This window comes from Colias philodice, chromosome 19, assembly GCF_061535455.1.
Source record: "Colias philodice isolate Cphi_HAF_F1 chromosome 19, ilColPhil1 Martin Lab GWU primary, whole genome shotgun sequence".
Classification (NCBI taxonomy): domain Eukaryota; kingdom Metazoa; phylum Arthropoda; class Insecta; order Lepidoptera; family Pieridae; genus Colias; species Colias philodice.
The window spans coordinates 2,744,659-2,888,837 of record NC_143104.1 but is presented as its reverse complement, the minus strand read 5'-3'; the positions used below and the strand labels follow the sequence as shown (position 1 = coordinate 2,888,837).

Here is a 144,179-nt window from a genome sequence, read left to right as displayed (position 1 = left end):
TCTATTAAGTTTATTTTGGTATCTATCTATATATTTGGGATTCTATCTACTAATAACTCATAAGGAGAGATCGGGATTTGATTATCCTGCATTATTTAATTATTTATTACCTATAGGGAATAAAACGAAACTTTTAATAACCTTTTTGTTGTGGGTTTATTGAAAAGAAAGAATTGAAAAATAAAATGTATAAATCGAGCCATAACCACTTTCGGAAAGGTAATATTTGTCTCATAGAGTAACTAGCATCTATATAGGACTAACGATGTATGAATTATAAAAATCCGGTTAAATTTTTTGTGTCCTTGCTTATTTTTCCACGCAAGCCACTCACTAGCTAAATAACGAAGTTAACTGCATCCAACTGCAAAAAACAACACCTAGTTATTCCCGTACATTTTGCAAGTTTAGCCAATATTTACCTTAATAACGTAACAAACCCTATGTCCCATTTAAAGGACGGCCAGTTTTCTAGAAAACCGACCCCAAATTAAAGTTAAACCCTTTAATTTTACGAGCTCAAACAGAAGCATAGTAAAGTTTCACCGGAGGCAAGCTAATGGCACATTATTTTACAAGAATTAACAGCCGGCCAGGTGAGAGACATCTTTATACCTGATTTTAAATTAGATTGAAATTTAAGTTCGCAGACTTTGAGAAGGCAAGATTTTTAATGGAGAATGTAAGGTAAGGAAGTATTGTGTTTGATAGAGTTTAACAGGATATGCTATTACAATTAAACATAATATGCTAAAATATAATTATACTTCTCAGTGTTTTAGGTTAATTCAGTCCTGGACAGCAGGGTTCCATTTGGACCCAGGGCTAGTGTTCGAGGCAGAAAGTTTTTCAGGAACGGCAAAATACGCATTTACATATAAGGTTCTAATTTTAAGTTGTAATATTTATGTTTATTTTCATTTTTATCTGAATTTTAAACTGCCCAACCTGGTCATAAATTTCTCTACCAAATACAGAATATTACGTAAACCTCTGATATACTCACATTCCCGACTATTCCCACTAATGACGTCACTAGCCAGGTCCTTTAAAATTCTAAACGCGAAGTGGATACCGCAATAATGAAACCGGGCGTTATGACCGCGGAAAATTACATAATTTATGCGAATAATTAAAAAGTTATAGCTTACTGTTCATCTGCCAGCTTTATGTGCACTTCGCGGGGAATATGGTAAATAAAACATCTAGTGCTTTCATAAAGAGCTTATAGTCAAAGAATTTCATCTGCATCTTCGTATTAAACATGGTCGGTTTAATAAAACTGCTTTCTGGATATATGTCTTCCTTTATCTGTGGAGGTGATATAATACTAAAGCTCGCTCAGGTTTTCTTCATTGGAATTGTTATGATAATATATATTTAAGACATATTTGAATCTAAAAAGGAGATAACACTTGTTGTTGTTGTAAGAAACGTAAAATACAATTCAAATGAGTCTATAAAATATCGGCAAAACGTCTAACTTCAGTTAATTATCTCTTAATTTTGATTTGAAATAATTATTTTATGTCGTGTACGTGTTTTATACAGTTAGTTGGTTACAAAGTCTCATGAAACTATAAATTAAACTTTTATGAACATAAAAGATTAGATACTAATTCTAAGCTATAAAGAGAGGTTGTCTATCACCCATATCATATTTAATCTAACGTCTATACCATTTGCTAGTCAAATTATTTACTTTTACGCCAATAAACATTGTATACAAGTTCTAGATAATATCATCCGAGTAACATTTTAAAAAGTCAACGCGAATATTGTTTAAAATCTAAATATTTTCCTTGACGTGAATAAACGCAAGGCTCTGACGGCGTGGAAATTTAATTATTCTCCAGCAAGGGCTGTTTTCTAATAAATGTTTAGGGAAAGTGTTTGCTTTGAAAAGTGATCAACATTGGGGGCATTACTTGTTTTATAAAGTGTACATTGTACAAGTTATTGTATTTTTGTAGAGGCAATTATAAAAGCGAAGAAATTGCTGTCTGGGTGAGTGTGGTGTCAATTCAGCTTTCCTTATTAATTTTCTTTACAGGTATGACTTTGCTGCTCTGATGCGCGTAGCTGGATGATTTAAGGCTGTGGATTTCAGTGAAGCCTAAGAAGAAGATCTCTAGAAGAACGACAACCATCAGTATTCTTTAAAATGAAATAAATAATTAAACTTTGTGTGCTGTTTTATATTGCTATACTTACTGTAATATCTTCACAGATAGTGAACGACTTGGGCTATTTAGCTTTTCACTACTGTGACCACTAACCACTTTATCTAAAGCCTACTGTAATACAAAACATACATGCATATTTATTTATTTTATTTATGGAACACACAACAATAAATACACATTACATATTACAATGTAAAGGAAGACATGTAGGTATCTAATTATAGGTGTTTATCAATTATAGTTGTATTTATCTATTATAGGTGTACACAACATTCATATTGTACAATGCACATACAGTACACAACTGCTATTAAAACACCACTAAAACAACATAAAAATATTGCTGCTGTATAGTTTTGGCACCAACGTAATATGATGGAAAGCGACCCAAGACACGTAAACAATAGAACGACTGCGCACCTCATTTAGAATTTCTTAACCCGTTTACACATAATCCAGAGTAAAATTCAGTGCAAAACAGTTGCACCGAAGTATGCGAGGAACGTGCCCTCGAAGAACAAAATAAATAGGGGTGGAACACAAACGAAACAACGTTGCAATGAATGATTTGTCTCGGAATATAAGGCTGTTTACACACGGTAGTGCAATTAGTTCTGTTTGTAATCCTCTTCAAGTGTACAGTTTTGATCAATGCTTTGCTATACTGTGGTGTGTTGCGCTACTGTGGTACATAGTCTTTGAATAGTTTATGTTCAAGGTGTTAATGTTAATGGTATTGAAATTTGTAAGCTAATACATCGTTGTTAAAGTCCGTTTTTGAATCGATCCTTGTAGAGTATTTGTTTTTTTAATCATTGAAATGTGATGAAACATTGGCCAAAAGTCACTGTCGTCTTTTGGTTTTCTTTTGATAATTTTTTAAGAAAAGATTAATTTATAAACAACCTTATCCATATTCAAAGCAACCGATAACGAGTTTACAGTATACATAGTTTTAAGTTCTAAAAATATCTAAATTCTGCAGAATTTAATGTTCCATAACAGACAATTCTAAGTAAAATCCCACCATACTTTTTTCCACGTACAATTTTAAAACAATGCATCGTTAAAAATAGTTAAAACAAGCATATCTCAATTCTCTTGAAAACGCGCAAATACAAACATCACGTAGTTAGTCATAATAAAATTTTATTAATCAGAGGTTTTATATTCGTCTCTGAAACACGTCTTGGTTCCCGGGAGATTTAATTCTCTTTCGCCCGGGGCAAGGAAAAAGCTGAAAAATATAAGAAGCTTATTCGCAGCAACGTTGGATAAGATTAAATTAAAAAACGAACTAAATATTCCTGCTAACTATTTGCATATAACTGGCTTTCTATCGGTAACCAACAGATGTAGATGCGTCCGTGTTTTATCCACTTTATTTGGTGTGTGAAGAGGGAATTTGTAAGTTTGTTTGTGTACGAATAAAAGTAAAAAAAAATAAACTCTCATGAGTTTGATTTTCCGACTGTTTTACATTGAGAAATTAATGCGTTTTCGCATCACTAGGTACATAGTATAAAACAAAGTCGCTTTCTCTGTCCCTATGTAGGTATGCTTAAAACTACGCAACGGGTTTTGATGCAGATTTTTTAATAGATAGAGTGTTTCAAGAAGAAGGTTTTAGTATATAATTTATTAGGTTTTAGACAAAGCGGGCCAAGCCGCGGGCGAAAAGCTAGTTAATGATAACGTGAAATCGTCAGCAAATTTTTTTAGAGGTAAAATGATAACAAAAGATCTTTAATATTTCTCTATTTTGTGATGTAATGTTGAATAGTAAGCATGATAGTATCGTTTCCGAATCCCTGGTTCTGTGGTTAGTTTAGGTTTGCATATTAATTATATACCTACCTATATATATGGATATGTACATTATATCGATGACGTCTCATACGTTCAATCCCAATTGTAGACATACGTAATAGGAATGTAGATCTCAACCTTTAGTTTTAGATTAATCTACTATCATACTTAAGTATGGATGTAAAATTCAAATTCAATTTATTTTCAGATTATCAACACGACCACTCCTCAAAGAAGTAAAATGTTCACAGGAAAGATACAGGATTAAACGCCTGAACCTATACATAATCCTACACACCTAGTAATAGTTTTATCTTCTCAATATAAATTATACCGACATTTCTATAAACCATCCGTATGTGTTCTCGTATAATAAAAACATGGCAATACTGAGACAGCTTTTCAATATTGTGGTCCCATTATTCAAGCAGAGCGGCGTCACATTGCGACATTATTTACTCCATTTAAACACGACATAAAACACTGTATTTCTTTACAATGAAAATATTTTCGAATGTCATTAACACATGAAAAGCGTGTTAAGCTGAAAATAATGTAAATATATCAAACGCGCTCGAAACAATGTGTTTTAATTGAATTCGTAATACGTTTTTTGTAAGGTGACAGATGTTTGGTGTTTTGTAAATGTAACACATGTATGTTCGTAAATATAATGAAAATGAATTACTGTGTATTTTTAGATTGTCTTTACACAAAAATCCTAATAATAAACTATGACCTTCAAAATCCAATTTTAAGCAGTAATCTCGGGTTATAAATTAAGTTTGCAATTTTTTTTATGGAACACTTAAGCTACATGCTTTTTAGGAATCAATCTATATACTATATAACTATACCCATTATTTTGTTAACCCATATGTATGAACCCCTTTAACCATCCATAAAAGCAACACAGTTTGATATTTAGTTTTATAGCTAATGCTTTATAAATACAGAAACCAATTCTCAAATTCTACCATTTTTATTGTATTACGATTATCACCCATCGCACAACGATTTCGTCCACAAACAAAAATGTAGTGTAGCGAAAAGCTTAACATTTACAGAACTACAATGCCGCAGATATTGTAAATCAAGTGATACGGATTGATGATAACATTTCACAGCTGTGTATATGAACTAAACGCGACTGCGGTATTTCGACTATAAATTTTATTGTCCATCGCTGTAGCTATTCTCATAATTTAATGCCGCTCCGAAAGGACGATGTATGGCGCGTGATTAGGTTGGATATAGTGGTTTTTGTAATTCTTTACTGTTTTACGGACTGTGTTTGTATGCAGAATTTTATGATGATGCTGTGGCTTTTGTTTAATCGTTTTAGCAAAATGCAGTACAAAAAGTTGGTAATAAATAATAGTTTCTCCATTTTCATTCCCAGTGGCACAAGTCTTCTAGCAGATCAAGTTTTGCTGGCCAAATGCGCTGATGTTTCATGTCGTCGAACTTTGTGATGAACCGTGAACGTATGTCTTACTAAAACATAAGATATTTGGTAAAATAGCCGTAAAACTTAAAAAAAATTCATTAAATTCATCTTTGTCAAGCATTCTTCACTACAATATAAAGCTTGTTAATTATAGTATGTATAATATAGGATAGAGAACTCTAAAGTCTAAACACTGCCTATCCATCGTCATCACATGCCACCGATTCAATATTATGATGCATTATGCTAAGGTATGATCATGTTTTTAAAATTAAATTTGTTTCAAGACACAATAACTACTACACACGTATAGACTACTAGGTTTAAATCCAGTATGCAAATAAACTAGTACCTGTGTAAACAACACATTTTATTACTTCACATACTACAATACAGTTCAATACACACAAAAATTTACACACACAAAATCTTTATTCCACGTTTTCCAATAAATTAAACACAAAATCATTCGCCATTAAAACAAGATTGATTGGTACAAAGGTAAAAACAATAACACTAAACAGGGCCCTCGGGAAATCAGCGGTCGACGACAAATCTTTTGTAGCCCAATACCTTCCAATAAATATATTTCATTGCTTATGCTTTGATACTAAATAATGTAATTCGATGATATTGGTCCTTTGGATGTAGAATGATATTTAATTAGAAAGTAAATGGTTGGACATTTTGTTTTACGCTAATAATGAATAGGAACTAGGTATAATTTACATAATTATTATATATATATAAAGACTTTAACTGATTTTAAACGCGATTTATTTTCTAATTTCTAAATGTATAATGCTCTCATAAAATCAAACAAGAAAATCTTATATAAATTACACAAACACATTTCTTTTTGATTTTATGAGTATTTTCTTCGTAGGTACTCAGCGTATGCAGAACTATAAGTATGCTAGAGCTTAGTATAACCATAGTGTGACACCCTGTATAATCAATATAGAAAATATGGAAATATTAATTATTAGGAGAAAGGAGAAAGTAACTTAATTATGTATATTATTTCATTTAATTAAATTATGTTTTTATATTAGTATAATAAATACCTATACTGTGTTATTTATTATCCTATCCTACTAATATTATAAATGCGAAAGTTTGTGAGGATGTGTGTGCGTGTTTGTTACTCTTTCACGCAAATACTACTGAACCGATTACAATGAAATTTAGCTCACATTTAGAGGGTAACTTGGATTAACACATAGGATAGGTTTTATCCCGGAAATCCCACGGGAACGGGAACTATGCGGGTTATCCTTTGAAAACGCGGGCGAAGCCGCGGGCGGAAATCTAGTGTTCTCTGAAATACCAAGCTCCTCCAATATAGTAACATTAATTAATTGGAAATTTATAAAATGTTCTTATTATAAAGGAGAGCAAACTTATAGTTTTTATTTACAACGTTAATTATTAAAAGTTATGAAATGAAACCATGTGAAAGATTATGGGTCAATTATAATTAATTTATCTTGACCTTTTCAATAGATTTTATTAATTAAAACTATACTTCATTATTTATTGTAATAGATCTTTACAAAATGTTACGAAGCGTCGTGTAAATGACAAGAAAGCGAACATTAAACGATTTGAACGGAACATTTTGCCTTTTGACATTTTAATGCTTTGTTCTTGTATTTTGTGATAATTGGAAATTAGCGAATATCTCATAGAGTAGACTATTTGACTATTTGACTGACTTTTGTTCATTAAATTATATTATTAAAACTATCCATATAAGATTTTTAATTCTGTGATCGAAAAATATGCCTACAACTAAGCAGTAAGCAGTTATATAGAGTAAATACACGATATGTTAAATCTTAATTAAACAATGAACAATACAATTAAAAACTCAATTAAATACTATCATTAAACACAATATTAGGCATCAATTAGGTTAGGTAAAAGTTTAAACGTAACGCCAAAGATTATTCAATCTCACCTTAAATAATACTAAATAGGCGAGGAACAATATTGACCTAAAACAATTATTATCAATATAAAGATACCTAACTAGTTCTTCTAAATTTTAGATAATATTCCGAGACATTTCACAGTCTCCAAAACCAAGCTAACAAAACTCATTTTAATTGCTAATTTACAAACTTTTCGATCTATGAAATTATAAGCCAGAATAACTTTAATGGAATATTTCATTTTCAAAGTCATATTTATTTAAATTTAACTGTTTAATTTGGTCCTTTAGGAAAATATCATAGAAGTAGTAAGAACAAGTTTATGGCTATTTTTAGTATTTTTATTAATATAGATAATATTGTAATAAGTATGTTATTTGTTGCAATATACTCCATATTAGTTGGGTGTATAGTGTATACTGTTGAAATTCATGGTTCAATAATGTATGGAATAATAATTATTACGATAATATTAAAAAGAGTATATACTTATAAATAGCAGAGTAAACCCAAGCATTACTATAGTAAAAACTCAAAAAAAACAAAAAAACTATGGATAAGACTTTCTACCAGTGTTTAAGTAAACCTCAGTTTTACATACCAAGAAATAAGAGAGCATTGACAGAAGTCCCCTTAAAAAGGGTTCATCCGAACATTGAAAAATATACCTTAAGCTCAAGAATTAGAGTTGAAAGTGCTAGTATAAGAGATGTTTTGAAAATACCGTTTCAGCCTGGCTTTGTAAGTTACTCCGGAATCAGCCTGAAACAAAACTCATGTAAATTTTAATGCAATTTACCTTTGCCTGATGTGCGTGCACTGAGAGTGTGGTCTTTAGACGTTTTGAATTGTTTATTTGACTACGTATTATTTGTAGTTTTATTTCAGAACAAATCCTATTTTTGTGCGTTATATATCTACTGTTTCCTTTATGAATAAATTTTATTTTGTGACTTATATACCAGATACATTTAATTATAATATATACTACAACATACATACTACATTTAAGACAATTCTTTATTGAACACACACAATTAACATTTACCTAAAGAAGACAAATAGAGACAAGTATCTATGTTCGAAAGCGGCCTTACAACCATTAGTATTTACTAATGTAATAGATACTGTATTTATAAATTACAACCTTTTTAACGGTTTTTAAACATGATTTATTACTTAAATTACTTCTATCCGTGGTCGAGTCCGTCAAGATGAATAATGTAATGAGTCTAGCGCCTTAATCGGTTACTTAAACTTTAATTTCCAAATGATACTCTTATTTAAGACTAATGAAAATTGTAATTACTTTACTTTAGATACGAATTTGAAGGAACTTTATTCAATTGGATAGAATCCTCTTTAAGTGTTAGTGATTATACTAGTTTAAAAAAACGTTTTATTGATAAATTTATTTCTTTTTTGTTAATCGGAAAAATAGCGACTGACAATAATAAGTATTCCATATAGAATTGTAAATTGTTTCAATAAAAAGTCAATAGGAATTGTAAACAAAACAGCCCTTCGTGGAATTTCAGCTTAATATTTTATTTTATATATTTATTATGTAGAGCAACAATTTCTTAGTAAATGTTTTAACCGGACCTTTATCCAACAAATTTATTTATACAAAGAATAAATAGAAAAATATTAAAACGAATATTACGTTATGATCCTGTCTTGTATAGTTTGATATTTATCATCTTAGATAATATTAAGAGCTTTTTTGGAGACCTAGAAATAATTATAAGGCGCGGGACATATACAAGCGGCGCGGCGCGCCGCGGGCGTGCCGGGAGCGCGCCGCGGGTGCGCCGCGGGCGCGCTGCCGGCGTGCATCGGGTGCGCTATTGGCATTTTGTATGAAATAATTTTGGAAAGGCGCAACCTTGGCGCAACCTTGGCACAACCGTGGCGTGCCGTCTCGACGCCTGTCCAAAATTCTTTCATACAAAATGCATAAGAAGGACGTGGTGCAAAACAGATTCAAGAGGTGCGCTTATGGCACGCCCGCGCCCGCGCCGCTTGTGTTTGACCCGCGCCTAAGAGCACTATTACATTTAAAAACTTACTTTCAAGTCTGGTCTTCGGATATCGAAACGTCTTTATCCAAAATTACGTGTTGTGTGTACGTAGGAATGTAATATCAATTGTTTTTTGTTAATTATATAATAATCTTACCATATTTAATATAATCAACAAACAAAATACATAACACGCCATGCAAAGCATTTACATCTGTTTAACCATACCTATCATATCATTTATATTTCAAAATCTAAAAACACACAAAAAAGTACAAAAAATATCTCATCTCCCAACACACAGTAGTTATACGGCAATTTTTGGATCCTTCAATCTCTCTGTATCGGATTTCCCGAACCCTCCTAAATCGCGAGAATGTATCGGTCCTTCATCAGCACTCCTAGGAAATCCGTTGGTAAGCTTTTTGGATACCTTTCACCTAAGCAAAGTGCACGCTTCTAGAAGATATAAAATAGCTCCTTTTTGTGTTGGTAAAAGTGCGTAATACGTGTTTTGAGTTGGCATTTAAAAATTGATGTAATTAGTACATTCTTGGAAACGGAAACAATTTGATCAATAATAATTTATTAATTATATGTATGTGTAGGTACTCTTTTATTTACCTGAAAGTTAATAACAATATACATCATATTATACAATTATGGACCTAATGTTCTTCCAGTCAATTTTGTGAAATTACACAGTGAAAAACATAGCAACTATCATATTATCAAAATAGAAAACGCATTCTCACATTCCATTTTATTTTAAATCTGTTCATGCATTCAAAACATATCGGGGAAGTAATCTCAATTAATTGTAGTAGTAACTCAATATGAACTGAAAACATTTCCTTCTAAATGAAATGTAGTTTCATCATGAAATATTTCCCACATTATTTCGTTCTATTATTGTATCACGTACTAAGCATAAATCTATACTAATATTATAAAGCTTAAGAGTTTTTTTGTTTGTTTGAACGAGCTAATCTCGGGAACTACTGATTCCGATTTGAGAAATTATTTCGGTGTTAGATAGCCCATTTATCAAGGAAGGCTTATAGGCTATAATATATCATCTCGCTAAGACCAACAGGAGCGGAGAACTACAGGTAAAACCGCGGAGCAAAGCTAGAATAGATATAAAACAAAATAGCTTACTTACCACACTTTCACAAAGCGTGAAATAGCCTAATCTTTTCCTTAACGCACTCTATTAGAACATAGTTAACAAACCACTCTTTCCGCGGTCAGCCTAATTGATTCCAAATACATCACGGATTTGGACTAATTTCGACTAATTCCGCTTTAAAGGTATATTTGGATTAACAGCCCAATTTGTAAATACGAAGCGATTTTAGGAATTAACCAGATCGATTTGTCCGTGCTACGGATTAACGGGATCGAATGTTAAAGTAATAATGAATAATTATTGAATACATTTATTTAAAAATATTATAAAATCAAATAGAACGTTAATAATTGCGATTGATACAGCAAATTATTATGCCAATTTGCAAAGTAAATAATTAATATAAAAAATAAATAAATAATCAATGATTTACATTATTATTTGTAGTTGAAACGGAAAAAGGTAAATAGGTGTAAATAATAATTCTAAGATTATTTTACTCTGTAGCTACGGATTCTCTATAATATAATGTGCAGTGCTAAATTAACTAGCAGATAATTGTGCATATAATATATGTAGCAGCTTACCTAGGCAACCACCTAACATAGTATTCATAAACAATATTCTAAACAAAATACATTAAACATTTCCAAAATTAGGAACACAAACTCTCGTTCTTTAATTACGAAACTTCGAAAAAAACAGCAAATAATGTTTCATTAAAAACTTAGCGACTAAAAATGTCGGCCCATCTAATTCGGACGCTCAAACAAACTACCTAATTACGTGCTAAAATTAATTAATTGCACCGTTTAGCCCCAACAGTGTTTAATGTGAAAGGTTTTCTAGGTTAAGGCTAAATATACGAGAATTCCGCATTAATTATAACAAGATTGAGTGCTAAATTATGAAGTGAAAAAAAGTTTGCTTTGAAATTAATTTGAAAGGATACGTTTAAATTGATGCTAATTATAGTCATCAGTATCACATTATATTAAAACTGGGAGAAATAGAATGAATTAGCATATTATACACCTATTAAGCCAGCTAGCATTATCTATTATATTTTGATATATGAGAGAAAAGTCTACGTGAACAAGGCCTTTGGACTTTAGGTCAAGGTAAGACGTTAGGACTTTGGACGTTAGGTCCCAAAAAATAGGTAAATAATGATAGGCTGTATTAGGATAATATCGCAATAAAAATAGATGAGGTGTGCACCAAAAATATATAAACACCAAATATGTCTGTATTTCTATTTCTTTCCTCTCAGTTATGAGTATGTTGAAATAGAGATGTTTCTTCAGGTAAGGAAGTCCTTATAAAAATCAGAGCAAAGCCAGGTCAACTAGCTAGTAAGGTTATTAATTAAGAGAGATTTCCTGAGAACGGATTCCGCAAACGTGCAGTATTAATGCGATAGTCACTTAGGAGTTAAATGCGATCTAACTTACGTTTAACTTTTAGCTCTTCGAGGCCTTTATATCTACTTCTTGATATAATCATTTGTTTGAAATGGTGAAAATGTTTGTATTATTATGTTATTTTATGAAATGAAAAAATCTATATAAGTATTTTTATATTGGATTACTTTTAAACTGTAAGCTGACTAATGACTCATAATATAAATTGAATACGAATAATACTTACCACACTATGACAAATTATTTCGGTTATTTATAATTGTGCCTGTAACGCAGTTTAGTAAATTTACTTTTATTCTAAAATCATTAAGAAAATATGTCGTTGATGAGTGATGACGTTATAAAATACTACGTGGTCTACGATCTAAGGTCTACGTGGCGTAGCACCACCGTAGCTTCCAAATGGATTACACATTTCAGTGCTTTTGTAAAGCGAATGTGTTTGAGCCATGTTAAGAACACTTGCAACAATATTACATACTATAGAATAAAGAAGCAGAAATAAACATTTATTTAAATATACATGTGACCTCTTTTTCAAGTCGGTAATACCCAAAAACCATCACCAACAATTAAACAAGTTAAAAAGCAGAACCACCGGGACATAAACGAACGGAGAAACTGTAAAAAATATCTGTTTTTAGTACAAGACTTAGTAATTTATCTCTGTTGCCTTTTTGTTTGTTCACATTTATAATTAGTTTTGTTTTTCTCCGATTTGATAATATGATGATATGGAACAAGTATTTCATGACACATATTTTCGGGTATGTATAATTTATTATGTACTAGCTTCCGCCCGCGGCTTCGCCTGCGTAGTTTTTGATAAAAGGTAACCTATGTTCTTTCTCAGGGTCTAAAGATTGTCTGTGTCAAATTTCATCAAAATCGGTTGAGAGGAGTAAGCGGGAAAGCGTAACAGACAGACAGACAGACAGAGTGACTTTCGCATTTATAATATTAGTAGGGATTATAATATCGACTTTAACATTAATATATTGTGTTATAAAATGTTTTCTATGTCATAATTTACATACGAAATTTAGGTACCTAATATGAGAAAAGCTAACTCAAGATGTAGTGAGATCAAAAACGTATCTTACCAAATGAATGGATATTATATCAAAGAAAAGAACCAGACACAAGACACTATCCGTAACGTTACAGTCATTTGAATATTTTAATTAAAGCCAGAGCTAGATCAACTTTCGAGATGAAATGAGGAAAAGTCATCAAGTTTCTGCTAGTGGAATGAAATAAAAAACAACAATTCTGTATTATTGTAGCGCAGTTCTTTGCGATTAATGAGTGCCGCCTGAACAAATATTCGCTTTGGATGCAAAGTCTAAGCCAGACTGCCATACATTACATACATAAATCTTTTGAAGTGAAACTTATTTAGGCGCGTTGAGAGTAAAATTTCAAGGTCGCGTCATGGCAATACCGTCACGTCATGGAGTAAGGCGACGATTTTGATACATTTGAATCTTGCCAAAGAAGTTTCACTTCTGACACGTGTGCTCGGCACACACGCTCTTTTTTATGTTATGGAATGCTAATTCCTTGATACACCATCTTTAAATTAAATACTTCCTTAATTATCATTGGATAGATAGGAAGATAAAAAATGCTGTATTTGAAAATTGTAAGCAACCTTGTTTTTTTAGATAAATATTATAGAGATTACTTTTACAGAGATTAGATATACTTTTATTTCTAAATTTGTTTTATTCACCATATCAAAAAGTTCAGATTTTTCTTCTCTCGATTGTAAAGGGCTATTATAAAAATAAAAGACTAATTTATTTCGAACATCATTTATTCATACAGCACTTTACAGCAAGCGTAGTCACGGTCAATTGATAGATTTTTTTCTGTATTATATTAATCGATGAAATCGACACACATTTTCACACATTATGACTAACAAAATATAATATTTTACTACTGGACAATGTACTTAATATAAATTCATCCACAGAATGATATTTTCGTTGCCAACCAATCACTATACCTATCAATACAGTGACCCAGATTCTATTATTAAACAACAAACTACTCCAACCTCAATAGGTATCTGTAAAATTCTAGATACAATCCACTAAGGGCCGATTTTTCAATGCTTGGATAAAACTTATTCGTTCAATAATGTATAAAACTACCATTTTAAAAACGTATTCTAATTGCCCGTATTTGACAGTTTACGTGACATTTTAATATGATCGTGTAATACTTTATTGGACGGATAATAGTCCAAGCATTGAAAAATCGGCCTTAAGATTTCTAAATATAAACTTGACGTTCAAATAAAAATAAATTTCGCTACTATAAGGTTTCAGTTTTCTTAAAGTTATAAATCAGAGGGAAATAGGTTTAATGTAATGCTATTTCTTATCTTAATTACTGCTGAAATATTTAACTGTTTCAACAAAAATCTAGAGAAACAATAAACAGTAGGACATTATCTATGTTATCTTATATAATAATTAGCTTCCACCCGCGGCTTCACCCGCGTGGTGTTTTGATAAAAGGTAGCTAAGTTCTTTCTCAGGGTCTAAAGATTGTCTGTGCCAAATTTCATCAAAATCGGTTGAGAGGTTTAAGCGGGAAAGCGTAACAGACAGACAGACAGACAGACAGAGTTACTTTTGCATTTATAATATTAGTAGGGATAAGATACGAACATACTGTATACTGAATATACATAGAAACACTTATTTGTTAATTAAAAATATTAATAGTAATAATGCAATGTTATCGTCGACAAGCAGTTAGACAGTATCTTGAAATTCTGCAGTATTATTTTAAAAACGATACAACTATTAACAAAAATACTAAAACAACAAGGCCCTAAAAGGTCTTAGAAGTCAACATTAATAGTTCCCAGCCATTTGAACATTAGAAATGAAGCCCAAAATCCGTTAGGAATCCAGTCTCCCCAAGGCGAGTGCTAGAAAATTATATATTAAATTATAGTTTGGACTTTGGAATTCCCAGTTTCGCATTTTCCATATTGGAATGTCCACTAAATATCTTTCGTCGTTGATCCCCGAATATTTCAGGATGCATTAAATTGCTGAATTGGCCAAATAGTTAACTATTTTGCATACTCTGTGCTATTGAAAGTTCTACCAATGTAGAAATATTATGACAGAATGTTCTCGAATGTTCTGGCTTTTAAATTGGTAACGGTGGATAAAAGGGCGTAATCGGTTAGGGAGAATAGATCAGGGTTATTTTTTATCATGTTATTGATATCATGTTCTTTTCAATGTAAACTATTATAATAATTATAGTGATATATTAAAGAATAACCCACCTAGATTACTCTTAATCCTATCCTAAATAATATTATAAATGCACAGCACATATTGTGTTTGTGAGGATATGTATATAATTTTATTATTTATTTTGTCTATATTTCGCACCATAACAAAATGTCTACGAAATCTTTGATTCTAATTATTTCTAGCAATACGCAATAAGTACGGTCGTCGGCATTGTAGAGCATAATTATTTTGTTGCTTTCCGATCCTGACACGTTCCTGTTACGGTCATAGAATGATATTACGTTGTAGAGAGTAGAGTCATTTATAGCCAAGATAACCCCCTTTCTGTGTCTGCAATATCATAATATTATAATGGTGCGTAATTTAGATTTTATTAAAATTTACGAACCGTGTTCCCATATCTTTTTATGGTTATGCTAATTCATTAAGACGCCATGTTTAAATTATATAACATCTTCCTTAATTATCATTGGATATATATTTTAATGAATGAATTAGTTTAATTATTAGTAGCTCTTTGAATATGTGATTGTTATTATCTGCATATTTTATTATTTATTTATATTTAAAGGTAACTTATTTAGACTAGTCAGTCTAAATCCGCATATTGTATTAACAAAAAAAAATGCAAACAAATAAAAATGGAATACATTGTCACCTTCAGTTAGTGTAAATTTACAATGAAATCGCCCACTAAATATAGGTACCCTTATATAGCTGTAATCCAACTAAACAAAAAGTAGTATACTTTAAGAATCATTAATGAAATGTATTCAAACTTCTGCGTGATATGTAATTTCCTAATCATCTTTTTTCCTGCATTCAAAGCATGACGTCACGGCTACGTGTGAAGTGACATTAGTCCGACGGTCAAACATTATACGTAACAATCGCAGCCTTATCTGGGAGGACCATATCTCACGTCAGTGCAACCGCCGCGAAGCATTTGTCACTACTCCTTTTTACGTTTCTAAACGACGTATAGTGTGAGAGCTACCGATAAGAATACTTTTTGTAATATTTATTTTATGAAAAAAAATGAACACTTTCTTCGGCCAAGCCACGTAGATTAAGCTATTTCACGCAGTTATTACTTCGCGAGGCTGATCGCTCTGTGTGGACCCGCATATTAGACTGTATGCAAATGATTACGTCGAACTACAGCTTCCTAGAGCGCAGTGAACTGGTGGCAAAATCCACTGTTTTGTGCCGCTTTCAATGCCCGGTACTGAAACATTAAACTTATATTACGATACAATAATACTTCAATTTAGAATTCCATTCATGTACCAATTTAAACATTTTATTTAATACACAGCAATCTATGGAACAATACAAAATCTTGTAAAATTGCAGACATAATTTAAATTAAAATAATTGTCACTGGCTCTTAGACTGACACTACCGGAGTTGGTAGGTTTTTTGCCCTTTACGTAATGATTGGGGATTTAGGTAATATAGTTTCGGTTGTGAACGAAAACTTTCCTTATGGACGCATTTTTTTACAATATCATGCAATTTATCTTCCTATATTAAAATAGGGTGATATATTATGTCGTGGATTTAAATGAGTTTATTGCGAATCTATACGTATATTATAATAAATCTGTAGAAGGGTCAATTCTGTACATTGAAAATATTGAAAAAATAAATAGCAGGGGGTGTTACTGGATCGATACCAAACCCAAATATGTGATTAAAAAATTTTTTGTCTGTCTGTCTGTCTGTCTGTCTGTATGTGAAGACATCACGTGAAAACTAACGGTTTGATTTCGATGAAACTTGGTATAATTATACCTTATTATCCTGGGCGTAAAATAGGATACTTTTTATCCTGGAAAAATACGTAGAAAAAAAATTAATCTTAATTTTTCAGTTTTATCCATAGACGTTGTTCTGTAGAACCGCGAACACACGTTGCGTATTATTATAGGCCTAGCCGTATTTGGGTCCAATAGATATTTATAAGATGTCATTGTCAGAGTTAATCAAAATGAAGACCATCCACGCGAAGACCGACATCCGCGCGGACGGAGTCGCGGGCGGAAGCTAGTGATATAATAATATGTTTATTGATAATGATGAATATTTTGAATTAAAATGTGCGTAGGTATTTATGGTATGGGTAGTATTGTGAAAGTATCCAGTCGGTATTAGCTTAGTGAAATTACTTTAGTAACTTAGGTAGAGGTAGGTTAGGTGGAGGTATTCAAATTCAAAACAAATATGCTTCATTATCCTGCCAATGTTTTCCTACCTGAACATCTATTATACAAATAATTTACCTCAAAAACTATTTTTACAGATCATAAAAAACATCAGAATAGTTCCTACGTAACTCTTTTAATATTTTTTTAGCAAATAAACACAGATATTTGATTTCAATAAAATAACCCTAAATTCCTCATATCTAAGCCGAGCTATCAAGAGAAGCAGACCGCATGATCACAAGAAGTTAATTAGCTACAACGAACTGAATGGATACGTATTTTTCCTGCGGAAATTATTTTATAGTTACATCGGATTCACCAGACTATTTCAATGGAGTGAAGTTTGAACGTATGGATAAAGGATAGGGAAATGTAAGGAAGGTTATTAAAATTATATTTTTTGTCATGTTAATTACTATAGGATGAATTTGTATAGACTAATAGCTCATCATACTATATTCTACGCATTTAATAAAAAAAAACAAAATGAACTACATCTGCCTATAATCAAACTTAAAACTAAATATTTTAAATTTTCATAAATACTCTATATATTAATACATACTACACCTACATTGTAAAACGCAAAACTTAAAACAATTATATGCTACATCACTCGATACAATATTAATGTATTCTAGAAAAGAAAACGGTGAAACAAAAATAATTTGGAATATCAAAATTCAAAACATCGAAGCCTAAACAAGATTATTTAACCAATCCAATTTTGATTAACCGCTCGATTGTCAAATGAACAGAACTTAGCAGAGATAATAAACATCTATCCTCCGAGTCAGCTCTAGAACACTTATAAAACGTTATTAAATTATTTTAGATGATACTTTGTCTGAGTGCTTATTGACTTTTTTATTTTTCGAGAGCTTTAAACTAACTAATAACCAGTAGGGAAACTTCATACAACACGTTCGATATGGCTCACTCACACAAGCAAACGTGTTTACTAGAATCGTAAGGGTATTCTTATATCTGTCAATTGGCATAATACCCTTACGATTCTCGTAAACACGCTTGTTTGTGTGCGTGAGCCATTTCGAACGTGTTGTATGAAGTTTCCCTACTGGTTGTATCTGTATATCGTGCTAATCATTTGAATAATTTAGTGAAGATAAAAGTACGGAGACGGAATAACTGTGCAAATTATACCAAATGTATAATTTGCACAGTTATTATAAGTTATAATTCGCTCTATGAATTCGTACTTAGACTGGTCTTCGTTTCGCTTCGTTAAACATATCTAGTATAAGCCTATCTTTCGTTATAACAAAGATAATATCATACTGTACTAGTAACATATTATATAATTATTTAAACACAGAACGTATTAAATTTCAATAAATTGTGTGTATTCTGTTTAGACTTTAGGCTCTAGTCTACCTTATTTATGAATCGTATAATCGTATATTCTCTTCTATAAAAAACACAAAAATATTTTACATTTGTGATGATCGATTAATTACAATTAAATGTTATGTTACTCCATACATTGTCTAGTGTAAAGTGTTGTACCAGTCTATCAAATTGAACTTTATTTCTGTAACCAGTCTTTATGACAAAAACTATCGCAAACTAAACAAGAAAGTGTACTTTTAGCGTAAGTCTTACTTTGGCGTCATAGACAGCACAGCTGAGAGCACTTTTTATAACTCTGGATGAAGGTACAAATAAACACTCGAACTAATAATAAGTTTTGGAGTTATAAATAAAATATTTCTTGTATATTTAATGTACTCGTAAATAACGTAATGGAAAAATATAGTAAGAAATAGCAGTCTATTTTATTCTTAAAGCCTTATATGGTATGCAAATTTTGTTATTTATTGTCAATATCCTACATGTATACTGGTACCTACATAAACATCGCCTAAAATATAGCCTTTTCTATCCATAATATCTATTTAAACATTTTGTAAAGATAATTATGAAAGCCTTCTTTATCTCCAACTTCCTGCAATCGATGAATTCCTTACGATTGACAGATGTTAAGAAAAAATACACGACTTAAATGTAACATTTAAGATACCAATATCAATATCATTATTAATCCCAATACTAACGTATAACGGGGAAAATTAACGCTACAGTTTCAAAAGCCATCGCCTGAGCAATGAAGATAGTATTGATGTAATCTGTTGAATGAACCGGCTTCGTATGAGCCTTCGTCTGAGTCAACATCTCTGAGTACGCACCCGGTATGATTATAGGATTTGTGTTTCTATAGCATTTTTTGTAGTTGAAAATAGTAGTGGAGTAGTAATTGATAGAGTTTTTAGTAGTTGATATTCTTCTTTTGGTAGATATCTTTTTTGTTAGAGAATGTTTTGGATAATACTTAAAGAAGTTTAGTGGTTCTTTAGATAATTGCATATTTTTAGCTTGGTTTAAAATGTTTGTGTAACTTAAAAATGTATTGTAGAATGTATTGTAAACGATTAGCTTTTTCTTGAAAAATACATGCTTTAAGCTTGGCTAATCTCTTACGGTGCATTCACATTAAACGAACATAGAGCTAAAGAGCATTATTTCGTGATCTTCTAGTGTAAATTTTAAAGTTTAACTCGTATTCAGTGTTGTTCAGTATTAGAACATTGCATAGCATCTTTTAGAACGCGAACAACGAACTTTGTTTACACAAAAATAATTTGACAAAGAGGGGGAATGAGTATTCGCTTATTTGATGTGAATGCATCGTTAAAAGATTTTTTATGTAATCTTCTTTATATATAAAAATGATTCGCAAAATGTGTTGGTAAGCGCATAACTCGAGAACGGCTGAACCGATTTCGATAATTCTTTTTTTATTATATTCCTTGAAGTACGAGCATGGTTCTTATGTAGAGAAAACGTAAACATGTACCACGGGCGAAGCCGGGGCGGACCGTTAGTGTCTGATAAATTTATTATAGGCTATATTATATAAACATACTATAAAATAAATTCTCGTGTCAGTGTTTGTTAGCAAATTACTCGAAACGACATGACCGATTTCTTAAAACAATATAGATCGTAAACTACTGAATGATACAACGAACTCTGCTGAGCAAACTACTTATATTATAATAACCAATAAATAGTTGTTGACGCATCTGAATAATATATTATGCTGAGTAATAGACAATTAGGAAACCGCACTGAGAATGGAATTAGGTTCTGTAATAACCCACAATATTAATGTGTATACATTGTCGAATTATAAATGTGTAATGGCGGTCTATGCTGATTTATGTGTACTTGTATAAGCTGTGATATTTAGTGGATGTTAAATGTTTATGTGGTTTGTGCTTTTCAAATAGTTTTTGAAGTGACTTAGGCGCGTTGAGAGTAAAATTTCGTGTCATCGCAATACCAACACATCATGGAGTAAGGCGACGATTTTGGTATCTTTGTATCTTGCCAAAGAAGTTTCACTTCTGACACTCTTTTTTATTGAATAGGTACAGCGTATTAAATATTCAATTGACTGAAATGAAGAACATTATTTTTACGGATTTTATATCAAAAAGTAAAAGTAGAGCTAAAACAAAAAAGTATAGCAAAAATGATTCTTTATTTGTCAATCCTTTAGTCAAAATATTTTAAATCCTTAGTTCAATGTTCAAAAGACTACGTTCTATGATTTATATTTATAATTCAAAAATTATAGCTAGTTACTAAATTAACCGTGCAAATGCAACCAGAAAAAAACCAAATGATTTAGAAGGACGGGGCTGCCCTCTAAAAATAATATCATTTAAAATTCCGGTCTCGTTCTGTGGGCCAGACACGTTTTGCATTTTATTATTTAAACTGATTGAAATATATTTTAAATGAATTTTGCCGTCTACATTTAGTTTTTTCAATTATTATAATATTTACAACCAAATGCCAAAGGGCAGAATTACCTTTTAATTGAATATATCAAATACAAAGTGATACTTTTGAATAAACAAATATCGAGCTGGACACCCCAATAAAGCATTGAGCAAATTGTGGATTGCGAATGGATAATAGATTGTATCCTTCTATGTATGTATTTATATGTTCTTAGTATTTAAGTAACGAATTATTACATAGATACCTGTTTATTTTATTTAATATAATCGTTATATCTATATCAATATCTGTTATTTATATTATATTATATTGTTATTTTTATTATCTTTTTAGAACTGTAAGAATGTTTTTTTGGTTGGTATTTGTATTTACATGTATAGTGAGCCTCGGAAATAAAAACATACGGGCAGACTGAAAATCAGCGCTGCTCAGGCGTTAAAGCCCGACAGCATGGCTGAGTCTGACCCGATTGCCATGTAACTACTTAGTGTATGTTTTTTTTTTAGTAATATAAGCAGTTGTTAAGTGTGTAAATGTGGCAATAAATATTTTTTCTTTCTTTCTTTCTTTCTTTCATATTAATAGTTTGATCGTTAATTACGATTTTAAAGAAAATATCTTATCAAAAACAAAAAGAAAGTCCCTCGATAATAATCTGAAAGTAATAATAATGTATTAAAACCCAGTTTGTATGATCACATTGTAAACAAAATACAAATGCATAATTAAGAGCGCCTTTTTATCGAAAGTGCTGTCTTTCGAGATGGTAGTAATATTTTATTTGTAAATTTAAGAAACAGTTTCTAAGTAATTTGAATTATAGTAAGTTAGCTGATGCCCGTGACTTCGCTTTATGAAGACAAACACACTTTTGTCTAGTAGGAAGGATTAGGTAAAGATAGTAGGTATAGCAAGGTAAGTAAGGATTACAACAAATCAAGTTTAGTTTATCATTTACAGGCATTTTTTTTTATTTTTAAGCTATTGCATAGCTTCTATCGCGGGCCTTGAGCGCGGGGACCGAATCCAGAAATTCCGTAACGAAAAAACCTCACGCTCTCCGACGGGCACGGAGGTGTGGCTTGAAGGCATAGCATGCAATAGCTTTACCGCGGCAGTCCCCGAGTGCCACACGTCTTTTTTTTATATTACATGCATACATATTATATACAAAAGCATTACTCTCCTTCTTTACAGTCGGATCAAAAGAGTTGTCCATCGAAAAGTAATCAGTATTAAAGGGCCAGTCGTGTTTACATTATCAATAAAATATATTTACAGACGACACGACAAATCAGCTGTGACGTATCTACTGATTTCCCAGCGGATTTCTTCGATTGAAATTTGATGTTTGCTTAAAACTTTAGGGCCCTATTTGATGGTCGCCCATATGCATTGCTTTGATGTATACATTTTTAACGTGTTTGAAATAATTGTTTTATTGAGTTGTTTAATAAAATGTTTTGTATGATTTGTCCATATTATATTTTCTCTTCCTCTTCTTTCTATATTAGACCAGGGCCGATAATTTTTGAAACAAAAAAAATCACAGTAGGATGAATTCCATTAGAAAAGGAGGGGAATGTGATAAAAATTAAAGGAAAAATAAATTACAGACAATCCGAGTTCGGGAAGTGGGAGGGGGGGAGCTTTTAAGGCTAAAAAATGGTTTCTCTTGATTTCCGACAAAACTATAAGTCCTATGGAAAAAAGTTCAATGGCACAGTTGTAGGTAATAAAAAGTTCTACAACTTTTGTATTCGCAATTTTTTCACATAACCTCAAAATTTAGGTGAAAAATAAAAAAAAACAAGTTTTTGGTTTTTTGAATTTTTCGAACCAAGAACATGGAAAAGAAACTAGATTTCTATTATATTATGTTGTCCTGCTACTATTGTTATAAATGCGAAAGTTTTAATTTGATGATTGATGATTTTATATCCAAAATCTAAAAGAAATGTTTGATACAAATATGAACTAGGCTTTTCTATACCTTTACAACGTAAAGCCACTGGATAAAGCTAGTATAAATACAAACAACGTTTTTCCCACCATTGATTAAACTTCATAGGGAAAAACTATTTCCAAGTGATATTTGTAAAGCATTGGGAACGAATAATAAACGGAATAAATAAAAAGAAATGTCCCAGTAATCTTCAGATCGAGAACTGACATGCTTACATTTTCTATATAAAAGAAAATAGATTATTTCTATAAATATTACTATGGCTCGGTCGAACGATGTTCTAGTTAATGTAAATAAGAAAAGGTATAAAAGATACAATTTATTACGAATATTGTTATTTTGTACTGAAAGTTCATGGGAGAAATAATGAATCCTACGATACTCATCTCATAAGTACTAAAACATTACTATTTTGATTTATATCTAGCAATAATTTGCCGATTGGACACGCATAAGTTATATTTTTTATTTAAATAAATAGAGCTTCTTAGTATAATTTTTGATTAAATGCAAAATGCTATCAGAGATTAATGTATATTAAATAAGTACTAATAATAATGTATACATCATAAAAAAAAATGTTAAGTGTAGTTTTAGATTTTATCAATATAATATCATTAAACTAACATTTCCACATAAAATAGGTGATATTAAAATTACGTTTCCGGGCGAAGTTTTATATTAGTTATCATAGTAATTGATAACGATTGTTACTATGTATTTCTAAACGTAAATAAGTAATGTAAGTATTGATAGTCATTTGTACTATTTATATCAATTTTATGAATTGTTTTAAATTAATGTTATAATTTAAGATCGATATAAGACATAAATAATGACTTATAGTTGCACTAGCTTTCCACTCGAAGCTTCGTCCGCTTATTCTACAACAAAATTCATACTAAAATCTTGCTTCGTCGAGAACCAATGTCTTTGTAGAACTAGGTAGATAATATAGGGACACACAGACAACAGCAAATTACTTTATTTTATAGTAATGGCTACCATATAATATTTACTTTTCATTTATAAAATAAATATATACCTATTTTTATTTAAAAAATATGAATATCTTATGATATCGATTAAAATTTCCGCAGAAGGAAATCAACGCTTCCGTTGCAACATTTATAACACTATCCAGGATATAGATCAGTTATTAGAACCAAGGCTGTACACTGTACATCCCTGTATATTTCCAAGGAGGCCAAGACAAATGCATTCGTGTCGCTCGTTCGATGTAAGCAATGAGTTCTGCTAGATAAGGTACGGCACAGCCATTGCAAGTGTGCGACAGCTCGTTTTGTTACCCAGGATGGATGGGATGGAATTTTAAATTACACGCTTTTTAGCTGCGTCATTATTTGATTATTGATGTGTTGATTGTTGAACAATCATGGTAAGTAATTCCTACTAATATTATAAATGCGAAAGTTTATGAGAATGGATGGATGATTGTGATTCTTTCATGCAAATACTACTGAATCGATTACAATGAAATTTGATGTGTTGGTAGCTGAAGACCCAGAATAAGACATAGGTTTTCCCGGAAATCCGACAGGAACTGGAACTATGCGGGTTTTTTCTTTGAAAACGCGGACGCCACGGGTGGAAATCTAGTAATCGATTAAATTGAAGTCTCAATTTAACGAAATAAACTATGTTTAGGAAATTAAACAGCTTAGGAATCATTGTTACATAGTTTTTACTCAATTAAGTTTTTCAGTCTTAGAATTCTATTGACGAGGTTAAACATAATATTCAGGTAAATTTAACGATCCCTTTTTACGTTGTATCGGTAATTACTATCGGTTATCAGTTACTTCCTTGTTTGTATTTGCATTGGCATTTACTTCGTTTTATTTTTAGTCATGCTACTTATGATGTTTATTTATTTTTTTTGTATTGTCAGTAAGCAATAATATTGGTTTTGGATTTGGATCTAGATCTAATAATGTCAAGCTGTTCTATAACCACATACAAATAATTACAACAATGACCAACATAAGATTTTATTGTGTTATCTATTTCCTCGATAAGAAACCTTGTCCAGTCACAAAATGAAAGTAAACCTTCATATCATTAAAATATGACGCAATTTCAAATAATGGCTTATCGATAAAAACCTATCAGTAGTCGATAAAGCTATGAAGCTATGTGAAGATAAAACATAGCACTGTATCTTTATACTTGTTGAATTGAACGCGTTTTATTTGTAACTGCAAAAATGACGAATAGATATTATTTCGAGAGAACAAAAGCATGGATGCTAAACAACAAAATAATCGTGTTCCTAAGTTTGTTGTCCTTTTGTCTCTTCGTCTCAACCTTCGCGATGGCTGGACAAAGAAATCGGTTGAATAATGAGTTGAGTGATTTAAGAAATAGTTTAACAACAGTTAAACCTGCGCCTGATGAAAATGATAATGGCGCGGGTGGTGGTGACAATGGTGGAGATGGTGGTAATGATACTGGAAATGGTGATAATGCTGGAGGCGGTGGTACTGATACCGGAAATGGTGACAATGCTGGAGGCGATGGCACTGATACCGGAAACGGTGACAATGCTGGAGGCGATGATACTGATACCGGAAACGGTGACAATGCTGGAGGCGAGGGTACAGATACCGGAAATGGTGACAATGCTGGAGGCGATGATACTGATACCGGAAACGGTGACAATGCTGGAGGCGAGGGTACAGATACCGGAAATGGTGACAATGCTGGAGGCGGTGGTATTGATACCGGAAATGGAGACAATGGCAGTGACGCTGGGGCCGACGGAGGAAATAACAACAATGGCACAGACAATGGGAATAGTGCGGGTGAATCAAATGCCATTAACAATGTAGAAAATAAAAATGGTAATGCACCCAACGTAGATGGTGAAAACAAGGAAACTGTTGATAGTCCTGTCGCTAATTTTAACGCAGCTATAGCAGAAGAATTGAATAATGAAGATGATGAAATTAGTGCTGTAGGTGCGAGTAATAGAGATTATGAAAACGATCTCAGTGCACAGTCTCGTATGACTGACAGTTTTGAAGAAAATTTTAGAGGGTTTGATAGTGTTTTGTTAGAGAAGTTAGGTATTGGATCATAAATTCAGTTAATTTTATTTATAGACTTAGAAAATTGTGCTTAAGATAAATTCGGATTGAAAAATCCGTTTGTGTGTTGATATTCAATATCGGTTTTAAAATTCTTTAAATATTATATACTTATTATATTTGGACCATAGTTTTCGTGTTTGTTTTGTAGAATTATCAACCAAGATTGTCAACAGGATTATAAATAACTTTTGATAACAATTTTGTTCTAAATAAGGTTTTATATTTTTTACGTTTTATCTTATCCAAGTATAATTTGCGTCGTGGCATTTTATTTCAATTGATAGATTTATAATATTTTTCTTTTGTAACAATGTGGCAATATTCGCACAGTAGAATCCCTTCTTAAATTTAGTAGGTATGTACTTAATAATATTTACAGTCCATTCATTGAACCTATTTCTATTTGTTGTGCAACGTCCAGTTTTTATCTAGGATTATCTATTGCCTACGTCAAGTATAGAAACTAAATATTTTATATAGATATATGTATCATTAATTTTTAAGTATTTCATAATATGTATTGTTATGGTGATTATCTTCAGTACGAGTATGTTTTTTATAGGGAAAACCCTCAAAATTTTGCGTAAATTACTTTTTTATGTTGTCAGTTATGATTAAATCAATACTTTTATCGATACTGTTATCAGATAATATTAAAAGTGTCTGCCATCCACGTATAATTAAATTATAATAAATGTTTACGTTATTAATGTTGTATGTTCAATTGTTTAATATTTCATAACCTTTCCTTTCATAACCCTGATGTGTATAATATTATAAAATTAGTTAATATATGGGCGGTGGACTCGCTTATGATCAGGCGCTCCACAAGCCCGTTTGCCCACTCTTTTATTAAAAAAATAATAATAGCTCAATGGTAAAACCGACTTATGTAGAGCCAGTCCCTAGCCAAGCATATTAAAAAATAAATTGTTTTCTTTTTCTTTATAACACTAGATTCTCAGACCTACCCGATATGCACAGAAAATTTCATGAGAATCGGTCCAGCCGTTTTGGAGGAGTATGTAACATTGTGACACGGGAATTTTATATATTAGATTAGCATATTATTATCCACATGGCGGAGAAACATCCAGGTCGGAGAAACATCCTCGGTCCTCCAGATATTTATAAGCTCATAGCCTTGAAAATATAAGTTTCGGGTAAAAAATAATAAATCCATACTAATATTATAAATGCGAAAGTAACTCTGTCTGTCTGTCTGTTACTCAATCACGCCTAAACTACAGAACCAATTTGCATGAAATTTGGTATGGAGATATTTTAATACCCGAGAAAGGACATAGGCAGGTAGCCTATGTCCTTTCTCGGGTTATTTGTGGGTTTATTGCGAAATATGTACCACGGGCGAAGCCGGGGCGGACCACTAGTACTAAATAAATAAAAAACTTTTATCTTGAATAATACTTATAATGTTTAGATTTTGGGTTTATTAATCGTCACCACAATACACGATTTCATAATAGGCGACAACGATAGAAAAAGATAGATTATAAACAAAAACAACACTTGTAAGAGAAAGATTATCTTATCGGTTTTTAAACTGAACTTCCCGGATATTCATAATTATAATTTATTATTTGATTTATTTTGTGTTTCCAATATTACTCAAATATTGAGGAATATTTTCCTGTTATAACTTCTTGTTTTTCTTTTATAATAATAACAATAATATTCTTTCTTAATAATTCTTTTTTTATAATTTTCTTTTCCCAAAAGTTCTAAACAGTTTTACATAAACATTAAACAATATACAGAAATACAATTGATACTGTTTCATTATCATCTCCATGTTGACAAATACATACTACAACCTGTGCTAAAACTATCTACATATTTTTACTGTATCTATTCCCATTAACCAGTTAATCTTTTCTCAATTTCTCAAACAATACTCAACGCAGTTTATTGATAAACATAAAATGATATTGTTTCAATAAGCAAAGCAAAATCGTATTATCCGTTCAGTTAACGAAGAACGCCCCCTAGCGGAAGCTATTGCATTAGAATTTAAATTGAACTCTTTATAAACATTTATAATTTGCATTAAGATACGCGTGGGTATTGCAACCCCTTTATTCAATGTTAAATTAAATGTTCCGGCTTTAAGTTGGGAAAAGTTTTCTGTATCAGTATTTTAAAGATTAACATCGCTTATATTATTATGTATGGATTCAAAAACTACTGTTATAATACCTACCCATACTACATACTTACCACCTACCACAATAGTATACGAGTTATAATTTACTAGCTGTGCCACGCGGATTCAAACAAATTACGTGCAATAGCAATAATTTCTATAGCACATGTGCCCTTCTGAAATATTAGCTACAGCAGTGGCAAGTATCATCCAAATCAATTTGATTATAGATGAGATTTTTGGGAGAAAGAAACATCCGACCATACTTACAAAGTTCTACGCTAATATTAAAAGTTAAATCATATAATATTAGTGTATGAATAATGGCCAGTTATAGCGCTCTCTGATTATACATATTTTGTAATTTTAACTGACAGATAAACTATAATCACAGATAATAATATAATACTATAATAGTAATATAACAATAACAGAATATATCTTGAAGTTTTGTCTGGTTATGTCTCCTATAAAGTTTTAGTTGGTAAGAATTTTAGGCAATTAGAAACGGCTAAAACTTCTGAATATCTATCCCCTGCGTATTTTATACACCACTGAGACCAATTTCCGTCTCTTCTATGAGACATAAACAAATTTATTAATTACCCTCACGTGACGTCAACGAATTATGGTTGTGTTTTATTTATTTTGCTTCCCCGAATTCAAATTTCACTTTATACAACAAACCTTCGTGTTATTAAAAGATCCTTTTTTGCTAACGGGGAGGAAATCTTCTAAAGATACTCAGCTGTTGAGGGAAAAAGCAGAGCTTGTTCCCACGACAAGACAGATTTTAGTGGGTAAGAATCCCTTTTTACCGACTAAAATCTACACTACACTAAAATCTTCTCGGTGGCCAAACCCTGAGTGAAAGATCCTTAGGAATTAAATTTGGCGCTTGTAGAAATATCAAATAGACTGTAAACAGTATAGTATAATCGTAAATGTAGACTACGATACTCTTTATCAAAATTCTGGCTTAAAATATTATGCTCATGCTGAAAATTATGCAAAACGCATACTTTAGAAAACATCATTATATTATAACATGGAAAAATCTTCCTTATAAATGTCCATTATCAAGATCCAATCAACTTTATCAAGCTCATCTCAAACTAGAGCGATACAATTTTTCCCTAACGCAGCCTTAACCAGTAGCGCGTCTTCTAATACGTTATAAATATTCATAGTCATAAGTAGCTTGCCTATTGAACGTTTAGAGTTAGCCAATATAAGTTGATCCGTTGGGAAGCCCACAAAACATCCTATTACATACAAATTAGCAAGACACCGCGGGGCGGGGAGGACAATCCTATACTGGTCGTCTACATATTACCCCGGGAATGGATTCCGATACACATTATAGGATATTTCAATACCGTATTTATATTTCCTTTGGGAACGACACGGTATTAAATCTCGGGCTGTGAGATTGTTTTGAGGGCGCCTACGTTTCCGCGCCTGTCAACAATTCCGTTGTAATCGTAAATATTTTATTTGGTTTGCACAACAGTAATATTTGATATGGATGTATTGGATTCGAGATTCGTCGCAGTTGCGCCTGAAAAATACCGTCATCGTATAAACATGGATTTCTATCTAAATATGAATAGGAAATGTACGTTGAAATATGAATTTGTTTTTATGATACTGAAATACGTTAACAATAAACTGTTTTCGCGAATTCGATAGAATTAAGTTATATTGGAAATTAATTTAAGCATGAATAGTTGTTATTTTGTTTGTATTTTGGGAATAGAACAACGTTAAATTTTTATCTATTTTCATCGTTTATTATTATTTTATTTGTGTACATACCTACTAGCATAATATTTTACTTATAACCCCAAAGTTTCCTAAAGAAAATTCGTATTTTAAGCCAAAAATATCTGGGTTACGAAAAACTCACTTGCTCTCATTGATACCAATTTCGTAAGATCCTTATAAGTTTCTATAACAACATCGTGATCTCATTTTGGGTGCAAACGATATTACACTTTGCTCAGAAATTCTCATTATCCCTTATTAACTCATTCTCCAGAAGACTTCAAGAAAACCGATTACATAATAACTACAGAGGCATTTATATTATATAGAACCTATGTAAGGAAGTTAAAGATTTCTATGAATAACTTTATTCTGTGGTTTCTCTCACGCACACGCAGTTCATTAATAAAAATTATCGTGTTCTCTAATTTACAGTTTTATCCATCTCTGTACCGAAATTCATACATATCTGATTGGCTGTTATAAATACGGCCACAAATTCTTACAAACTATCGTATTTTTATATTACTACCCAAGTGCTACAACTTTATCCCGCGGCTCCACCCTCGTTATACCTATTCAAATAAATAGTAACTCATGTACTAATAAATCTCTAAACCAAAATATTCCATTACAAGAAACATCCTCAAAAACTTTCGAATTAATAATAGTAGGTAGTAGGATAGGAAAATAGGACAGAAGATGATCACTAATAGCGAAAAGTAAAAAAGAAACTGCACCAGACTCCCAACCTCAGTGGGTAATGGAAAAAGTATGAAAGCACAGGATGGGAATAAAGCAAACAAAAATAAGGAACACTTAATTTGCCTTGCAAGTTTGCGCTATTTTAACGCGTAGGAAACGAGAGATTTTGTATATTAAGGGGCACTTTTTTAATCTTTGGATAAAACTTTTACGTCCGATTAAGTATTACACAATCACATAAAAAATAACGTAAAATAAATAAAGTGACTTGGTAGTATCCAAACGATAGTTACAATTTGGGAGCTTTTTTCATCGAAGGTGTTTTCTTTGCTAAAGTTGTCTTAAAGATTTTTTACTCACTTTGAACCTAGTGCCACCTCTCACCTCATATTAACATTCAAATAATAAAAAAATCAAAATGTTAATCACATTACAGAAGTGGGAAATGAAATGATCAGTTAAAAAATCTCTATATATAACATCAAGCGGGTAATGACCTGACTATAATAATTATAGCAGGAATGTAGTAGGCTCACCTAGGAGAGTACGGTTTATTTTCTTTAAGAATACCTCCACGTCCACGTCACATACCTTTAAAGGATATGTACATAAAGAGGTCCCCTGCGTCTATTTCACATCATTTAAAGTCCAGGAGAGGAAATCTCCAGTTTCTCTTGCAATTACATTATATTCGCTTACCGTATGCCATTTACCAACCGGCCTGGCTTACAAAGGCTTGTGGGAAAGCGAAATACATGTAACGAAAGCTCCTATGAAACTTGTTTTGACATAATAGCTGGAACTTCGGCAGTTAGCGCGCCTAGACATTTAGGACCGGTCCAAGTTATGAACAGATGTCATTGCTTTTTATGATGTGGGTGAAACTTACCAATTTCCTGTTTGTATTTTAAAATTGTTGAAATTGTATGATTCACATTTCTTCTACATTAGTTTATGTTAGATTGAACTATTCGACAAATAATTTATGATCTATTTTAAGAATAACCAAAACAATTCTGTATGTAAAGTTTTTTTTATCCTTGACGCAAAAATACGAATTTCAAGCCATTGCAGCTGCCTATTTTTGTCGAGAATCCTCAATTTTTTTATTTATCTTGTACAGTGCCTGCATTTACAGATGCAGTCAACTTTAAAACACTTCCTTAATTGTGCTTGTACAACTTTGTTTACACTATTACAGTCTACTTATACCACAGTCACTAAAAACGCTATCAGCTTATAACTTACAGTAATAAATTTGGCCGTACCTGGCCACGTTTGGTGGATATAACGGGTTCTCCCCACTTAGAGTATGGTCTCGTCCTAATGACCAAAGTTCTGTCAACTTTACATATGCGTAATTACCCTTACATTTATGAGACAATATTGTTATGTGATGAACGTGACCGTGTTCTTGTTTATCGGTTTTCATTGAGTATGTTGAATCACTAACAGTTTATTTTAAAAAAAATGTTTTGTAAAATAATTAAAACGACATCAGTATACAATATTTGCTACAGAGGTTTCATACTAAAGATAATATTATGTTAAAAATAGTAAATTCAAAACCAATCTAAATGCACCATGTAAGATTAATGAGTTGTATTAATAGTTTTAATCTTTTTGTCTTTAATATTTATATTCGATATATTTATAGATAGATAGATAAACAGTTTATTCCAAGAAAAATATTAGATATTTAGAAAATGTAATAAACAAACAACGACGCATAATATAGCAAGTCATCTTGATAAATATTAAGTGTGCGATGTGCGTGTGGATTAAACAAAATTAAATCTATAGAATATTACAATAACAAAATTATATTACAACTAGATTCCGCCCGCGGCTTCGCCCGCGTTTTCAAAGGAAAACCCGCATAGTTCCCGTTCCCGTGGGATTTCCGGGATAAAACCTATCCTATGTGTTAATCCAAGTTACCCTCTATATGTGTGCTAAATTTCATTGTAATCGGTTCAGTAGTTTTTACGTGAAAGAGTAACAAACATCCATACAAACTTTCGCCTTTATAATAGTATTAAGATAAAAAATAACAATTTTGAACAAACCTCTCTATCCTCGCAAAAATCGTTGTAATTATTCCTTGCAAAACACATAACTATCACATTTTTACATTCTATTTTATTTAAATTGCGAGGTAACGCGTTTGTGATAGTGCTCTGAAGATCAAGCAATTTCCTGAGCTTCCTGTTTTATATTCATATTACACTTAAAATATTATATTTTGAGCACCTGCAGTCTGCACACTAAAAATATTACGCAACACGTAGTTTTACATTAAAAATGCTAGCTTATAGCTTTGTTTTTCAAACTTAATAAGAATTAAAATTAAAAGATCTTGGCTCTATAATATTCTACTCTAAACTTTTAAAATAACTTTTTTTACAAAGAGGCACTGAGACACAAAACTCGCAAATTACCTACTAATTTTTGTCTCCACCATCTACCATCTTGTATCATAGAAGGTTACTATTAACAGGCTTGCAATGATGAATGAAGATAACTTAAGAGGGTGAGCCAAGACGGCCGAAGTGTCGTCCACAAATCAAACCGACCGCAGGACACTGGCCCAATCCCGTCATCTATTTTGCTGACCCTCCTATAGCTATTGAGAATCTCGATATGTCTTAGGAAGCAATACAGGTACTAGTATATGATATTATATGTGATACAGGTAGTATACATGTAATACAGGTAGTGTAATGTAATATAAATGGTGAAGTTACCTTTAGGAACAGTAAAGACGGTGTTAGTGTAATAATTACTCGTTATTTAATTATTGACCAACGTTTGAGCAAAGAGTCCCGTCATCTTATTTTTGACACGAGGGTCTCCAAATTAAATCAAAAGTATAGCTTACCTCCAATCGAAAAAAATATTTCTTATCTATAATAATATTGTAAAGCTGAAGAGATTGTTTGTTTGTTTGTTTGAAAGCGCTATAATATCAGGAACTACAGGTAGGATTTGAAAAATTCATATAGGCTAGGTATATATTATCATCTTAACAAGACCAACATGATCGGAGAATTAATGCCGTTAAAAATACCGGTAAAATCGCCGGACACAGCTAGTTGCACTATAAATTCTTAATTTATAATATGATTTAATATAACTCTTATATTTTGAAATAACAAACACATTTCAATTTTGCTTAGCCACAAACATCTATATATAGAAAAATTGAATGCCGACATTCAATATGTTTATCCACTAATACATATAATATGAAAACCGTTTACGGCAACGAGTTAGTGATTGATAGTGTTATTGTTGACAGAAATTAAATGTATTACGATAAAATGGACGATATTTGTAACCGATCGCTCTACGGAAAAATTTCTATAATATTTTATGACCGATGCTAAGGCTCGTCTCGACAATAGGGTTTATACATCACTCGTGGTTTAATATTATTGATAGCGGTCTTTCTTGAGAATGTAATATCGCTAGGAAAAATATTTAATTACAAAAAATGTTTTAAGGAAGTAATTTTAAAGATAAGCTAACTTTATATTGGAGGTTTTGTGTCTTCAATAGATTTTAGAAGAGCTTTATGGATTGTCAAAAGCTCTCCAAGTTTTAAAGTTTAATATGGTAAACGAATAATGAAGAAACATACATATATCTTTTATATTCTGACGTTGTTGATGAATCATTACATAAACGTAAAAAATTACCTAATATATCCAACTGAAAAATACGTAAAAACATTCATATTCCATAAAAACTTCAGCACAAAATTAATCAATTGATATACCAAAAATATTCAACACTTCGAAGTTAGAAAACACAAATTAGGTTTCAATATTTAATTTAACCAAGACATTGGAAGCAATACTCATATAACTCATGGAACATTCTCGAAATTTCTATACAAAATATTCAAACTTATCCTGTTTATTATTCATAGTGTTGTTAAGTGATACTAATAAATTATAAGCTTCGTTTATGACTGTTTGTTCAAGTATCCCATTATATTCCCCTCTTTCCATTTATAATGTCAAACAAAAGTGATGAAATTCCCCTTATAAAATAATTAATCTCGAACGTCTATATCGTGGGCACATAAAAAATTCATTATTTTGTGCCGGTTTTATTGGCGACGATATAGCCATAATTTCATAACAGTTATGTTGTTCAAACCCTATGTACTATACCTATTCGTATATAACGTAGATTGTATTTTGCAGGGTACCTTGGGTTTATGTATTGTTCTTCTGTACGTGACATGATGTTCTCTAAAAATAAATGCAGTTTTCCATTAGTATATTTATTCATCATCATCATCAGCCCATATACTTTCCTACTGCAGAAGCATATGCTCCCATAGGGCAAACGGGTCTCTTATGGGGGGCATATTATTACTATTTTAGTATCTACATAAGTATAATGTTTCTATATTTTGACGATATTGCATTATAGACAACTAGCGGTCCGCCCCGGCTTCGCCCGTGGTACATATTTCGCAATAAAAGGTAGCATATGTTCTTTCTCAGGGTCTAAAGATTATCTGTGCCAAAGTTCATCAAAATCGGTGCAGTAGTTTATGAGCCTATTCATTACAATCAAACAAACAAAGTTTTCCTCTTTATAATATTAGTGTAGACTAGCTGTGCCCCGCGGTTTCACTCGCATTGCTACGGTCCTGTTGGTTTTAGGGTGATAATAATATTATATTATAGCCTATAATATAACCTTTCTCCATAAATGGGCTATGTAACACCGAAAAAAGTTTTCAAATCGGTCCAGTAATTCCTGAGATTAGCTCGTTTAAACAAATAAACTTTTTAGTATTCACCATTTGAATAGTTTTGGAGTTGTTTTCGTAGCTACATAGTTGTTTTACAATAGAGAAAATAAGTTAATTGGGTTGTTTTTGTTTTCTAACAGTTGATTCACAGCTCATATAATAAATTACTCGGCTATTAACGATTTCTAAGAAATCTAAGTCACATAAATTGTTTTCTCCAAATTCATTTGCGTGTTAACACAATATAAATATTATGAAATATACCTATTATAAATATTGCAAATATAATTATTTTACCTTCGAAAGTTTTACTCGTATTTGAGCTAACTAAAAAGAAATGTAGAAAAGACTATAAATCTTATATATAAAAATGAATCGCAAAATGTGTTGGTAAGCGCATAACTCGAGAACGGCTGAACCGATTTCGATAATTCTTTTTTTATTATATTACCACGGGCGAAGCCGGGGCGGACCGCTAGTAATAAATAAATAAATCATTTATTTACACCATTATAATATGTTACAAAAACTTAATGTCCTTATATAAAAGACTGAATATAAAAATTAAATAGTCCTTATTATATCTAATAATATGTTATTTTAAATGGAAATTTCTAGGTGCGATTATATTACTTACATACATTTTTGTAAAAAAAATAAACAAAGTCGATGTACTAAAATTTTATGTGAAAATGTTGTATAAAAAATCTATAGCATTTACCCAATTTTCTTTTAAAAAATCATTTGTTTTTTTACCAAGTTAACACAAGATACAATGATACTAATACATACAAACAGACACAGTAATGACGAACATCAATTTATTCTTATACGAACCATTAAATTTATAATAGCGTTAATTCGGTTCTTTTATAGCGTTGTTTGCGAAACTAATTGACAACAGTAATAAAATGTACGCACGGTATCATGAAACCATGTTCGTAATGAATAAATTTCCATTTAAAATCAGACTTTTAAAAGCCTATGTGAAATATGAATTTCATTAGTATTGCTTTATTACTTTACTCGTGGATTTTAAAATTGGCTAGTTGTTTTATTGAATTGTACACAAGGGAGTGGTATTCCGTATTTTATTGACTGACCGGTTGGCTTGGTTGGTTGGTAGTCCCCTGCCTTCCAAGCCAGAGGTCGTGGGTTCGATTCCCACCCGGGTCAAATACTTGTGTGATGAACATAGATGTTTGCTCTGTGTCTGGGTGTTAATCCATACTAATATTATAAATGCGAAAGTAACTCTGTCTGTCTGTCTGTTACTCAATCACGCCTAAACTACTGAACCAATTTGCATGAAATTTGGTATGGAGATATTTTGATACCCGAGAAAGGACACTACTACTTTTTATTGCGAAATATGTACCACGGGCGAAGCCGGGGCGGACTGCTAGTTATCTATATAAGTATGTATTTAAAATTATATATATATATATATGTATGTTTATCAGCCATCTGGTTTCCATAACACAAGCGAAAGCTTAGTATGGAATCAGATAATGCTGTGTGTGAAATTTGTCCTGAAAGATTTATTGGGGGGGCAAGTATCTCGCCTCGCGGCGGTGTGAAAAAAAACTCCTAGATAAAGATATATTATTATTATTATTGAAGATAATAATATAAATTAGTTAGTTTGATGAAGACTAGGTGCGTAGACTGTGGGCTGTGGGACTGTGGGCCGTATTAGTATCGCATATTACATGGCTGGTGATCAAAATATGAATTTGCCAGTCAGTTCAATTCAAGGCGTAAACTGTCTGGAAATAAGAGGTCATAAGGACCCTGCACTCCCATTTAAATGTCCTTTCAGGTTTTCCATTTTAATAACATCAAAAGCAAGATGATGGTATGATATTAAACTAATATTTGTATGCAAGAACAAACAGACATGTATTTTCAGTATTATATTTCTATAAGGATAGAATAATGATAATGATAGCTGGAATTACAACAAGATATTTATACATAACTATTTGATTGAACCAAAACTTGTTTGTTAATCCTATGCATTATTTCTAAAAGCTATTGAACTATTGCAAATTATTATTTGTACTTCGTAATAAATATAATAAATCAATGAATTTCCAAAGCAAACTATGCGAAACACGAATTTAATTCTTGTTTATTTTTACCACTATTGATATAAACATGACGAGCAACTTCCAAAGAGCTAAGTCACGGGTCTATGTATGTTCTATTAACACCATGTAAGGGCATCGATACAAAAACGTTGTAATGGGAAAAACGATTATATTGTATATACATTAAACCGATTTCTTAAGAAACTTCTGTGGTTTCGTGTGATCGGAAGCCTTAAAATTGATGACGCTTAGCGGTGGAGGTGAACCTTTTTATAAGCGACTAGCTGCTCCACGCGGTTTCACCCCCGTGGCTCCACTCCTGTTGGCCGTAGTGTGATGATATATAGCCTATAGCCTTCCTCGATAAATGAACTATCTAACACCGAATGAATTTTTCAAATCGGACCAGTAGTTCCCGAGATTAGCGCATTCAAACAAACAAACAAACTCTTCAGCTTTATAATATTAAGTATAGATTAATTAGTAACTTGAGATGTTTAGAAGTTGAATTAAATTTGATGTTTATTTCAAGAGAATTTATAATTGTTAAGTATTTATAACACGTTCTGTTCTATATTTAATTAGAAAATTTTAATGTAGTTCCAAAAATAAGAAATGTGTATGTATAATAAACATGCAATTAGGACCCTGTTTTAATTGCTTAACAGACATTATATTATGTTTATTTAATAATTATACACACATTGGTTTAATTATAATTGCAATGAATCTGGTATATGAATGAAGGTATCTTATCTTTTATTTGGGCATTTTTAACTTATTTATATTAGAAATACAAAATCAAAAACGGTTCAGCAGTAAAAAATAAATAAACAAGGTATAGTCAAAGCTATACCCGTAAATATTACTTATACAAATTGATTATAAAATGAATATTACCGTTTTCATTATATCACTTACCTTCATAGAAAAACAGTCATAAAAAATTGAAACACGTCATTAAAATGTTTGCAAGCCCTTCATAAGAGTAATAAGCGGCGGGAAAACACTTAGGTCGCCGTCGGCTTCTTCACAAGTAATCTTTTTATAACGTGTCATAACTTAAGAGGCTTAACTTAAATATACGAATTTTCTTTAACACCCCAAGTATTAACTTATAAACAAGGTCAAAACTATGATAAGCTTATAAGTATTGAAATTATGTAAAAACTTAGTAATAAACTGTTAAATCGACATAAATTACTTCAATTTGGATAAAATATGAGATTACTTTTAATTTATAGAGCATATATTTAATAAAATTATTATATCGTTCAATTATGTGGGATGTGTTAAAAATTAATTTTATAACGCTATTACATAAGATAATTTGCAAGAAAAAATGAAACTGCCTTAAGCAAGAATATTTTATCTCGATAAAGATCTCAACACTCAGCGTTCTCAAAAATTTGAAATGCAAAACTTCTTTCACAGCAGACTCGAATAGGACATAATCACAAAACCTACAAGCTCTTAGAAAAATGTAAAAAATAACCATAGTCCTTTGACCATTACAAAATGTGACTTACAAAGGCTCCTTTCTTAAACAAACCACAGTGAGGAGCGACACTCGAATTCATGAAAAAGGCGCAGGGTTTAAGCGTTTGAGTACAAACCTTTTCATGCAACGCTTCGTAGCATAGTCGCTACTCGCTACGTAGCTGTGTGCTATGGTACGCTCAGTGTGCTACGAGTCGGCCTACGAGGCGGACGTGACGCGCTACGGTGTCGTAGACGTTTCGATGTTGTGATTGAAAGATTAATTGTGAGTGTATAAAGGATTAACGATTGAACTGGTATACGGTTAGAATAATTACTATTTCCGTTTTATCCTACATTTCTTTTATGTTTGTGCAGATAAGTGTAATTGAAAGCGTTTTTTATTTCCGTGATTTACATATTAAAGGGATTGTATTTCGGTTTTAATACAAAGGCTACACTTGAAATAATAAATATAAAATTATACAGATAACAGTGTACACAATTTACATCTTCATTGCATAACAAAAAGAAATATTCGTTAACAAATTCACAAAGACTACATACACTATACAAAAAAAAAAACATTTATTCTATGGTCCCTGAATACATAATCCCTAAATAATTTTCTTAATTCCACTACAAGTTACACAAAGTTTATAATTACAATTTTGTTACATGTAAATTGACACGTGTAAACCCTTGCCTTTGTTTGTAATTAAATAACGTTGTAATTGTTTGACTAATTTTGTTTTCGAGTAAATTATTATTTGATTGCTTCAATCAAGATGTTTCGTAACAATAATATTAGAGTTTACTATGAGTCCTTCAGCAAAGAGGTTCGATCTAATTGTTTGCGATCAATTTGTCTGTGTTTCTAACAAAGGTTGGAGTTGAAACGATTCTTGTTTAAGACATATTTGATTGAATTCTGATCTTACTATTGTTCGTCAATTAAATAAATCACTTCTCAATTCTGTAGAGTCAATGTAGAGTAATATAATAATTAAAATTGATTTCTTGTCAAACGTTAAATATAATAATATAATTATTATTATTTATGAATATCTGAAACTAGACGTCATTTCTAAATAAGAAAATGATGATTAACATATATACAACTATTTATAAGAAAAAAAGACTGTTTAACGATGAAAAATTTAATCTCGTTGAACTCAATTTAAATTTATGACACAGCTATTAAGTAAATAAATTTTAAGTTACCAATATAAATAAAACCAAAACATCTAGATATCGTGCATAATTATGTTTTTAATCTATTTCTCTCCCTTTTTTGAACAGCCCTTGACTACATTCTAGCTCTCAGGGGATATGTAAATGAGTATCAAGATTCTATTCTACGTTCATATTTCATGTAAGATGTTAAATTTTGTCAAAAATATAAGATGAGAAACAGTTTAAGATAAGACGAATATAATTTAGTAAAATAATCTGATCAGTGCAGTGATTACTTTAATTTTTGTTCGATCTTAAGAAGATTCTACGAGTAGGTAACTACTTTATAGTGATAGTTTATGATAAAAAGATTTTTGCTGTTTTTTACGATTTTAAATGCATCTAAAAATTGTCTATTTTCGTAGTAGATACAACTTTTACTTAGGTAGGTACTTCAATTCAATAGTATTGAGTGAAATATTCATATATATTTAGCAAAATTACATTATGATTAATTAAAAACATCCCATTCATCATTGCTCTTTTGAATGTAATAATAATCTTGTTTTAATGACGTATAGTTTATATACCATATTATACAGTATACACACAGGAGAGTAATAAGACACAATAACTCGTAATAGAAAGCTTTCAAAGTTGAAATTTGACTGCATTTATAAACGGCCTTGTAACTCAATTTGATAATTGTGCACAGAGGTCAATGATCTGTACTTTACATTTTTATTTTTAGACTTCAATTACCGTAATTAAACCATTATTGAAGTGACTTATAAATTTACTAGCGGTCCGCCCCGGCTTCGCCCGTGGTACCTACATGTTTAAAGTATCCTATCTCTCAAGTTGGATCGAACTGCACATGGTGTGCGAATTTTATTATAATCTGGCTAAGAAAGAGACCATTGAGGACAAACATTGTGACACGAGATTTATATATATTAAGATGTTTTGAATGGACTTCTAAAAAAGTGGGAGGTTCTCAATACGACTGTATTTTTTTGTTTTATAACCTTAGAACTTTTAACTGGGTGAACCGATTTTGAAAATTATTTTTTATTTGAAGGTTAGTCCCATTTAAATTTGATCTAGTTCTGACTTTAGAAGGCGGTTTCGTTTTTTTGACAAGATAATTTAATAAATTCTGTCCTTTATTCCGGGTTGCCTGGCAGAAATTGCTTATAGCGATACCACATGTACATGTTACTACTTGAATCTATACTATTCTATATATCGTTATAAGAACTATATTGATAGTGCAATAAATATTTTTTCTTTCACTCTTACAAAATAAAACGCTATAATTACAGTAAAAAGCTATAAGTAAGTTTGTTTTTGTATAATATTATTTGATTCTTAAGTATATGTAATCTATGTATAATTACAGTTTCTTGTATAATGTACGTATTTATGCACTATCTACCTTTTTACTGATTTATTTTTCCTATACCCCAAGGTTGCCTGGAAGAAATCGCTTTTAAGCGATAAGGCCGCCAAATTGTACATTTATTTTAAGTTAAATATCGTTTTTTGTAAATTTTGTTTTTGTGTGCATTGTACAATAAAGTGTTTTCTATTCTTTCTATTCTAAAAATACAAACAGTACACATACTATACAGTAAACCAGATGCAGTGTAGAAACAGTGAGTAACGAACTAGAGTGAGGTAGTGATAAAATGTACTGTTTGAGGTGACTGAATAGTTTGCGGAATGAGGACGGAACGATCCTGCTTTTGGTCGATGCTGCAAGCGCTGGCTCTGTTGCCGACTATGGCTCTGAGAGGTAAGGAAACATGCTACTAATATAATTTATAATACCTATTACAATATATTATTATGTGCCCCTACGTAAGCTTAGATCTTTAAAATACGAAACAGAATTTGATTTTTTTTTTATTGGATAGAGTGGGTTTTACAGAACGCGGACATCAAGCTAGTTATATTATAAACGCAAAAATTGTTGGAGATGTTTGATACTCTTTCACGACAAAACCACAGAACGGATTTTGATGATACTTGGCAGGGATGTAGCTTATGTACCAAATAAACACGCTTTAGAATTACTTGTTTTTAACCATTTTGGATGAAACCGCGTAGCACAGCTAGTAATTAATATTTGGGTATACTAGCTTTGGCGGCTTCGCAGACGTTATCAGAGGAAACTCCCATGGGAATAAGTTGTTTCACCTTTGCTTTTTACCGCAAAAAGCAGTCAATATCACTCACTAGCTGAACTCTCTCCAGATACAAAAATCATACCATTTAATAGCGCCATTGTGACGTGAAGGAAAGACAAACAAATAAAAACACATTCGCATTATTTTGTGATAAAAAAAAAAATAATAATAACTTTATTGACATAAATAAATAGGTACAGCTTATATATGAATCCATAGGCTCCTGAATTAGTTAAATACTGTGTCTCAGGAGCCAGTGATATTAGTAAGGTTATGTCGTAAAATCAGGGCGGCTATCTATCATGTACCTACCCAATTTACGGGTAAATATTGCCATTTGCAATTTTTTTTTATTTTCTAATTAGATGAATGAATTTCGAACATTTACCTACCAAGACTTGTTTCTTTAGACTGAGATGTTAGAACAATGATAAAAGTAGGCCTTATTCCTTTTTCTTACCTTAGGCATTTATAGAATATATTTTTCGAACTTTGTTTAAGAAAATATTTGTTATAATTATTAAATCTATGTTTTGTAGAAGAGAAATCAGGTATTATAGAAAGAATTGCTATCTCTATATATTATTATTAAACGTATTTTCAGATTTCCTAAGAAAATAAACGTAATCTAAAATCAACACGGTCTATATGAACCTTTACCTCACGTAATAATACAATAATATTGTATTACATCATTACATACTTAATTTATATATTTACTATGTTTATCTTTAACTAGTTACCTACATTACACAATTATTATGTACTTTAAACTGTTACAAAATAATAGGGGTGAACTATCATGAATTGGGTCAGAATCGCATTTGGGTATTTACCACAAAAACCGCATATAAATTCAGCATTTACCACAATACTACAGAAGATTCGTGTAACCTATTATACCTTAATGAGTTATCAGTGACAATTTATATAAAAATATGCATAATATGTATAATTTTTACTGTTACAGATTTTTATTATTTATTTAAGGTTAATACCTCATCGTATCTTTATTACAAGCTCTGCCATGCGGCTTTACCCTCATTGCTCTGCTCCTATAGCCTAGAATATGTTAATCCAAGATTACCTATTTATAAGCGGTATTATATAGGCTATAACCTATAATATGTTAATCCAAGTTTCACTCTATGTATGTGACAAATTTCATGAAAATCGGTTCAGCCGTTTTTGTGTAAAAGAGTAACAAACATACTTAACTTTCGCATTTTTAATATTAGTATAATGACAAGCCGCTTGCTTCGGTTTCTCACGGGTCAACTCGGTATAAGAAATAGCTTTAAAAGTACTAATGAAATTCATTCAAGAAAGTCATGCTTATTTCATCACATTTTTCTTTTTCGGTACACAGGGAAAGTATTATTAGATAGAAAATATTATTATGTCTATCTAATTATGTAAAACATCTATTTCAGGAAAGAAGCTTTCTCATTGATTGTGTAGGTATTGGTGAAAACATAGAGATTACCTATTACAAACAAATTATAATACAGATAATTAGAATCGTTTAATAAATAAATTTATCATTCAGTAATTAAAGCTTTTAGTTTCTTTATAAAAGGGATGCTTTTATCTCAAACAGAATCGAGATTTTACATAACAGAAATTGATCATAAGCCTATAATTATAATATTTTAAATACTTGCTATTTATATTATAATACTATAATATTCATCTTTTATAGTATGTGATATTTATCTCTATACCTACTTTACTATAAATAATGTTGAGTTTGTTTGTTTGAACGCGCTAATATCAGGAACTATTGGTCTGATTTAAAAAATTATTTCGGTGTTAGATAGCCCATTTATCGAGGAAGACTATAGGCTATATAATATCATCACTCTAAGACCAACAGGAGTGAAGCCGCGCGGGTAAAACCGCGGAGCACTGCTTGTCTTATATTATCAGCAAGCTTGGCTTCCAACATAGTGACTGTGAAAGTTTAATTAAGTTTATATACAGAAAAAGAAATTAAATTAGATCAACAAGTTTTTTATACGTTAAAATATCTATAGTGGGTGTCACTGTTTGATTCAGGATGACAAAAAAGATTTTATTTTTAGCACCTCTTCTAATTTCCTCTCAATACGGTATTTTCCCTGTCTTAATTTAGGCAGATCATTTTTCAATGAACCGTTAAGGACAGTACTTAATTATTGAAAAAGTTTTAATTAACATTGAGACAAAAGTAATTTGATAAACAAAAATCTATTACTTTTAGCTTTAATCGTTGCTTAAATGAAGACTGCTACATAATATAAAAATACATCAGTGCTTAGGATCCTAAAAAATACTAAACCAATCAATCAATATCATAAATCATAACATACTATATTATAATTATTTACCAGAGTTACGGCGAGCAACTTCAGAAAGTAGGTACATAATACATATAATGTTGTCTAATGTCTATAGATACATTAATATTTTTCAACATACGAAAGCAGCCTACACACATCCCTACTTCGATTAAAAATTGAGCAATTCATAACCAAATATATATCGAACCGAAGCACTACCACAATTCTCTATATCGCATTTATTAATAAAAGCCACAGATATTCATGGATTTCACGGTCAGAACTCATGTAATAATCCATACTAATATTATAAATGCGAAAGTAACTCTGTCTGTCTGTCTGTTACTCAATCACGCCTTAACTACTGAACCAATTTGCATGAAATTTGGTATAGAGATATTTTGATACCCGAGAAAGGACATAGAATAAGTTTTATCCCGGAAATCCTACGGGAACGGGTTTTTCTTTGAAAACGCGGGCGAAGCCGCGGGCGGAAAGCTAGTTCAATATATATACGACCCTTCGTAAATTATACAAACGCACACGACGGTTTACATGGTCATTAAATTTTAAAACATGTGTCATGTACGTTTAGTCAAGCAAATACGTATTCGTAGTTATTATTAAATATCTAACTCGATATTTGTTAATACGTTTCTAGCGTGTATTGGTTCCTGAAACAGACACATTGAAATAATGAAGTCCTCACACAAACTATGTATTAAAAAGTTTTCGTGTAACAGTGTAGATTGACAAATAGTTTTGATTCTTTTTAACACATACTACAATTTTATAACTTGTTAGCTTTCCGCCCGCGGCTTCGCCCGCTTTGTTTAAAACGTAATAAATTATATACTAAAACCTTTCTCTTGAATCACTCTATCTATTAAAAAAACCGCATTAAAATCCTTAGCGTACCTAGTTTTTAAAGATTTTAGCATATTTAAGCATAGGGACATAGTGACAGAGAAAGCTACTTTGTTTTATACACACGCGCATGCTACGATCCGCGATCCGAAATTTGTCGGTTTTTCGACGAACACAAAGGGGCAAGGAACACGACTACGGGAGGTTCGTAGTGAATGCGCGTTATGAGCGCGCTATGCGTCCACACCAGCAGCGAACATGCAATGAAAGGCAGAATGTTACATTGCATGTTACGTTTCACCAGTCTGGACCCGGCATTAGAAGTGATACAAGTTTTTAGTTCTACATACTTATACTTGAATCTATTTCTCGACTTAACCCTTGTTGTAACTTGTAACATACAAAATTCAATTCAGTTCATTATGACCTTTAACTGCATGGTAATGTTAATTAAAATAACCCATTAAGAATAATGCGACCTGTGGTGAAGGCGTAATTATGGCTATAGATGCCATTACATGTATGTCTGTATGTATGTATAGATATACTGCTGCGATGTTAATGGCTACCCGGGGACTGTAAGGATGTTGTTGTATTTTCCTATATAATATAGGAATAATGCTTATTTATCTGCTAGCTTTCCGCCCACGGCTTCGTTTTGACGAATACTTAAAAATTATATTCTATAACATTCTTCATGAAACACTCTATCAATAAAAAAACCGCATCAAAATATTATGCAATTAAAAAGAGAATTTACATATCCTCATGTATGGATTGATGTCATCTACTATATAAAAGTAAGTCGGGTTTTCCTTCTTGACGCTATAACTCCAGAACGCACGAACCGATTTCCACGGTTTTGCATTCGTTGGAAAGGTCTCGGGCTCCGTGAGGTTTATAGCAAAGAAAAGGTGTCTCTGGTGGCGAAACGGAGTTCGCCGGGTTTGCTTGTGAAGTCATAAATTTTATTATGTACAAAAATTGTAAAAATATTAAACAGTTTTTACCAATTACATAATATGTAATATGACGTATTAAAATCCAAATGGTAAGAGCTCTATACGTTCATACTCTATAATCTACAGTCTACACTAATATTAAAAAGAGAAAAGATTTTATTGTTTGAAATTAACGGGATCTGAAACTACTGCACCGATTTAAATCTACATTATCCCTGATGATATAATTTAGTATATTTCTTTAGCTTAACAAAGCGGGCGAAGCCGCGTGCGGGAAGCTAGTAATAAATAATAATATTATAATATAGTAACGCAAAAGAAAATAAATATCATACATGTCACACACATAATACTTAATACGATCCTCTTAAATTACTTCAAGGGCCGTCCTAGAATTTAGATCAGCGTTAACCAAGAACCTTTCTCGCTATACTAAAATATATCTTGAAAACTTTTCTATTGTATTGTTATTTCCATATTTCCATATCAAAAAGGGGATTGGGATACATTGAAAAACCGTGAATTTGACTCACAATAATCAGTCTTTCATCTTGGAGCGCGATCTGAATTGCTTTTCAGGTGGCTTTCTAGGTCCGATTGCTTTTATCGATACTATCTTTTAAAATGTTTCATCGATCTAATTTATGGAATTAGAAGCAATAGGTATTGTTTAAAATTATAAAAGGATAAACTGAACTTATTCCATAAAAGTCCTTTAGAAAGCTGATATATACATACATCAACTACCTACGTATGTAAATAAATAAAATAAACAAATAAATATTATAGGACATTATTACACAAATCGACCTAGTCAGATAAAATCGATAGAACAAGTACATTTATATCATTTCGTATATAAATGAGTTACAGAGAAGTGATGATTGCTTCTTGGTAAAACAAGATTTCGGTATCGACGCTTATTACATTATAGAGAAGTCCTCTCAAGATAATGTTGTTATCCAATCTAAAAATAGAAACAATTACCACTTATTTTTATAAACAAGTACACAATTACGTAAGTATATAAGTATTATAATTAGATAATACTGTGTTAATGGGAAATAAATATATAACAAATAGGATCTGTATAATATAATAGTTAATTATTCACAGAATAATTTATTATAATTAGAGACTTGATAGTTTATATTTAAGGAATCATTTAATTATGTTTTACATAATACAAAAAAAAATAGAAAAAAGCTTTCTAATAACCTTATTAAATTAATAGGAAAGAGTTCAAAACAATTTTATTTCTGTAATTTCTCAAAATACCGTCCCGTCTAAAGCATAGATAACAGTATATAATATTTTTTTATTCTAATAATATCGAACAATCGAAAGAACATTAGAATTGCAATAGTGACCTTTTAATACACCCTAGCAGCTATGAACTCAAGTGTGTAATACATTGGTGGCCCAGTAAGCCGCTATAAGTTGAACTTATGTTCAAAACTGTAAATGTAGACCCCACAAACGGTTAGACCCGATAAATGGAGCGAGCTTTGTAAATGATCCTGGAGATTTTAAGCATGTGGCTATCGTTCGCTATTTCGCGTAGTTTTATAGGAATGGAATATTTTGAATGTTATTTGTTTTATGGTGAACTTGGGTGAAAGAGTATGGCCACAATGGCACTTTGTAAATTAATGTTTGAATATATTTTTGGTTCCGTCGTAAAACTGGTAACGGATAAATTAAATAGAAGATTACTTATTTACTTGTTAAGCGACTAAAGATTCTGAATTTTGAAAGCCTTTGGAGTAAATTGCCTATATTGAAACTTAATTAATAAATAATTCGATATTTATTAATCTGGAACTGTAGTAAATCCTGGCTGTATGGTATAATTTTTCAATCTAGTTTGAAAATCCTTATCAATTCCAATATGATATTTAATAAGCCAGCACACTGCACGAGAAACCTTCAGTTCATTATTTATTGTAAAATCCTGACTCACACATAAACCACACAATCCTGAAAGATTTATTATGCGAATTATCTCAAGAGTTGTTTCGAGTTCAGAAGTTTGTCATACTTTGAACAGAACTTCAAACAACATAGCTCGATCCAATTCCGAAGATAATAATATGTTAAAATATAAAAAAATGAAAATGAAAAATATATTTATTTCATACACTATCGTCTACATTACAAAGTATATCGTCACTACATTACAAAACGCTTTCTCTGTCCCTATGTATACTTAAATCTTTAAAACTAAGCAACGGATTTTGATGCGGTTTTGAAATAGATACCTAGAGTAATTCAAGAGGAAGGTTTTAGTATATAATTAAAGGATTTAGACAAAGCGGGTGAAGCCCGGGGCGGAAAGCTAGTATAGATAATTTTATCTTTTCTATATCGTCCTTATTCCATTTACAATTATCATAACGTATAACAAATTTTCGCAAAATAAATACGCAGTCTCATATAAATGTGGTTATGTTAATCCCTAACCCTTTAGCGCAATAAAAAATAATGGTGCGTCAATGTGATTAAGACCTCAAATCCTATATGGATGAAATTCTCGTTTCCAAATGTGTGTTAACAAAATCCTGAAATGGCTTTGAAATACATATTTTTTGAAGTGAAACTTCTTTAGGCGCGTTGAGACTAAAATTTCAAGGTCGCGTCATGGCAATACCGTCACGTCATGGAGTAAAGTGACGATTTTGGTATCTTTGAATCTTGTAAAAGAAGTTTCACTTCTGACACGTGTGCTCGGCAAACAGTCTCTCTAATGTTGTCTCAAACAGTTTTCGCTCACTTAATCGATAAAGTTTTTATTCATTTAATTGTGTCTTTCTGACTGTTCGCGATGAACTGAAAATTACTACACTGATTTAATAATATAGATTTTTTAAAGTTTTACTATGAAGGTGAAGCCACAGTCGGAACTCCAGTATTTGATATGGCAGAGAATTGATCTAAACAATTTTTTATACTTCTAAGACGTGATAATATAGGAAACCTCTGTACAATGAAGTCTTAAAGCAGTATTCCTTCCAGTATGGTAAAATGACAGCGCTATAAAGCGTCACAGCTCACAGCGCTATAAAGTGTGGGAAACCACACTGGAAATAATATTGCTATAATATAGTTACTCTCCTGATCAACATTTACCGGTTGTATAACCTTAAAAACACCGTAAGCATGTAACTAATAAATGAAACGTTCCAAATCGATTCCATTTCAACTAGTGAAGGCATTAGCATTCGGTGACAGGTGCGAGTCGCTCCACGTCGATATTGCGTTTTTATCAAGGCTACGTTTAAATTATTGGGGAGATTTAAGGGGTCAGAGGTGCGAAAAGGTACTTTTTGGATGAAGTTGTTCTTTGGTGTGAATGTTGTAAATGGATGTGAAGAAATGATCTGATTATTATTGACGGTATAGGTTTATAAATTTATCAGTCTTTTAGATTTTATTTTATATCAATGTCAATATAGTAGTTACACATAACATTTTGTACTGAAATCAAAATAAGGAGGAGGTTTTCAATTCCTTAGCGTAAATACTTTTATGTAGGTATATAAAGTATTTTTTCATCAGATTGTAATTTGGTTAAATTGATAAGTTAAAAAATATTAAAAACGTCCTAAAATCTGCACTTATAACATTAAAACGCTTAAAATGTATCAAAAAATATCGCATTTTATTCAAATGTCCCTGTCAATCGTACAATAATATCAAACAGGCCTTTCCGTAAACCTTAATATTCTCATATGACACAACTGTGACCCTACCCAAAGGGCTGTTCGGGAAAATATGGAAAAATAATGCAATTGTATTCGAGTGTTGGCAGCGATTATCACCCTTACTGTTCCTTTTGTCACCAAATAAAAGTTCCGTTGTATCTATGATACAGTTTTCCTAATTTACATTACGGTATTATTATTTTAGTATAAATTTGTTGTGGAAACTTGATAGAGTCACTTATATGATTATACATAGATAAGTGGGAATGAATCTTCATTTGGATGAAGATTTACGGTCAAGAGAAGATCAATGTTGGTACGCATAAATGGTAAAATGTTAATTTAAAACGGTTTAAACCGCTGTTTACTCGCTTATAAATTTATAATATCCCTGATTGCATGTGACTATTTTTCACGTTAACTTTCGTACAATATACGACATCTAAGCTAAACGGAACACATCAGAAACTAGGGTCTTATGTACATTTAACCCAGGTTATAAAAACCCTGTACCCATGAAACGTGATCACCTTACACCAGGCTGGCTAGAAAAGTTACGAAGTTAGTCGTTTGTTTGCAAGAATGCGCCGCTCGGTTCACGGCGTTCCTTTTATCCAATTACGGGATAGGAAAGGATTATAATTTTATCGGTATTTATTTGTGTAGGGTTTTATGGGGTTTTAAATTCAATGCATAATGTATACACACACAGTCGCATAGTTGATGATGATGACGTTATACTTTGTATAGCAATGAAGCACATCAAGATTAAAACAATGATACAAAATAACATAGAGGACAATATGTACGGATTAAACAAATATTTTAACTATCTACATCTTTGTTTCATGTTTGTTTATAATATTATCTTCGAAATAGGAAACTTTACTTTTACATTGGTCTTAAATCGTCGAATTAAATACCATCGTTAAAATGTTTACGGTGTGAACAAAGTGGTAAATGGGTCGCAGTTGACCCAAATCAGTTTTATCTTCCGAAGCTTGCCCATAAACAAGAACAATATACGTATTATATTACACATACCCAGTTAAAAACTAACGCCTTCGAGCCTAGTTCAACCAAAATGCCATAAATTATAATTAAACTAGCTTTCCGCCCGCGGCTTCGCCCGCTTTGTCTAAAACATAATAAATTATATACTAAAACTTTCCTCTTGAATCACTCTATCTATTAAAAAAAACCGCATCAAAATCCGTAGCGTAGTTTTAAAGATTTGCATACATTTTTTTTTATTTTAAGCATACATAGGGACATAGGGACAGAGAAAGCGACTTTGTTTTATACTATGTAGTGATAAATAAATCGTTTATTTTACGACCGTTATTTGTTACAAACATTTAATGACCATAGACCATTATAAACTGTTTTTCAGGAGTCATTATAATTAGAAACTTTTAAAAATAAGATTTTTCATTATATTCACTAGTGCGGCGTACCTCTCAGTAGTAGAAATTGTGACGAAAACTTTCATGATTATATTAACTTGACCCATTTTCGAGACGTGCTTAAATTTTAAGCTGTCTGTCAGCTTACAGTTTGTTTAATTGAGTAAATATTTTGTGTCAAATGTTTCTGGTTAATGGTTTTGTATTTCTGTTTTATTAATATTATAAAGAGCTATCGATTGTTTGTTTGTTACAATTTAATTAAGTTAGAAACTACTTATTCAACTGATTTAAAAATAATTCACAAAGCTACATATTTACCTAGATACATAATGTGCTTTTTTATAAAAGGTCAAACAACGCGAAGTTAGTAACAGCTCGTAATTATTGTTAAAATACAACATCACCAATAGGTAATGGAAATCAATTTAATTTAGGCAAATTTAAGACATAAATACGGTGATAATATCAGACCCGCGTCTAAGAGATTAAAACTTCCCAATCTTATAACAGCACATTACTTATAAGATAAAAAGTTGATAAAGTTCACCTGACTACGAAATATTTTCAGTCTAAAAAGTATTTAATTATACCCTCTTCAGATCGGAATATTGACATAAGTACGTGGCAAAGCATAGATCCATTTTATATATACTTATAACTAAAGAGTTTGTTGGGTTGGTTGAATTTCAGTAACTAAGGGTCCGATTTGATTCTTTTTTTTAAGTTAGGTAGTTTACCAATAAAATAAAAATAAATAAAATGGTCTTTATTTGGTTCTCACAACATTAAAAGGTTACAAAAACTTAGTAATACTACACAATGTACAGTAGAAGAACCAATGAAGGATATCTGGCTATATTATATCGTCATGCTAAGACCAATAGAAGCGAAGCAATTCATGTAAAACCGCGGCGCAGAGCTAGTTTCTTATAAATATTTAAAAGGTGAAGCTGGAGCTGACTAACGTTCATAAATATCTAGCTAAAACCATAATTTTGCTTTTTGCCTAGCCGTAGTTCTCACAGCAATTTAAAGGTTCACCACAGAGAGAGAAGAAACTAGAAAACGGAAAAATAAAAATTTACTTCAAATTCCAACGAGGACTTTTGAAGGCGATTTATATTTTTTATTCCATAATCATTTAGGGACTATAAATAAACAAATTTCTGAAGTACTGCGTTCTTGGACCTCTTAGACGTTCTTGAAAGAATGTTTTAAATAGCTCGTAAAATCGTGTAGGCGGAGCGGAGCGTATCCAGTTTTTTGTAATTCTTATATTTTACGAAATTACTCGAAAGATGAACAATATATCTAAAAGTTAGTGTTTTGGATGATCATGGGTGACTTTTATGGCTTATGTGGTTGGTTTTCTGGATTCATTTCCATGTACGGTCGAAAGAAAGACTTTTTTTGTTCACATAATTTTATGGTCATTTATTTAATGTTCTGTTGGTTTTGTCCGGATACTTTAATCATGTTTAAATCCAAACTTAATACAAAGCAAAAACGTACGTTATTGTGATAAATGAAAATCCCCAACTGATTTTTATTAACACATAGTTACATAGAAGATTTAGAGAAATACAACGACACTCAAAAAATTCCATGAAAAAGTAACTTCACTTTTAGTTCAAAACGTATGCGATTACATTTAAAACGTATAAATAATAGAAATAAATACAGAAGATTGCGTATAATATTCGTCTTACACGCTTCATACATATTTCATTTGAAAAGCGACGCATTTTTACACATTTTCCCCAAAAGTCTAAACGGCTTGACGGATTACGATGATTGAGGTAGCGTCATATTTCTTTGAAATACTTGGGGGTTCCACAAAAGATATCTTTTCATTTTGATTCTAAATACTGACATGAATCGATTTTTTACTTATTTCATATCCGTTTTTGTAAAGACATGAACCTTCTAATATTTTTAATAGTTTAATAGATAACAATAATCATTCATTAGTTCGAATAAATAAATTAAGATAATAATATACAAAGGACAAATATCAATTTTTGTTTGTTTGTTGCAGCTTTTCTGTTAACTATTATTCTGGCTATTTTGTAAACTATTATTCTGGTCGAAGATGACACGTTCTAGAGAAATCAGTCATTGGTCTATTACAAAATTTCGTAAACATTAACAGAGGATATTGTTGCATAGCTTCTATCGCGGGCCTTGAGCGCGGACCGAATCCAGAAATTGCGTAACGAAAAACCTCACGCTCCCCACTCCGACGGGCGCGGAGGTGTGGCTTGAAGGCATAGGATGCAATAGCTTTACCGCGGCAGTCCCCGAGTGCCACACGTCTTTTTTTATTTCAACGCAGGCAAAAACAAGACACACAACTTGTCTTTATTTTCAAATACATTTCAACGATGTACGCTTACCAAGTCAACAAACAAAACCAAAGCTGAATTAAGAGCCCATAATTTATAATTCTTGTCTCTCGAGTATCAATATCAAAGCCGAAACACAAAGCTCCCTGAAATAAGCATATTTCAATTTATAACTTCTAAATAGTCAAGTTCAACTTTGTTCTAACTTTGTAGCGGTAATAACAAAGGGGTTTGAGCGGAGTTTCGATTCCAAGTTCGCGATCTTAACTCTTAAGACCGAGTTATCAAAGTCTATTATTGATTAAACATAATGATATTATGGAACAATATTGGCTCTACGTACTGGTTAATGCAGTTTGTAGTTAGGTGTAGTCTGTTGGTGCATGCTTCGATACCTTGTTTTATGGTCTTGTGAATTGATGGATAGTTTACAGCACGAATGATTTTGGGTGTGAAAGTATTTAGTTCTTTATTTGTGTATGTATTATGTACTTATCGTCAGCCCTTACTTCCTTTCCTACGGTCGATGTGGAAGTCACATGTATTACAAAAAAATATTCTGAAAGTTCGTTAGAAAAAATGCAAAAAAAAGTTTATTTTAGATGCAGCTAGTAGATTTTGAACCTTCATATTCATTTATGAAAGTACAAGCAACAAAAAACTTTTATTTAGTCTGCACTGAGTAACTGAATTATTATTTACAAGAGAAATAGTTGAAACTATATAAGCTCAAGGCAAATTTTAATAAAATGGCCAATAATCAAACAAAAATGTTAATACGTGAACACAGTTTATGCCTACAAAAAATATGTAAGAACTTAGTAACTATTAAATTAATAGATACACACAAAAACTATAACATAACAGTGTAATTCAAAAAATTCGTAGACCTATTATAATATTACATGCCTCATTACAAAAAACCTACCCAATTATGTAGGATAAAATAATCAGCTTGAAGACTTGTTAAACTCGAAAAAGCGTCTATAATAAAATTTATTTTCGTCTGAAGAATATACGGGATCTGATTTTTCGGTAAACCGAATATTGGCTTCTATTTCTGTCTTACAAAAACAAATTACGTTAATACGTAAAGCCATTGTATTTGCTAAATTCGATAAAAAGAAATCCTATCAAAATTGAATTTTTCGTTTGTCGTTGAAGAGATTGTGATAGCCCATTAGGGATATATTTTAAGTTTTTATTATCTCGTTCATACTTGACAGATAATATTTAATATTTCAATACAATCGTCCTTTCAATAAGTGCTCTTCTGAATAATTTTATTGAGAAATTCATTACATTTGTGCTTAACAAAAAGTACTTATGTTTTCAAATGGTTAATGTAAACCCTCTGAAAACATAGGCACATATGAAAGAAAATAATAGATAAATTTAGAACTAATATGGAATACCTAGTAAGCTGTGAAGGTTACTAGGTATTCCATCTAACTGCATTCGTGTAGATAATGTTGACTGAAAGTTAAATAAACAATGTGTTCGATGTTCATGTATTCCAATTTTCACAATAGTAAATCTTATTCAACTTAAATAATACTAGTGAAACCACAGAACGCAAGCAGTACTTAAACAATCTTAAAGTCTAAATTATTATCACCTTTAACCCATTGACCACCGTAAGGCCCGATCGGGGCGCGACACAATAGATTTTCTATTGTGTCTGTGATTCCGAGGACTGATGGATTAATAAGTACATTAATTCTTTCAATTTTCGTTTTCGTTACAATTTTGTTACTAGGTACCTACTCATTATAATACTATCGTACAACAGTGACCTTTAGTAAAGACCAATATAAAACCTTGATGTTGTATCAAAAGGTTGAACAGCCTTCAGCCATTCAAGTAAGATGGTACTTACTCAATCGCCCATGCAGAAAATTGTCGTACAAAATGAAATGTATTACAGATGTGGTCATGAGAAACTTCTTTATACCTACGCAACCTCACAGAGGCTTTTAAATAAAACTTAAGAATCATTCTGTTTCTTTCTCTCTCCCACTTTTACTCTCTCCAGATTTGAAAACATTATTTACTATATTTCTTACTAATAATATTAGACTGAAAAGTTTGTTTGAACACGCTAACTACTTGATCAATTTCAAAAATTGTTTTTTACGATTATATAATTTTTAAGTACATAATATACATATGTATAATACGCACTGAACCGGGCTGAAAATGAAATAAATTATAGTCTATGTGAAACAGGAAATAATTAGCTTTCTACAGGTGAAATTTTGAAATCGATTCAAGTGTTTTGTAAGATAAAATTACAAACACGTATCAAGTACCTAGCTTATAGTATAGAAAAAATACAATCAGCCATAATCCATGATCAATTCATGAATCTTTAACGCTTCGAAAGTGTGGTCAGACGTATTTCTGACGATTTAACAAAGGAAATCTCTTAACTATGCATTGTTCTATAAATTAGCTCACTTAATCTGTGCTCAAAGAGACGGCGCTGCGGCTTGCGGTCAAGATAGGTACATTTACTTCTATTGGTTTTGGATGCGCTTTAGTTTGTTTGTATTTTGGACGATGGTGGACGATGCATTTTGTATGAAGCATTGACATATTTTTCTTTATAAGCAGTTCCTTGGCAGCCGGCTATTACGACGATTACCACCGTTCTCTGTTTCATACTTACGTTGTAGCGTATATTATGTTACGGACAATTTGATAAGACCAAGCTTTATTAATAATGGCCGGTCTGTATTCATAATGTCCTTCTCAAGTGGGCTATGTGATTACAATAGCATGATTAACCACTTTTCCAAAGCCCATCCTATTTTGGCCAAAGTAATATAAATCCGGGAATTATTAGTAATGGCCGGTCAAAGCGATAAATTAATCAGTTTGCTCTTCGCTCTTGGGCCCTATTAATAATGGCCGGTGCTTATTAATAAATCCCAGTTAATCACGTCACCCATAACATATACTACATAGAAAAAAATATAATAAAGTGATAAATCGTTTTGAAAAAATGGTTATCTTCCAATTCAATGAGTACCTACCTACCATATTCTTTCACTATTTTTATTAATATGAATGTTTTTTTTTTTCAATAAAAAAATATTTCACACGCAACACAATTTCCTGTATTTGCTCAATAAAAATAAATGCGTGGTAAAAATAAATTTCTTCAATCTTATATTCACCGCAATATCCTTCCCATGGGAACCAAATTCCTAGTTGTTTTCAATCTTGCACTACACCAGCAACCTCGCAGGACAAGATAGCTAACATCATAAGTAACAACATATTTTGTTCTACGACTATTGGCATAACGCAATAAATTATTTTTAAATGATTTTTTAAGCTTTTATTGTACTATCCTAACATTTGTAAGTCTATGTTCTATTCATTATCGAAATCTAAATCTTTATGTCTTCTTTACAGATTCACACACAACAAAGAAGTTTTCCGAGGAGCCAGAGTTCGAGCGTCCGATCGGCAACCACACGTTCTTCCTGGGACGGGAGGCTGTGCTCGGCTGCTCTGTACTCAACCTGGGGAAACATAAAGTGAGTTTATTATATAAATAAATCGTTTATACACGGGGCGGCCGGGTTAAATATTAGTTTGAATGTAATAAGAATGTACTACGATTCTACACATCAAACTCAAACTCAAACTCAAACATTTATTTATTCAATTAGACTTCTTCTAGAAGCACTTTTGAAACGTCATTAGGTACATATTTTTAACATTTACCACCGATTCGGAAAGCAGTATCTACGGAGAAGAATCGGCAAGAAACTCCATAGTTGCTCTTTTTAATCATGTCAGTTTTACAATTTTACAAATTACATATGTAACATCATAATAATTATATTAACATAGAGGTAATATGCCAAAGAACTGTCCTGTGGTTTTTACGCGACAACCCTCCATGGGTTTTTATCGTCTATAAATTCCTTAATACTGTAATAGGCTCTCTGAACTAGTACATTTTTTATATAAGTTTTAAATTTAGAACTACTAAACTCTTTAATATTATGAGGAATTCTGTTGTAAAAGCGTATACCTTGACCCATAAATGAATTTTTAACTTTAGCTAGCCGGAAAAATGGCATTTCAATTTTATTTCTGTTTCTTGTGTCATAACAATGTCTATCTCCTACTTTTGTTTGTAAGTAAGCGTTATTGTGAACATATAAAATATTATTAAATATATACTGCGACGGTACAGTAAGGATACCAGTATTCTTAAAGAGATCCCTTAGTGAGTCTCGAGTACGCAAATTATATATAGAGCGTATGGCTCTCTTCTGTAATATAATTATATAGTTTCTATATCTGCAGCCCTGCCCCATAGCAGAATTCCATAGGACATTATGCTATGAAAGTACCTAAGTAAACCAATCTAGCCGTTTCTTCATCGGTGAGATGCCTTATTCTTCTAACTGCATATGCAGCTGAGCTGAGCTTAGCATCTGCCTAATTGATAGACAGTTGATAACAAATCACAGCAAGTCACGACAACAACAAACTGAGGGTATTTGGGTCTAATGTTGTATAAACAACGTCTGAGCCCCTAGGAAGGCGGCAATTTATAGTATTCAACAGCTAAGCATGTTCTAACAGGAAATAGTAACAACTACATTGACAACTATTCATCCACAAAAATATTAAATCAAAAGTTACGTCTAACAATATACTATAACGACCCGGCCAGGCTCCTAATATAGTTATAAACTGTTTTAAGAGCCGGTGTTCAAGTTATATTACACTATTGCAATGGCATATACGCGAGTTCATTCAATTATAATGCTTTGTAGCAATGAGACTTTTTTTAAGAATATAAAAAAATCTCTCAGCAAAAAAATGCATGTTCGAATCCCGCCTCGTGGTCAATTTTTTTCTATTCTTTAAAATATGATGAGTTTATTAATCCTCGTCAGTTGTATTATACTATGCTCTGTTAATTTAGTGTGAAGGCAGCTCTATTATACTCTGCAAATTGAGTCTAGTATGAAGGCAATCATTGCAATTGCCCATACATAATACCTGCTTCGGTCTACCTACTTACTTCACAGCACTTACTGGTAAGTAGGTGGTCTAGTGTGAAGTTGTACTGATATTCTAACAAGTTTGTGTTTCTTTAATATATCTTAACAAGGTATTAAATGTAGCCTAGGCTTTTAAATTCCATTGTGTATGCACACAGTCATACTATAATTAACCGACTACATTTTTATAACACTTGGTGTTATTTGGTATAATATTAAGATACTCGTATTTAAACTGAATTATTTCTTGTACAATTTATATTATTGTGTAAGACCTCAATTAAATCATTCAAATAGATAAATAAATCTGCAAAAACACAACTAAATAATTCTTTTATCTTGCTGTAAAAGAAAATAAGGCATGACTTTCGAATACTACAAGTAACAAATTTTATAAGTTACATACTTGAAATCTTATAAAATCTCATCCGAATCTAATATTATCTCATCCTTTTCGCTAGAACAAATCGAATAAGAACTTATTTGAAGTTTAAAGCGAAAGATTAAAAGGTACTTTATATTCTGTAGAAACATCATGAGAGTAGATTTCCAAGTTGGGCGCTAAACTTTATAGAGTATAATTAAAGGTTGACTTTCACATTATATATTCATAATACACTTTTAATAGTCGGCGAAGTTTGGGACAATACTATTTTATAGCCTATTGTTGTTGGAATTAATAAACTGAAAGTTTTGGGTGAAAATGTGAATGTAATGAGATTTGTTTCATAGTTTAAGTGAAGGAAAACATAAAGCCTCTAATGGTCTAGGTTTCAGACGTAAAATGTAATGACCAAGCGCTTAGGACTAAAAAAATGTTGCTACCTTTTCGTCTATTAAGAATAAGATCTAACGTAAATTCTCAAAAGGGCTTGTGTTCCTGCTTTGGGATTAAATATGTACTAACGATAAAAAGAATAACCATATAGAAACGTTTAGATTACGTTGATTACGTTGATTACAGATACAGTCAACAAATCAAGTCGATTCTTTGTTTTAGCGTAGTCAGATGTCCTAAAATTATAAAGCTGAAGAGTTGAGTTGAGTTGAGCTTGTTTATTTGAACGCGCTTATCTCAATAACTACTTTTCCGATTTGAAAAATACTTTCAGAGTTAGTAGCCTATTTATCGAGGAAGGCTATAGGCTATATATTATCTTCACGCTAAGACCAACAGGAGCGGAACAATGCGGGTGAGACCACGGAGCACTAGTCAGTGATATAAGTATAACAAAATACAGTCTACAAATAGATTCGGTACTTCTTTTGGTCAACAATAATACCAATCCCATTAATCAACACGAACTAAACAACTAAACTACAGGTATGCAAACAATGCAGATTATTCGCTAGTGATACATCACGTGCGGTTTTATAATCCGAGAGGTGTTCGGACCATGTACCATGTGATATAATGAGAAATGTCGCTTTGCTATCGCTTTACTAGTGGAAATTGTTTTAGTTTCATACTGATTATATTTTAGATTTATAAGATATACCTTAATCTCACAGAAGCATGTGAGTTAGGGGTCAGATCGCGGTCTTAATGCTAGGTAGAAATTTCTTCCAGTACACCTTTAATACAATTATTAATTACATTGACAGCTACTAATAATATTGATACCTTTTCAATTAATACGTTACACATTGTAAATCTTTAAATATCTATATCTTATTTCTTCAACTAAATATTGTATTATCAATATGTCACAAATGAGTTGAATTTTAAAATCTATGAAAATGAATATTCTATCTCGAACCTCTAAGCTTTCTTTTTCTTGTCTTTTAAGCATTCTTATCGAACTTAAGTTAATCCTAAGTATTAGCTCGATACGTCGTTTTAGTTCATTACTTGACAGTAAACAGTAGTTGGAGTATGCTTGTACGTAATAGTGTGGGAACAAACATTTGCGCCCCACATCGTCGGGCTATTACTGGTTTTGTATACTATTACTGTATATCTACAGGATAAACGTTTTATTCAGTTTTAAAGTTCTATTCATTTTCTACAAGCGGGAGCGTAATCAACGTTACCAAAATCTACTTTATGTGGTTATTTTTTTGATTGTGATGTATAACAGCATAGTATTTACTAGGTTTCCGCCCGCGGCTTCGCCCGCGCAGTCAAAGAAAAACCCGCATAGTTCCCGTTCCCATGGGATTTCCGGGATTGGGTCATTTCCCGGGATAAAAAGTAGCCTATGTCTTTTCTCGGGAATCAAAATATCTCCATACCAAATTTCATGAAAATTGGTTCAGTAGTTTAGGCGTGATTGAGTAACAGACAGACAGAGTTACTTTCGCATTTATAATATTAGTATGGATTAATAATTATCTGTTATATTAGATAATTATTATTATCTGTGCATAACAGAATCGACTCTCACCTGTGCACTGCACGTATCGCACTGAAACTTAGTCTCTAGAACAAGTTCAATATAATACTAAAACCAGATGACATATTTTTATTTTTTATATCAGATAAATCTATAGATGTAGGTAAAGTTCTTATAAAGTTAAGTCGATTAAAATTATAAAATATGTTACCTATGTATCGTCACAGTAGGTACATAGAGGGAACGTTTTCATTCTTTATTCGAACCGCTAGGGAATGAAAAATGCTTCTTGAATCTGTGTACCCGATGAGTACAATATAGAGGTCATCAAGAGGAGAGTTAACAGGTTCATTCTAGACCACTCTATCTTAGGCCACATCACAGCTTACCATCAGGCGAGGTAGTGGCCAAGCGCTCCCCTATTGCACTATAAAAAATTGGTTGTCTGTAAAGTCGGTTTATTGACGATAGTTGAACGTGACAACGTCTTAAGGCCGATTGTGCTTCTTTGTCGCTCGTTCCGCGCTCTCGCTTGCACTTCGAGCCTTACATGGAACGCCTCAGAGCGAGGTAACGCCGCATGAGTCATGTTTATTCGCGCGTGCAGCCGGCTCTATCGAATTATAAGACGTTGTCACGTCAAAAAAAAACATTCTAAAATAAGTGCAAGAAGACAAACGTATTAACAAACAACTATTGTTCACAGGTAGGATGGTTACGAGCAGAAGACCAAACGGTCCTCACGATGCATGAGCGCGCGGTCCTCGGATCTCGATACGCTGTAAGCCTCGACCCACCCCGGACCTGGCAGTTACGAATACGTCCATTGCGCGCTGAGGACCGAGGCTGCTACATGTGCCAGATCAACACGCAGCCCACTATGACGTGGCAGATCGGATGCATCGATGTATTTGGTATGTGTAAATCACTTGGTACGCGATGGTTATATTTTAGTGTTCAATAGTTAGCCTGAATATAAAAGAAATTACAAACATTTAAATGTACGATGCATTACTATGGAGATTGATTGTTCGATGCCTCTATTGAGATTAAAATTTCAATGTGCTGGGTCTTAAATAACGGAAAAAGGAATAAAATAAAAACTTTATTTATTTATTTAAAATGAATATTTCAACAGTCATTAAGCAGTGAAGTTAAACAAATATACATTTTGTAAAGGAAGCGTGGCTTTCTTCCAAGTATATTTAAATGATATTTAAGCCATTTAAAAATGAATATAGCACAAAAATATTAAAGTATATTTCCTTCGCTAATAAGCCTTCCTAGTAAAACCTATAAAACGCCACTCCGAGACAATAAGCTCAAAGTACTTTTTAGTTTTTCTTTGATTTCTTGAAGTAGTTTCTTAAACAATTCCCAGTAGATTTTCTTGTTTCATTTTACGTTCTCATACTTTCTGCTAACTTATATTAGTTCGGAAACAAAAACCAAACACTACTTTATAAGTTACGATGACTTAGTGAAAAATCGAAATGCTTTTGAAGATGAAAATGCTTCGTCAAATTTAGATAATTTATTATGAAATTGTAATATCGATAATATTTTTATCTGTATAAACATTTGCCTTTATTAAAAACGTGAATCTTTTAACATTTCATTTATTATAATATTATTATTTATTTATATTGTATTACATTATAATATTATAATAGCGCTATAAATAGGTACGAAGTTTATATTCATTTTTCTTTATTATTCAAGTCATTAGTTAAGTTCATTTCAATTATAGATTACTAGCTTTCCGCCCGCGGCTTAAAGCAAAAACCCGCATAGTTCCCGTTCCAGTGGGATTTCCGGGACAAAACCTATCCTATGTCCCGGGGTAAAAAGTAGCCTATGTCCTTTCTCGGGTATCAAAATATCTCTATACCAAATTTCATGCAAATTGGTTCAGTAGTTAAGGCGTGAGACAGACAGAGTTACTTCCGCATTTATAATATTAGTATGGATTCTAGTAACCTAATACATTCAAAACGTACCAGTTATATTCAATAAATGAGCAGGTAAGTATAATAACATAATTTGTAGAATTCAAAGAAAATACAAAACAGGAATTACGGTATACATTGTAAACAAGGAAAACAAATTATCCTAACAAAATTTAAAATTCCAGCCTTTGGTAAATTATGGCTCATTAAAACAGGTTGAATTAAAGGTCTTCTTAAACTTATATATTCACCCTCCTGTGTTTATGTCCATAAATTATTTCTATGGGATTTTATGTTTGTGCAATTTCTTCATATTATGAGGTTTTAAAAAATGTAAATATTTTCTTTATAAATTAAGTTATTAAATTAATTAAATATTTTATATTTGATAAGAAACAGTGGCGTTACATATTAATTATTTGACAAAGAGTGAAACATTAACTCTGAAAACACAATGTGCGTTGATGACTTCCAAAAATGGTTCCTAGAAGTTCAGATATCTCGGCCGTCAGCGCTGACGGTACGCGTGCCGTCAATGTGAGACTAAATTCAGCCTAAAGAATCCGGAATCAGCTACATTCATCATCATCATCAGCCCATATACGTTCCCAATGCTGGGACACAGGCCTCTTATGAGGGTACAGGCTATATACCACGCTGGCCAAGTGCTGGTTGGCGGATGACACATGTCGTCGAACTTTTGGTTCTTGGACATGTCGGTTACTTCACGATGTTTTTCTTTACCGTTCGAGCAGTGGAGATGTTACAACATGCACAGATAAATTGAAAAATCAATTTATTTCCTGCACGCTCACCTGGTCTCGAACCCCGGACTTATCGATTCGAAGTCCGAGGTTTCACCACTGAGCCACCACTTCTCTCATCAGGTATATTAGTTTTTTATAATTACCCGTACCATGCATATTATAATAATATTTTTTACATAACGCTCATAAAATTATTTGAAAGTGCTGTAAAATAGTAGTAGAGCAAGCTATAATATTTCAACGGTCCTAAGTCATAATTAAATTTCTTGCGCATGTGGAAATTAACGTTATAAGCGAGTGCAATTTGAAACCGGATGGAATATAAGGTAAAGGCAACGGTTTTAAATAAAGTTAATTAATAAAAATTTAAACAAAACGAAATAATACTGGAACTAGTCAATGTGTTTCTTTCAAACAAACTCAAACATTTATTTAATAAATTAGACTTCTTATATAGAAGCACTTTTGAATCGTCATATCTATGGAGAAGAACTGGCAGGAAACTTCATAGGCTCTAAAATATCTTATCTACATACTGCAGTTCAATCAAGAGGTAACAATACAAAGTAAAAATTATGGTTTTAAAAGTAAACATAAAATAACAGTGTAACCTTTTAAGCCGTTGGTAAGACCAATCGATCGGTGACTCAGGTTGGCACGCAACAGATTTTTGCATCGATTCCCTTTTACCTTAGGGCTAAGCGGATTGCGGTTTTTCTTTTTATATTTAATCGAATTATGGACTGGTATTGGAAATAATATATCTCATTTCTAATAATGATGTATTTGTTTAAATCTATAAGATACATAGTAATAGGACCTGCTGCATATATTTATGCTGAAGAATCATACTTAATACTTTAGGCAACTTAAAACAAAAGCAAATAAAAAAAATTAAATTATTATTGTTTTATTATAGTTTATAATATCTGTGGTTCTATAGTGCATGGTATAAAAAAGGGAAGTCTAATATAAAAATAACACTTGTATATTCTGACCTACTTTTTCCTTTGTGTAAAATTGCACTTCATCGATTGAAACATAATTCCATCTATTGAAAATATAATTTAACCAATTACCCACATAATTTTCTATTTAATTGATACTGTACGGACGGTGTGGCTTTCTGTCTTATAAAACTTATTTTATGTCTACGTGATAGCGTTATTACAATTTCCTAACATTAACGTACATTTTATTGAACAGTTAAGGTCTAGACGTCGGCATGTTTTATAAATATGACAGCAGATGGATAAGATGATTGTAGGCTAGAATAAAACAAAGTAATATCATAAGCGAAGTCCCGTGTTCCCTTGTGTAGAAGCATTATAAATCAATTTCACTGATTGATGATGTACCTACGGTAGGTAGTTACCCAACAAAAGATATTTTTTGTGTTAGCCTCCATGGAAATCAAACCCAAAACCTATTCTACGCAATAGTTAATCACATGTTTGTAAAAAACAAATAAGGAATAAATTTATAAAACAAACACAATTATAAACAGTCCCTACAAAGATACCAAAAACAGCGATCCTTCCGGGTAAATGTCCTTAATTCCGACCATATTCACAACCACATTCAAGTCGCAACAAACAAAACTGTCACACAAAGCTCGTTCGCTCGAAACGAATTTGATTATTCCCTCCCAAAGACGAAAAATACAAAACTATCGAAACGTATTAAACCGACATTTCGGGATACATTCTCGGATAAAAATAAAGTTTGACAATGCCTCGGCTTAGATGAAACAGGTCGAGTTTAGCAATATTGTCACATTTGCATGCGGCGCTCGCTATTTCTTATTCAATTCAACTTGTTCTTTACTTTATTGGAGCGGGTGTCACAGAATCGAAAGAATTATTATTTTTGATGAAATCTTTTGCGTAGTTTCCGCATTATCGGCGAAGCTTTGAGTTTGTGGGATGATTATTCTGTATTTACCCTATGCACAATTTTATAAGGTTGGGTCGCCTAAGATCGGACGCATATGCCGAAAATTTTATACGTACTGTATTTTTAATTTTATTTCTCATGATTCGATGTCGTTTTTCTGTTGCGGTCAACTGTAAATTGATGACAAAAAAATATTGTTTAACCCCTAATTTTTTGGTTTGCGTAGATGCTATCTATCTAAGCAAATTTAGAGCCTAAAAAGCAGAATTTTTTCGACTTACCATAGTGAAGAAAATAACAGTTCGGCCGAAGATCGGACTATGTAGTATCTTCATTTCTATGCGTTTAATAATAATGTTCACATTAGGAAAACATCCGGACTTACGTCCATACATTGAGCATCAATGATTGAGTCAGGAAATTCCTCAAAAAATTTGACAAAGAAGTTTTTTTTTTTTATTGCGTTTTTTTAGTCCGGTCTTCCCTCCTCATCCTAATTAAGTTTCTCAAACTTTTATCCTCCGTGTTCTAGGACTAAATAATGAAAATGTACCTAAGGTCTGATAGTCATAGCGTCATTGGATAGTTAAATATATTAAAAGTTAATAATTATTGCGCATTATTGCATAAGGCGCAGTCAAGAGCTAAACTTCGGTCCGATCTTCGGCATTGGGAGGGAAGATCGGATCTTGGGTTGTGAACGTCCTAGGCGTAACCAAAGTATACAGATGGAAAGAGGATTCGCTAATTCTGCCCCAAAATAATTAATTACATTATTTCAATGAAAGTACTCTCCACAATGAGCCATCAAAATTTTGTAGGTAAGATCGGATCGACGATTTTCGCCACAAAATACACCTTTTCTGCTGAATCACCTGTGTACACGTCCCGTCTGGTCGCTGGCCGGCCGCAGAGTGAAGAGAGGGGCAGAACAAAATGGCGGATCTAGTAGTGTTGGTAGCAGTAGAGAATATTGCCTAGTTTGCGAGTTATTCCATGCATCCGATCTTATGTCACATCCGATCTTAGGCGACCCAACCTTATATTACGTTTTAATGTATTCAATTTTTTACATGTTATATTTTACAACGTTATTAATAAAACATGCTATTCAAACGAAATAAATATTTGAAAAGAGGAAATTAACTCTAATGTTCGGACGTTTTATATCCCTAAAGAATAATTAAAACAGACAAGCCTTTTGTGTGTTGACGATCTCATTTTAATATTCGCTACATTTCCTGGTACATTCAGTGTAAAGATAAAATTTCGTTATAAATTAATAATAGTACATTATAGATACATCGAAAGGTCCCCATTATGTCTGGTAAATTAAATTCTTAGTATTTACGAGTTATTAATTTACGAAAACGCAATCAAAAATTATATCATCAGAAAATTTTATTTGTTTGTTACCAAAGACCGATTTTATAAATTCTTGTATACTTACTCAGTAACATAAGCAATATTATATATAGGTAGGTAATATTCTTGTTTTCTGAGTCAAAACGGGCGAAGCCGGGACAAGTTACTTGTATAGGATGGATAGGACGAATATTGATTTTAATTATTGAAAAATATAATAATTATGAAGTCTTTTTATGAATCTTATATAGTTATTTCAAAATAATAACATTGTTTAATAGTTATTTTGAACTCGAAGCACGGTTAACTCTTACTCAAAGTAATAATTGAGCTTTGAAGTTCACTCCTTTCTAGTACGAGGTAGGTTAATAGTTTCACTGTTTCAAATATTATACTTATGTTGTCATTTAATAATGTACTCTAATGCGTTTATATAAGGTTCATTATTAGCAACGATAAGTTACTTTAATTGAAAATGTTCTAATTAATTTTATTTACCGAATTAAAAAACTAATTATAATTAATATTGTAACACCGTATTAATTAGTATGAGCAAAATCTATGAGAGTTTGCTTGAACGCAAAATCTCAAGAAATTACAGGTCCGATTTTAAGGATTATTTCACTGTTAGACCATTTATCGTAGAAGGCTATATAATAGGCCATATATCATCACGCAGTAGGAGCTGAGAAATATTGTATTATAATAATGCCTTATTTACCGATTTAATATATATAAATGAAATATATCGTTCATGATAAAAATAAACAAGTATTATACATTGTCACGCACAATGTATAGCGAATAAGCCCTTGTTATCTGCTTAATATTTTATTTTTACTAGCAGCCACCCACGCGTTTTGTTAGATAAAAATTTTGATGATTTATTTATATATCCAAACCCAGTACCTATTTATACCTCTTAAATATATTATTTCGAAAATTCGAATTATAATTCGAAAAAGCACTTATGTAAAGAGTAACAATCATCCAACCATCCACACTTACATACTTATGTTATTAAAAACAATATCATAAGCGTATTATTAAAAAGTTTGTATGTATTAATTACTTCATACTAACTGTGACGCGCGGTGTCACCCGCGAAATGCCCGCGAATGAACGCGCGTGCAAAATTAATTATCATATTGTGTTATTCTGATATAACCAACGTACCTATAAAGTTTCATCCAAATCCGTAATTAATTTTGACGTGAAAGAGTTACAAACATACATATTATGTTACCATACCATACAATCATTCGAGTTAATATTATAATATAATAACTAATAAGTATGATAATAAAAACACCTATCAAACATATCTATGAACTTCCACAAAACATTGAAGTACAAAACTATTTTCCCACATAAAAAAATGAACTGAAAGTTGTGTATTACGTACAACGTTCAGTTTTTCACGTCTCTCACAAGCGTAGAGAACAATAAAGATATTCCATCAGACTGACATCGAGCTAACATATTGCAATGAAATTTTTCAAACGACGCTTTCTTCAAAGCAAAATAAAATTTCAACATTATCTCTCGGAAGTTGTGAAGGCTGACGAGGAGTGATAAATCATGTGTTGAATTGGTTGCTAAAATTACGGTAACATATATTAATAATTTAATATTTTTTATTATTTATTAATTAATAATATAATATTTTTTATTAATAATATAATATTTTTATTAATATTACATAATTACATACTCATTTATTTTCCTCGTCTTTTCTGGGTTGCCTGGTAGAGATCGCTGTCAGCGATAAGGTCGCCTACTGTACGTTGTTACATTATATTGTTAAGTTTGTAAAATGTATTCTTTATGGTGTTCAATAAAGTATTTTTCATTCATTAATTTCATTCATTCATTCATTCATTCATAATAACAATATTATGCAGATATATTTTATTTTACGTTTTATTGTAGGTGTATGTTTTAATTTTAATATCTGAATTAAAGGTAAATTAAAGCATAATAATTATAACGCTACGTACGAATTAGCAGGTTTTTCTGTGATATATTTAAATACTTTTAATCAATTATTAGTTTATAAATTTTGGTTAGAAAGTTTATTAAAAAGACAGACTATGAATCTCGAAATATCTATTTAATTGTGAAGAGAATAATAACACGAGCCGCTGTGCACGAACTAATCAATTCTAGTACCTAGGTATATTAACGGTAATACAAATTATGTTTATATTTTCGCCAAATAACATTATAATTTACAGTTAGTAGTAAGTGTATAAATTAAAAATATAAGTTAAAAACTGTTAAATAAGTTATCAGTGACTTACAAATGATACATGTCTATCGACGTCATTATTGGCATTGATTTCTTGTTACCAAAACATGTCTCCGTTTAATTAATCGAACTATACCGCTTTACATATAATTACAGTTTCTCTACGTGGCAAAACCAAAAACCCTAATAAGTACCCTCTATAAAATTATACAGCCACACTTCCTTCCGAGCGATATTGCTCAAATTTGATTGAGGTAAACACTTCATTTAGTTATAAAACGCGACACTATCTTTATGGCGCGTGGAACGGAATTTGACCCTTATTGTTTTATAGCGTAATAATACCAATCGGGTTTAGGCGTGTCAAGTATTAGGGCCACGCACACATAGGTAGTTCGTTATATGTATACGTTGTGCGAAGGCTGTGTGCATGTGTTGGTTGCCACCCTTTGTATAAAGAATTCATTTTCGAAGTAACATTGCCTGCCGATTTATGGGCCTGCAGTACTTTCATATGTTATAACGTGATAGCAATCCTACTTTTATAAACGTGAAATTATACAGAATTAATGTGTACGTTAAATGATTTGATTTGATTTTAAAACTTATTTCCCACCTTGATTATGTATTACGATTTAAAGGGATAAACTTTACAGTAATTATGCGATTTTGTCGTAATTTATAACAAAAAACAAAACATATTCATATGACTTTTTATCACCACTATATTATAGTAATTCGGTTAATCGAACTAGGTACGAATATAAATGCCAAAGGCTTTCCTAGGTAGCAACTAAAGCTAAACCTATACATGCATATGAAAACTTATGCAAATTGTAGTTTCTAAAATGAATTTATATTACAACTAAACTCACCTCCATTCAAAATTATGTTACACATTCCTTCCTTTATCCATTATCTTAGTTACGAGCTACGCTTTCGAATGGCCGAGCAAAATTCGCGAAATTATTACAGTTACTCTGAAACTTCACAATTAACACAGCCAACAAACTAAAACAAACAATCAAACGAAGTTTTTGCGTCACTAATTACCTTTTCTCATTACTGCCATGCATTTTAAGCGTGATGTATTTTTGAGGTTAGGTTAGGTATAACCTCAAAAACGCGCCAACTTTTGCAATTTACTTTTATTTGTGTCCACAATTTGCATGCGCGGGAACTGTCGCGATTCCTTTTCCAATTTCGAACTTATTCCATATTCGAAGCTACTCCGTGAATCGTGACTCGATTAGTTTTTTTAGCGCTTTTCTTTCGGCCAGTGGTGCGTGTTTTGGATGAAAATAAGATTTGCTTAATAATGCGTTTCAGATGAATTTATTCTGGAGAAATATTCAACGTTACTTTACATGAAATCTAAGTTTTTTTTAATCGTCACTAATAATTATTGATATTAGTGTTTTTATTGCCAGATATAAGATTTTTTTTATAGCTCGGTGTTGAAGTTAAAAAATGTACTTTTTATTACAAAATCCGATACATTTTATCGGTGGAATGCTTAACGGTTCTAAAATGGAACTGTCAAAAGCCGCTTAAAAGAATAACCATTGTCATATCGAAGGACATTCGAGTGGCATTTTGGAAAACTAAAATCCCTGAAATAGACATTCTAAATTCAAATACGTTCGGTAAACAAATTGTGTCGTGTCAATAAAGTGTCGTAACGGCTTAATTTATTTTTCCTATATGGATAAATCCGGTATGATTGATGTTTCAATATTAGCATGAATAAAGCTTGCTCTTTGCTCGTATTTAAGTGCTTTTAAATGGGATTTTGATAAATACAATAATTGCAAATGCAAACATACATACATAAAATGTAAATTCTTTTTGATTTGGATGATCTCAGATAATCTTGCAATAATCCGAGGGGATAAATGGAAACAATAAAAATCCATTTATGAATATAATTACGAAACTATTTTTCATTTTTAAAGCGGTTGCATTCTATAAATTTTAATTTGGAATATAATTAAATTTTCGAGGCGGAAATGTTTTAATTATTTACATCTTACATTATTATAATGAAACTTTTTACACGTGTTGTTGCGTAATCCTCTTCACTGTTAAATTTAAAAATGTGGAAAAATAATTTACAAAGTTTGGTATGTACCTAGGTACAGGTAGGTAAGTACCTATTTAAACGTTACAATGTACATGTCAATCACGTATATAATATACGAAAATTCATAATTATGTATTTAATGTTAATTTGTAATTGAATTATGCGATAATTTATTGACAGAAAATACATAACTTTAAAACAATAAAATTTTACCATAAAATTACTAGTTTAATAAATTTCTCACAGACCACGTTGCAGGACAAAGCTAGTTACGCGAAATTAAATGCAAAGCCGTTGAACAATTTCTACGAAACTTTTTTCACTCTCAGCTCGGGAAAGTGAAATTTTCACAATAAAGCCGTGATTTATATCGTCTCACGGAATAACATGGAATCTTTTTGTTGTTTTAAATGTCTTGCCCGGTATGCCATTTGCATTGAACGCTTTTTTACGCGTGCTCTCGCCTCGACTCGCTTGTTGAAATAAATCTGTAGTCCTTTTCATAGGAAATTATGCTTTGAATAAAACACTTTCTTATTTGTAGTAAAAAATAATAATGTGCATTTTATTTAAAGCTATAATATCAATGAACGCATTTTTTATACTAGATACTCTAACGTACTCTTTATTTTTATTGAAAAATAATGTGTATTTTATTTTATTATAGGTTACAAAATTATATGTGAACGCGTCTTTATAACATTTCATTTTTTTAACAATCCTCCTTAGAAACTGGCCGTTTATAAAAAAAAAGAAAAAGCAGAAAAAGAATCATTAAAAAAAATGTCCTATCATGTTCGAAATTTGAAAAGAAGCGCGCTCGTCGTTTGTGATTTACAACATAAAGACTAGATACAATTTATACAAAGGTAGACCGTAAAATATATAATTTTTTAAAGGTTATGAGTTCAATTTACGTTTTGTATAATTATTCATTGGACTGTATTGGACAAAATGTTATTTTAATTTTCTGTTTGTAATTACGGACGAGGCTTAACTAATATTGAAAAAGTGAGCGTTTAGCTTTTATATTGAAATTTAATTTGTGTTTTAATACGTATAAAATGTTTTATAAGACAAAAATTTTAAATAATACGACATTTAACATCCAATTAGAATATTTGAAACGACACGATCAACCGATATTAAATTTTAAATTAATAACCTAAAAATAAATTTCTTTTCTTTGTCCGCAGTACCTCCAGACATAATGAGTGACGATACCTCCGGGGACGTATCAGTCCAGGAGTTGGAGAATGCAACCCTCACCTGCAAGGCCACTGGACATCCTCCTCCGAAGATCACGTGGAGGAGGGAGGACCATGAACCCATATTGTTGAAGAAACCCATGTCCAGGGAGTTTGAAAAAGGTAACTTTTATTTATTTTAATTGAAAAGGTCTTCCTTTCTTTTAGTTGCTCGATCTGATATAAATTATACCTACTCAGTTCTTACTCGGTGAAAATGTAGCTTTTTTGGTTTACCCATTTTTTCAATTATAACTCAGTAGGTAGGTACATATATACATGTTTTCAGACTTGATTTATGTATAAAAAAATTAGACCTTAGATAATATTTACTTGAATTTGAAGACATCTTGAGAATGTTTGAAAAAAAAATATACTTACTACTTACACCATTATTTTCTACAGCGACTATACATCACGTCGAAAGAATCAGTACATTAAAAAAAAATAGAAAAAGTACCTAGATACATCATGTATTAGGCTTGTTAATCCTTCGTGCCATGAATAGTTTCATACTAAAAATAAAGGCACAGAAACTAATGGAAGACAACTAATAAATGATACAACTCACGAAGCTTTCAGTCGAGTTTTGTTTTCACTTATAACAGTTAAAGTGCCTTAACTATATAGACATTCTTGAACTTATAGTTTAATTATGTTAACGATTTTAGCCTTAAAATTCTTATTCAAATATAATTAGAAAATAAAAATTTGTTAAAAAAATATGAAATCTATACCTACTTAATGTTATAGAGCTGAAGAGTTTATTATTCTGTTTGTTTGAACTCGTTAATCTCATTATGTACTGGTCCGATTTGAAAAATTCTTTCGGTGCTAGATAGCCCATTTGTTGGGGCTATACTCAGCTAGGCTAAAGGCTCATTCGCGCTACGCGCGGCTCTGCCGCTGCATGAACTTTTATAATGAGTTGTAAAACACTCATTGTAAATGAGCTGTTGGCGTTCATCCAAAATGCCATCGATACAATGGACGAGGTTAGCATCATGCAAATCTGCAAAACTAACTTTAACGAGGAGGAAATCAGCAGTGGCAAGGTGCTACTCTACCAAACGCTGGACAAGATTGCCACGATGCCGTCCCGCCGCAGGAACGGGGGTGAAAAATGTATACAGGACATCATCAGCCTATTGAAGGTGACTGATCCCGATGACGTGCCCGATTTCGTCGCAAAGGAGTTGCATAAACTTCCACCGGTGGGATTCGATCACGTCGATGTTACGAGGCTCCTTAAGGACATCACATTCCTTAAGGCGAGTCTGGCCGAGGTACACACCAAGTTGGAGGCTTCAGAGAAGACCATCTCCGATTTACGAGTCGAGTTAGCGACATATCGCGATGCGCATGCAATATGTAGGTCACCCGTGCCGTCATATGTCAATGCACGACGCGGAGCGCAAAATGCATACGTCGGCATTTTAACCGCTGATGTTGACGTGTCGCCGACTGCCGATGACCCGAGTGATGCCCCGCGCCCCGCTCCCGTTACCTCTCCCCCGGAGAAGACATCGCATGTCACGTTGCCAGCTGCTCCTCAACGTGACTATGCCGCCGCAGCCGCAAAAATGACTGCGACCCCAAAACAATCAAAAGGAGTAAACGCACCCGTGCGGAAAAGTTTACCTTCAAAAACGAAGGGCGTCGACGAGGATGGCTTCACAAAAGTACAGAAGAAAAGGAAGCTGACTCGTCAGAACAAGTGTGGCACCGCAACGAAAGATCCAAACTTGCGGATGCGCGCAGAGGTGCCGACGACGCCGTGTCTACGTGTCTCGTGTGCACTACTGTACCAAGACTGAAGATGTTGTCGAGTACTTGCATGCGAAGACAGGTTTGAGTCTGCGAGTGGAACGGCTGGAGTCTCGCCATAAAGTGAGCTTCAACTCCTTCGTGGTGAGAGTGCCGACCGCCAAGCTGAGCGTCTACATGGACGAAGGGTTTTGGCCGCAGGGAGTTGTGTTTCGCCGCTTCCGCGGACGGATACCCGGCCCCCCGGAATCGCGTCACACGCCGAAGACATAGCGTGTATTAATTTAGTATTTAAGTAGTTTTAAGTTCATATGGGCCGTAGTTTTAAAGTTATATTAAGACCTTTTTAACTGTAACTACATTTGTTGCCTGAAATAAACAAATAAATAAATAAATAAATAAATAAATATACAATATCATCACGCTAAGACCAACAGAAGCGGAGCCCTGCGGGTGAAACCGCGGGGCACAGCTAGTACATAAAAAGGTCTTTGTTAAAAAAAAACATACGATATGTACTAGCTAGTACTATATTAATATATTTCTCTATAAAAAAAATAAACTAAACATCGTATTAATGATAAAAGGTATTCCATTTAAAATGAACAAGTATAATCAAAATAAAACGCACGAATAGATTTCAATTAGCGAGCATTAGGCAATATAGATTAACAAAGTATTGTTGTTCATACAATGCAACAATAAAACGATTCCCGATAAAGCGACGCTTAAAATCTTTTTATTACATTCGGTAATGATAAAGAAAAAGTTCCACGTTTACAATATGAACTCCCGGATAATTTCCATACGGGGTGGATAAAATAAAATTTTATTAGCTCGAGTTGTCAAAGAATCTGAAAGTTTAGTCAGGGGTAAATGTTTCTGCAGTCACGGAGGCTAAATCAGCGTTCATAAGGAAGGTAATATTCGATTATCTGTCCGTGTAAAGTTTCATACAAGAGTTGGGAAGCGATTTATAGCTTGGAAATGTAAGGCTTCGATTTCACAATTGGTTTTGTGTTTGTTTTGGTTTAGTGAAGTCTCGTTTACGGGTATGGGATTATTATTTTTACGACTGTTGCATTATAATACATATTTAATGAACTAGACTATGCTACAATAAACAATTAAATTTTATTTAAAGTCGTAACACATTTATTTTTTAATCAACCTCTAACTAAATTCTATTCCAGAGGTATTATAAAAATGTTTATAAGGTACACTACACTAAAAATTTTTACGGCTTTAAAAGCTATGTTTTAACGTACAATAAATGTAATTAGTTACCATTTCCTTTAGCTATTATATAGACCTAAATATTCTGAGGAACTTTTTATTATTATAACTGCGATTTAGTACACGTAGATAAGACCTAACTAAAACCACTTTCCTACTGGATCTAAATAATTCTAAAATTGTTTTGGGTAAAAATAATCAACAATCTTTTCAACAAACCAACTTTATATTATTTTTTTCTATCGATAAACAAAGTACCCACGTGATACGCACTATTTTTCCTCGAACGTCCAAATAAATTGTCAACTTTTAAATTGTCTTTTTTCAAAATAAAGCTTTTTTTTTTCATTTTCACCTTTTAGTTCTACAGCTTGTTGAGTACAAGCCCGAGATTCTATTTAAATCATACAATATAATGTAATTAATAAATCACTTCTCACTCTTTCATTTCTACTTAAAAAACTACAAGAATTAACATACTTTAATTATTATTTATGACACAGTATAAAAACGTGCTTAAGCGTTTTATTAATCTAGTTCAATATACACGCACCCTTATACAAAGCTACGTCACGTCACGTTATTATTTCTTTCCGTGACTGCATTATGCTAGAACTTTCTAAATGGTTCTTTCATATTGTGGATGATCCTGAATGGTATTGTAATGTGATGTCATTAAATTTATGGACATCTTTGGGGTTGAGATTATGCTATATTGTGAAGTGGATATATTAAGATGTTTAATATCTTTAGTCGGCTTAATAGTTAATCTGTTGATTTGTTTCTCGAGAAGCAAAGATTCTGGTAAAACTATATTTATGTGGCAGTAGTTAATTAATTTGCATTTAAATATCATGTAATTTGTTTCTATATTGTCAATTGTTGACAGAACCCCTCTTAATAGGTAGATAAGGATTTAAAAAAAATGTACAGGGTGTGGCAATGAATGGATAACTGGAGATAGAGTACGTTGTGACGTTATTCCATTATCCATATTTCTCTCTCTTTCTATTTCGAACGGATTGTTGAATAATCCTTATCGAGTAAATTTCACTACAATTATTAACACATGAAGTATAGTGAGTAAACTTTTATATAGGTACTAGCGGTCCGCCCCGGCTTCGCCCGTGGTACATATTTACGTTTTCTCTACATAAGAACCATCCTCATACTTCAAGGAATATAATAAAAAAAGAATTATCGAAATCGGTTCAGCCGTTTTCAAGTTATGCGCTTACCAACACATTTTGCGATTCATTTTTATATTATACTAGCGGTCCGCCCCGGCTTCGCCCGTGGTACATATTTACTTTTTCTCTACATAAAAACCATCCTCGTACTTCAAGAAATATAATAAAAAAAGAATTATCGAAATCGGTTCAGCCGTTCTCGAGTTATGCGCTTACCAACACATTTTGCGATTCATTTTTATATATAAGACTAGCAGTCCGCCCCGGCTTCGCCCGTGGTACATATTTACGTTTTCTCTACGTAAGAACCATCCTCATAATTCAAGGAATATAATAAAAAAAGAATTAACGAAATCGGTTCAGCCGTTCTCAAGTTATGCGCTTACCAACACATTTTGGGATTCATTTTTATATTATAGACTAGCGGTCCGCCCCGGCTTCGCTCGTGGTACATATTTACGTTTTCACTACATAAAAACCATCCTCGTACTTCAAGGAATATAATAAAAATAGAATTATCGAAATCGGTTCGGCCGTTCTCGAGTTATGCGCTTACCAACACATTTTGCGATTCATTTTTATATATAAGAAGAAGATAAAAGTATTTTTATCCCATTGCCATACCAAATTAAATCACTTCGTACTAAAAGCTCTATTAAAAGCACTAAAACTTAAAGAGGAATCCTCGATAAAGTCAGGATCAAAGTGCAAATCCAGAATTTTCACTCGATTAAAACAACGTAGAAGCAGGTAATAGATCTAACTTTCTCACCGAATGAACTTCTAAATTCCTTTACTAACGCAAATATATTTTCTTCTTTTTTATGTGTTGGTAAAAGTATTTATTCCTTCCTTTATTACATACACTATAAAGTTAAAATCATCTTATTAATTATACTTTTGTAATATTTGTCCCATTTCTTTTTACACCTATTAATTTTGACTGTTATCATTTAAGTGACTCTAAAATTCCATAGTTATAAACGGTTATTCTTTAATCCATACTAATATTATAAATGCGAAAGTAACTCTGTCTGTCTGTCTGTTACTCAATCACGCCTTAACTACTGAACCAATTTGCATGAAATTTGGTATAGAGATATTTTGATACCCGAGAAAGGACATAGGATAGGTTTTATCCCGGAAATCCTACGGGAACGGGTTTTTCTTTGAAAACGCGGGCGAAGCCGCGGGCGGAAAGCTAGTTTAAAATATATCTAGTGAAAAGGAAAAGCCATTTTAACCACTATCAAAATTTTAGCAAACATTGTATATACTTTATATTAGTAAAAAATTATAGCAACGCAAAGAAATCATATATTTGATAAATTATGTAGGTAGTAAAATTCATTTGAAAATTCCCATAGAAACTCTTAAATTTTACGCCATTCAATCCCTTGAAACCCCAGGTTACTTATGTAAAGTACGATCTCATGTGTGAAAATGTTCAGATATATAACGCTAAGCCTCATCTTGAGAAGTCGCAGGTGCGTTCATAAATTGCTAGCGAAGGAAGTTTTTACACTTATTCCTACTAAAGTTCAATATTTTAAGTTGGTTAATTCGTTGTTTTGTTAAATGGTGTAAAAAGGCAAGATTATCGTTGCAAAAATGTTTCAGACCAAGGTACAAGGAATCACGATTCAGCTGAATTTAAGCATTTTTAATTTAAAAAATCGACTGAAAAAATGACATATGAAAATGAAATATTATTTATTTCAGCAAAAACACAGTAGGTAACAAAACCAATTTAACAATACATATAAGAATTTGCTGTTGCTACACAATTTTTGACTATTTATTATTTATTTTAAATATTTAAGTACAATAATTGGTAAAAAACGTATCAGTAAAAAGACAGCAATTAATGACTATCTAACATCTACCTAAGAAACAACATTACACATTTATTATTACATTCTTATTTCAATCTCATTCCCTCATTCCGCTTCAATCTTTTCAATAAGTATTGTTCAAGAACTCACCAATTAATTGCATGTTAGAGTTAACAAACACATCACTTTTCTCACAAGCAATACAAATGATAGTTTATTTATTCGAGTGTGAATAAAATCCACTCTCTATTTTAATCAAAAAGTCGCCATCATTCGCTCCACCTGCTCTTTAAATTGAACTTTTATCTTGAAATCGAAAAATAGATTGATGTGACATCGAATTAATGCAATGGTAAAGTGAATGCTATTTACTTGTGTAAAGGTTAAATTGAAGCATTGATAGCAATTCATTCATATACAAATAAAAGATTTGAAAAATGACACAGTTATTTTAGTTTTAACGATTTAGGGAACGTGCTTTTATTTTAAATATTTAAGGACTTTGAAACGTATAGAAATAAATAGGTAAGATTAAATTGTACGTTACATCTATGTATGTAAATCTATAAGACTTCATCATCCATATTATTAAGCTGAAGAGTTTGTTTGATTTTTTGTTGAAAAATTATTTCGATGTTATATAGCCCATTTATCGAGGAAGGTTATAGGCTATAATATATTATCATCACGCTAAGACCAACAGGAACGGAGCAATGCGGGTAAAACCGCAGGGCACAGCTGGTACAAAATAATCCTTGCCATATTAGATTAATTAGTGAACATTTCAAATACTAAATCAATTATAAATGTATTGATAAACCCGAAATATACCGATAACCACAATAGAGGTCTAATTAATTAATTCAATACATATTTTATGAATTATAAACCAACATGAGTAGTGTCGAATTATTAGAACTGTATACCTTCAAAAATGTTATTAATTTAAAAATTTGAAACGTGGATTAGGTCAGTATTTACATCAAACGAGCGAATGCTCATTCCAACCCCACTGTGTCAAATTCTATTAGTGTGTCTTGAGCATTCTTTCGTTGTTCTTAATGCGTTCGAAAAGATTCTATGCAATGTTCTAATACTGAACAACACTGAATACGAGTTTTCGTTCACAAAAAGATCACGAAAAAATGCTCTTGATCTAGCTTTATGTTCGTTTGGTGTAAATGCACCGTAAAAACCCATTGATTTAGTATTACTACAAGTAAATACTAAGCAATGTAGATTACGTTCAATTAGTAGTAGTTAACAAGGAATTAAATGTGTGGGTAGGTCGGAAAATTGTAGCCATAATAACAGATTAGAATCGTATCGTGGTTTAAGTATTTATAAATCTTTTTTGTACATATCTTTGTTCGTGATATCACCCTGTTACATCTATGAGTTGGGTCACGGAATTCACAGCTTTTATTTAATTATTTTTGTTCCTGTTAAAAATAAATATGTTTTTTAATCTTAATATATATAAATCTCATGTCACAATGTTTGTCCTCCATGGACTCCTAAATAAAATTCGCACACCATGTGTAGTTCGATTCAACTTGAGAGATAGGTTTAAACATGTAGGTACCACGGGCGAAGCCGGGGCGGACCGCTAGTATAATATAATATGAGCATTTCTGTCTTCTTTTTCTTCAATTAGTGTACTCTGGCTTTTTCTATGTTCTAAAATTGGAATGTAGTAAAAGAAGTATATAGTGTATATCTACCGACACATTTAGATCGGTCACTTTAGGGAAAGTCTGCATCTAGATGGCAAAGAGTTCTACTTTAAACGGCGGCTTCACTCGCGTGCTACTACTCGTCTACTACTGTCTCTATACTAAATTTTTCATATGTATGAATTCTTACTAACTTTCACGTTTATAATATTATACTAGCTTTCCACCCGTGGCTTCGCCCGCTTTGTCTAAAACCTAATAAATTATATACTAAAACGTTCCTCTTGAATCACTATTCACTCTATCTATTAAAAAACGCATCAAAATCCGTTGCGTAGTTTGAAAGATTTAAGCATACATAGGGATATAGGGACAGAGAAAGCGACTTTGTTTTATATTATCTAGTGAAGAGATTGATTGTGTTGTGATTGATGTCCAAAATTAATAAAAACATGTAATATACCTAGAATTATTTTTCAGTGGAAAGCTACGTCGGCTCTTCGATGCCGCTCTGGCGGGTCGACCGCCGGCAAATGGGCGCATTCCTCTGCATAGCGTCCAACGACGTGCCACCAGCTGTGAGCAAGCGGATCACGCTTAATGTTAATTGTAAGTATTTTTGACGTGACAACGTCTTATAATTCGATAGAGCTGGCTGCACGCACGAAAAAACATGACTCATGCGGCGTTACCTCGCTCTGAGGCGTTCCATGTGGCTTGAAGTGCAAGCGAGAGCGCGGAACGAGCGACAAAGAAGCACAATCGGACGTTGTCACGTTCAACTATCGTAAGTAAACCGACTTTATAGACAACCATTTTTTTAAGTGGTTACGGTTTCAGCGCTTAGGTAATGATAGTGTCTGATATCCTATTTGACAATTTTGTCATTTAGGCCTTATTCCTTTAGCCTATTTTTCCTTCAAAGTAGCAAATTACTATCTAGTACGAACCACGTTCCACTACTCTAGAGAGTGGTTAATGTTTTTGAAATTCCATTTCATCAGCCTGTGTTTTAATTATTTATGAATGCACAATTTGATTTACAGTTGATTGATCTAGTATGGCAATTGAAACCTTTCGTAACTATACAAAAGTCTATATATACAAATTATTTTAATTTATTTCATAATATTAAAATAACAAAAAAAACGTTAAAAACTAATTAGACGAAACAATCAAAAGCGGGGCAGCAATCAGGAAATAAATTTCACACAATCAACATTTTCACTCAAACATTATTCCCAAATAAACTCTCTTTAATATCCTGAAAGCGAAATCCCGGAAATGGTTGAAATAGTTTTGCTCGGTCATTAAATTGGAAAGTGGTTAGTTCGCTCGATTCAGAAATTAATCATACGCGCAAAGTTCCACAGAGGTTCACCGCAATGCTATCCACACAAAACTGGAGTTAAACATTTTTTTTATTTATAGTCTGTGCCAAAATATTAAAGGCCTGGATATTATTCAGTTTCATGTGTGTTTCCTGCGTTCTAGCACTCGGTATATTCCAGTTTTTTCAATCGTCAAAAAGATATCGCATAAAATTAATACAATTTTCATTCATAACGTGGAAAGTGTTTATTGGTTTTTTATTGATTGAAATAATATAAAGCAAAAACAATATTTTATTTATTTATTTATTCTTTTAACATGACAAATCTCTGTTTCTGTTTAATAAAAAAAACATAGTTTAAATATGACGATTTCCTCTTATATTATTATGAGTTACGTTCTCCATAATTAAAATTCATAAAGATTTCCCAAATTTTCATAATGTCTTAATTATTATAATTAATTGACAATATTTAAATCCACCTACAAGGAAATACGCGTACATTCCATCAATTATAATTAACTTAATTGTCCGATAATTAGTTTTTATTATTGATTGAAACCTACATTCTAAAACATCTAAATTTTCCTTCATCCCACGGACCTTTCATGTTTTCCAAAATCGAAAATATCAAAACCTACAAGCAACAAACAAGCATTGTATCAATTAAATTATTTATATCTAGAATGTTCCTTCAACCGCTCCACCGTCATGTATTTCGATCAAGCGGCGTTTCACGTAGAAAAGATGGCCAGACCACCAGACGTATGTACAAAGTGAATCCTGCCAATACTTCGAGGGCTAACGAATAACATTATAATCCACTGAGCTTCACTGTCACGCCCTTGGATCGAAGCCAGGATTCACTATCGAGTATATTATGCAATTTTCAGTAAACAACGCTGAGTGAATTTGGTTGCTGATATAATATATTTGATTTAACTAATATAAATATATAAATAAAAACGAAATATCCTCGGAATATCCTAAATATTGATAAATGACATGATATTAGTAATTCAGACTTTATAAATAGTATTAATTTGTATAAGTAAGTTTCAAAGGCGCTTACACGTTCTAAAATAGAGAAACACGTAAAAGTTTATGTGGTTGTACAAAAGTCTATGATAGCCACTCTTAGATTGATATTTTCAGAACTTTTTTATAAGTTTTAGAGATTGAGAAGCTAAAAACATATTCAGAAGTAGTAAAACTGGATACACATGTTTTTAATAATACAAAGTTTAAAGACATTCTTGAAATAAGATTCGTTCTGGTCACAAGAGAGATGCACTACAATATAACGAATACAATACGTCGAAACGACTAAAGCAATTGCATTTCCGAGCACTTGGAAAGGTTTTCTAATATTCCTGGAGTAATATAGCGTACCTTGAGGCAAAATATTGTTACTTTTAACAATGTTTGATTTCGAAATTATATAGAATCAGCTCAGCCAATTTAAATTACAATTTATGAATAAGTTCACATAAAACGGGATGTTGTGTTGTTAGATTTGTAAATCAAAGGATGTATATGGATGAAAATATTACAGAAGTTTTTATATGATAAAAGCTTCTTAATTTCAGAAAAAAATTGGTTGTTGTGCTGATTCGTAGTATTAGTAAAAAATAGATAAAATATGGAAGTTGTAGTTCAGTTACTAAGAATTAAAGGAAGAAAATAAACTGAACATATTTCGTATTGAGCACACCTTTAATTTCCAAACTCCCATCTCAGGTCCAAAGATTCTGAAAATACCCGAATAAATTTGTTTAACAAAACAATACGTGGGTAGATTGAAAAATAATTGTCTCCCAAATCTGCTGGTACGTCAAGCTCAGTCAGAAGCAATTCGACGTCCTCGCAATAATCTGAAGACTCCACATGCTATTTCGTAGTGAAAAATGTAGGTAGCTCTGGCTGGCTGCCAATTGGGCCGCGATCTAGTGTGGTGTGGGCGAGCGGTAGCGAAGCGGGAAGCGGTTATAATAGGTATTAGATCAATAATACATATCGTAAGAAATTTTAAGGAAAAAAAAATCTATAATAAAGCGGCATAACAGCATTGTTAGTAATAATTAATATTTTTAGAAATTCTACATTAAAAATAATAACAGGACACAGAATGTAAGGCTTATGGTAACACCACAGGGTAACACACTCTTTAAGGCCAATGGTCTTGTAACGGATAAGTTGCGGATAAGTTTCAGTTGCTATTCTAAATGGCATTTTGCAACAATCATTTTTGTTAAATTAAATTAAACATTGCACCATGAACCTAGAAGTATTTAGGTACTACCATAGAAATCTAAATAACAAGACACTAGAAGTCGTAAGCGTGCGTGACCTTGTCGCCACTCAGGTGATTTGCACATCACCAGTGCATTCGTCACTGTTCAGTTGCTCTGGAGACGTATGAGTGTATACATGGTGTGTTTCAGCAATTCCCATTGCGGAAATTCTTCCACAAGTTGTAATTATACTTATAAAGGAATAATATTTCATCGGAAAATATATTTTTTTAGAAATAATGCCGTTTTTCCTTAAAATTATAGAATATTTACAAGTATTACGAGTGTCACCATAGTAATCGAAATAACAATGAATGACACAGTCGACCATTCTTATTATCACGTTTGTTCGTATTGGAGCAAAAAGTCTCATATACTTAGGGATGTTATTCTAAAATAAACCGAAAATTCGTGCGTTAGGATACATATTCAAAAGCTTAATTTAATAGATAAGTTAGTTTTCACTAAAATCAAGCTGTCCAATAAAAGGCATAGTTTACTTGTGTGTACTGTTTAGCTTTCGGTTTGAATGTGTTGATTTTGGCGACAGCGGTTTTCATACGAATTATGACATTATAGCACTTCTATGTGTCTTGTTATTTAGATTTCTATGGGTACTACTTATTGGGTCATGTTAAAAGACCTTGGGAATGGGATCGTAATAAATTGTCGCTATAGTTGTTATTTATAATAGTATTTACTATTATAATATCTACTGTTGCCGCAACAAAATCGTGCGGAACGGAGCGTTGGTACTGCGTCATCGCGGCGTCACGTCGCCGCGCCGTGCGATTGGCCGCGGATTGACCCCACTGTCCTCTACTACTTCGACTTGCCACGCAACCGCCGAGCAGGACACTCCCTCGCTAAAATCAATTGTACCAAACGCATTCTGTAATTTTAATTATTAAATTTTATACGCGCTTTACTGTCTTCTTCTTTCGTCAACAAATACATATAAATATCAACTTCTTCTATATTAAAGATCCTATAATTATAAGCATAGCCCTAGATTATAAATATATTTCCGCTGTCGCTTGTCCCTCCATGAACATAGCTTGACATGGCTGCATCAGTCACAATGCACGATGCACTTGGGATAAAGAGCGTTCTATGGGAATTATTGCGCCATACAGTACACACGCGTCAAATAAATCTCTGATAAGGTATGCTTATGGACGCATATTTATTTGTTCGACTGATATTGGTCAATGGATTTTTTGCGTGGTAAATTATTGTTGCGAGTGTAGGTTGGAGTTTTTATTTAATTATTAAGTTATAATATTGTCTATTTTATTTCGTAATAGAAGTTAGTAAAAATAATGAACTTGTCTAAACCTAGCCATTTATTCACGATACAGATGTTTTATCGTTACCACGCGTCCAAATAGCGAAATCGTCCTTTCAAAATTCAAAGAACATATTATTTTTTCAATAAATAATATTTTTTATTTGTTAATATATACACATAAATAAATAAATTTATTTATTTAATACATACTTGGAAACACACAGTTTTTTTTATGAAAAAAAAAATGCACTAGGCGGTTCCACACATACCAAGCTTCTTTGCGTAGCAATTGCTACGCGAGGCTGCTCGCTCCGTGTTGAGCCGCCTGAACTTAAATATGTATTTTTCTATTAAAATATTTGTTTCCTAATTTATAATAAAAAATATGTTTTTCTATACTTATTTCCTAATATAATATAATTTCCCACCAGTCGCGCCAACAGTAAAGGTCCCCAACCAGCTTCTGGGCGCTCCTCTCGGCACAGACGTCAAACTGAAGTGCTATGTGGAAGCGTATCCTAATACCATCAACTATTGGATCAAGAATAGAGGCGAGATGTTGTTGGATGGGTAAGTTTTATAATTAAGGTAGTATATTAGTATAATAAGATTAATTAAATAGTATGAGTAGAGTTTAGATATAAAAGTGTGAAAATAAATAAAAAATACATACTTAAATACCGAATACAACATGTTTTGTTTGAAAGTGTTTAAATATGCAGTTCCATAAGAACGTTACCTGTAGGCGTTACAATTAAAACGTATAATTAATACTCTATTTGGTATACATGTGGGGGACGTTAAGAGGAAATTTTTGAGACCAAAATAATATATGCTAAGATGCTATAAAGTATAAGTAATTTATTTACACTGTCGACGTATAAAAAGATTATTTCTAACTTAGTTTGTTATTGATAAATTTAAAAATGATATTGTATCGATGTTGAAAATTCTTAAAAGACTACGAGACGTATTAGTTTTACTAACGTACTATGTTATAGTTCTTTATATATATCGTGGATTTATAATGTAATATTATGTGAACTAAATAACTACATAATTATGCTTTTCTTCAAAAGAAAATTTGCAAAATTCAATAAGATGACTCATTACTCCCAACCCACACTAAAATCATATTTCTACTGTTTATTTTTAGCACTTCCCCCAATTACTTTAAAGATAGTCGAATTCTCGAAGTTGTCTCCCAACAAAACAAAGTTACATACAAATAGACATTGTTTAGCGAATTTCTAAAGCAGAATGAAGTACAAACTCGGTTATTACGAATCATTAAGAATGAAACGGTACATTACCCTTTGTACTTTGTATACAATGACGAACATACATATACCTATATATAAAGCAAAGTGTGGGAGTTTTAATTGAATTTGTTTGAGTAAGAAACGTTGTTTACAAATTTAGCACTCTATTCTGAAATGTTATCATTCAATCTAATGACACAATTAGACCAACATTTAAGTAATAATTTAAGGTCTTTTAACGGATTCTAAACGCGTTTTATACATTAGAAGTGCTCGGTTCTGCTAAGGATTAAACAAATATAGAATATAGGCTATATTTCTCAAGAATTATGTAGCTTTTTGTAATCGAGAGAATTTTCAAAGTGATACAGTAGTGTAGTTTCAGACTTAATTTAATAAAAACATAAAATCCTCTTTCCTCTTTATATTATTACAAATGATTATTTTTAACCGATTTAAAACCCGATTACGCTCGTACAAGTTAAGTATAAACTGTAACATTTACAAACAAAGAAATAAATGGTTAACAATTTATAGAGATATCAGTAAGACTAAGTACTTTTCGTGAATATAGTCTTATCTAAGCCCTTGCGTGCTGTAAGGGATCACACGCCCACGGCCTAGTTAATCTTTATACTATTAACACGCTTCTGTACATATATAAATAACTTTACCGTATGGTATGTGTAGAAAATATATTAAGTGTAATTAGAAAATAAAAATAAATATAAAAATAGACGATGGAACCACTACTAGTAAAGGAACTGTGACACTATTATAGAGCAAATGTTTGATTAACTTGTAAATTATAAGTATTTCAGTGGCTGTGTATCGACCATTAGATATTGATAATTGATTTTTAATATTCAATATAATTTTCTTGTGAAAGAGATTCGTACGAAACTATAATATGGAGATGTTCGTAGAAGCTAATTTCTCCAGCAATTCTCATTTTGCTATGTTTTTTTTTTGTAATGAAAAGCTATGTTAAATAATAATATTATTATTAAAATGGCGTCCACTACAACGCTTCTACGACTGAACGTATCACAGTGTATTTTTTTATAATAATTGGTGTAACTATTAATTTATTTTATTTTAATTAGTAAAACTCTATACTCTAGTCTCATAAAACTCTATTTTCTAGGCCAAAATACACAATCAGAGAAGAGAAATCCTCATACAAGGTGTCCATGTGGCTCACAATCCGTCAGTTTTCCAAAAACGACATCGGCACTTACAACTGTGTGAGCACTAACTCGCTTGGCAAGAGTGAAGGCACACTTAGGTTGTACGGTAAGTTATTATTATCAGTATTATATCTAAATAATGTAATTTTTTATAATTTTTTTTTAACTGTGCTGTGTACATACAATTTGGCTGGCATTTTACCGCAACATGTGATTAAATTTGTGTATAATTAGTCAAAATTGTCAGCTGTGATGTGTACCTATTTAAATAAATAAATAAATATATTTACTGATAAAAATGTGTTTTTAATAATTCTATCATCACAATATATTTTTGTTGTTATAATAAAACAGTAATTCGTCAGTTTAGCAGAAAATAACAATTAAATGAAAAACTATCTAGTTACTAATGATTTAATGAAACTAATGATAAATTATAGAAATAAAACAAATTAAACACATAATTGTATTTCACAATTTTATTAATATTTTTGTTTCTTAGCACAATTTATAAAAGTTAGCTCTTTATTTTTCGTTTCGATTAGAACTATTACATTATCTAAAATTATTAATCATGGAGAGAATTCTCATTGTATAAAGTATAAACTATCAATGTTTCAAAATTCACATACAAATATCATCCATCTTTAAGTAATCAACTATAAATAAATAAATAAATATTTCGGGACAATTTTCACACACGGCACGATCTGATCCCATACTAAGCTTTCGCTTGTGTTATGGAAACCAGATGGCTGATAAACATACATATATAATTTTAAATAAATACTTATATAGATAATTAACACCCAGACACAGAGCAAACATCTATGTTCATCACACAAATATTTGCCCCGGGTGGGGATCGAACCCACGACCTCTGGCTTGGAAGGCAGGGCCTCTACCAACCAAGCCAACCGGCCAGTCATATAATATATACTATACATAGAACTTTACAAATAATTCCAGGGGTTCGACCCTATAGATAAACACAATTTATATCGAAGTGAATTATCCCCTGAGGCGCAATCATGCTTTATGAAGCTGTATCACTGTAGCTTAACAAAGAATTATATCCCTTTTACATTAATTTCTAATCAAACATTTATAGGTGATTGGTTGTTCTGTATAGCTTATCTGTTAGTTATGCAATGTGTTAAAATATAGGCCAAAAGTGTTAAAAAGGCTATCAGAGACGTTACTGACGATGAACTTTTTTTAAATATAAAATATTTTAAATAAATATTTCAGGACAATTTTCACACACGGCACGATCTGATCCCATACTAAGCTTTCGCTTGTGTTATGGGAACCAGATGGCTGATAAACATACATATATTATTTTAAATAAATACTTATATAGATAATTAACATTTAGCTAGGGTGAATAGGCTCCTCCTAGGCAGACGTGCACCCAAGTAGACCACATCGCCGCTTTCCATCAGGTGGGATTGTGGTCAAACGTCTGCCTATCGATAATAAAAAAATAAAAAAAAAATAACACCCAGAGACAGAGCAAACATCTATGTTCATCACACAAATATTTGCCCCGGGTGGGAATCGAACCCACGACCTCTGGCTTCGAAGGCAGGGCCACTACCAACCGAGCCAACCGGTCAGTCAAGGTCAACTTGCACTATTTAAGTTTGTTTTCTGTAGTTAATTTGATCTAATTTAGTTAATTCCAATTAAAAATAGCCTAAATAATTTCTAAAATTCCAAAGGACATTCATATATTATTACACAATATTACATGTTCATGTATATTAATCGTACAAGCAAATAAATACTTTATCGTGTACCTACGTACATATTAAAATTTATAATTAATAATAATCTACCCCTGCGTATATAATATACATACATACCCGAAGTATTTAGAAATCGCTGAAAAAAGTAATATATGAACCGTGAAAATATTAGACCCATTTATTTGGCAGATGTGAAAAAAAGTTATCTCCGAAATTATTTTAAATTCTGTCGCCATATTTTATTAGTAAAATTGTTCGTTCAGTATTTGAAAGTAAATTGTTTTACGCTCGGAAACAATTTATTATTTTGGTCAGTTGAATTTTCACTTTTAGTCTAATAATATTTTTTCGTTATATCTGCATTAAATTTACAAAATATACGTTCCTTAATTACTTTGAATTCAAGTTGATAGTGTTCGATAGGTTTGAAACTATGATAGAGATATGTAAAAATCTATGAATGCATATTAGGGGCTCAGTTTCACTATTTAACACTTCTTGTCGTCAATTTTTATACATTAATTGACAGATAAGCAAAATAGAACATATTATTATCCGGAACTGAGGAAAATGGCAATACATATTACGTTTAAACTACAATATATAGATTTTAATTTAACTTATTACCTACTTTTTATTGTACTTCACTATTATACCCGGCGCGGCCTAAGATGATCCCTATGACAGTTCGTCTTAGGCCCGATTCAGTGCGACGCGGACCGTCCGCACGCGGACTAGGTTTTGCGTCCGTCGCGGATGATTTTGTCGTTCAGTGCGATGCGGATCGGGATCGACTGTAACCCTCTCGGTTTGCACATTTGACGCAGTCGCCATGACAACGACAGTACTTTACATCCGCTCCGCGTGACTGTTGTCCGCCGAGCACTGAACAAATACATTAGAACCAGGCACCGTCCGCCCGCGGACATCCGCGGCGCGGAGGAGCGGCGCGGAGCGATTTCGACCGCGCGCGGATAGCTCTCCGCGACGCGGACAGCTCCGCGTCGCTCTGAACGCGCTGTAAGGTTTCATACATTTTACCGTCCGTCGCGGACGTCCGCGTAGGTCATCCGCGTCGCACTGAACAGGCCCTTAGTGATTGCTCGTATGATGGATCGTGTCGATACTTTACTATTTTATAGGCTAAGGCGTGGTTTGCATTCAGCCACGTCGGTAAACATGTTTTTACAAATATTATAAAATGAATTTTTAACGTCTATTATGTAAACTAAACGGTAAGTAAAACGAAAGTTTTCCAAAACATAAAAATGCACCTTATCATTTTCTCGTAGGTAATCTTTAACCCATTTAAAACAGTGTATATTATTTTATCATGAAAATGGAATCCCCCATTTAATTTTTCTAAAAAACTTATATTATCATAGGTAAGTAAATTAACGCGAACGGTAATTAATTAATTAATTATGCTGCGATCTTCTGTTCCATTCAATAGAGAATGAACTATAGCTCAAGCATGGAAAAAATGTGAACTCGTTTCCATTATCGAAATTTGTTTATCGATACTTTCCGCACTAGTCGATAAATGCCAACGATGTAAGTTTTGAAGGACGTAAACGTAAAGTCAGATTGATATAATTTCTCGTAAATGTTAAGAATTGTTATAATTCCAACGGAATATCATTGTAATGGCATAAAGCTACGTAAAAATTAATAAATGCCATTTTTAGACGCCTCCAATACGTTTCTAATTTAATGGTGACGCCATTACAAGTTTGTCTCTTGAGAATAACTGTCAGTGTCATAGGGATCATCTTAGGCCGCGCCGGGTATAATTAATAGACCAACAAAAACAAATACCCTCCGAGAAATCATAAAATCAAATCAAAATCTCACCACGACTGTACATCAATAAAACCAAGTACACACAGACTCAATATAGAGGTATAGACACAAAATAGAGGTATCATTTCGTACAAAAATCGTTTGCAATTCTAAATAAATAAATAAATAAATATTATAGGACATTATTACACAAATCGACCTAGTCCCACAGTAAGCTCAAAGGCTTGTGTTGTGGGTACTAGGCGACGATAAATATAATATTATAAATACATATATAGATAATAACACCCAGACCCAAGAACAAATAATTGAGTTCATCACACAAATATTTGCCCTGACCGGGGATCGAACCCGGGACCGTCGGCTCAGTAGGCAGTTGCTTTACCACTGCGCCAACCGCGTCGTCTATTAATATAAATATAATTCGCGCAGTATCTTCATTTAGTTCCGTTTAGTCTGGCAGCATGCCCACTATCTTATTGTTATTTCGACTTAATTCTTTCGAGCACCATATTGTGTTCGGTAAAAGCTTTATATAGCTAGTTATAGTGAAATTCGTTTTAATTTAAAACTAAGTTTGATGCTAGGGAGTTTGTGTGTATGTGTCTGACCTATGAGTATAAATTTGAATAGTACCTACCTAGTATTTATAATAATATGTATTTCAATATTTTATAATATTATCGACTTACTCAATTCTCAGAAAGTACAAATTACAATACGATTTTAAACTAAAAAAATTATAATATCGCAATACAAATAAAAACATTAAACATTTATTAGCTCGTATAGCTGAGTTTTATTTATATTTAAAATGTAGAAAATATATTATTTAAGAATTAAAAAATACGTTAGATATTAAATACCTTTTTTACTTTTATAGACTTGTGTCTAGATTAACTTGAAAAAAGGTATTTATAAAAAGTCTTATATATTTTTGTATTAAAGGTATTTAATACAAAAATATATAAGACTAAACACAAGTTTAGTCTTATATATTTTTGTATTTTATGTACTAAGTTAAACTATTGTATACCTTATATTTATAATACTATATCTAATATTTTCGGACCAAAAGAATAATGATATGTGAGCCCCGTGAGGGCAACTCCTCACAATATTACGAGATTACGTGGCGAGACTTGCAATGGCCACACTTGGAATTATTTGAAAGATCTCAGTTAGAACTATCTTTATTTTATTTTAAAAACTATCATTTTTCAACGCAGCAGCAATGAAACTAAATTATTTAGGACACATGCTGGTAATGTCTCTAGTAGGCTATTTAACACATTTTGACGTTTATTTTTATCAATTGTTTGTTATTTTAACTAATAGATAAGCTATCCAGAAGCTGTGAGATCAAGCCAAAAAACTAATATAATTTCAAACTCTTGGTTGAAGGATTAGATTTTATTCATCTTATCTAAAATGTTGTTAACATATTTCTAAATTTTTCTTTATTTTATGTCTATTTTTAAACTCCCTACATTTTAATATCGACTTCAACCACTAAGCCACTATGTATCCAACATAAAAGATAACTTCAAACGTCGACATAACATGATAACATAACATAAAACACATTTCCTCAATAAAAATAAAATGTATAAGATTTTTCATACTCGACGGCATTTTTAATCCGGCTTCGTCATTTCAGAAATTAAACTCAACTCACCGGAGGACTTCAGCAATCAAATAAGCGTGGCTGGAGGTTTGTAGATATTTCTCTTTTTCATAAACTTCATTTTATTTTTGTTTGAAACGAGGTTTGTAACCTCTTTGGTGGAGTTTTGAATGTATAGTCTGTAAATTTGTATAAATTTGAATTTTATTCCCGCCAATTTTGGATGACTATTTTTTATAGCAGTCATTATAATAGGTAACTTTTTCTACTCGTACCTACATGATATTTTATTTCAAAATTATTTTATCAAATTGTAAAGTTTTTTCTATAAATATTATGCAATTGAATTGGGAGTTCTTCCAAAAGAAAATTTTACATTTTGTTTGTTACTAATTAATCATATTAAAATTATTTTTTCTTTCACACAGGTCTAACCGAAGCCGCCAAAGCGAATTCACAAGAAACATTACACATAAAAAGGACATTGTTAATAATAATAAGTTGTGTATATTTGTACTTATGGTAGGCATATGATGTGTACATAGTTGCGAGAGTTATGCTTTAAAGTAATTCGATTACATGTTTCAATTCTGTAAATATTAGTATAAGATTATAATTTTGTGTTAAACATCATTGTTATTTAGAGTACGTACTTAATGTGGCATGGTTTGCAGATAAATATAAAAACTTTTTGGAATAGAACTCTATTTTTATTTTACTGGCTGGTTGTAAAAAAAAGAAAAAAATAAGGAATGAAAGCAATTGGCGCTCATTTTGAAAATCGAACGCGTCTGTGTGCGATTATTGGAATGTACAGATACAATATTCTTGTATACTCTGTGATAGTTACATTTTATTTTAATTGTCTCTACTGTAATATATTTTTGATGTAATCAAAACTCGTTGTAATCTGCGAAGCCACGTTAGTATGAACGAATTTAAAAATTTAAGCTCGTGTAATGGAAGTTTCGCTTAGAACCGCCAAAATATGTTTACATTTAATTGTAAACTCATCGCTCGATTATAAGACTGTTTACAACAAATAAACTGAAATTATAATTATAACAACTTGTTTTATTTGAAATTCCAATTATTTCTGTAGAATTTAAAACAAAAATAACAGCTTATTCAGTGAACTTTAACTATTATTTTCCTGAATTTCAACAAAATCAAAAGATTTCTATGATTATCTGACAAGTAGAGCCATGATTAAAGTCAATAACTCGCCCCTGTTCAATTTTATTATGAGACTTTAATTTAAAAATTCATATTTCATACGCAAAATGAGAATTTATATCAATTCAATACGTCGCGAGTATATCGCCTATACAATATTATATTATTCAATTTCACGAATGCAGATATTCAAAGGCAAACTTTCATATTGCAGGATTTTAAAAGACGCATCTTGGTATAGATTCGTATTATGTTGATATAACTTTCAACATTTCAATATATTTTAATATCATTTCATATCAGTAAAATCGGAGAAAATTAAAATAAATTACAAGTCTTTATAGGCCAATTATTCCATCCTATCATCATGTATTCCATCCCTTTCTTTTATTAATTTCAATGATCAATTATTTACCTTCAAAATTTTCTCTACATCTATTGGAATCTGGGGTTATTATGCAATCTATACACGAAATAACTTTAGTTCTTCCAACAACATACTACAAACAAAAACTGAAACCGGTATGCGAATAAATAACAGTTACAATACCGATACCATTCGTTACCGGTACCGTTGCATCGGATTAATGCAAGCTAACATAAACAGAACACATAAACTATGCAACGTTTGCTTCATAACTAAACATATTAGTATTAATGCATCCATTTCTAATGACCCCTGGTACTGAGTTTTGGTCATTAAATATTAACAACTAGGTAACTGTTTTCATCCAGTTGGTCTAGTACTTGAGTATTAGCGTGGTTCTCGTTTGCTTCTGATGCTTCTATTTAAATATATCTCTCATAGGATTTACCTATATACTATATTATAAGTTTTTCCTTATCTATATAAATTGGTTAATAAGAAATAATCATTAAGAAAAGAAGTTATAGAAATAGACATACTACTTAATAGAAGATTTTACTAGGTTGTTATAAAAGATTATTTTGAGCCGACTGTTTCGCTTATCCATTTTCTTCACTAACAAGATAGCAATCAGCACTGCCTGAAAAACAGTTAACAAACTTTATAAATAAATGTAGTAACCATCGTACTAAAGACTCTATCTCTGTAGGTGCTATGACATACCTACCTACTTCTATACTGGTCCGTATCCTTTTTCATACCTTCCTAGTCTTTTTCTTTATTAATCTCGTCAATGTTTGCTTTATGCCATACCTTTTACAATTGGCAATTCATCTACAAGCGACCATACGCCTCCGAAAATTTTCATAGCCGGTGGTAGCGCTTACCATCAGGATGACTTGTGGTAGGTGTAATATTTTTATTATTAGCTCATTTGGAGACAAAAAAAGGAAACTTTACGGAGCTGAAACTTATATTATACCCTGTATATTAAAGAAAAAAAATGTGTGCGTGTACTAGTGTACACACGTAAGAAGTGAAACTTCTTTATGACCTTATTTTTCAAAAAATAATTTACTATATGCAACTTTACAGAAATACGTCGAATCACGCGTGGCGGGGATAAGAAAAAGATGGCGCGTAACGAAAAAATATTACACTATTTTTTTTTTCAACCCCGATAAAGAAGTTTCACTTCAATAATAATATTTGTACAAAAGCTTTTGCCATGTAACGTCACTGAATATACTGAAATATATGCATAATTTGTACACTCGAATGTTCCGAAAACGTGTTAATATGAAGTGGTGCTTTGTTTCAGAACTGTTCAAATAAAATAATATAATTGTAGTAACTCAATAGCCTTGCTGTTCGCTAGTCGCGCTAAATAAATCATTTGTTCATTTAATTATGTCAAATCTAGGTTGAATGGAAAATAGTAAAATGGATGACCGTGTTATTTTTATAACACTTAAATTTCAAAACATGTTTCGATATGGACAAAGTTGAATGTGATTTTGTGAACTGTTATGTACTGACGTAAAATATTACACTGTTAAAAAATAACTTTTACTAGCACAAAAATTACGGTTTGAAGTTAAATGAAGTAGTTTACCTTTTAAATGATCAAAATCTTATAATATTTTCTTAATTTTTTAAATGAAACACTATCTTTTCTATTGTTTTTTTCTTCGCTATTCCTTCACTTGTATCTTCCATAAAAATACCTCATTATTGTTCAGTAAGGATTATACATGCATTTTCATTATAAGATTTAACATTATTAAAACGAATATGCAATCAGAATGAACGGGGTATACAATATCAACATAACATTTTAAATTAAAATATAGTGCAATAATAACTTTTTCCAATAACAAACTTTTAATATAAACTCTTGGAATTCTATTGTTATAGTATACACGTGTTTTGCAATATTGCAGTTATTTTCAGAATCGTATATCGATTGTACAAGTGTAATATGATACAGATAAAGAATATATTAACAAAGCCTCTTCCAAGAATTTACAATTTTAAAAAGGATTGAACTTACTCGTTTTAACGATTTTTTAAAAGCTTTTGACATAATTTCAATACTTACAAGTACGTAATAACTACATAATATGAGAACATAAGTAGGTAATAAATGAATATGATCCATACTAATATTATAAATGCGAAAGTAACTCTGTCTGTCTGTCTGTTACTCAATCACGCCTAAACTACTGAACCAATTTTCATGAAATTTGGTATGGATATATTTTGATACCCGAGAAAGGACATAGGCTACTTTTTATCCCGGGAAAATGACGCAATCCCGGAAATGCCACGGGAACGGGAACTATGCGGGTTTTTCTTTGACTGCGCGGACGAAGCCGCGGGCGGAAACCTAGTTAATAATAATAATATTTATCATGATACAGATGAACCTTTCCAGCTAGAAAAATGACTAGAGAGTAATAGAAAGATCTAGAAACCGCTACAAAATGAAGAAAAAAACCCGATTTCTTTTGTTAAGGTCCTTCAACTCCTTGTGAACACATGAGCACTAATTTTGGTGAATACTAATGAGCTACTTATGAGGTAAGTTCTTACAAAGCGAATAAGTCCTAGAGATGAGGTAACGTATCTAACAGATAAGGATAAGGGACTTCTTTATAGAGAATTATTTGTGTATGTGGATGATTATATTATTAAAATAGATGTAGGTCATGGTTAGATCTTTTGACAAACATTTTTTATGACAAAATTGATACATGAGATAGATACATATATTTTTTCTTCTAATTTAATGTAATCTATATGATAAACGTTTCCATTTTTTAAAAGATAATATTTTCTTTGCTTGCTTGGCAAAGATGGCTAAGGAGACAAACATTACACATTTATTATTAAATGTTTTCTTATGAGATAGGTATTGCTTATTTATCTTTATGTTTCACTTAATAAAGGATAACCGTAATTAACAAACGAAAATCAGGTACAGTATGTATGATTAATTTTAGCCATAGGTACCTAATTGTTAATTAGGTATAAAAGTAATGAACCTCATACCATGGAAACACCAAGTTTACATGCAATGAGCTTACGTGGTATTAAAATAAACGCCGCCATTTTGAAGTAAAATGACTAATATTCCCTAGACATGAAACTTAATTAGGGTAATGTAAAAACTCAACAGATTTGATATTCTGCTTCTTTTTATTTCTTAGATTGTCGATGCATTGTTATAAAACAAACTTTTTCTTGTCTATTTTTCTATGTGTATATTTTTTTGAATTTATCTGCGCACGAAATTTGGTAGCAGCATCTTAGCTTCTGTGTTAATATATTTTATGTATATTTTTTGTATTCTTTCAATGACTATGTACCTAATGTAATATAACTTTATATCCGCCAACCCGCACTTGGCTAGCGTGGTGGATTGTAACCCGCACTTGGCAGCAGTGGGAACGTATATGGGCTGATGATGATGATGATGATATCATTTTCGCAAAATCAACGGATCTGCATAAAATTGGTACATGCATAGATAGTTAAGTTCAGATAAGCACATGTAATAAACAGATTATTTTATTTTTATTCGAAAACAGATATTTATCCATTGCATAATAAAAGCTCTACTTCCATATCAATTTTCAGAAATACTTATCTATCTTTCGTAATCTACTATCTTTAGTAACTACGCTAAGCCCTATAATAAAGTACCTAATCATTAAAAAAAATAGACCTAATCGTAACCTATCAACTTGTAGTTTTTTTTATAAGTTATTTCACATAATTATTTATAAGTACTAGTTTAAACTCATTAAAGTTTCGTCTACAAAGCAATGAAACTCGAACGTTTTCACTTGAAACTGCAGTAGTTTATACATAACAATTTGACGTAAAACAGTGGCGTCAAGGTTTCAACGGAACGAAGTTTTTAGTAAAGACCATGTTTGCTTTTGACAGGTAATTGTGAGGCATGTAGAAGTTGCAGTGTTTTGGAGTACTTTGTATGAGAAGAAAGATTTAAAGCCGGCTACTCACGTACCTGCGGCAGGGGCAATATTGGAACAATCTCGATTCTCGGTTGGTGGGTAGTCAGAGCAATTTCAGTTCTCTAAATTGCTCGTTGTCAATTAAGGGTGCAATTCCAATATTGCCCCTGATGCAGGTATGTGAGTAGCCCGCATAAGAATTATGACATTAAACACCCTAGACTTGCAGATGTTTTTAAAGGAAGATACATCATTTCTAGTGTTGTCTATTTATTATATAGAAGAATAGGAAGTACCGTGTTAAAATTTAAATGCAAAAATTTGTAAATTAAAATATAGATACAAACTGCCAGGAGTAGGTGCCAGGTAGGTAGGATCTAATTACACTAAAAATTATAATCATGTAAAATGCAACTACGATACACCTCAGGGTCTTCATCATTACAATGTATTATTTTATACTACTAGTGGTCCGCCCCGGCTTCGCCCGTGGTACATGTTTACGTTTTCTCTCCATAAGAACCATCCTTGTACCTAGGTACTTCAAGGAAATTATAAAAGAAAAATTAGCGAAATCAGTTCAGCCGTTTTCGAGTTATGTGTTTACCCGACACATTTTGCGATTCATTTTTATATTATTCATTATAAATAGAATTCGCACAAAACAAAGGACAAATTGTTCACCATAATACAAAAATACCAACATGCATTTAAAAGAAGCACATTGTAGAAGTACCGAGGGATTAACGAGCGAAGACTTCATCAAAGACAGTATAATTACATTTTACTTGATGCTTGTTTGCAGAATTTTTATAAGAATTTCATGTACATGTCAAGAATTAACTTGTGTTGTATATTTGTTTTTGACTATTCGTATGCGTTTATAATTAATTTTGATTGTTTTTTTAGTGTTGATATTTACTTTATTTAGTTGATTCAAAGTAAAGGTATGAAAATTCAGGATTTTAACGAGCTGCATAGTAATACATACCTAATATAAAATTGTTGTGCCTATGGATGCCTTAATTCATTACATCATTTAGCCATCGTCAGTACATGATCATCCTGCTAAACATTTAAAATTTCAGATATTATAATAGGACTACGCTATTTGAATGAGGTAACGAATCTTAATCGATGTCTGTGAATCTAATTATCCTAGAAGAAAGCAAATAATCACATAACAGAGACTGTCCATGAACACAACAAAATTCTACGATATAGTCAAAGATATTAATTATTAACTTACTTCACATTGTAAAATGAAGCGCGCCTTTTCAAAAACCAGTGCAATACATAATTAAGAAAATTTCTACATTATAAATCAAACATTAATCAATTAAAATAATCCAATAACATACGAATAAAGTAAATACCAACAGAATTAACACAGTTCGTTCAAAAATGGGTTAAACACATATATAACGTAGCACGTAATAATTGCATTAGCAACTGAAACCAGATTCATTCTGTAGGTATTTTTGTTACAATAAAGTTAATATTCATTTTGGAGGTAAATGCAGCTTTTCCCTATCTCACTGTATATTAGATATCTCGTTAATTTTACACGGTAGCCTTGTTTACTGATAATAAATATATCAAATAATAATAATTATATGAAATTTTTGCTAAGTATAATTTATTAGTATGTTAGAGAAGAGATGTTTATTTATTATTCGTTAGCACAATAGCTAATTGTTTTAGGTATCATTTCCACATGGCTTCGCTCGAGTGCACATCACTTTGTCACGTGACTTGCATCATATTTAACTTGCGAGTATTGTTTTCATGAAAATGTAGCCCATTTCCTTTTCTAAGGTCGGTCTATCTTTATTAGAAATTCCATCATAATTGGTTCAGTGATTTAGATGTGAAAGCGCAACAGATATATAGAGCTTCGCATTCATAAAATTAGTGGGGATTAGGAACAAGTCAATAACTGCGTTAAAAATAACCGACTTCAAACTTGCACTTGCAACATTTTGCATACTTTTGCATACAGACAAAAATGCTCATAAAATAAAAACTACTGGGCCTATCTGAAAAAAATTTTTATGGGACCAATTCGACACCATCCCGCATCGAACAAAAAAAGAATCACGTAAATCGGTTCAGAAACCACGGAGTAATCGGTGTACATACATAAAAAAAAAAAACATACCGGCCGAATTGATAACCTCCTCCTTTTTTTTTGAAGTCAGTTAAAAAGTTATATAAATACAGACAAGTATAAAACAGAGGCCTTGCCAACAGCTATGAAATGCCTAATAATTTTTTCGTAAAATCACTTTATGTGTGTCAACTAATTTAAATACGTAATGTGATTTATACCTTAGAAATGATCGACGACTGTGAGTTTAGCTGCCACATGCGATCAGTTACTGGGAATTATTATTGTAGACTAGGAGCTTGTGAATAATTTTATAACTGTAATTATAAGAGTTTATGCGTATGTAGTTCGAACTTATATTAAATTAACTGCATGAAGATTTAGATTAACTTGAATTAATAACGATTTATCATCATCATATGTTCTCAAGATTAAAATTAAGTTAAAACTTAAACAGTTTTATAATGTGTGACTAAAACGTACGAAAAAACTTGTCGATGAGTCTTACTAATTAAATATAAAAGTGATAGTCAGTTTCCTTATATTATGAAACCATTGACCTATCCATAACTTTAAGAAATTATGAATAATATGAATATGAATAAGCGCATATCGCGACATGAAAATTGTTATAAAAGATGCACGCAGCTGTCATGCAATAACGTGAATTGCAAGCAAAACCGTGGGCTTTAGGCTAGTAAATACTAACACAAATATAACTCAGTTTCCTTTAATTATTACCATTAATAATTCGCTCTTAGGGCCGATTTTGCAATGCTTGGATAAAATTTATTCGTCGAATAATATATAAAACTGCCATTTTAAAAACGTATTCTAATTGCCCGTATTTGACAGTTTACGTGACATTTTAATATTATCGTGTAATACTTTATTGGACGGATAAGTTTTATTCAAGCATTGAAAAATCAGCCCTTAGTCAAATTAAAATTGCGTGTAATATGCTCGGTTTTATTTCTTGCATAAAGCGCTATATCTCATTACCTACTAATGGAAAATAGTTGGTTCCGAAGGAAAAAGTTAAAAGCCTTTTATTAATCTAGCGAATAGGGAAAATGCTAATGTTTTGGGTTTTTAAGGTAAGCAAGTTAAAACTAGATTAATATAATGAAGAAAAATGCAGAGGAAATTATAATGAGCAAAAATAAATGGAGTGTGTGCTACGTACACAGTGAACAGTCTCTTTTGTATTTTTGTATGTATTTTTAATTATATAATAAATACCTGCTTTAACCGCGGATTTAAAAGAAATTCTCATTAGAAAATGAAGATATTTCGCATCGGTATAAACTAGCCATATCAGTCTCTTGCCTTTTGACTATCTTCAGGCACAAAAATCATAAATTCCCTCTGTAGCAACGTGAAGAAAGACAAACAAGGAAACAAACACACTTTCACTCCTATAAATAAATAAAGGGGACCTAGTAGTTATTTCAAACACAAAGTCAAATGAAAACAACATGCGGGTTTTTCTTTGACTGCGCGGGCGAAGCTGCGGGTGGAAAGCTAGTAGAATATAAATTGAATCATCCTTTATTGAACTACAGTAAAATAAACTAAATTTTCCTTCAATTTAGTATAAAATTAAACACAAAACAACGGTTTAAAGTAATTTAATACTTTGATATTTTTGGCGAACCTTTGTTAGATGTTAATGGGGTTTAATAATGTTCGTCCCTAAATGGGGCATGGGCCATCACGGTGGCCACTTAACAGCCCAAACGAGGCACAGGAGGGACATTATCTTATACAGATCGTTACACTACGCTCAAGTGTTAATATATATGTATTGTAATTAATTTATGTTAATTTGAATCCTGTGTCCATAGGCTGTAGACGCGAATGTAACTCTATATGTGTTTCTTATGGTTTTAAGCCAAACCGCGGTATGAATTAGGAAGCAGTGTTGTGTCTCAACTCAAAATTAATTAATTATTCAATTAGACTTCTTCTAGAAGTACTTTTGTGACGTCAATATGTTACCATTTACGACTAGTTCGGAAAGCAGTTCTACAAAGAAGAGCCGGCAAGAAACTGTCGTTACGCTTTAAAAATCATGCCATTTTACATTTTACAACGATCAATATAGAAAGAACTGTCCTATGGTTCCTTAAGGGTACCGTTCCATTGATTTTCATATACCATAATATATTCATTAATAGGCTCCCTAGACTAAAACATAATTATATAATGTAGGTTTTACTGCAATACTACCAAATATGCGCTCAGCATACATAAACATATTATACAATTCCCTAAAGTGTTAGTAATCTCAGACAACAAACTATTTAAGCAGAACTCAGCGGATATCATGGGACATCGTGTCCCGGAAATTGCATGCTTCTGCAATACCCGGGAACGCTCAGCTTCATATCATTACAGCTTATAGCATTTTTCCGTATCATTTGTTGAGTCTAATCAACGGATGTGACGTTCTAGTGTTATTAACCTCACTTATTACAAGGTTGTGTCTAAGGCTCTGTAAATTTACAAACATTAGTTTAGAAATCATTGTTTTATTGTGCATTTACATCAAACGAATATAGAGCTAGAGTTAGAGCAAGAGCATTGTAATTTGCGTTATTTTAGTGTAAACGAAAAATCGTATTCAATGTTTTACAGTATTAGTACATTGTATAGAATCTTTTCAAACAAAGTAATATGTAAAAGTATTTGGTATTTTATATAAAACAACTTGTCTTGACTCTATAAAATAGAAGATTTTTGAGGATAAAACTTCAATACAAAATATAGTCTGTCACATTAATTGTTAAATCTATTGTCAAAATCGCTTAAGCAGTTTTTAAGTTTTAACAAGTGCAGCACAAATAAAGTAATTCTTCTTGATAATATTATAATGGCACGCGGTTACACTCGCGTGAAAAATAATTGTGATGAAATCTCTATATTATAATCCGAATCAATATGATCTAATATAGATTGAAACTATTTCTTTGCCAAAATCTATCGAGATACTGTCACAATGTTTGTTTGAAAGAGCAACAAACGTCCATCCAAACTTATACTTTTACTAGCGGTCCGCCCCGGCTTCGCCCGTGGTACCTACATGTTTAAACTATCCTATCTCTCAAGTTGGATTGAACTGTACTTGGTGTGCGAATTTTATTATAATCGGTTAAGTGGTTTAGGAGTCCATTGAGGACAAACATTGTGACACGAGATTTATATATATATTAAGATTAGTCACATATAACTCGTATATTTTTATTTTCACTAACAATAAGTAAGAAGTTATATTCTTTTATTTGTAACTTTACCCTTCAGCCAATCCAAAAGATATTTATCATGTCACCAATACAACCTTTGGACGTTTAAAATACAGTTAGAAGTTATAATGTGATTCAAGAACAGCAGTTAAAGTCGAAAGTACTATTAACATATATTTTTCCTGTCCAACTCCTTCCTGAATTTAGTTTGTAAGCGAATTGTTCAACCCTCAATAGAGGCGATTAACTAGTGCGAGCTAAGATAACTTGCTGCTAGTAAATGTATGAAGAAGCTAAATAGTGCAATACTTTAAGGTGTAAAGTGGTGTACGTCATACAATTCCTTATTTCACATGGAATTAGGTAGAGCAGATAGAGGAGATGAAGCAACAATAAGCACCCATATTATGTTCTACTGACTCAAGTCAACACGTCGTGAAAACAACATTTTTCAAACTCTATTATTACTATAAACATTATTAGCTCAGTTTTATATATTATACTTATTGATTTAGGTTTTCACAGAGTATTAAATTTTTTTCTTTTTGTGTACATTTGTAAATAAAAGGAATTTCCTTCTTTTAATAGCAGTTAAATCTAACTAATTATAATAATAAGTTTAATGTTAAGCAGTGAATAAATTATATTATTTATAACCATAAAATAGTCAACTTTTCACTGTATGTTTGTGTTACCTAATATGATTTACTATTTTCGTTCTACTACCCTATCAAAGAATATAGCTTAGCAATCGCTTCGCTCACACTGTGCACTCCTTAACCCAAAGGTAACGACGGATCCTCAAAGTCGCGGGTTCGGTTCCGCTCCGCTGCACGGCGGTCCTTTAACAAGTGAACATAAATCTCCGCCAGACAAGTTGTAAGCTCTTAGAAAAGTATTAGCCTCCGTGGCGAAGTAAAAAGTGTCTTCCAACTTGAGTTCAACCATTTATTGCAAATCTATTGGGAGAAGGGAATTGGATGCGTATTTTATATGGCCGTTGTTTTTAGTTCAAGGTTATGTTTATAAAGATGTATTGAAAGAATGTGTGTGAATAAATAAATTTTTGTCTATTATTATTTGTAAGTTGAAGCACAAAATTTTTTTTATAGTCAAAGCTTGAAAATCTACTCAATAAAATTACTATGTGGAAATTTTTAACATAATATGAAGATGTAAGTGTATCTATGTGATTTGAATACAATAATTTCTAAATACGAATATTCATTTATATTGATTTTTATCATAAACCGTACCTCTTCCGTAAATACTCTGATGCCAAATATAAGTAGGTATATCTACGTATTTATAATACTCAATTTACTCACTAAATAGGAAGAAACGAAATAGTAAAAACTCAATACACTCTATGTATGAAAGACAATAAGCTTATGAAAAGAGGCTCAAAGAATATAACATCATGTAATCGGCTATGAGGAAAAATACAGTAATTTCTCGACGAAGTAAGCCGGCTAATAATTTAGAATTATGGCCTTAATTAGCCGAAAAATCACTGTTCTTCTTGTTTATGGCTTTTATGCAAAATGTTGTTCCCGTTTAAGAAGTTTGTTATGGGTTTTTACGTGATTGCTTTGTTTTTTAAATCTTTAATACTTACGATGTATGATAATAATATGGTATAGTGAATGTCACAGTATACGTTGTCAACAGATACCCGAAGATGTTAATTTTCTGTAGATAGTTTCTACATCCATTCATTCGTTCTTTTTTTATCTATAACTTATTATAGAGAAAGCTTTTAAAAGCAGAATTTAGAAGTTACCGCTAAATACATATATTAGTTCGTAGTATAGTTATAATCTACGAATTTATTATTTACCAGGTTTTAGATTTTCAGTTTTTAATCATTAGTTTCAGTTTTTGCCTAACATCCATTTGTTATACAAACTTTTAAGTTTAAAGTACTTAGTAGGTACCTACGTAAAGCAGTTAATACCAATGCAATTACCTAATATAAGAAAGAAAAAAGACGTGTGGCACTCGGGGACTGCCGCGGTAAAGCTATTGCATAGCATGCCTTCAAGCCACACCTCCGAGCCCGTCGGAGTGGGGAGCGTGAGGTTTTTTCGTTACGGAATTTCTCGATTCGGTCCCCGCGCTCAAGGCCCGCGATAGAAGCTATGCAATAGCTTAATAAACGCATAAAATCCATATTGACTACAGTTCGATACTGTCCGTTGCATTAACCAACTATTATCTGTGTGAAATATGCTCTCCGCATATATCATCCATTTTGAATACATTTGCATATCGACTCGTACATCATGCGTTATATGGTTTGAATTATCGGTTTAACTGTCTTATTTATGTTTTAGGGGATAATTTCTAATCTCTAATACTTATTTTTACTATTTTACGAAAGACTCGTGCAACTCGTGTACCTATATTTTTGAAATGTATTTTTTGTTAGTTTAAATATATCTATGCTGGTTTTTCTTTGAAAACGCGGGCGAAGCCGCGGGCGGAAAGCTAGTTACCCATATTGTTACACTTCACAAAAGAAATAAATTCCAAAGCTTGCACACATTTCGCTTTCCTAAAATAAATTATCCGAAAACGCTTTATTATTGTGAATTAGTATGACAGATTGGTACCTAGAATGCCAAACACAATTTGAGCAACAAAAATTAATAATAGCTAGCGCAAAGTACACATTTCACTGCCAATATCACTCATGCCGATTATACAGGATATCCCAACTAAACAGTTTATTTGTGATATATTCATACTTCGTATCAAAGGAAATAATTAATGTTCCACTCTGTTATTCCGAACTATCATTTATCACTCCTAATTCTGATACCGTATTATTTTGATATCGCGAACTGTGAACTGTGAATACAAATTAGAACGAATCGCTCTTGTACAGGTTGCTTGAAAATGTTCGTAAACATGCGATTATTTCATTTAACAAGTATTCTATGAGGCCTTGTTTAGGGTTGTCACAAATTTTTTTTATTGTATTAGTTATTATAAGATACCAATTTTAGCTAATCATCATAATTATCTCATTGGCAATTTAAGTATAGATTAATGAGAATCAATCGGTCTATTAAGGCCTTAAGAAAATAAGAGTATTTTACGCATATTTTTTCGAGACAAAACAGTCACAAAATTCGAAATGTTTACCTATATTATTAATGAATGTCTAGGTTAATCTAAACATCTATTCAGTGGAATAATATTATTATACACAAAATATTTATCTTAAAAAGTATATTAAGTAAATCCTGGCCAGCGCCACTTAGAATCGTGATTAAAAGATATCTCCCTATTACCGAAGCCCCAGGCCTTAATAGACGTCTTTAAAAGTAACCTAACGAGACTTAATTATGTACTGAAGCACGCTTTGCTCAGCTAAATGGATTTTACTATGAGAAGATGGGTTATAGGGAAATAGTAAGGGGTTTTAGTCGGAAATAAGTAGTCTGGGTACCATTTGGTAGTAAGCATATTTTGTAGTTATTTGAAGAAAAATTGTTTGTGTGCTGTGTTTGATTATATCGGAAAGATATCGATTTACGTCGTGATGGATGTATTTTTGGTTAGTTTATTAATTTACGACTCTATGTTTTCCTAAATTAACAAAAGATTACTTCGAAAGCTACTAGATGTTATGTACCTTAATATTCTACCTTCTCGCTGCTCTTCATACGATTCCTGCGCTGCATACCTTCTTTTAAATAAATTTTACTCTAATTACTTACCATCCTTATGAATCATACGACATCAGTTAACATCGCGTAACCCATAAAAGCCAGCATAAAACACGAGTGAAGCAGAGCATGCATACATCAGGTGTTTGGAGAATCTTAATCCGTAAGTATATTCGTGAATTATGACGTCATACGTCACAGACCACTGTCTTACGAGATACGGTTTAGGGCAATTTCTCCGGGCCAACTTATTACATGTTTTTTAACTCGGATAAAATGTAATTCTGAAAGTAATGGTGTGCGGAAACGCGCCGTTTGTTATGTTAAAAAAATTGGTCGGGTTATACTCGGGGCTTTAATTTCCGCATGGGATTTGTTACCAAATTGTTTCAATAAATATGTATATTATATTAAGTACATATAACAGCTTGTTAAAAGTTTACGAGAAAGCACGTGTACTTTTTATTTGGTCGGTTTATAGCACTTTAAAAAATTTAGTTTGAAAATTTACTACATTTCAGTGCACCTGTGAGAGTCGCTTTAAATTTGAAATATTTATATGTAAGTTTCGGTAAAATAGTAAGCGCCTATTAACGTGTCTTTGACCTCCTGTAACTGAGCGTGAAATAGAGTCATGTATGAAATCCAACCTTAAATTTTAACGTGACTTACAGCGGTATAAAATTTGGAAAAATTTAATGTAAAGAGCGAAATAATTGTTTTTTTATCAGACCAAAAATTACTGTGTGTGTGGATAAATAAATATTACATTCATGCATGTACGTTTTGTTATTCAAATTTAACATGCAACCTTGATGGAGCTGCATTTAAATTGCATAGGCATTAATAGATGTTTTTTTTAGTTGCGTCTAATACAGTGAGATTTCTAAAGAAATATTTTGAAACTTTGATTATTAAAAAATAATTAAGTTAGTGGCCATCTTAAAAAAAATACAGAACCTAATTTCAACTAATTGCATCCAATACAAACGATTTAGCCCAGCTGGCGTTTTAAAAATACAATCTAAAAGCTAATAGTTTCTTAAGTTTAAAACTTTAGTGGGAATGCTCAGAGATTTCACATAAATCTCGCTTCCAAACCGTGACGAATTACCCTCAGCCACGCTTGCTCGACGCGAAACTTACTTAAAATATATTATGCATTAGTTTTACTTTTAGAGTCAAGAATTGTGGTCAAAACACGAGCATTAAAATGTATAGGATAGGTAATATAGTAAATATTTATTATTTTTTATACCTACCATTTGGTCCTATTTCAAAATGTGAAAATATCACACGAAAAGATCGACATTTTTTAGTCTTGAAATTTTTCCAATTTCGGTGATCCCTGTTTCATAATTGGATACATAAATATAAAAATAATCTTGATAAAATGTATGATGTAATTGTATATTATATGTGTTTCTGGTAACAAATATTATTTTATTCATTTCATTATTTGATTTAAATGGTAAGTAGCAACTTAATTCCTAGAATAAAGGTTTATCCTTTACCATTAGACTTAGAAAAGTGAAGTCCCGTGTTTGCAAATGGTAGAAGAAAATTACATTTAACTTTCTTTACAGAAAAGTATGTAATTAGCTTTTTATACTAAATAAATCCCAATCCCAGATTTACTTTTTCATTACCAAGAAGGTGCTCATTACAAAAAAAAAATCACTACTCCTCCTTAAGTATGTTAAAATCCTTAAAATTACGCAACAGATTTTGATGAAGTTTTTTTTAAAGATAGATTGATTTTTGATGAAGGATTTAGTAAGTACTTAAATTGTATTTGCGATTGCTATGTTTTCTACAAAGCAGGCGAAGCCGCGAGCAGGAAAATGAAAAACTAATAAATAAAATCGGTCGAGCCTTGTGATTCATATTACTAATTGTAATTTAGTGACTTATTTTTAGACTAGAAAACCGCCTACACTAATAAAATTAATTAACAAAAGAGTCATGAAGTATCAATCCTGTTATTTGATGTAAAATAAATGCTGTGTAATTAATAACTTAATGCCTAATAAAACAGATTAACTTTAGATTAACTTTTAGTTTGATGTCTGACTACATACATTATTAACTGAATATAAATAAATATCAACTATTAAACTACGGTTACTCTACCATGTAATTGCGTAAGAATTTCCATTCCTTTTGTTGATTTTTATTTTGTAAAATGTGCCCCTTTTGACCGCATTTATTATAGGAATATATCGCTTATGTGTCTTAGTGAAAGCATAACAAATATAACCACAATTTCAATATTTTATGTAAGTATTTATGCAAACAATAATAATATAATATAGAGTTCTACAATAAAGGAATTTTAATCGATATTCCAGTGTTTTACGGACACCAAAGAATCAATAACAAAACAATATCAAGAGTCGAAGGAACCCATTATATCAACAACACATTCTATATCAACTTGAAATAAATTACAAAATAAAACTCGACATAGTTCATTATAATATCTAGCAATAATTAAAAATAAGAACAAGAAAATAGCCCGCCAACCATTCTATAATTATCATTCCAAATAAAGAAGAAATAAACACAACATTCACCTTACGTTTTGAAACCCAATCCGCGTACAAAGAAAATAAAAACAACATAACATTGCTTAAACGTATATAAATAGACATAAAAATCTTCATGCAGAGTTATTAAACAAAGTCGCTATGTATCATAATACAGGGCCATTTAAATCTATAGAAGATACGGTACAACGTGAAAATATTGCTATGTTCGGGTAATTTATTTGATTCATGGGCTATTACCCCAGTTATTGGAGTTTTGAAAAAAGCAACACTCCTCCGGACAAAGGTATGTCAGTTATTATGAGGGGAATCATTTTGGTGCTATCAGAAAATTGAGTATAAATTTTACTGTTGAATACAATAGTTTCTAGGTAGATCTTGTGAGATTGATGTGTGGTTATACATATTGTAGACGTACCTATAAAATTAATTGCTAACAAGCAAATTGAATCTATACTAATAATAATATAATTAAGCTGAAGAGTTTGTTTGTTTGTTTGTACGCGCTAATATCAGGAACTACTGGTCCGATTTGAATAATTATTTCGGTGTTAGATAGCCCATTTACCGAGGAAGGCATAAGCCTATAAAGGCTATATCATCACGCTAAGACCAACAGGAGCGGAGGAATGCGGGTGAAACCGCGGAGCACAGCTAGTAATTTTATATATTACATAATGTATCTTTAATCTTGGGTTTTGGCTTAATATTCAGTACAAAATAACCTTAATCTTATATTACTTAAAATATATTATGCATTACTTTGTATTTAAAGTATAGAAATCTTTTTTCCAATAAACAGATTTCTATATATCCTATATTTTTCGATTGATACTTTCTTTGAGAATGAAAATGTTCAAAATATATCAAGCTCGTATTAGTCGAGTCGAGGCGAACTGTTAGTTTAACATAAATCACATACAATGTGATTTATAGAAAATTGTTTCACTCTATAATATCTCCTGCATTTATTTTTATTATTGTTATAAGCTATTACTTCCAAAATGTATCATATCTTGGTCCTTAGTATTATGTATATAAAGCTTTATAATTATTTCATATGTTATGTTATTTATAACAACAATTCTTATAACAAAATAAATGCTATTTTATCTCACATCTTTAAAATATGGACTGCAAAAACATATCATGCAAATGTCCCTATAAGTGTCATTATTTCTAATAAAAGCTGCAAAATATAACCTTTATACTGCAATGTCTCCATCACATCGTTGGTAACGTAATAAATATTTTATATTACAATCGGCCGCTACATGGGAAAACCAATAATAAGATTGAGTTTATTTGCGGGTGTTTCTCGTATTTAATATTTATAAAGGTTTGCTTTATGCTTTGTTTTGTTACGATGTTAACGATCTAAGAGAGGGGATTGTTTGTGCAATTTGGGGTGAGAAATAAATCAATTTTTAATCATGAATCAAAATGTATTTTAGAACGAATACGATTCTAGCATCTTGCATTATGTATTAAAGCATTGATAAAATGTAATTTCACAAAGAGTCATACGTATAACTAATGTGTTAGTTTCGCAAAACTCTAAAACTTAACAAATTCTATGTCTACCTTCTTCAAGAACCACTTGATTTCGAACTTCCCAAAAAAAGGCGGCGTAACACAGGCGTAGCACAGGCGTAGCGCAGGCGTGGGCAGGCGTAGGCAGGCGTAGCACAGGCGTAGCACAGGCGTAGCACAGGCGTAGCACAGGCGTAGCACAGGCGTAGCACAGGCGTAGCACAGGCGTAGCACAGGCGTAGAACAGGCGTAGCACAGGCGTAGCACAGGCGTAGCACAGGCGTAGCACAGGCGTAGCACAGGCGTAGCACAGGCGTAGCACAGGCGTAGCACAGGCGTAGCACAGGCGTAGCACAGGCGTAGCACAGGCGTAGCACAGGCGTAGCACAGGCGTAGCACAGGCGTAGCACAGGCGTAGCACAGGCGTAGCACAGGCGTAGCACAGGCGTAGCACTTTGTTAAAACAAAGTACTACGCGTGTGCTACGCCGCGCAGTACACTAGCTTTCCGCCCGCAGATTCACCGGCGTATAAAGAAAAATCCGCATAGGCTGGCTGCCTTTGGATTTCCGAGATAAAACCTGTCCTTTCTTAGGTCCTTAGCTATCTATATCTGTACCAAATATTATGAAGATAAGAGAATATCGTAAAAGAGACATCGCTACTTTCACTTTTATAATATTAGTTTGTATTTAGTGGAATATATATTTTTAGTTAGCATTATAATTGATATTCCGTCAATAATTAAGGATTAGAAGCACGAATCAAACCAAGGTAAAGGCAAAGGTATATAGGGCACGGAAATGAGATGTCACGCCGAAATGCCGCAGTGATTGAGGGACTTCCCCGCTGTGATTGGTCTTCAAGTTGTTACGGGATATTACTTGGGTATCTGTGTTTGCTGGTTGGGTTTTAAAAAATATGCTATAGGACTTGGAAGAGACCACTACCGACTTATATATAGAAGAAAGCGTAATGAATTGTACAGATTTTTTATAAGAGCTATTAAAAATCGCTAAAATGAGGAAATATGCAGGTAAAGAGAAGCGAACGGATTTGAAACTATTTTCTTATCCTATTGTTATTTTAGATAAGAATATTAAAAGAATATGTAAACATGTTAAATATGAACTTTATTTTTTTAATTTCATTAGTGTAATGTAAATAATTACTATATGTATGTCATTTCTATTAATTGTCTTTGCAATTCTTAATTCTTCCTATAACCATAATTAAAAACTTAATTTAACACAGCTGGCTACCCGATATTAAAACGCATTTCAAACAAAAAGAGAAAGAATTAAACTCCAATAAAAATCCATAAAGTATTAATGAAAATACTTTTAAAGCGAGACAATAAAATTTAGCAAGCTAGCGGTGAGTGGCTTAAACGAAAACTTATTTCATTACTCGCGACTTAACTTCAGTTTAAAGCTTAGTATATGAGTACAAGCGACTTAGTAAACCATTGATTAACTTTTTGGCTAATTAAAATGTGGAATTTTAGTCGTTTAAAGATAGTTAATAGAAAATTTTGGAATATAGCGAGGAAAATAGAAATATGAGAGTCTTGTGGGTTCATAATACATTTAATTCAGTGAAAGTAAGTCAACTTTTAAAATAATGCAAGTGAGTCAATCTTCTTATCTTTGTAATCAACCTAACAACGTGATTACAGTCACAGTCATTACAGTACACCTATATATTGTATTTTACGTCCTAACAAGTAAGACTGAAACACATATATTTCTTTAACGTACAAGGATAACAAATAAGCACTAAATATTGCGCATACTTAAATATAAGAAAGAACTAGAACAAGAACTCTGCATTTTAATTGATTACTGACGATCCTTGGATTGGCAGCTACTTACCACATCCAATTTTTTCAGTTATTTATGATTAGTAGGTACTAGTAATCTCTATTTGTCCGCCGTTGACCCCAAAATCCTTTCAAACCGTCTCAGGCCGGCATCTATTTGCCCATAAACAAAATCAGCAAACAACGCCCAAAAGGCACCCTAAATTCCGAACAAACGCAAATATTTTTACAAATTTACAGTCCACAGTCTACAAACATTCACGGGCTTAATAGCGGAAAGTTTTTAAGGCGAAATTTGTAAGACGCTCAGCTATTTTTCAATTTCATCCCGGAATCTCCTCTGTTAAGTGACGATTACTGAACGGTAAACTATTATTTGCTTAGAGTTGTATTTTAACTTTTTTTCAATCGTTCGTAAACGATTTATATCGTTTAAAAGTTTTTGAATCGTGTACGGTACGTTAATTTTCTATTTTGGGTATAAATGTTTGTTGGGACTTTATGTATTGTTGAACGATAGAGTGATTTATAGATACCTATATGTGTTATTTTTTTAAGTAGTTTTTAGTCAAGTAGGTTCTTAAAAAATATTTATTTTGCCGGTTGATTAATATTCCATTCATAAGGCTTTAAGTGAAGTTGGTAAACAAATTCTCTAAACAAGTCAATAACTGCGTTAAAAACAACCGACTTCAAACTTGCACTTGCAACATTTACAAATACAGACAAAAATGCTCATAAAATAAAAACTACTGGGCCTATCCGAATAAAATTTTTATGGGACCAATTCGACACCATCCCGCATCGAACAAAAAAAGAATCACGTAAATCGGTTCAGAAACCACGGAGTAATCGGTGTACATACATAAAAAAAAAAAAAAAAAAAACATACCGGCCGAATTGATAACCTCCTCCTTTTTTTTGAAGTCGGTTAATTAATGTAAAATTGCTTCTTAGTACCTACTTAAGATCTAATTTCAGAACTAGAAAATTTAAGACGACGAGGACAGATTTATAAGTTTAATTGATTTGCAATTCATATTTAATAACTAGGTATAAAAGAGAAAAAATACCTACAAATAAAACTCTCGTGTATTTAATAATAAATTATAACGAAGTATAAGTATACATTAATCTGAATAAAAAATATTAAAAGGTATTGTTTTCTTTCGTACGTCATATAAACAATTTTTTACGTATTATTACAAAAACTGATTACCTACCTAATATCTATTAAATGATTACCTATTGTTCAAATATAAATAAATGCTATAAGAATAAAGCGGAACAATTCCTTTATAGTGTGATAAATTTTTATGATTCCAAAATAGATGTGTAAAGGAGTGGTGAATTTTACTGGTTGTAAATTTAAATTTATGATCCACAGACGGACCGTCTTCACGCTCTATCGATTGTCCATAAACTGTAAAAGATTCAGACTTATTGTGTCCGTTTTATTGGTGGCGGATACAATGTTTGGTTATAGCTAATTCAGTATACTATACTGTTATATGAAACTAATTCATAGTTATGATTTACATTACAAACAAAGTTAGCGTTAACGTTAGCGACAAGACAAGCGTTATTGACGCTTGTCTTAATGAACTTGATTATTTACGTTAATATTGTTCATGTGTGATTATGAAAAGATTAGGTATGTTACTTATTACATAATAATATAGTATATTGCTATTTGCTTAGGTATACCACAACTTATATTATAAATATGTACAATAATATTCCAGTTATACATTATACATAAATAAAAATATTACCTTTCACGCAAGCAGCACCGCGGGCAGAACAACTACGCAATAACAACGAAATCTCATTTCGAATTACTCTCCAATCAAATAACAAGAGATCATGACAAAATACAGCAATATTTTTACCTCCAATAATCCTCATTATATTGAGTGGACAAAAATCGGATGAACATGGGGAAATTTATTTGCAATCAACTTAGTACATAAAATATTAAAACGGTCCCGGTAATCGGATTGTCCGTACAATACTTAATTATTTATTGACTGTAATGAAGTGTTCTGTTAAAAATACGATTGCTTAGTTAATTGATATATTCCAATAGTATTTTATTTAAGACTAATTGGTATTTCAAAGAGAAGATTTTCATTCTAATAGGCATCTATTAGAAGATAGGAGACATGCCAATTACTTTAAGCTTAGAATCAATTGAAATCATAGACATCATTATACCCCTTTAAATCTATCTCGAAAATTGTATTTCATAAGATTTTTTTACATCTTCGTCATTTATAAAAGTGAAGTCCCATGTCCCCTAGTGGGGTAAGGGGCAGATGCATTATACATCTGTTTCACTGATCGATTTTCTTTAGAGACAAGTAGGTGATCAGCCTTCTGTGTCCTGCCAGATCGAGACATTTTTTTTTTCTTCGTCTCCAACGGGAATCAAACCCAGGACCCCTCGGTGTTACGCTCACGCGTCAACCACTATACCGAGGAGGCGGTCCAATTACTTTAAGCTTATAATTAATTGAAATTATAAACATCATTGTCCCACTAAAGTGGATTTAAAAATCTATCTCAAAAAAATTGTATTTCATAGGATTCTCATCTTCGTCATTTATAGGTACTTATTAAAATCTGGTCTATAAAATACTAGTATCAAATATGTAGATAGGGCTGAAAATTAGCATCTGTCTTTTTATATAGTTATCATTTGCATCAAAACACTTATCATCCAAATAAATACAACTTCAAAAACTATAAAAAGCATCAATAAACTTCCAAAACACAGCACTTATAACACATTCACATGAAATTGAAGTTTTGATAAACCTAAAACAATGAAATACAAACTATTTTACAGACAGTTATTCGAACAGGAGGAAACTTTCAGAAACTTTAGCAAGAAACTTGGAGAATATTGTCTTGATTCAAACATTTTGTTTTAGAGACATGTTTAAACTTCTTTGTGATGAAACGACTGGCTGATCACGAAGTTTATGTATTATTTAACTCGTTTGATGTATATTTCATTCCTTTATGGAGATTTTATTTTAATAAATTATTTAGAAGTTAATGTACCTATTTCAGTTTATTTCAGCAGTTATTAAATACTAGCTGTGCCCCGAAGTTTCACCCTCATAACTCCGCTCCTGTTAAGGTGGGTTCCCACGGCATGATTGCTTCACAAACCCGACCGCGCTACACCAGACCACATGCCGTGGGAATCGGTGCGCCTGTGGACGTCTGCCGAGGCCCGTGCTATCCATTGGAAGTCGGTAAGATCAAAGGTGCGGCGGCTATACCAAAATAAACTAGCGCTATGGAATTGTTCAAAACCTCAAAATAAAAATAGAAATTACGTTAATGATGCGTGGTTACGAATAAAAACCAACTTAACACATAGAAATATACCTATCGTTGAATTAAATTATTAATCAGTAGGTATGACCGTCCACACGCCTTGCCGGACGCACACATGCCGTGGGAACGCTCAGTTCAGATCGCGACGGATGGCGACAGGCGCTTGTCGCTTGCCGAGGTCTGTGAATAAATCAGTCCGTGGGAACCCACCTTTAGTCTTAGCGTGATGATATATAACTTATAACTTTCCTCGATAAAGGGGCTATCAAACACCGGACCAGTAGTTCCTGAGATTAGCTCGTTCAAATAAACAAACTCTTTAGCTTTATAATATTAGTCCAAAATACTTTAAATTAATAAATAAAAATCTTTGAATGAAACCTTGATTATTTTTAATTACGATTGCGAGTATAAATATAATAAAAAAATTATTATGTCTTAAATTTTTACAATGTCGACTAATATAAGAACAACTCTACCCAACATAATTCTCAAATACATTACTAACTGCGCCAAAACTGCACCACATTTAAATGACCCAATTCTTATACGCCACATTCATTGTCACGTATCCTTTCAATAATATTACTTAATAATAAATGCGGTTCCGGGTACAAATTAATTAGGGAAAGAAAACAACAGAAAGCACGTAGACCACCCAAAAAGGGGGAACATAAGCAAAAGTCACCTATAATAAGGCTCGTTTATTCCCAGTTAAGGGTCAAGGCACACCTGGAGTAAATTGAACTCTATGAATAAATTTCGCTCGAAGTGCCTTTAAATTATGAGCTGTAGCTGTTTTTGCTACCACAGTGATGATAAGTAATAAGAAAGCAAAATATATATTAAGATTCTAACGTGTTTCATTTTTTTTAATGGCAATAAATAAAAATTATATTTCATAAAAAAAATACGTCTCATTTGGTTATCAAAAGGATGAAGGTCGATCTTTATTCGAATCTCGTACTGTAACAAGTTAAATTTAATTCTTGCTCTTTCCGATTTTCGCAGAATCTTAAACATATTATTTACTCCTCCTTACTGATACATCGTCAAAATATTAGCTCTACATTTTCATAAAATATCCATCCTTACAAGTGCATATCAATCATACCTGTCAAAGTGAAGTATTTCATTTTCATTTCAATAACCATTAGTCTTAAATTATAATAATAATTAATAATTTATTAATAATAATTATTTATAAATAACAATAATTATTTATTAATAATAATAATCGCTTAAGCTTATAACAGAAACCACACAAAATGGTGCCCTCGCAACATTTCATCGGAAACAAGAACTTATTACCTTTCGTCCCGTAAATAACAATATTATTGCATTACTTTTGAAATGTGTGATACAATTTCCATGTTACAGTAATTTTCGTGAAAATGTTATTATTGACGTGTTTCCCGTATTCATTTCAACTCATCAATCATTTAAATGAGATTTTTGACATTCATAAATGAGGTATGAAATTTGAGATATCAGATAAAAAATAAAAAAAAATGGTTGTCTGTAAAGTCGGTTTACTGACGATAGTTGAACGTGACAACGTCCGATTGTGCTTCTTTGTCGCTTGTTCCGCGCTCTTGCTCGCACTTCAAGCCTTACATGGAACGCCTCAGAGCGAGGTAACGCCGCATGAGTCATGTTTTTTCGTGCGTGCAGGCGGCTCTATCGAATTATAAAACGTTGTCACGTCCAAATAAATCTTCCAAAAATGTTTTACTTTAAATAATTCAGAAACATTTTTTTTAGGGTCAAATAAAAACTTTTAGCACATTTTCCCACGTTATAATAATATAATAATAAGTATAGTAAATAATTAAATATAATGAAATAGCTACAAAATAAATATGCTAACCTCTCAACCCAACGAAACATACTACAAATAAATTGTCATAAATATTAAAGTAGGTATACTTTAATATTTATGACCGTTTACGATGAAAAAATATTATCAAATGTTCAAGCTAAATATTGTATTGTACTATGTCGAATGTAATCATAACGATATTGCTTCGAGTTGTTTATTTTACGATATTGAAAAAATTATAATGGAATGAAATAAAATTGTTTCGTGAATTACGGTTATTGAACCCTTCTTGTGCATGTGTGATTAATAATAATTTAACTAGAATCAGACAGACATATCAGAGTTACTTTTTATGGTGAAATATGCGAGATAATTATAGTTATCTACATAACATATTATTATTATACCTATCGATTTTCCAAACCCACCATTTATTTTTTTAGAAAACAGATAATTTTTTATGGTAGAGTTCAAAAGAGCATAAAGGTCGTCTTTGATAAAATTTCGTCAAAATTATGCCAATTAAATCATAAATACAAGTTATACAAACAATAACAAAACCTACCTGAAAATCGAACCTACAACGTCCATACTCCATGAACGTTTGTTACTTTTTACTAAGCGTAGATCCTCTACAAAGTTTCCTTTCAAATTCTCATATTTTTAACACATCCCTTATTTACACTAATTTGTATTCAGGGCAAAATAATATAAGGTTTCATTTCGCATTTAATTTCAAGTCACGTCTTCGGAAGTTGATTTTATTACGCAACATTTGCTTCGAGATTCGTCCAAAACCAAGGTGCGAGTCGAAATTAAAACTTGTGAAGAAAATTAAGCCAGAATTATGTTTGCGCCTTTTTAATTAAACTTGTTAACAAGCAAAGCATTTTATATTTTCATGTATTTTCTATTTAATTAAGACTGATTTAATTACTCGTAAACGTTAATTAAAAACTTCTTTAGAATTGCCTCTGAATCGTTACACTATCAGAATTTAATGTGATCCCCGGGTTACATGTAAACCGGCACTGGAATGAGTCCAGTTACTTGACTGGAATGCTTACTGGATTAATTCCAGTGCCGGTTTACATTTTTCCAGTAAGCGATCCAGTACTGGACTGGATCGCTGGACTGGTATAATGCAAACCGGGCATAAATGTGAATTATCGAAGAGTCATCAAGATTTCTATTATAAAAACAACAGTAATAAATTAATCTTTGTTGTTCACAAACCAAAACAAGAGGAAAGTTTATCTCCTTCAATATAGACAGCCACAGTATTGTAATTTGTAGCAGTTATTATCTAAAATTGGTAAGTTACTAAAATTGGGTATATATTTCTGTCCAATACAGTTCAATACGCAGGTTCTATATAAATATAGAGGCTTAAAATATATCCTTTTATTCGAGCAAAGGCTCCAAAGCAATATTTCGTAGGTTTAATACATTATAATAATATCTCTCTAAAAATATAACCCTCCTGCAGCTTAGGGTGTAACAACCTACAACTAATATTAGCCAACTGTTATATTTTAATACATTGTACACTGTGATATATTTGTCTCGCAACTCTCGTTTACTGTATTGTTATCATTTGATCTGCTTCTTTGGCTTTCCTTATCCATAAATAAAGCCGACCAAGTGCGAAAAGGATTTTAACCGAAAGTTCTGTAATACCTATTAAATTGTTTTCTGCTAGCTTTCCGCCCCCGGCTGCGCTCGCATAATCAAAGGAAAACTCGAATGTCTGTTCCTGTATTATATTGGTTCATGTAATTGTCTCTCTAATCTTTGTACCATATTTCATCCAAATCGGTTCAGCTGTTTAGTTGTTTACTTTCACTTTTATAATATTAGAAGGGATTATTACTAATAATATAAGCGTATAAAAATATCTTCAAACGACTTATAAGCTTCCATAAATCATAGACTCATGTGATAAGACTATCGCGTGTATGTTTTTTTTGGTGCGTAATAAATATTTTATTATCTTTGACAGTCGTTATTTATATCTTTAACAAACTAACAGAGATTCTGTATTTTGTGTTAAATTGTAAAAAAAACATGTTCTGACGTTTCTTCTAGAAGAAGTCTAAGTGAATAAATAAATGCTTGAGTTTGAGTGTGTCATTTTGTCCATAATTAATAAATGCTTGATTCTTGATTTGAAAGCGGAGCTGTTATTATTTGTTCCAATTGGCATTTGGCACCAGCAGAACCCTAAAAACCGAGCTGATTTAATTAAGTCGGTACAGTATTAACGAATCGTGGTATTATTCAAATGCGGCTGTTGCCTGCAGGTCTCCATTTTGCACCTCGAAGGCAGGAATTCCGTTTGCAAATGGCTTATTAAGTCTACCACTCTCATAGAACAGTGTCTGCAAGTCGTAATGAAACTGTTCTGAGATTTATGGCACTCACATTGGCAAATGTCGTAGGAACGGGCCTGTGATATTGAAAATTATTTGTTCTTACGTATTTAATGTATAGAGAGTTTTTGATACTGCTTCAAATGGCTGGTTTGTGCCGCTTTGAACTTCTAAAATCTAGATAATGTTAAAGCATATGAAGTTCTTTATCAATCATAATATAATGTTGCCTATTATAGACTGTTTCGTAGCAGCCACCTTCAAAATTATTTCGTTTCAAAAATAGTTCTTCATTTACAGTGTAAATGCTTACGAATTAAAAAGTTTATTTGATTTAGAATAGAAGCAATTTGTGAAAAAAAAAATAACAGCTCTATAATGAACCTAATCTTACAAATAAATAAATTTAAATTTGAATGTGAAAAGCACAGTTAGCGAGTGATCAGGCTCGAGTGGCCTTACGTGCACTGCAAGCACAGCGGTACCAATTTCCGTATACGATAATATTACATTATGTTCACGTTCATGACTCTCTAATTTTTTATTAACAAACTAGCTGTTCCTCGCGGTTTCACTCGCATTGCCCCGCTCCTGTTGGTCTTAGGGTGATGATATTATATTATATTATCTATAATAGCCTATAACCTCCCTCGATAAATGGGCTATCTAACACCGAAATAATTTTTAATATCGGACCAGTAGTTCCTGAGTTCGCGCGTTCAAACAAACAAACAAACAAACTCTTCAGTTCTCTTCGTCACTTGCTTAATGACTGTTAAGTTGTTGTTTACATTCTTTTTAAAGAAGAAAGCTAAAAAACGTTTCTTTAATAGCTTATTACATATTATTTACAAATTTGAATAGGATCGGTGCAGCAGTTAAAAATATGTTAGTATTGATACTTTTTACATATTTACTTTTACATGATTGAATCCAAACATTCAAAAACTATAAAAAGCATCAATAAACTTCCAAAACACACCACTTATAACACATTCACATGAAATTGAAGTTTTGATAAACCTAAAACAATGGAATACAAACTATTTTACAGACAGTTATTCGAACAGGAGGAAACTTTCAGAAACTATAGCAAGAAACTTGGAGAATATTGTCTTGATTCAAACATTTTGTTTTAGAGACATGTTTAAACTTCTTTGTGATGAAACGACTGGCTGATCACGAAGTTTATGTATTATTTAACTCGTTTGATGTATATTTCATTCCTTTAAGGGGATTTTATTTTAATAAATTATTTGGAAGTTAATGTACCTATTTCAGTTAATGTACCTATTTTAGTTTTTCAATACTAGCTGTGCCCCGAAGTTTCACCCTCATAACTCCGCTCCTGTTAGTCTTAGCGTGATGATATATCTTCTTCTTCTTATATATAAAATTCTCGTGTCACAATGTTAGTCTGCATACTCCTCCGAAACGGGTGGACCGATTCTCATGAAATTTTCTGTGCATATCGGGTAAGTCTGAGAATCGGCCAACATCTATTTTTCATATTATGTACCACGGGCGAAGTCGGGGCGGACCACTTGTAACTTATAACTTTCCTCGATAAAGGATAGCCATCAAACACCGGACCAGTAGTTCCTGAGATTAGCTCGTTCAAATAAACAAACTCTTTAGCTTTATAATATTAGTATAGATTTTTCTATATTTTTTCTATACCTAATCTATATCCAAAATATTTAAAATTTATAAATAAAAATCTTTGAAAGAAACCTTGATTATTTTAAATTACGATTGCGAGTATAAATATAATAAAAAAATTATTATGTCTTAAATTTTTACAATGTCGACTAATATAAAAACAACTCTACCCACCATGATTCTCAAATACAATACTAACTGCGCCAAAACTGCACCACATTTAAATGACCCAATTCTTATACGCCACATTCATTATCACGTATCCTTTCAATAATATTACTTAATAATAAATGCGGTTCCGGGTACAAACTAATTAGGGAAAGAAAACAACCGAAAGCACGTAGACCACCCAAAAAGGGGGAACATAAGCAAAAGTCACCTATAATAAGGCTCGTTTATTCCCAGTTAAGGGTCAAGGCACACCTGGAGTAAATTGAATTCTATGAATAAATTTCGCTCGAAGTGCCTTTAAATTATGAGCGGTAGCTGTTTTTGCTACCACAGTGATGATAAGTAATAAGAAAGCAAAATATATATTAAGATTCTAACGTGTTTCACTTTTTTTTTAATGGCAATAAATAAAAATCATAGCCATGTTTTATTTTTATAAATTAGATTTCATAAAAAAAATACGTCTCATTTGGTTATCAAAAGGATGAAGGTCGATCTTTATTCGAATCTCGTACTCGTACTGCGCTCGTAATTTAATTTAACTTATGATAATTTCAGTTCTTGCTCTTTCCGATTTTCGCAGAATCTTAAACATATTATTTACTCCTCCTTACTGATACATCGTCAAAATATTAGCTCTACATTTTCATAAAATATCCATTCTTACAAGTGCATATCAATCATACCTGTCAAAGTAAAGTATATCTCATTTCAATAACCATTAGTCTTAAATTATAATAATAATTAATAATTTATTAATAATAATTTATAAATAATAATAATTATTTATTATTAATAATAATCGCTAAAGCTTATAACAGAAACCACACAAAATGGTGCCCTCGCAACATTTCATCGGAAACAAGAACTTATTACCTTTCGTCCCGTAAATAACAATATTATTGCATTACTTTTGAAATGTGTGATACAATTTTCATGTTACAGTAATTTTCGTGAAAATGTTATTATTGACGTGTTTCCCGCATTCATTTCAACTCATCAATCATTTCAATGAGATTTTTTACGACATTCATAAATGAGGTATGAAATTTGAGGTAACAGATAAAAAATGTATGCGTGTAATAGAGTACACACGTAAGAAGTGAAACTTCTTTATGACCTTAAAAATGTCACGAGTATGGCATAACGCAAAAATGTCACGCGTACGGCGTAACGCAAAAATGTCACGCGTACGGCGTAACGCAAAAATGTTACACAAAATTTTTGTCCAACCCCGATAAAGAAGTTTCACTTCAAAATAAAAAAAATTGGGTGTCTGTAAAGTCGGTTTACTGACGATAGTTGAACGTGACAACGTCCGATTGTGCTTCTTAATTGTCGCTTGTTCCGCGCTCTCGCTCGCACTTCCGCCTTACATGGAACGCCTCAGAGCGAGGTAACGCCGCATGAGTCATGTTTTTTCGTGCGTGCTCTATCGAATTATAAGACGTTGTCACGTCAAAATAAATCTTCCAAAAATTTTTTACTTTAAATAATTCAGAAACATTTTTTTTTTAGGGTCAAATAAAAACTTTTAGCACATTTTCCCACGTAATCTTATATATAAAATTCTCGTGTCACAATGTTAGTCTGCATACTCCTCCGAAACGGGTGGACCGATTCTCATGAAATTTTCTGTGCATATCGGGTAAGTCTGAGAATCGGCCAACATCTATTTTTCATATGTACCACGGGCGAAGCCGGGGCGGACCGCTAGTAATAATATAATAATAAGTATATGAAATACTTAAATAGAATGAAATAGCTACAAAATAAATATGCTAACCTCTCAACCCAACAAAACATACAAAATAAATTGTACCTACTTTAATATTTATGACCGTTTACGATGAAAAAATATTATCAAATGTAAAAGCTAAATATTGTATTGTATGTCGAATGTAATCATAACGATATTGCTTCGAATTGTTTATTTTACGATATTGAAAAAATAATAATGGAATGAAATAAAATTGTTTCGTCAATTACGGTTATTGAACCCTTCTTGTGCATGTGTGATTAATAATAATTTAACTAGAATCAGACAGACATATCAGAGTTACTTTTTATGGTGAAATATGCGAGATAATTATAGTTATCTACATAACATAATATTATACCTATCGATTTTCCAAACCCACCATTTATTTTTTTAGAAAACAGATAATTTTTTGTGGTAGAGTTCAGAAGAGCATAAAGGTCGTCTTTGATAAAATTTCGTCAAAATAATGCCAATTAAATCATAAATACAAGTTATACAAACAATAACAAAACCTACCTGAAAATCGAACCTACAACGTCCATACTCCATGAACGTTTGTTACTTTTTACTAAGCGTTGATCCTCTACAAAGTTTCCTTTCCAATTCTCATATTTTTAACACATCCTTTATTTACACTAATTTGTATTCAGGGCAAAATAATATAAGGTTTCATTTCGCATTTAATTTCAAGTCACGTCTTTGGAAGTTGATTTTATTACGCAACATTTGCTTCGAGATTCGTCCAAAACCAAGGTGCGAGTCGAAATTAAAACTTGTGAAGAAAATTAAGCCAGAATTATGTTTGCGCCTTTTTAATTAAACTTGTTAACAAGCAAAGCATTTTATATTTTCATGTGTTTTCTATTTAATTAAGACTGATTTAATTACACGTAAACGTTAATTAAAAACTTCTTTAGAATTGCCTCTGAATCGTTACACTATCAGAATTTAATATGATGGCCGGGTTACATGTAACGTAAACCGGCACTGGAATGAGTCCAGTTACTTGACTGGAATGCTTACTGGATTCATTTCAGTGCCGGTTTACATTTTTCCAGTAAGCGATCCAGTGGACTGGACTCGATCGCTGGACTGGTATAATGTAATTCGGGCATAGAGGTGAATTATTGAAGAGTCAACAAGATACTCTTTTAATTTTTATTCTAAATCAATATTTAAAACTTTTATAACAGTTTTTGGTCCGGGAGCCAGCAGCAGATTTTATGACCAAGTTCCTCTCAAGCGGTAATTAGTAAAATGCATCAAAGTATAGTATTATGAAGCCTCGTGAACGTCAGCTGGAGCTCGGTTGGGGGGAAGAGCGGTTGTAGCCTCCCGTATCAGCTGACGGTTTTTCCACCAAGATACAGCCAGCTGACATATATATTTATCCACAGTTACATATAAGCTATCATCAGGTAAATTTTTGTTTGAGAGGAAATAACGGAAAATAAATTTTTCTTTAAATTTAACTTTCATGTTCGAGACACCAGCTGACGTATAATACACCATGTTGTAACCAGCTGACTATTTTTTTTCGTTGAGATATTGGGTTAGCTACAATTTGACAAATTTTTAGCTGAGAGGAAATGAATGAATGAATGTATTTTTTTTCCTATGTGCGTGGGAGGCTACAACCGCTCACCCCCCCAACCGAGCGCCAGCTGACGTTCACGAGGCTTTATAATACTATACTCTCATGCGTCTGACGAATTATCTCTTGAGAGGAAATAGTTAACCAAATTTGCACCTGGCTCCCTAACCATTTCGTTTCTATTACAAAAACAACAGTAATAAATTAATCTTTGTTGTTCACAAACCAAAACAAGAGGAAAGTTTATCTCCTTCAATATAGACAGCCACAGTATTGTAATTTGTAGCAGTTATAGAAATCTAAAATTGGTAAGTTACTAAAATTGGGTATATATTTCTGTCCAATACAGTTCAATACGCAGGTTCTATATAAATATAGAGGCTTAAAATATCTCCTTTTAATTGATTAAAGGCTCCAAAGCAATATTTCGTGGGTTTAATACATTATAATAATAACTCTCTAAAAATATAAACCTCCTGAAGCTTAGGGTGTAACAACCTACAACTAGTATTAGCCAACTGTTGTATATCTTGATACATTGTACACTGTGATATATTTGTCTCGCAACTCTCGCTTACTGTATTGTTATTATTTGATCTGCTTCTTTGGCTTTCCTTATCCATAAAATATAAAACCGACCAAGTGTGAAAAGGATTGTAACAGAAGATTCTGTAATACCTATTAAATTGTTTTCTGCTAGCTTTCCGCCCCCGGCTGCGCTCGCGTAATCAAAGGAAAACTCGAATGTCTGTTCCTGTATTATATTGGTTCATGTAATTGTCTCTCTAATCTTTGTACCATATTTCATCCAAATAGGTTCTGCTGTTTAGTTGTTTACTTTCACTTTTATAATATTAGAAGGGATTAATAATATAAGTATAAATAATATAAGCGTAGAAAAATATCTTCAAACGACTTATAAGCTTCCATAAATCATAGACTCATGTGATAAGACTATCGCGTGTATGTTTTTTTTGGTGCGTAATAAATATTTTATTATCTTTGACAGTCGTTATTTATATCTTTAACAAACTAACAGAGATTCTGTATTTTGTGTTAAATTGTAAAAAAACATGTTCTGACATTTCTTCTAGAAGAAGTCTAAGTGAATAAAAAAATGCTTGAGTTTGAGTGTGTCATTTTGTCCATAATTAATAAATGCTTGATTCTTGATTTCAAAACAGCGCTGTTATTATTTGTCCCAATTGGCATTTGGCACCAGCAGAACCCTAAAAACCGAGCTGATTTAATTAAGTCGGTACAGTATTAACGAATCGTGGTATTATTCAAATGCGGCTGTTGCCTGCAGGTCTCCATTTTGCACCTCGAAGGCAGGAATTCCGTTTGCAAATGGCTTATTAAGTCTACCACTCTCATAGAACAGTGTCTGCAAGTCGTAATGAAACTGTTCTGAGATTTATGGCACTCACTTGGCAAATGTCGTAGGAACGGGCCTGTGATATTGAAAATTATTTGTTCTTACGTATTTAATGTATAGAGAGTTTTTGATACTGCTTCAAATGGCTGGTTTGTGCCGCTTTGAACTTCTAAAATCTAGATAATGTTAAAGCATATGAAGTTCTTTATCAATCATAATATAATGTTGCCTATAATTATAGACTGTTTCGTAGCAGCCACCTTCAAAATTATTACGTTTCAAAAATAGTTCTTCATTTACAGTGTAAATGCTTACGAATTAAAAAGTTTATTTGATTTAGAATAGAAGCAATTTGTGAAAAAAAAATTACAGCTCTATAATGAACCTAATCTTACAAATAAATAAATTTAAATTTGAATGTGAAAAGCACAGTTAGCGAGTGATCAGGCTCGAGTGGATTTACGTGCACTGCAAGCACAGCGGTGCCAATTTCCGTATACGATAATATTACTTTATGTTCACGTTCATGACTCTCTAATTTTTTATTAACAAACTAGCTGTGCCTCGCAGTTTCACTCGCATTGCCCCGCTCCTGTTGGTTTTAGGGTGATGATATATTATTAACATAATAGCCTACAACCTTGCTCCTTCAAAATATTATTAAAATAATAGCCTACAACCTTGCTCGATAAATGGGCTATCTAACACCGAAATAATTTTTAAAATCGGACTAGTAGTTACTAAGTTCGCGCGTTCAAACAAACAAACTCTTCAGCTTAATATTATAAAGTATAGATTAGCACCATAAATTAATTACATTCTAGCCTACAACACTAATACGTACAAATAATTTTACGTAAACCTAAATTTCTAATTCTAAGAGTGTCTCTTGTCACTTGCTTAATGACTGTTAAGTTGTTGTTTACCTATAATTTTAAAAGAAGAAAGCTAAAAAAACGTTTCTTTAATAGCTTATTACATATTATTTACAAATTAAATTTAACAATACCAACAAATTAAAAATGGATCGGTGCAGCAGTTAAAAATAATATGTTAGTATTGATTCTTTTTATATAACCCTTACATGATTTAATCCCAGCATTTACACATATTATTTTATAATATCAGCATTTCCAAATATCATAACATCGAACCATAAAAATAATAACGAAAATTATTTTCATATGACACGTATTCTAGACATTGTTATCTTTTCTTAGAATCGTGAAGAGAAAATGCCAGTAAAATATTCTAGCATTTTTTCCATAGCCTGAAAATAAAGATTTCCTATATAAAAAATATTACCAGGAGAGCATAAACTACCGAAGTAACATTTTATAAAAAAATAGTGGGCTATCGTCATCAAAAATCTGTTCTAGGAGTAGAAATATGACCTAACTAACATTGATTTAGTTTGCTTTGCATTGTGGATGTTTGGGTAATTTTGTACGTGCACCAATTACCACACCTAACGTAATCTATACTAATATTATAAAGAGGAAATATGTGTAACTATGTTTGAAATTAATTGACTCAAAAATACTGGACGGATTTGGATGAAACTTTACAGTAATATAGGTTCATCAGAATAACACATGAGGCAGAGAAATATGCTACGGCTTATAGATTTATACAACGCTACGTAGGTCGTTTATATTTTTGGTTCGATTATTATTTTGCAGGATGGCATTATCTATTTCCAAGGGTCTTAATTGATGATTGAGATGACAATGCTTTCAGGGAAGGGTAATGGGATTAAGTAAAGTTCAGTGTCATGGTGCATTGCTATTGTTCATAATTGTATAGATATTTTGTCACGGTATAGGATTTTATGAAGGTCGTGTTTTGGAGTGTCATTGGATGATTGTTGTGATAAAAATTGGAGTATTGAGATTTTTCAGTTCTCATTTAAGGTACTCATTACTATTTAGAGTTAAATACATATAACAAAACACAGCTAAGAAACATCTCAACCAACATTCTATAAAAAACGTATATGGCGTTTTTTATCTGTCTTTCGTCTCACATTTACGATGCAACAGACAGACATTAGTCAGTACATTTATACATAAGTAAGAATAAATTAAACTTTTAATGAATTTGTCTTTGAGGTTAAAATCTTATTTTTGTAAAACTATAGCAGACAGTCATAAGATACTTTACAATTGCCTTGTAGCTACGTTTTATTATTTTTCATACAACACGTATATTAACAATAATAAACATAATATATTATATAAATTAATTGAACGAATCGATATCCTGAGAGGCGTCTCCACTAATAAGGACCTTTTCTGGCGCAGACAGCGATGGCGGAAAATCCCACATAATTCGTTTGCCCTTAACATAAGTACATCAAAACTAGGAATAAATATTGTTTGTTTATTGTAATAATTACATATAAAAGTAAATAATTGTTTTCTTGTATCAATAGGTAGGTTGTGAGATATCTTGCAAAGATTATTTGGTAAAAAATCTTCGAATAGAAACTTATAACAATCAAAAATATTTTCCAATTTTGAGTGAGATACAAAAATTAAAAACACAATCACATTTTAGATTAAACTAGGAGATTAAATAACACAGACAGACAGATTATTAATGTGAAATATTATCTGCACTTTTTATGTTTGTCCATTAAATTAAGAAATTTTATTATCTTTGAATATGAAATGAAACAAAGACGTCTTCCAAGTTTTAGTACTAGATACTATTATATATACCTTTTGTACTTCGCATCCAAACAAATATATATTATGATGTACATTGTTATATTAAATGGTGTGGTACAATAAATGATTAAATAAATAAATATATATATAAACTAATTTTCCACCCGCGGCATCGCCCGCGCAGTCAAAGAAAAACCCGCATAGTTCCCGTTCCCGTGGGATTTCCGGAATAAAACCTATCCTATGTCCCGGGGTAAAAAGTAGAATATGTCCTTTCTCAGGTATCAAAATATCTCTATACCAAATTTCATGCAAATTGGTTCAGTAGTTAAAGCGTGATTGAGTAACAGACAGACAGAGTTACTTTCGCATTTATAATATTAGTATGGATTAGAAATTATGTTGCGATGGATGCATGTATGAACCTCTTTCACTCAAAAACCAGACGGTATCTCGATGAAATTTGAAATGAAAGTAGATTTTTGTTCGACAGAAGACACAGTCTGAAGTTAGTGTCAAATAATATTATAAAGAGGAACAATTTTCTTCGTGTCACGTCATTGTGAATAAGGAAAATTCTTTCACCATTGTACATAATTCCTGAGTACATACAACAGATTTTATTAGTTATTTTCCAAGAGAGCTGGGCCAAAGAGCTAGTTAAGCACACGTGTCAGAAGTGAAACTTCTTTGACAAGATTTAAAGAACACTTCAAAAAACGTTCAAAAGTCTTTATTTTTATTAGCACACGATATTATTTCATCTACAATACCCAGTTATGCGGTACCTACCACGCGAGCGAAGTCATATCCACCAGCTAGTTAGCTCGATACAAATCGGTAGGTGATTACGATAATTCGGCACCGTGCCAGTCACAGCGATCCCCGTCAAGAAGATTAATGTCCACTGCCTAATTAGAAAACTTTCAGCACTTTAACGACCTCGGGTTACAAGCGGAGTTATGCGCTAATCTATACGTTTTTTTGGTAACTGTTTAAATGAGTTTTATTTAATTTCGTTTCTTGTTTGTGAGGCTAACTAATTATTAGTGATCGCAATATGTATTGAATAGTGGCGTCGGCACTAAAATTTTTATATTTTAACGATTTTTTTTTGAAAGTTTTCTATTTAATTGCAAAAATTTAAATTTGATATTGCAGTATATAATTTAAACATAGTATATATTATTGAATACACCGTATTAAGTAGTACACAGTAAATTTTACATAAAGTATAGAGACACTCTACGCTCTACATTGTGATATTTTGTACATTATTATATTTTAAGCAATGAATATGAACATTATGTAGTTAAGAGTAAATAAATGGTGTTTTATTAATTAAAATACTCTACAACATTATCACAGTAGGATTCCGTTGTTAATGGAAAAATAATAACTTACAATAACAGGAAACTCGAAGGAAATCCGTGATGATAATATTTATGAAATTAATTTGCCTCGTGGCACATTGGAACTTAAAACATAAGCTTGATTAGATACGCTGTTGTTAAGTCAATTATAGTTTTCCTCCATCGTCCTTTATTTTACGACTAGCTGTGTTCCGCGGTTTTACCCGCTGTGCTTCGCTCCTAAATGGGCCATCTAACACCGAAAGAATTTTTCAAATCGGACCAGAAATACCCGAGATTAGCGCGCTCAAACAAACAAACAAACTCTTCAGCTTTATAATATTAACAACTTAACTGTCCAATGAGTCACATATGACTCATGGTGAACTTTTGGAATAAGTTCGTGAGTCACAGGTGACTCTTTTATTCAAGAATCTTTGGGGTATATTTTTGTTATGAACGTGGAGTGATATTCTAAATATAATTACGTGAACGTGTGGCGAAAACCCTAACCTTCAAGAAATTGAAATAAATTTTCGCAAAAGTTTTATACATTATCTGTGGTAGGTACTAAGGTAGGTAGGTGTGTGTATCCTATTTGTTCGAAATAAAACAAAAAATACAGTGAAAAGGAAAACGTTTTATTATGAAAAATATGTTTGTAAGTATTATTAGGAGAACCAATCAACACATAATATTATGTTTTTCGTTGTAGCAATATAAACAAAATGCTTTTTTACATATTTTGCACTCTGTGTGCACTTGTTTAGCTTTTCGAGCCAACTGCCCTTGAATTTTTAATTTTTCATAGCAACCGGTACATCTCTTTCGAACTAACTTATTGTTTGTAGTATTACGCGGAATTTCTTGAAGACTATGGCCAGGAGATGAACTAGAAACTGGAGATCTGGGAGTCAGAGAAAGCGAGTCTTTGAGGCACGTTATTTTCTGTAGTTCTCGCTGCTGGCCCTAGAAAATGTCGAACTAAATGTTCTTGTACTTGCAAAACAGACAATTTAGGACATCCTGATGCCAAATCATTGTAAATGCACCTAGCATTTATTACAGAAACTTGAAATAAAATATCAACAGCCATTTTTTTGTACCAAGTTAGGCTTTTGCGTAAAGGAGAGTGAAAGGATGCTAGTTGGTCCGAAATATCTATACCTTTTGCTTCATTATAGTCTATTATAACGTTGGGTTCATCAAATTCGGTTCGTCGGGTCATCAATCAAGTTTTATTGTCTATTCTTGATGTGTACACATATGACTCATTGAACTTGGAAAAAAAAATCTTTTATCCCACGCTCATGCTCATATATGAGGCATAAATATAAATTGAATAAAATAAATAAAAACAATAACTATTTTTATAAAATATAATTTATAAAGACAATGTGAATGTTTTTTACCCTAATAGAAAAAAAAACTGATGGACGTGGGGTAGTGTTATTTTGTATTGTATGGGGACAGTTAAGTTGTTAAGTATAGATAATCAGTCTATCAGTGTGTAATTAATTTGCACTACAAAGTTTAACATATTATCGAAATATCAACGAGATTCCATAAAGGAAAATCACGGCATATTACATTCCGCTTCGATCAGACAACGCGAACGTAACGACGTAAAAATCAGACGCGGCGTAAATTACAAAAGCTTAAAAATTAATATGCATGTAATATCGAATATTAACATGCTACATCCCTTATTACAGCCGCTTTATCGGGTTCCCTGACGGCTCATAGTGGCTCATTGTGTTGTAATCTGACTGTACAGCTAAATACTAATTTAATGAACTTCAGGGCCTTCTTCACAATGGGCAGCGTTGGGCGAGTAGAGGCAATCACGATAGAGGGCCTAAATGTGTATCATCGGCCGTCATTGTACAAGTTTTTTCTTAATCGACGTAATGGCAGCAAATTTTGACAATCATTTGTTGGGCCAACGCTGCCCAATGTGTAAAGGGCCCATCAGATATATTTTTTGGTGTCATTGACTTATCTTTGTCTTTACTAGAAATAATTCCGTAATTTTTGGTTTTAATCATAAAAATCACTATTCTAACAGAAGAAAAAAACACTTTTAATAAATATTATTCATAATAATATTATAATATTATCCAAACATCTGTCCAGTGCATTAGTTATTAAACAGAAAGTTACACAATTTCTTAATGTCATTTCAATATTATGCAAAGTAGAGGATTTCTTTGTTTTCTTGCGAAAACCGTTTAAACTTGATCCTGGTCTAATATTGCGAGCGAACTGTTGTTAGTACTGAGGATAGACACTGTGTCTGAAAAAGCAATTTAAACTGTTCTGCAGTTTCTTAGATATGCAAGTTGTAAGCTTTAGCGACTATAATTCCGTTTTTCTTGGAAACAGAAGTCTCTAATATAGGTAAACGTAAAAAACAGCTAAAAGCTGTGCTAGAAGGCTCGAAATAATTTAGACTAGCTCATACTTTGGTATAGGAAATAAATATTTTTATAAATACACAACATATAATACAGCCTAAAAGTGAACATTCAAATAGTAGAAGAATCAGTCCTTCTGTGAATACTACAAACGCACTTATGAAATATGACATTTAAATAAAGTGTAATATAATACGTAGAGTTCTAAAGAATTTCAAACGAAATTGCTTTTTAAATAACGCACCTATATAAGGGCCTTAAGGCTCATAACTCCATGAAACCCGCGTCAGTCCATCGCTTGGACCACACAAAAGGAACTACACTGTGACACAAAGAAAGTCCTGCGACGTTTACATAATAAATCTTGTAAGTCAAGAGTAAATAAGTTGCTCAGCTGTTTGATTTCATTTAGAACTATTGAATTGACGTTTCAATTTAGAATTTCTATTGAAGAACGTTGCAACAATGTATCCTTTTGTATTGTAATGAATTAACGTATCAGCCCCTGTACCATGATGTCTTAAAGCAGTATTATTTCCAGAGTAGATAAATGACAGAGCTATATAGTATACTAGCCGCGCCCCGCGGGTTTCACCTGCAGTGCTCCGCTCCTGTTGGTCTAAACGAGATGATAGCCTTCCTCGATAAATGGGCTATCTAACACCGAAATAATTTTTCAATTCGGACCAGTATTTCCTGAGATTGGCGCGTTCAAACAAACTCTTCAGCTTTATAATATTAGTATAGATAGTTCGTCTAGCGCTATCACTTTAATAATACTGCTATAAGATATAAACCTAGGAAATATAATAAAAATAACGTAGTTGGAAAATTCAATTCCTCTATTTAAAGATAGAAATGGACAAGCCAAATAAAGCTCTAAAAGCGATCAGATAAAACCGGAGACGAAAATTGTTCGAGACAGGGCACATTGTATTCAGAACTTAACTAGATAAAATCAAATTCAGTGTGATTTTTCAATAGAATAATTTGGACTGATACGGGGTGGGTTTTAAACTGATTTTAAATAGTTTATAGTAAGTATTCTACTATAGGTAAGTTGCAGAAGTTATAGATGTACTAAGTGTAGTCGCTGACTGAGGTGTTAAAATTTGAAATGATGATTATTACGACTGTCCTAGTAGAAGTATATTTTCAGATATGTGTAATATATTATAATAATATAAAAATGAATCGCAAAATGTATTGTGGTAAGCTCATAACTCTAGAACGGCTGAACAAATTTCGTAAATTCATTTTTTATAATATGTACCACAGGTGAAGCCGCGATGGACCGCGAGTAATAAATAAATCTTTATATTCGTTATAAAAAGTAAATATTACGCACACACATCAAAATCAAGGAAGAATTTTATATTTCTACACGTGTAATCAGGGTAACGCATAAATTTATTCCGTTGGTAATTTTGCAAAATCGTAACTTTCAGCTACTTTCCGATTTGTTGGGAACAAAATGATTTTCGTTTTACATCAAATGAAGCATAACTCGAATCATTAACTAAACAGCAGTTCAGACCAGTGGTCTGCAAAGAGCAATTGAATTAATTGGTACTACTTGAGCTAAGTACTAATTATGGGTTATTGAAATGGCATCATTAGTATATTGGTTGATTTTAGATAAACGCTTGAGGAACTTGTTTATTGTAAGATTTATTGTATTTATCCGAGGTCTATCTCGATTAGTTGTAGCTTGAGAGATCTCTTTAATTAAAAATAATATTGTTCTGTGTCAATTAAAACGATAAATTCTATCTATAGGTATTCTATAATCTAAAAATAAATCACAAAATGTGTTGTTAAGCGCATAACTCGAAAACGGCTGAAACGATTTTGTTAATTCTTTTTTTTATATTGTTCCTTGAAGTGCCAGGATGGTTCTTATGGAGAGAAAACGTAAACAAGTAACACGGGCGAACCGGGGCGGACCGCTAATAATAAAAATGATATCATAAAGTTTTTTGCAGGTAGGTATTCTATGGTAGATATCATTGGCATTACGAGAAATAAAAGCGGCCAAGTGCGAGTCGGGCTCGCGCACAAAGGGTTCCGTAGCAGCAAATATAATAAATTACAGTTAAATCAACCTATCTCAAAAACTATAAGAGATACTTTGATCAAACCAAAAATCGTTGAAAGAGTTAATTAGCATGCATCACCTCTATTTTTTTTAGAATTTTATACCCCGTAGTTATAAAAATAGAGGGGGGGGGGACATACTTTTTACGACTTTGAGAGCTGATATCTCAAAAACCGTTCACTTTAAGAAAAATGTTTTTTAGAAAACTTTATATCATTTTAAAAGACCTTTCCATTGATACCCCACACGGGTATGTACATCGAAAAAAAAAATTTCATCCCTCAGTTACATGTATGGGGGGCCCCACCCCCAATTCTTTTTTTTACTATTTAGTGTCATATTTTTGTAGCGGTTCATACAACACATATTCCCATCAAATTTCATCACTGTAGTACTTATAGTTTCCGAGTAAATCGGCTGTGACAGACGGACAGACGGACAGACGGACAGACGGACATGACGAAACTATAAGGGTTCCGTTTTTGCCATTTTGGCTACGGAACCCTAAAAATTGAAATCGCTAAAATTTATCATTTCACTATTCCATATAGGTTATGTGTTATATTTCACATCCAAAAGAGATTTTAATCAGAAACTTTAAGGTGAGAAAGATTTCGGATAAGAAAATTCGTGTTTCTTGAAACCGTCTTATCAGATACAAGTAAAAGTAATTTTGGAGTGTGTTTAATTAAATAAATAAATATTTGCAGTCTACGAAGTTTTGCCTTTAGAGGGTTTTTAAGATAATTGGGATGAAGATGGTAAAGGTAAGGGGTTAAATTTATAAATTTAGGTATTAAAGACTAAGGTGTTTAAGATTAGATTGTTTCTAAAAGATGAGATTAGACACAATATCTTGTAGGTAATTATTAAACTAATTTTCATACATTTCATCATTATGACGTGTTTATTAATGCATGAGTACATTTACTTATAAATAATAACCTTATAAAAATAACATAATTTGTAAACAATTTTATTAGAAGATTCTAAGGCCAAATACAAAAAAGCAATACCTATGTATATTGTATAGGTACATAAATTCAATAAAAACTCCGAACAACGTTAAAGTCCAAAACTACTTTAAACCCGACCACACCCCTTTAAATAAAAACCAAGTTAGAGTGTGTTCATAGGCTTATGTTCAGCGATTCCGATGTCCTATTTTTTTGTTTATTTTATATTCCATTGAAAAGTTACATTTGGGGTTGCATTTTTTAGAGGACGCAATTTTATTTTTTTGATGTGTAGGGGGGTTCAGTGTGAAGCTATCACCAAGTTTGTGGGGTCGCCACCCTTGTCCCACGGCCGCTATCTTGAAAATTGCGGTTGATATGGTTTTTACGATATATCTCTTTAACTATTTATTTGATAAAAAAATTGTTAACATTGTTTGTTGCAAATTAAATTCTCTACAACTTTGGTCCAGTAACTTTTTGTCGTAGAACTATAAATAAAAAAGTTATAAGCGAAAATGTTCAGAAATTAGAGATATTTATATTTTTCAATAAAACTTTTTTTTATCATTTTACGAAGAAATGATATCAGACCATTATTGTAGATTGTTTTTTGAGGAACAACTTTTATATACAACATTTTTTCATTAAGTAAATAGCTAAGATTTTACAGCGCTCCGAAGTGAGTACTATTTTTCAGTACTCTTAACTATACAGTATACATATATTATGTGTGTACTAATAATAATTTGTCATCAGTCATTGTTTTTAATATTTTTAATAATTAATAATTAATTTTGCAATATTATTAATAATTAATTATTGACTGAACTGACTTGAAGTCTGGAAGCGCCTTTTTTTTTACGTCGAAAAGCAGGGCTGAAATGTTCTGCAGTGTGCTTCCATTGTTCTGGAGTCTGGGAAAAGAGCCAATAGCCATTATATGTATAGTTAGGAGTACTGAAAAATAGTACTCACTTCAGAGCGCTGTAAAACCTTAGCTATTGACGTAATGAAAAAATGTTGTATATAAAAGTTGTTCCTCGAAAAACAATCTACAAAAATGGTCTGTTATCATTTCTTCGTAAAATGATAAAAAAAGTTTTATTGAAAAATATAAAAAGCTCTAATTTCTGAACGTTTTCGCTTATAACTTTTTTATTTATAGTTCTACGACAAAAAGTTACAGGACAAAAGTTGTAGAAAATTTAATTTGCAACAAATAATGCTAACAATTTTTTTTATCAGATAAATAGTTTAAGAGATATATCGTAAAAACCATTTCAACCGCTATTTTCAAGATGGCGGCCGTGGGACAAGGGTGGCAACCCCACAAACTTGGTTTTAGCTACTCACTGACCCCCCCTACACATCAAAAACATAAAATTGCGTCCTCTAAAAAATGCAAGGTTAGGCCTAAAAAATGTAACATTTCAATGGAGTATTAATAATTATTGTACTTATACAGCCATAGATTTATTCTTTATAGAGTGTTTTTATATATTTTGTTATGTATAAGTAACTATAAATACAGGGTGTCCCACTATTGGTATACTAAGCGTGAAGGAACTTGTAGGTTTGCATACACTGATCACGTAAAAAATACTTTAAAAAAAAATTACGTCCAAATTGTTTGCTAAATTTTTCCTGAAAATCCATGTTTTCTTCTCTAGCTTCGCGCAGCCGGCATATACCGCTTCTCTTATATGAGCATTTTATCTATGAAAACATAATCTTAAACGATAGCTCACGTGCTGGTGGCAAAGTTGGGCGGCTCGCTTGTTATGGGTGTACACATAGAGTTTTAAGAATTCATCTATTTGAAAAAAAAATGAATCTGGAATTTTTTAATTATTTTTTACGTACTCAGCGTATGCAAAACTATAACCTCCTTTGAGCTTAGTATACCAACAGTGGGACACCCTGTATATACTACAATTAAAAATACTTAAGAAAGAAATAAACTACTGCCAAATGAACAATATAAGCACATGAAAACTTCATTATAAACGAAATTTCTTATTCTTATATAAGTTGAATTTATATGCTGCATAAATAAAACAAGTCTGATTTTTTGTTTGTATACCTAATAAACAATACCTACATTATATCTATATTACAAGAACCTTATGCCATATTCTTTTACAAAAGCGAAGATATCATATCGCTACCGCGCCGCTTATCGCTCTGCCTATCTATGAAACAGGCTTAACACTTACAACTTGTACAATTCTTTTTGGTTCTCTCACTGCTTCGAATAAGTTTCGTTAGTTGAAAGAGTACGGAAGCAATGCGGCACTCTTACACCGAAATACGAATAAATAAGGTTGAACTAGTTGATAGAAATATTAAAAATAGGTAGGCAATTATTATTAATTCAACGTTGAATATCATTGTGTAAATGTACTTTAAAACACTAAATATAGGTGCCACAATTAATTCTAAATATTAAAAAATATATTCAGAATAATAATACCAAATTGCTATCAAATTTTTACCGTAAATTATTTATTCATTAAAATCAGATCAAACTGAAATACTCTGTATTAAAGCCGATTAACATTAAATATATATATTTCATACAAAAAAAAATCTTAAAATAACATTACAGTGTAACAGAAGGACGTCTAAAAAGATAAGCCTGCCTTTCACGTGCAGCTTTCATTTGCTTTCTTTACCTTTTTCTTTTAAAAAGCCTTCACGAATTACCTATAAAATAAAACATATGAGAATTTGGTTCCCTATGAACACGTATATACCAAAATGTATCAAAATTTTATATTTTTATTTATAAGTCGGCATTTTAGCTCCAGCCGTACTAAAATATGAAGAAAAATTATTTACGAAAGGCAAACCTTTTTTTTTGTATGGCTCAATACCAGTTGAAAATTGAAGGAAAATAAGGAATAAATAATGATGTTCCAGAAACATGCTCTACTTGGCGTCTCTATGTATCAACTAAATTATGAAAACAGTTATAGCGACTAGACATTCTAGGCCGATCGAAATATATTTTTTTTTAATCGATTATAACATTAAAAGTTTGAATGAAAGAAATCGAACGTATTTTGTTATAAACTATCTTCATTAATATTAATAATTTTGATAATATTAATTTTATAAGTATCACATTAACTTAATGTTAACTACTAGGTTACGAACAAAATGATAATACAAAACGAATACCGTAATGATTAAATCTGTATTTGAACCTACGTACCAAAAAGGAAATCCCAACACATTGAATACAATGTCGATAGGACTGAAATAAATATACACCAAACATCAACTTATATTTTTAACAAAATACTTTAAAAATCGCATATACACAATCATTTTGAAAAAAATTCAAACCATTTTGTTGCGTCATCGTCTCCCTACAGATTGCCACCGGAATTTTTATTGAAGTTGCAAAAATTTCACATACACGGTCTTTCTTGTCTTTTGAGATTGAATATTTTAGACGTAGTATGGCAACAGGCACCTAAAGAGAACTTGTTTATTTTTTCAAGTTCAAAAGCGCCTCGTGTTTCGTCATATTTTATTTTTATAGACTATTGTGTTGTGTTTTTATGTACTCGTTCCTATTTTGGGATTTGAAAGCGAATTTTGATTGTATCAATTATTTCTATTATTAGTTTTAATAGCGTTTTGAGAAAAAATAAAACACAGAAAGTTGTTGGAACATTCCATAAAGGGAAAATAAGAAAACATTTTACCATTTTCTGAATATACCAGGCTTCTCAAACTATTGTGTGCTATCATGTTACACGTCTTATTTTCAACACAATTGAAAGAAAGTAACATAATATTAACATACTTACTTTATTAAAATGATTCATTTTATAGGATGGTTATTAGCATTGTATATTTACTAAATATACTTTCGTTAACATATTTTATTCGTCTATGTTATGACTCGTGAATACAATAATAATATTGTTTGCATAATACAAGCATACCTAAATTGTTTCATCATCTTAACCCGTTACGCGTCCGGCGCACAGCCGGCACCGATCCCGATAGTGTCAAGGGAGTTCACAAAATCTAGCTTTTTTATGACTACCGAGTTTGAAAATTTTATTTACCCTATTGTTCTATAATTATATGCCATGTATGATATATTTTTGGAAAGAGGAAGAAACTAGTTATAGCATAAAAATGTAATCATGACGATATATTTTTTCTATAAAATTATAAAAAATTGATTTTCTTTTGTTTTAATTTTAATTGCTTACATACTAACACTTACATGATAATGCTGAGTCATCAAATGATCATATTCACGTTTTCATATCACTACACGATTGCCAAATACATTCACTTATATTTTCACACATTTAACACAACGTATTTCACTATGAATAATAACAAATCTCCATTATTCACAAACAAGAAAAAAAGCGCCATTTTGCGTCTTCCGCACTGAAAAGTTGAGACACTTTTTCACTGAGTATTCTTCAAATATCCCTAAAACCAATATCATAAACGTATTCTACGTAAAATTTCCAGTAATATACGTCTCAATTATCACTCATCTAATTATTCCTCTCGGCATAATTCACAATCCAAATATTCGTTGAACAAGACAAATGTCACAAACTATGGCCGATGACGCAACTCAATCAATGATTCACTTTTTTTTTTATTTTGTGGTTTTGGTCTCTATTGCCTGTCTCGGAGTCGTGTCGATTCGAATTATAAATGTTTAAGGCATAGAGAAATATTTTTTATACTGGAAACATTCACTTGTAAGAACTACAGGTGACCTTCGAAGTCATTAGCCGCGTTATGAACAGGCGTTGTACGCAGGACGCTACAGTACCATTTTGAGTTACGAGCAACCGCCTGTACGTAGGACGCGTCACGGGTTAAGTTAACACATTCTTTCTGAGGGAAAAATCCATATCCATTGATCATAAAAAAACAATTAAGTTATAAAGAAACAACATTTAACGATTTATAAAATAACTAAATTGATAAAATAAGAAAGAAATCGATAACATTGGAATGTATAAAGCGCCTGATACCAAAAACTATTTCGGTAAACATTTTCTATATTTCGAAGAAACTCCAGTAAAGTTTCAAGGAATTTCATATCAGAAATTTGCTACGTTGCATTTAGTTTTTAGCGCGTGCAATATTAAATATTTTGTAGTTTAGACCGTAGCTTGAAATTATTTGGCCCCGAATATGCTTTGCGTCTATTTTCAACTAAGTTGTCTTGAATTATGCAAACTTGGTCGATAAATTCTTATTTATGTTGAGTTGTACTTTGCTTTTGTATTAGATGCGTGGGTGGGTACGTTACGTACGAAAAATCGCGTTTAAAATCCGTTAAAAATATTTAATTTCTAAATATCTATACCATTTTTGAGAGGAGACTAGCATAATATAAAAGCTGTAAAAAATTACCGTACTCGGCTAACGTCATTATCACCAGCTTCAGATAATTGCATAATATTCGCGTTAACACAGTAGGTAACTCATTTTTACTAAAAGCTAATCAACGTAGCTGTTTCCTGGTATCACCGATGAAGACATAAATTCACCGTCCATTTTAATGCATATCTAGTAGACACTTACGATACTTTTTTATTTATTTTTGAAGTGAAAACTTCTTTAGCGGGGTTGAACACTTTTTCTGTAATGGGTATAAAATATTAAACTCGCGTCAGGACACGTGACCTGATCGAAAAAGCGTAAGACGGATGGATATCAAACATGCTCAACGTTAATAATCAAGTTTTCACTTCTGCCGGCACTCCCGGAGTGCAACCCGTCTTTTTTATACTTTACCGGGCAATACACGATACTTAAATATGATGTGTTGTCGTAATATACCTTATATTGTAATACATGTGAGAGAATCATAACAGAGTAGTTGTTATGTGGCTATACCTTCCTATTATAATGTACTCTATTGTGTACAACATAATGTCGATATTGAATTGATATGAAAAGCATGGGCTTACGGGCTATGCTATGGTTTATATTCCTTGAGTCAGTAGCTCGATGATATAGTCTCGGTACTACCATCGACCGCGCAAGGTGTGCGCACTGAGTCATTATTTAATATTATTTCACATATCTACCTAATTATAATTAATTATGGAGAGTTTATTTAAATTCTCCGACAGCAGCGGTGGGATCGGCACTTATTACCCCCGATTCCAATACGAATAAGACTTTGTTAAACGGTGCAAATCTGCAAGTGAGTGTAACGAGTGATAGTGTTAGTGAGATTCAAGAAGATATAGCTAGTGTTAATGAGGTTCGAGAAGAACCACAGTTTCCACCAATAAATCATGAGAATGTTAGCACGACAACGACAATGTTGTGTGTGGGTTTCGCAATCATCATGTCGTGCGCATCCCTGTTAAAAGAAATGGCAGATACACTTTCCCGAAACGAAACATTTTGTTTCCGGGTCTAACGCATAATTAAGGAAGGTAAACTATAATGATGTTTACATACCGATGTACGTCCCGAATGATAGCGAGTTTACGGCAGCACAATGGTGTAACGAAATAAACTATCATCGGATTTCTAGACCGACTACGAAGTCAGCCTTTATCTACCTGTGAGGACATTAT

At 32.0% G+C, this 144,179-nt stretch overlaps 2 protein-coding genes and 1 pseudogene across 2 annotated transcripts; all 3 read left to right on the top strand.

Annotated features, from left to right (window-relative positions):
• Positions 1-25,437: 25,437 nt before the first annotated feature.
• Positions 25,438-26,622, top strand: LOC149479827 (uncharacterized). The gene has a single exon (XM_089707367.1). The coding sequence runs from the start codon at positions 25,487-25,489 to the stop codon at positions 26,360-26,362; it is 876 nt and encodes a 291-aa protein (XP_089563493.1). The 5' UTR covers positions 25,438-25,486; the 3' UTR covers positions 26,363-26,622.
• Positions 26,623-42,126: 15,504 nt separating this feature from the next.
• LOC149479825 (limbic system-associated membrane protein-like) lies at positions 42,127-94,553 on the top strand. The gene is made up of 9 exons (XM_089707415.1): positions 42,127-42,328; positions 57,754-57,878; positions 62,409-62,616; positions 73,210-73,383; positions 81,445-81,573; positions 86,314-86,452; positions 88,292-88,440; positions 93,549-93,602; positions 93,944-94,553. Exons 1-9 carry the CDS (start codon positions 42,256-42,258, stop codon positions 94,039-94,041), a joined length of 1,149 nt encoding a protein of 382 aa, XP_089563541.1. The 5' UTR covers positions 42,127-42,255; the 3' UTR covers positions 94,042-94,553.
• Positions 74,172-75,391, top strand: LOC149479826 (uncharacterized; annotated as a pseudogene).
• Positions 94,554-144,179: the final 49,626 nt, after the last annotated feature.

Bases quoted from the DNA above. Each gene is read 5' to 3' on its own strand.
- LOC149479827 (XM_089707367.1), top strand. From the start codon at position 25,487: ATGACGAATAGATATTATTTCGAGAGAACAAAAGCATGGATGCTAAAC.
- LOC149479825 (XM_089707415.1), top strand. From the start codon at position 42,256: ATGAGGACGGAACGATCCTGCTTTTGGTCGATGCTGCAAGCGCTGGCT. The intron at 42,329-57,753 runs GTAAGGAAACAT...TCTTCTTTACAG, and splicing joins GCCGACTATGGCTCTGAGAG to ATTCACACACAACAAAGAAG. The intron at 57,879-62,408 runs GTGAGTTTATTA...TATTGTTCACAG, and splicing joins TCAACCTGGGGAAACATAAA to GTAGGATGGTTACGAGCAGA.